General features: G+C 33.4%; 2 protein-coding genes across 4 annotated transcripts in view; both read left to right on the top strand.

Annotated features, from left to right (window-relative positions):
- Nucleotides 1-53,081, top strand: part of LOC127554416 (aldehyde oxidase 1-like) — an 83,899-nt gene extending 30,818 nt beyond the window's left edge. Inside the window, exons 14-35 of the mRNA XM_051985907.1 lie at nucleotides 99-283; nucleotides 2,194-2,356; nucleotides 6,546-6,638; nucleotides 7,650-7,819; nucleotides 8,733-8,859; nucleotides 13,261-13,383; nucleotides 16,797-16,893; nucleotides 18,670-18,794; nucleotides 19,868-20,001; nucleotides 26,998-27,085; nucleotides 29,077-29,163; nucleotides 30,144-30,335; nucleotides 31,380-31,607; nucleotides 32,707-32,802; nucleotides 36,454-36,582; nucleotides 38,167-38,241; nucleotides 40,766-40,818; nucleotides 42,926-43,040; nucleotides 46,906-46,971; nucleotides 48,822-49,010; nucleotides 49,423-49,590; nucleotides 52,166-53,081. Coding sequence (XP_051841867.1) covers nucleotides 99-283; nucleotides 2,194-2,356; nucleotides 6,546-6,638; nucleotides 7,650-7,819; nucleotides 8,733-8,859; nucleotides 13,261-13,383; nucleotides 16,797-16,893; nucleotides 18,670-18,794; nucleotides 19,868-20,001; nucleotides 26,998-27,085; nucleotides 29,077-29,163; nucleotides 30,144-30,335; nucleotides 31,380-31,607; nucleotides 32,707-32,802; nucleotides 36,454-36,582; nucleotides 38,167-38,241; nucleotides 40,766-40,818; nucleotides 42,926-43,040; nucleotides 46,906-46,971; nucleotides 48,822-49,010; nucleotides 49,423-49,590; nucleotides 52,166-52,216 — 2,754 coding nt within the window. The 3' untranslated portion in view covers nucleotides 52,217-53,081. The remainder of the gene's footprint in view (nucleotides 1-98; nucleotides 284-2,193; nucleotides 2,357-6,545; nucleotides 6,639-7,649; nucleotides 7,820-8,732; nucleotides 8,860-13,260; nucleotides 13,384-16,796; nucleotides 16,894-18,669; nucleotides 18,795-19,867; nucleotides 20,002-26,997; nucleotides 27,086-29,076; nucleotides 29,164-30,143; nucleotides 30,336-31,379; nucleotides 31,608-32,706; nucleotides 32,803-36,453; nucleotides 36,583-38,166; nucleotides 38,242-40,765; nucleotides 40,819-42,925; nucleotides 43,041-46,905; nucleotides 46,972-48,821; nucleotides 49,011-49,422; nucleotides 49,591-52,165) is intronic.
- A 6,890-nt stretch (nucleotides 53,082-59,971) lies between these two features.
- Nucleotides 59,972-143,335, top strand: LOC127554414 (aldehyde oxidase 3-like). 3 transcript variants are annotated; one of them, XM_051985906.1, is made up of 35 exons: nucleotides 59,972-60,112; nucleotides 61,824-61,881; nucleotides 68,366-68,462; nucleotides 70,375-70,483; nucleotides 73,654-73,780; nucleotides 75,753-75,814; nucleotides 77,013-77,093; nucleotides 78,002-78,082; nucleotides 81,817-81,961; nucleotides 82,527-82,622; nucleotides 89,127-89,278; nucleotides 89,768-89,861; nucleotides 92,822-92,931; nucleotides 94,445-94,629; nucleotides 96,120-96,282; nucleotides 96,664-96,753; nucleotides 98,270-98,439; nucleotides 99,544-99,658; nucleotides 99,826-99,948; nucleotides 100,884-100,980; nucleotides 104,214-104,338; nucleotides 107,859-107,992; nucleotides 111,673-111,760; nucleotides 112,028-112,114; nucleotides 114,003-114,194; nucleotides 114,681-114,758; nucleotides 116,980-117,075; nucleotides 117,414-117,542; nucleotides 120,714-120,788; nucleotides 122,337-122,389; nucleotides 124,586-124,700; nucleotides 126,684-126,749; nucleotides 133,697-133,885; nucleotides 134,701-134,868; nucleotides 142,557-143,335. In XM_051985906.1, the coding sequence occupies exons 1-35, from the start codon at nucleotides 60,059-60,061 to the stop codon at nucleotides 142,608-142,610; spliced, it is 3,858 nt and encodes a 1,285-aa protein (XP_051841866.1). In that variant the 5' UTR covers nucleotides 59,972-60,058; the 3' UTR covers nucleotides 142,611-143,335. The 3 variants fall into 3 exon arrangements, 2 of the variants coding, with proteins under 2 accessions (XP_051841866.1, XP_051841865.1); XM_051985905.1 differs by having other exon boundaries at nucleotides 114,531-114,758; XR_007951980.1 differs by lacking the exons at nucleotides 133,697-133,885; nucleotides 134,701-134,868; nucleotides 142,557-143,335 and having other exon boundaries at nucleotides 114,531-114,758; nucleotides 122,320-122,389.
- The last annotated feature ends 844 nt before the right edge of the window (nucleotides 143,336-144,179 follow it).

Raw genomic sequence — 144,179 nt, 5'->3', positions numbered from 1 at the left:
AAACCACATGCCTGTGTGCGTACAATGTATGCACATATTCTTAGCTACTGGGTAACCCTCAGTTTTAATATTTTTCTTTGCTTAATTTTTGTCCTTAGTGGGAATTTGTCTCAGCCTTTCGACAAGCTCCACGTCAGCAAAATGCCCTGGCAATTGTTAATTCTGGAATGAGAGTTCTTTTTGAAGAAGGCACAAACATCATTAAAGACATCTGCATTTTCTATGGAGGTATTGGTACCACCACTGTCTGTGCTAAGAAAATTTGCCAGAAGCTCATAGGAAGGTATGATATGAGATCTATAGACTTAAAATGATAGGGCATTTCTAATTTATTGCTATATAGAATCCTTTATTGCTTCAAAACTCTTACTGCTGTGGGTTTTTCTCCCACAAACACTAATTGCAGCCCCTCCATTGTCACACAATGTTAGGGAGCTACTAGGGCCAAGTTCTGCTAAGGACCTACTTCACATTAGGCTAGTCTTTGGCCAACAGAAATTGTTCATTAGTTGGTTTTTTCTTCAATTCCCTCCAACTTTGTAGAACCTGCCAGAGCTGTTAAAAACCTTCACTTAAAGGTGAAATATCAGAGTTGACTTAATACAACATTCATTCATGCATTCACCCATTGTTCAGTTAAGACCTAAAAGTTATCAGTGTAGGGGACTTCTGTTGTTCCTATCAGTCAATCCACAAACATTTATTAAGGACCTAACACATGCCAGATACTGTTCTGGATTCCATAGATAATAGAGACGAATATGAGATGGTTCCCACTCTCAAAGAGTTTATATTACAGCAAATATTGTAAACCTTCAAGTTTCCTAGGATACTAAGAAGTTAAATGCTTTATCCATGGTCATATAACTGGTACAGTATTTGAACCCAAGCCTTTCTTTCATCAAAGCCATAATTTCTCTTTATTGCCAAGAAACATATATGTGGGATGTATACTAAATTATATGGAATCAATTAAGGTTTCATTATTACATGTGGATGATATTACCTATGGATGTAAAATCCAAAATGATCTCAGATAGAGCTATCAGCATAAACCTTCGAGCTGGAAGGGACATTGGAGGATCATTTGGTTTAATTTTCTCAAATTAAATCTCATTTTGATAGATGAAAAATATAAAGTCCAGAGAGTTTAAGCAATTTTACTAAGATCATCCAGCTATTAAATAGCAGAGGCAAAATTTTAATGGAGGTTCTCCAAATCCACATTCAGTGATTGCCCTTCCCTACCATTCTTGAATATGTATTTGTTGTTGTTGTGTGTGCATGTATGTTTGCACCTTAGTGCTGTCTTGCAAATGAATACAAATAATTTTCCTGATAAGTATGTGTTTATCAGTCTGTTTCCCAATAATAGCTTTGAAGAAAGTAAAATAAATGAAATCTGTATTCTTTGTCCTGAGAATGACTGCTCACCAGGATAAAAAAGTATGTGTAGTTTAAAGATTGATTGTCAAATGCTCTCTCTCTGTCCCTCTGTCTTCTTCCCTCCCTCCCTTTCTCTCTCCTTCTATCCATTCCTCTTTCTATTTCTCTCTCTTCCTCTCCTTCTTTCTTTCCCCTCTCCTTCTTCCTTCCCTTTCCCTTCCTCCCCTCTCCTTCTCCTTTTCTGTCCTTCCTCCCTCCCTTTCCCCCTCACTCTTCCTTTCCCCTCCCTCCCTCTCTTTCTTTCTCTCCCTCCCCCTCTCCCCCATCTCTCTCTTTCTCTCTCTTTCCCCACTTCTCCTTCTTTTCCTCCCTTCCCTGTCTGTCTCTCTGTCTGTCTGTCTGTATCTCTCTCTCCTTTCTTCCTTCCTCTCTCTCTCTCATACTATCTCTCCCCCCTTTCCCCAAACACCCCTACATATACATACATGTATGCATTTATGTATATGTATTTGTATGTATATAGAAGGAAAGGAGAGGGAATAAAAAGAGACAGTGCTAGCCAACTTCTTTTCAGCTCATTTAAAATTTTGTTTTGGTCCCTCTTATAATGGGAGGAATAACTTGATTATAATGGGAGGAATAACTTGATTTAGCCTATAATACAATATAATTATAATTATGACAGCCTTTAATCTTTATTTTAAGAACCATGCTTTTGTTCAATAGGCTATCTGAATCTATAGGCTAATGACTGGTATGTATTGAGTTCTACTTTTTAAAAAAAAAATTTAAATCTATTTCTTATAGAGCATGGAATGAAGAGATGCTGGGAGAAGCTTGCAAGTTGGTTCTAGGTGAAGTTTTGCTCCCTGGCTCAGCTCCAGGTGGAATGGTGGAATACAAGAGATCTCTCATTGTTAGTTTTCTTTTCAAATTCTACATAGAAGTGTTGCAAAATCTAAAGATGATGGTAAGTGTTTAGATCTGGTTTCCTTCTTCTGAAAGATATTGTTAAGTATCAGTGAAGAATGTACTCTGTGACTTACTAGATAAAATTATCCCAGAAAATTTTCTCATTCCATATACAAATATGATAAAATTACTTATACCAATATCCCTTAGAATACTGAAGATAAAAGAGTACATGTCCTTGATATATGTGCTAACCTACTGTTTTCTAGGACAAGGCTGGATCATCAGTAAACTGGACATTTCTGGGAAGCATCGTTCATTGAAATGCGTAGTTTTCTGTAATGCAAACAGATTTTTTTTTTAAATGCCAGTATTTTCATTTTTTAAAAAATCTCTGGCTATGTAGAATATTTGTGTTCTTTAAAGAGTATGAATGGAATTTTTGCCAACAAAGAGTCATTATAGTAAAATGGAAAGAGTGGCAATCATTGAATCACTGAAAATAGGTTTGACTCTTGTCTCATTCATGACCTGTATGACCAAGTCAGTTAATCTCTCTTTTGGTCTCAGGTCCCTCATCTTTAAAATGGTTTTAAGTGTATCTGTATTGCTAATCTCACTAGGTAAGATAATATGCCATGTAAATCTTCAAAATGTTATATAATTATAATCTATTACTCTTTACTCATAAGGCTTATTTGTAATAACATGCTATTCTTCATATAAATTTCATCTCTTATTATTTAATTGCTTATTTATAATGATATGCTACTCTTAATATACAGATATACAAATATTAATCCTAGTGACTCATTTGCAGAAATGGTGACTGATTTGTGCAGCTCCATCTGTGTTAGAGGTCCTTAATCTTTTTTGATTTATGACTCCATCCAGACAAGTCTATAGACCCTTCCTTATAGGAATTGCCTAGAATTATAATTTTTTTTTGAAATACAATTATCAAAATATTTTTAAGAAGGGAAACATTTCATGGATCCCAGATTAAAAACTTCTGTTCTTTCCCCTTTTCTATATAAGGATAGACCTTATGTGTATAAGACTGATGCTAGAAATGGGCTGTAATAGAAAGGTCTTTGGAGTGAAACTGGGAAACTCTTGAGTTATATTCCTAGCTCTATTCCTCCCTTGCAGTTTCATTTCTTTATACTTTCATTTTGTCATCATTATCATTTTAGATAGAGGTAGTTAGGTGGTGCAATGGATAGAAGGCTGGGTCTAGAGTCAAGAAGACCTGAGTTCAAATACAGTCTCAGATTCTTAATAGCTATATAACCTTGGGCAATTCACTTCATGCTTTTTGCCTCAGTTTCTCCATCTGTAAAAATGAGCTGGAAAAGGAAATTATAACCACTCCATTATTTTTGTCAAGAAAACTGCAAATGGGATCCTGAAAAGTAGGATACATCTGAAGTGATTCAACGACATCAAAATAATGTTAAATATCAGATGGGATGGTACAGTTAAGTGAATGCTAAATTTGGAGTCAGAAGACTTTAATTCAAATCCTGTCTTAGATATTTCCTTTTTTCCTTATTATGGACAAGTCATTTAACATCTTAGATTTTTTCATCCATGTGGGTGAATACTGTCTCACAGGGTGGCTGGAAAAGTAGCTCTGTTTAAACAATAGAATTCTGTAGGGATATGAATATGATTATAATCCCCCAATACTCTTCCTTTTTTGATCACTGTGATCATTTCCTAAATTGATCACATTGATTAAGAAATGTTAAGTTATTTCTAGATTTTATCTTTACAGTTTCTTTTCCTATCACCAGTTCTTTGAGACTGGCAGGAAAAAAAGATGTTATTTTTCTTTTAGAGGTGGGAAAACTAAAACCCAGAGGAAAATAGGAATATATCTATAATATCTATAAAAATTATATCCATAAAAGCCAAGTCTATGGCTTATTATTAAAATCTTTTCTCTTGTGATGCAAAACTAAGAAAAAGAATGTTCTAATTCTTTGATGCATCTGTTATTGATGTGAGATGGACTCACTACAGATCACAGACCATCTATAACTTCTCATCCTGCTCAACTCTTGGCCTTATCTTCCCAAAAATCCTGTATAGTAGTCCACCCAGTAAACTGGAAGCTATCTTCTAGATCAATTGTGTCAAATTCAAATAGAATGGAATCTCTGCAGGTGCATGTTGTCTTAGAAAACAACAAAATGAATATTATTTATCTTATATTATTTGGGAGTGCAGCAAGATGGTGTAGTGAATAGAGTGCCAGGCCTAGAGTCAGGAAGACCTGAGTTCAGCTGTGAGCTCAGAACTTACTATCTGCGTGATCCTTGGCAAGACAAATAATCCTGTTTTTCCTCCATTCCCTCTCTGTGAAATGAGAAGGAAATAGCAAGTCACTACTATAGCATTGCCAAAAAAAAAAATCCTAAATGGGGTCACAGAGTCAGATATGACCTGAAGCAATTGGACAACTTCAGACAACATTGTATTTTTATTTATTTATTTTTGTTAATATTTCCTAAATTCCTAAAATTACATTTTACTCTGGTTCAGGCTGTTCTGTAGAGTTTGGCAGCAGTTGACATCTCTGTTTTAGATCACCGACGTTATGTGGGTACTAGTGAAGTACGTGGGTTGGCCGTGTATTATACTTTGCTTCTGAAGCTTCCTCATTTCTGGTCATACATCTCAGTTTCATTGATTTAGAGCTAGAAGAAAACCTATAAACCACCAAGTCAAATTCTCTTATTTTGCAGATGAGAAACCTGAGCCCCAGGTAGGTTAAAGTAATTTGTCCAGAGTCATTTTTAAATCATCTTTTATGCCTCTTCCAGTATACATTTCTCATTTGGTAATACACTTCAATCTTTTTATTTCTTCCATGTGCCTCTTGGGTAACCCATAAATTTAATTTAATGTAATAATACATGTTTAGTAGCCACATAGTATCACCAGAAAAAAATAGTGATGGAAAGATGGATCTTTGGCTCAGGAAGAAGTGAGGGGTCATTAAGATCCCCAGAGTTGTTTTAATTGCATATTATAGAGTAAAGACAATAAGAGTTTTTATTTATATACTGACTTAAGAGTCTCAAAGTACCTTTTATATTTCATTTGACCCTTACAGCATTTTCTTTTCCAATTTTTATTTTAAAAGTAAATGTTTTATTGATTGTTTTTAAAAATTAGCTATCGAACTGACCCCCAACAGAAATTTTCTTATAACAAAGGCAAGGGGCTAAAGTATAATAGCTCAATAAACTGGCTATTTCTGATGATTGCTTCATTCTAATACTTCTCTGCTGAGAAACTATTATCCCTATTTTACAGATGAGCAAATTGAGGCTTAGAGAAATTAAATAACTTTTTCCATCACCATATAGCATTTAAAGATAGGATTTAAGTCCAATTCCCTTCATTTTTAAATCCTGTAGTTTTCTGTTTTGCCATATTTTCATTTATGAACATAGTACGATCTTCCTATAATGAAAAGCTATCATCTTGGAATTTTAATTTTTTCTTAAAAATGATTTAAATAAGCATTGCAAGGAATATTAGAAATTAGTGATACAAATTTATTTAAAACTATGCATATGCTATATTGTTTTGTTAGTTAATTTTCTATATGTATTTTTTTAATCTCTAAAATGAAAGCTGGAGAAGGAAGTCTCCAATTTTCTGTGGTCTTCATTTTCCTTAGCTAGATTGTTATTTATTAGTTGAGATCGATGATTGTGTCTTCTGCTGCCTTTTTACCCAAAATTGCCCTACATATAGAAGAGAAATCAATGAATGTTTGCTAGTGATGATGGCAGTGAACAACTGAACGTTAGGTTTGGATTAGAACTGTTGGTTATTAAGTGATTGAGGGCTTTACTTTGAGTTTATTTTAAGCTAATTTTAGAGTTTATTTTATAAATAAATATAATATAAATGAATATATGTATTTATTTATATTATTTCTATTTATATATTATACATATTAATGTTATATTAATATCATATATTAATTAATCATATATAATATATAAGTTAATATATTTTAAATATTAATTAATTATATATTAATGTTATATGTAATAATATAATATATTTATATTATAATTTATAATATAAACAAATAAAATATAAATAAATGAATAACTAAGTATAAAATAAACTTGAGTTTATTTTAAACTAAAAAACTAAAAAAAACTAAAATAAAAACTAAAAAAAACCCCTAAAAAAATTATGAATTGTTTTCCTTTCAGAACCCTTCCCTCTGCCCTTGGTTACCAGATGAGTATGGCAGTGTTTTAGAAGATTTCCATTCCAAACATTATGAGACTGTTTTAAAGTACCAGGTTAGTAGCATTTTTCCATTACCAAAGTGTAAAGGCACAAATTGTAAATATCATGCATGAACTTTATTTTGTTTGTTTAATTTTTTTTTTCTGCATGGGGGGATATGTATTGAAAAAAAGAGATGATGATACTGTAGGAAATAATTCTTATCTTAAAGCAATAGAGGCTACCCATGTTGCCACGAAATTTTCTATGTTTTTCCAATCTCTTGTTTCCATTCTTGTGGCACTGAAATATCTCTATTCTTACTCTTTCCCACTTACTTAGGAAAATCTACTAGTATCAAATATGGATAGGCACTGAAGGAAAGAAAGGAAAGTAATATTTATTAGACTGTGGCTAAAAAAAAAACCCAAACTAAAACTAACTTCAGTTGCTTAAAGTGTTATTTACATGACTGATCCACAGATACACAACTCATATGTTTCCCTTAGAAATCTAAAATATAGTGAAATCTTTACCTAGATGTCATTTTCATAAGACTTCAATTCCCATAAAACTCTTACCTTATATTCTAACATTTTTTCTAACATATATTCTAACAAGCATAGTTGGAAGTGATGTGGTCTATACTAGAAGAAATTAATGTATGAGTTTACTTATAGTTACTTTGTTAGAAAGGACCAAATGAAAGAATATAGGAATATAGAGGACTGTGTGAATATGGATCACAATATTCTCACTCTTTTTGTTGTTGTTCACTTGCATTTTGTTTTCTTACTCATTTTTTTTTCCTTTTTGATCTGATTTTTCCATGCAGCAGGAGAATTGTATAAATGTTTACTACACATATTGCATTTAATATATATTTTAACATGTATAACATATATTGGATTGCTTGCCATCTGGGGAGGGAGTGGAGGGAAAGAGGGAAAAATCTGAAACACAAGGCTAGGCAAAATCAATATTGAAAAATTATCCATGCCTATGTTTTAAAAATAAAAAGCTTAAAAAAAGAATTTAGTTGTTTCCTCTATTAATACATATAAATGGTTTTGTTTACTAAACAGAAGGTAGATACAAAACAGTTTCTTCAAGATCCAATTGGGCGTCCCATCATGCACCTCTCTGGTATTAACCATGCAACAGGTGAAGCCATTTACTGTGATGACATACCAGCACATGACCAGGAACTTTTCTTGGCCTTTGTAACAAGTTCAAGAGCTCATGCCAAGATTGTGTAAGTAATATCATGAGTTGAGGAAATCAATAATAATTTGCTTTTTCATCTAACATCCAAAACCTGCTGCCAATAAAAGTTCTTTGCTAGTTTATGAGAGAAGGCCAAAAAGACCAAGAAGGGAAATTATTTGCTAAGGTTGTCAGTGAGAACCAAGGTCATGTGGAACTGGAGTTCAGGATTTGTTACAAATAATTTCATCATTTCTCATGAAAGAGCTTAGGTTAAAAATCACAGAATCAAGGAACCTCAGAGGTGGAAGAAATATCAAAGGTTCTAGTCTTGTCTAGTTTACTCCCACTTCAGTGTAGGAATTCCACTATAAAATCCTTGATAGGTACCACAGAAAGCTCTGCTTGAAGAATTCCAGTGAAGGTGAACTCTAATTCTGAAACAGTCCATTTCACTTTTGAGATAGCTCTGTTAGGAAGTTTTTCCTTATTTGGGACTGAAATTTGCTTTCCTGTAACTTCTGTACATTGATTCTGGTTCTGTCATCTAGTTAGATTTATGAGGTTCCTTTCAGTTCTAAATATATGATTGTGACTTGCTTTTAGCCAATGTAGATTGGTTCCTAAAGTTCATTGCTTGTGTGTGTGTGTGTATAAAAGCAAATTTTTTCCTTTGTATTCTTCCCAGTCAAATCCAACTTGGAGCCATCATTCTGTTGTCTTAGACTAGGTGAGGAAAAGGTTGTTGGGACAAAGAATAGAAGAGGACCCTTATTCTGAAGACTTACTATCATCATCAGCTACTGGATCAGTTAGAATAGTGAGGCAAATAATGAGACTGGAGTATTTGTTAGGTATATTTTACCTTTTATGTCTTGTCTTTCAATGGCTATATTCTAAATAGCTTTTGGATTTCATGTATGTTTCTCTGAAGAAATGTTGCAATTTATTTTTTAATTTAGATCTATTGATACATCAGAAGCCCTAAAACTACCAGGAGTAATTGATGTCCTGACAGGTAAAGATCTTCAAGATGTAAACTCCTTCAAGAGTTTTCTTGAAAATGAGAAAATATTGGCAACTGATGAGGTATAATGCTTTTACTGTTTTTAAGTATTTTTTCCAATTAACATCAGTTATATTTTTTTAAAAATTAGCAAAAGAATTTTAAAATGTATTATCAAACTATTCTAACATTCCTTCATCTTTATTACCGAATTTTATGTTCAATCACAGTTACCAAAATCTGCTTAGTCATTTTCCTATGTAGTTATTTGTTTAAGTGATTTAAAAATATTTGTTTTCTAAAAACAGGAGTGGTTTTAAGGTTGGAAGATTTGACCTGTGGTTTGTTAAGGAGGGAGTGATAATATTTGAACTATTTAACTATACAGATAAAACTGAAGGGGAAAAAAATGGAGCCAGATTTGAGGGTGAGGGACTAGGAAAACAGGGACAGATGAAGAAACTGGACATTCTAGTGAGAATGAAGAATAAATTTAGGAGAAATGAGACAAAGTTCTAGATCAAAGAATAGAAGACTATAACTAGGGAGAGATAGTTCAAGATCATGGAAGTAGCAAGTTGTAGATAATGGTGTGACCTTAATTAGTGTCTCCATGAATGACCAAGGCAGAATTAAAGTACAGATCATAGAAATTGAAGAGGTTGATATATTTACTGGGAGGCCGGTTATGTCTGAAGGGACATCAACATGTATATTGAAGTCCTTAAAATGAAGGTAGTGGTTGGAGTCAAGAAGACAATTATTAGTTAAGAAAGTTGTTGACGTTGTTTGTTCTTCGTTCTTGAAGTGGACCATGATATGAGGGTTAGGAGGTTGGGTGGGGGGAGGACGGATGCCGTGACATGCAAGTGAATTGGATTTAAGTGAGAGAGGGCTGTACAAAGCCACCAGCCTCACTCTGTCCTCCAGAAACATCTGGATCCAGTGGCAAGATATAGATCAAGATGACTGGAGATGGCCCGGGATGCAGCACCTTGAAAAAGTCGGGGGTGGGGGGGGGGAGAGAGGGAGAAAGACTTGGAAGCTGATGGATGATGAAAAAGATCTATACTGAGTGAACTTGGCAGCACCTGGCAGCAGGTGGCAGCAAAACTCCTGAGTGCATCCCAAATCAGATTAAAATGATTACATTTCAATGGGAAGCCTTTAAGAAAAATACAAATACAGCATAGATGATGTTAATTTTTGTTTTTTAAATCAATGTGCAGCCTCTACTCTTCCCATTTGAGTTTAACACGCTGATCTAGATGAATGGAATAAATCTTTGAAGAAGTAGCTGCTGAGTATTGGTAGAAGTTGATTGAGAAGCTAAGTAAGCAAGCTTCTCCTGGCCTGAGGACATGAGAGAAGAAATATTTAGTATTTGAGAAGTGGCCAGTGAGGTAAAATCTTCCCAAATTGCTTTTCATCAGCAAGAAAGAGTGAGAGAAGTACAAAATAAAAGGAAATTTGATAAACAAAACAAAATACAACTGGGTTTTTAAAAGCCACTGTAGAAATAGGAAACTGGGAAGTGCTAGATACTTTAGGCAGATTGGAATGAGAGAGTGGTTCTGGTAATTGGTGAAGAAGGTTTTTACTGTAGGAGATGGTGATGCTGAATTGCAAAAATTAGGGGAAAAGTGAATAGGAGTTAGTTAACCAAAGCATGGTGGAGCTCTTACCCTCCAAGATTTTCTGATGATGAAGAATGGTGTCGGATTATATTCTCTAAAGGAACAAAAGAGTTAAGCCTTGATCTTGGGCCAGATATCTGGGTAAGTAAATGCCTATAGATCTGCTCTGCAAGAGCCTGAGGGAATTCATGCTCTTTGCCAGCTCTTCCTAGATGATGCACAGTCAAAAAAAACTTTAGACTTGGAACATGCATTTGACTCCTGTTTATATAACAGGACCTGTTGTGTAACAGGGACCTGATGTTAACAAAATATCAGTGGCTTAGAAATTTGTATAATGACAAATGTTAAAAGTGAGTCTTTTGATCTAGGAAATATTAGTTCACTCAGTACATATAAGCATTTTGCAGGCGTTCTTAAACCTCTGAGCATTCCAGACATTAGAGTTCTCATTCAGTATCTAATTCAGTGTCTGATAGAAACAGGAAAAATTTAGCAGTCATGCTTAAAAGGAAAAGATTTTTAAAAATCACTGGAGCTTGAACTAAATTTATCTTGAATAGAAACTGCTGTGAACCCCAGGAGCCAGCACCAAGGTGTTTTGGCAGAGTATGCTGAGAACTGTGGGAACTATGTAAATATTAACTAAAAAACAAGATTGTTTGATATTGCCTGAGGAGTGTTTCCTTTGTAGATGAAATGGAATAGAAAGTGTTCTGGCATACTTTTGAGATAGGAACTGTTCATTTTCACATTGCATAAGGGACAGTGATAATGTTTTTTGGATATTCTCTACTGTGGACCCCCTGGAAACAGGAAGGTATACTGGAAAAATGTTCACATTGATGATACTATGATGAGTTATATAGATAGATAGATAGATATAGATATAGATATAATAATAGATTAGCATAGTCTTAGGCTAAATTAAAAAGAGAATCATGTTTGAGAGGTGGGAGGTGACTGGGCTGGTAAGGGGATAATGAAAGGAACTAAGGAAGTTTAGCTTGGAGAATAGAGGGAGAAAGAGTATGAAGTAAATAAATACAAAGGGAAAGGAATATCAGCAGAAAGCAGAAGGAAAAACAATACAAAGAATATGTCAAAGTAACTTTTGGCTTTTCAGAAGTTGAAGTGAACCAAAGTTAATAAAAAAGTCAGACAGTAGCTTCTCATCTATCTCATTTTGTCCCTTCTGCTCCTCATCCCCCCAAAATTCTGAGTAAGATACATTAAGCTCTAAGTCAGAAGTTTGTTACCTAGACTTGTAATGCCCCTTCAACTTGCCAGTATAGACATATCTCTCATAAGAAATATGAAAGAATATGTCTTAATAACTCAATGCTGTCAAAAGTTTTGTTATCAAAGGTTGAAGTTATAGAGAAGGAATTGGAATATGGTCCAACATAGGACTATTGTATATCTCTTCCTTTACTCTTTTTCTTGTAGGATTGGATTTAATTTAACAAGCATTTATTGAATATTTTATTAAGTTCCAGGATCTGATCTAGATCCTGGAGATACAAAGACAAAACTAAAACAGTCCTTACCCTAAAGGAGCTTGCATTCGATTGGGGATGGTGGTGGTGGTAGTAAGCATAACAGTTGCCCAAAGAAATAAATGCAAGATAATTTGAGGAGATAGCAAAAATAACTGGGGCAATCAGAAAAGACTTCCAGCAGAACATGGGGCATGTGAACCAGGTCTAGAAAGAAGTTAGAAAGCAAAAGTGAAGAAAAAATAGCCTGTATAAAGACATGCAAACAGGAGGTAGCATGTTGAATTCAAAGGCTAAACAACTAGTTTTGCTGGAATATGAAGTATTCTTGTAGGGAAAGACTATGAAATAAGGTTAGAAAAGGTATCTGGGAGCCAGTTTGTTGGATGAACTATATGTTTTTTGAAGACAACGACTAGTATAGTCAGACTTGTGAATTCAGAATATTAATTCAGTGTCTGTGTCAAAGATATATTGAAGAAGAGAGAAACTAGAATGAGAGATCAACTAGAAGGCTATAAAAATCATCCAAATAATAGAAACTTTAATTATGCTAGTGATAATAAGACTTTCATGTTGGGGAACGGTTAACTCTTTCTTTCATTATAGTCCTCTTTCCAGTAATATAGACAACAGACTTGGTCCCTGGTCAGGAAGCACCTTCCCTCAAGGACCTTCCCTCAAGCCCAGTCCTGGTCTGTTCTCAAGAAGCAGTGCCATTGCTGTTTATTCCCTGTGGCTATTGCTAATGCTGATCCACTTCCAAGGAGTCTTGAAATTTACTTAATCCCTTTTGAGCTGTCATCATTTTTTTTTCAAGTATGTCTTGTTTCCAGAAGATTTGCTAATAATGGCTATTACTTAATTCATTTCCTTTTATTTGATGGAAACATAGGGACCTGCTATATAATCAGGTCCCTGTTAAACTCTACTCTGATGTCACATTTCAGTACAGAGATTATTCAGAATTATCAAAAGTCACTTTAGTGGATTTGAGCTCTAGTAGATCCTAACATGCCAGAAGATCTTTCAAGTGCTGCCAGGTGACAGAATCTCTTGTTGGAGAGCCTCATCCTCAGAATGATGGTCACTGAAGGATAAATGTATTTCAACACAGCAGCACAAAATCTACTAATGCATAGAAAGGTTTCATTTAATACTGAATTGATCACCATCAAAACTGAGGAGTTTTTGAACTTTGAATATATGTACCAGACACTAACTTTTAGCATGAAAATACATAAAGAACCTGTGGTGCTGATGTGTGTACCTAACTCTGTATAAGAATGTGAAGGTGATAGAAGAATAAAAATAAAATATGTCCCTCTGTGGTCTTTGTGTTTTTTAGGTCCTTGGTGTTGGCCAGATTGTGGGTGCCGTGATTGCTGATTCAGATATTAAAGCAAAGCAAGCAGCTCATCTGGTGAAAATTGAGTATAGTGATTTGAAACCTGTGATCCTTACTATTGAGGTGATTATGAAATTCCTCAGTGATTTTCCTTTCAGAAATTAGGAACAGGAACTTATTAATCATTGAGAGGGAATTGTATCACTGGACATGACCAGCTATGTCCCCTTTCTTCCTTTATCTCCCAGCACTATTCAGTCAAACTCTGAAAGATTAAAGGAATTCTCTCCTGTGAAATCCAATTAGTTCCATTTTGGTACTCCCCAGTGTGTATCTTTCAATATAAGAAAAAAGTTTTATAAGTTTTTAAATCATCATCTTATATAAATTTATAAAATTTGAGAATTTGAGAATCTTCAAATGCCTGTAGACATTATGATCAGTTGCTCACATTTCAAAATGATTTTTTGATTCTGAAATCACTTTGTGAGTTTCCAAAGGCTATTAGATTTCTCTCTGAAATTTTACATGTTCTTATATATGTTTTTTCTTTTACTTATTTCAATTATCTTATAAAGTAATGAAAGCATGTCACAATTTTTAAAAGCTAGGGAAACCAATTTTAATGTATTAGAAAAAAATTTTTTTAAAGATGTTTTGAGTGCTCTAAGGTTCTTTGAGGAACAAATTTATGTTCACAACAGGATTATTTGTCATAGGGGGAAAAAAATCATCTTTGTGATGGGGAATTGATTCCAAAACAATTGCTCTCTCTGCCAAGGACCTGTGAATTTGTTTGAGCAATTTCTTTAAAACAATCAAGCAAAAAAAGCTACTCTCTTTTCAAAATCTAAATCATGCCTTTTTAGTGAGCTAATGATGTGGTGCTAGTGGTAGAGAGTTGAGATGTGAGAATCCCCTCTGGTTGGTGCACAGGTCCAATGTGAAAGAATTCACAAACCTGAAAAGTCTGAATGACAAAAAGGATTTTTAATGGCACTGAGAACCCAGCTTTGCTAGGAAGACAGACTTCTTAATGGCAAGATGTCCTGTTAGGGAAATAAAAGTTATCACTGAGAAGAGGGTATCTTCACAGCAGGTAAGAGTCCTGGCAGGCAGCTGTGCCAAGAGGTTCCTTGGCAAGGCATAATCCTGCTCCAGACTTATGCAGAGATTTAGAGTTTAAAATTGTCTTTTTATAAGAAGTCTGAGACTGGGGCTTCTATTCAATGCCCAGTTGAAAAGAGAGTACTTATCTTGGAGTTTCAAGCCATTTAATAGGAATATCAGGCCCAGATTTTCAACTGAACGATACCACTTTAACTGGGACTTTGAGTTACTGGGAGTGGTGCTGGGCTAATCTTCAATTCAATAAAGAGTGCAGCTAGTCCCTGCCAAGATTTCCAACTGAATGAAACCACTTAACTGCCCTGAAGGGTGGGTCTCTGTCACAGGAGAGTTTCAGAGTTCACCCCCAAAAGCCAAGACACAATTTGCATCACTAGGAAGATATTCAAGTGATTGTTTTAGGGCTTTTGAGTCCCTGAAATCAAAACAAATGTTTTTAGAAGAATTGGGACCATTACTCACATATAATAGATTTCTTTTGAACATCACTATACACTCTCCATTTCCTTTCTCAAAACAAAACAAAACAAAAGAATATTTGCTTTTGGAAGCTATTCGTGTAGTTCTTTAGTACTTAGCGGAAGTTTTCATAAGGATCACTGAGGATTAAATGAGGAGATTATAAAAATAATGATTAGTATTTATATAATACTTTGAGATTTACTCATTTAATCTTTACAATAACTCTATAAGGTAGGTGCTATTGTTATCTCCATTTTACTCATGGAGAAACTGAAACTACAAAAGTTAAATGGCTTGCTTAGGGAAGCAGTTAGAAATATCGAAGACTAGATTTCAACTCGAAGTCTTTCTGATTCCAGACACAGCACTTTATCTACTGCATAAAATTATTTTATAAATCTTAAAATTCTATTTAAATATAAGCACTTCTTTTCCTCCTCTTCTTTCTCCTTGTCCTCCTCTTCCTTCCAGTTTCAAAATGTTCCTATCTTCATCATCCAGGGAAAATAAGAATTAAGAAACAATACACAAAGTCTCTAATTATTTGACAAAAAATAAATCCCACCCAAAATAAAAAATCTAAACTTTACAAATATTGCTTACTAGGGTGTGGAACAGTATCCCTACTCCACCTCTGTACCATCTTCATTAGCAATTAAATCTAAGACTGATTGAAACACAAATAGATGGATTAAAGGGGTGTGTGGAAAATAGTATAATGCCCCAGTCTAGATGGAAAGCAGGCTTCCCTCATCAAGAAATATTTGGAAAATTCATAGGCTCAAGATGGCCTAGAAACCCAGAGAACACATGGTCTTACAAAAATAAAAATTCCTCAATAGTTTCCAAATTAACTTTGGGAGCCAGTGTGCAACAGTGGGAAAATGTTTTGAATCTGGAGTCTTTGGACTTGAGTTCAAAGCCTTTAATTGCTGCTTACTATTTGTGGGATCTTGGACAAGTTGCCTTTCTCTGGGCCTCAGTTTTCTTATCTGTAAAATGGGGAGATTGGATCAGAAGAATTCTAACGATTCTTCCAGTTCTAGATAGCTAAGTTTGTGTTTCTCTTTTTTGACCCAGGAAATATTATCTTTATTTTAGTTCTAAAATCAACGAGGTGACTAAATAAACTATGATGTACATCAGTTGTTAATTTGGTATGATAAAATTAAAACTATTCATCATCAAATAACCATTAAAACTGAGCATGGAAACCAATTTTAGAACATACATTCCTTCTATGGCTTGTATGGCATCTATAGGAAGAGTGTCATTGTGGGAAAGAAACTGGACTTTGATGTAATTTATGTATTCAGAGTTAATAATCAGAAAACATTTTCTTTTTAGTTAAATTGTGTTTATCACCCTCCCCCCCTCCCCCAGTTTCATTGTTTATATAAATTTTATCTTTTGGAAAATATTATGTAATTTTTTTATGTAAATAAGTTTGTTTTTTTTTTAAACAATGTCCTTCAACACTTGGAATTTATCATTGTTACCATGGTAAACTGCTTTTTGTCTATCCTCCTAACAATGAAACTTCAGTGTTTAAAATGGGAAGAGCACATCTGTTCTTGGAAAATGATATCTGTGATGCTGACCTATTTTAAAGGTACTCACCCCTTCCATCCTCTTCCACAGCCTCTCCTTCCCACCTCCCTTTTAGGAGATCTGAAATTGCATTATTGGTAAAGACTCTTCAGGGAGTGGCTCTGAGGTTTCCTTGCCTCTGCAAGAATCATTTGTGGGAAAGTTCAGCAAGACCTAGTTTAGAAACAAACACTGCTAAGATTCAAACAATGAGAACAATGAGGCTGTCTTGTGTAATATTAAGTTCTTATGGATTAGCTTTTTTCTTTTCTTTTCCTTAAATTTTCTTCAATGAACAAAATTTATCCTTTCTCTCTTTCTTTTTCTCTCCTTTCCCCCCTCCATTTTATATATAGGAAGCTATACAGCACAAGTCTTTCTATGAGCCAGAAAGAAAAATAGAATATGGAGATGTTGATGAAGCATTTAAAGCTGTTGACCAAATCCTTGAAGGTAAAACATTTTTCTCATTAAACATCGGGAGGCAGTGTTGGGTAAGAGACGCAGAAGATCTTTGTATCAATCTCACACTGTCATATATTCTTATCCTTTGTCTTTTGTTTTTGAAGAGGACCAATGACCAATGGTATTGTTGAGGTTCAGAAGGGACCCCAAAAGGTTGGGTCACATACCGGTGTCACAAAATATCTGAAAAGAATTTTCAGATTTGAACCCATCTCCAAGTCAAGGGGCAAAGTATTATAATTGTAACACCAATTGAAATGGGCTAAATTCCAAAAGAATTTAGCAAAGAAACAGGAGAAAGATGAATTTATAGGAAAAAGACAGAGAGATCAGATGCTTCATGTCACTGATATGCTAATTTTATGGCTTGCAGGTAGAGTTGAGGAATGGTCTTAGAGAAGGAGAAGAAAAATGGATTCTGAGATACTTTGTTATTACTGACCAACAGACTGTTATCTGACAGGCAGCACTGTTTGTGGGACCACAGCCTTCTCAAGGGCAGGTAGCCTTAGAGATGCTGCTATATCTCCCCTAGAAGCTGTACCCTAGTAAGATCACAAATGATGTGTTGATTTGCCACTTGACTTGGATTTCAGGGAGTCAGAGCTAAGCAAAGTTGCCAGCTTTTGTCACGAGCTTTGTGAGAACTGTGTATTGCAGTGCTAAAAGTCCAAGGACCCGGGCTCAAATTCAGATTCTACCACTTTACTGGATAATGTGGAAGAAGCCTGAGTTTTTTGTTTTTGTTTTTTCTGCACAATAAGGAGGATCGACTAGATGACTTCAGAGGAGCTTTCCAGCTTTAATTCTATGAGCCTATGACACTGGGTAGATCATTTCTTGGTATCTGCTTCCTTCTCTGTGAGATGAGAATAATAATGTTTGTAATGTTGACCACTTGAGGAATGTGCTTTGTGAACCTTTCAGTGCTGTGTGAATGTGAGTTCTTAACAAACTGTGCTGAGAGTTCCTAAGGGACTCTCCATACATCTCAGACATATAGCTTTCCTAAGTGTGGGAATCAATTTTGGCAGTTAGAATATACTGCCCTGTAGGCGTCAATCTACCTGAAGCAATCTAATATCTTTGTCCACCTCAACCTCTTAAGATTTCTTCTAGCTCTAAAAATCTGTAATTGTCCAATCAGTTCTCCATATTTCCATATATCAACTGTACTTTCAGAAGGATGGAGTTGCTAAGTAAACAAGCCTCAAGTCAGAACATTTGGATTTTGCTTCCAGGACTTTCTATCATCCTGTTTTTCCCAAATTTACCCAGACTATTTTCTGATCAATCTAACTTGTTTAAGAGGTCTTCTCTGCCCTTTATTTCAAAGCAGAGTTTATTGCCCTATGACATTGTCTATTTTCAGAAGGATATCCAACTTATATCTTTTATCAAATCTCCTCCACTGTATTTATTTCTTTTTCATCACTTTCATAGGTCATGCTTGCAGTTCATTACATGTGCTGCTCCATCTACCACTTCTAGATCTTGGCAGGGGCTGGCCTCCATTCCTCGGATCGTTTCCTTTAAATATCTACCTCATGGAGTGCCTGATTTTCTTTAAAACCCAGCCTAAATGCCCCCTTCCTATAGCAGGCTTTTACTGGTACTGCAGATACTTATTGCTATTGCATATACCCCTCAAAGGAGATCTTTTATGTATTTTGTACTATTTACCTGTTTTATTCACACACATACATCATCCATACTATTTTGTATAAACATTTGAGGGTTTTTTATTTTTTTCTCCTATAATAGGTGAAATTCACATTGGAGGCCAAGAACATTTTTACATGGAAACTCAAAGCATGCTGGTTGTTCCATATGGAGAGGACAAAGAAATGGATATCTATGTGTCGACACAATTTCCCAGGTTAGCCCAGGTAATAGAGAACCCTTTGTCCAGAAACATAGTTAATTCCAAAAATTTTCTAACAGAAAACAATACAACCAAGCAAAACAATCAAAACAAACAATAAACCTCTCTACCTACTTAAAATATGCTGAATTTCATAACATTTTTATGCCATACCAAAATGAATATTCCTTTGGTTTTTGAAATATAATACCCTGTAGTATTGCTTTTAGTGGGCAATTTAGAATCAAAGATTAGAGAATGTTACAGTGATATGTAACTGTAGTGGGACAAAATTTTAAAATGTCATCTATTAATATACTTTAAACCATTTAACTTTCTACATTAAAAAAAACCTTTTTAATATGTAATATATCTTCATTTTGCTTCATTTATATAAAAATTCGCAAATTTTTGACATTTTAAAATTTATCATGGAACTATATTCTTATCACATTGAACATCAAATAAATCTTTGACAAACAGTCCATTTTATTAAGACTAGCTTTGATAATCAATGAAACTTAAGTAAAGTGATTTCCTAGCCTTTTAAAATATGTTTATCGCCATCTTTTGGATACATTTCTCAAATTTTGTGATATGTGGCATGATATAAGTTCTTATTGCAGTATTCTCTCTCCCTCCATTTGAGAATTTCTGTAATTACAAGATAATTGCTTATTGGTATATCAGTATGCTTATTAGTATTCATAATTCTGATAAATGGGGACAAGATTTCTGAGACTACTGGAAATAAAAAAGAAAGCCCCCAAATTTTTATTTAGGTGGGTATTTTATAATTTAATGAAAATACCCAGATTTCACAGGTTAACATGAATTGCTTCTGACTTGTTTTTTGTATATCCTTGAATGAAAAGGGGACTTCAATCATTACTTAAAAATTACTTTTTTTTTTCTAGTTTTCAATACTCTGGTATTTGTTTTCCTTGGTCTAGAAAAGCATTTTTTTCTCCATAGGAATGACTAGATAGCTGCTACCATTTTGTACCCATCCTCTGCCCCACTATATAATTCCTCTTACTGATAGGAGCTACATTTTTATTTAAAAGGATTCAGATTAATTTAAATTAATATTTACAGGACATAGTAGCCTCCGTATTAAAGGTTCCATCTAACAAGATCATGTGTCATGTCAAGAGAGTCGGTGGAGCTTTTGGTGGAAAAGCATCAAAAACTGGTTTCTTAGCAGCTATCATAGCATTGGCAGCAAACAAGTAAGTGGAAATTGTATTTCATTTAACTAGAGCACAAGAGCCAACATAGTGAGAAGTGTTTTTGGAATAAGAGTAGTTCTGCTCCTTTTAGCTGTGATCCTGGACAAACTACTTAATTATTCTGAGTATCAGTTTTTGGGGGGCTTTTTTGGGCTGAGGCGATTGGGATTAAGTGACTTGCCTAGGGTCACACAGCTAGGAAGTATTAAGTGTCTGAGGCCAGATTTGATCCTTATGATTAAAGAGCTGGTGCTCTATCCACTGTGCCATCTAGCTACCTGTGTCCATTTTCTTAATTGTAAAATTTGTATTACAATAATTCTTTCACTACCTATATGCCTTGATTGTTGGAAAACAAAGTGCTTTGTAAATTCAAAAAAGCATTATAAATTTGAGTTATTGAAAGTAAAACGAGTTTAATGGAAGAAAAACCAGGAGACATAGTAGAATTCCAGTTAATTTACAATTTACAAATAAACAAATTACAAACAATTTACAAAACAAAAAACTAGTAATGAGAAAAAATTCAAATATCACAAATTTATTTTTCCTATATTAAGGCCATTAAATTGTGTATATTTATAAATTGTAGAAATAGTTGTAATATTTTACACCATAGCAGAAAATATTGTAATATCTAGAAAATGAAAAGACAATGGACTTGATTTAATAATTACTTGGTTTTAATACATGCTAAATGATCCATTGTTTAATGTAAGAATTTCTTTAAATAAATAGGAATTTTGTTTTATTTCTGTAATAAATCATGTTCATTGGTTTTATACACACACACACACACACACACACACACACACACACACACACATCCAGAAGGCTTTAATTCTTTGTTCTTGCTGAGTTACAAAGTAGTATATTCCTCCTCAACAAGTAAAAGAAACAGGATGTTTTTTTCCAGTTATCAAACATTTTCTTCTCCCTTCTATTCCTTCACACATCCCATCTCTTCTTTTTAAAAATGCAAAACAAAACCCTTGTAACAAATGCATATAGTCAACCGAAACAAATTCTGTTAGCCATGTCAAAAAAATGTATTTTAGTTGATCACCTCTTTATCACTTATTCATCATTAATTCTCTAGAATCACGGTCAGTCATTGTATTAATCAGAGTTCTTAATTAAGTCTTTTGAAATTGTTCATTTCTGTAATGTTGACATAAATTCTTTTCCTGACTCTGCTCATTTTATATCATTTTTGTTTTGCAAAAACTCCCAGGGTTTTTTGACATCACTTCTTTTTTTCATTTCTTACAACCCAGTAGCATTCCATTGCATTCACATATCATAAAATTTTGTTTAGCCATTCTCCAATTAATAGTTTCTCCTTAGTTTCTAATTCCTTGTCTATATAATAACAGCAATAATAAAAATAATTGACACTTACATAACATTTTAAGGTTTGTTAAGCTCTTATAAAAATCTTATTTTATCCTCACTACAACCCTAGAATTTAGGTTCTGTTATTATCTTTATTTTACAAATGAAGAAATTGAGGCAGATAGTCTTAAAATGCCCACAATTATACAGCAAATAAGTGTTTGAGCTTGGATTTAGATTCAGATCTTCTGGACTATTGTTTCTGTTACTTTGTCCACTGCATCATTTAGTTCTTCTATAAACATTTCTAAATATGTGAATTCTTTCCTCTTTTTGTTCTTTTTGAGGAGTAAACCTAGTAATGCTATTTATAGATTAAAGGATATTCATAGTTTAGTAACTATTGGGATATAGTTCCAAATTTCTTTCTAAAATGGTGGTACCAACTCACAATTCCATCAGCAGCATGGTACCTGTATCACCACAGATTTTCCAACAACAACAAAAAAAGCCATGAAGCAATTATTAAGGGCTTATTTTGTGCTAGGCACTATAGCACTAAGCACTATACTAAGAAAAGCAAAAAACAGTCCTTGCCCTTCAAAAAAGTTGTGTTTCCAGTGAGGAAGACAATATTAAAATAACTCTTCTGTACATGCTAGATATATACAAGCTAATTGGAAGTAATTTCAGAGTACCAATACCGAGAGGGACCAGGAAAAGATTTTTTTCAGAAAGTGAGATTTTAGCTGAGACTTGAAGGAAGCTAGAGAAACTAAAAGGTGGTTATGAGGGGAAAACATTTTATCTATGAAAAGCAACCTGTGAAAAAGCACAGAACAGGGAGAAAGATTATCTTGTGTGGGGAACAGCATGGAGGTCACTGGATTGTGAAAACATTCATAAGGGAATAAAATCTAAAAAAAAATTTGTCAATTTTCCCTTTTTTTCAGGTAGGTGGGGGAGGGGGAACTTTGTCAACCTAACAAGTGTGAAATGGAACCTCAGAAGTGATTTGTATTTCTCTTAATAGTGATTTATACAATTTTAAAAATTCATTTATCAATTTATAAATGTTTCTGTTCTTGTAAATTTGAATCAGTTTCTCATGAATTTTGAAATTGAAAGCTATCTCTTTTTTGTTATCTTCTGTGATCTCTTTTTATCACTTGTTTGGTCAAGAACTACCTATGGATCAGAAAGATAATTTCTTGTTCCTCTCACCTCTTTATATGACCATTGATATCAAGGCCATATATCCATGTGAAGATTATTTTAGTATATGATATGGGGTGTTGATCAAAGCCTAGTTTTTACCAGACTGCTATGTAATTTTCCCAGCAGTTTTTGTGAAATAGTAAGTCCTTATTATGCATTATCTGAAGTCTTTGGGTTTATTGAACATTACATTACTAAATTAATTTACTCTAATAAGTTATGTACTTAATGTTACACTGATCAACCTAGTTTTAACCACTATCAAATCTGATAATTACTGCTATGTAGTGAAGTTTGAGATCTGGTACTGCTAGACATACCTTTCTCTTACTTAAATTACTATTTCCCTTCAGATTCTTGACCTTTTGTTCTTCCAAATAAATTTCATTACTTTTTTTTTTTTTTTAGTTCATTTAAGTAGTACTTTGTAGTTTTATTGGTATGGCACTGTTTAAGTAAATTAATCTTGATAATATTCTCATTTTATTACATTGATTTGGTCTATCCATTAATATTTTTCTAATTTTTTTTAGATCTTTTTATTTCTGCAAATAGTATTTTGTAATTGTATTTATAGATTTTCCTTTGTGTATCTTGTTGAATAGACTCACTTTTTTGTACATTCTGTATTTTTCTTTATTGTTTTAAAGTTTTAAAATCAATTTTAAACTTAAACACAAAATAAGAAAAGAAAAAGAAAATGTTGCTATATACATAGCAGAACAAAAAGGATTGAATATGAAGCAATAAATTTCTATTTCAAGAAAACCTACATAATAAATACCAAACATTGTTTTCAAACTATCCATCTTTTCTTTATTTGTAAATTTTTTTTTTGTTTTTTGTTGTGTACTATTTGCTTTATCTTTTTGTCCTCTTTCCTCACTAACCCAGGCTGCAATAAAGCATGGATACACACACACACACACACACACACACACACACACACACACCCCTATATATAGATATATATAAATATGCATGTATGTATAAATACTGTTAACATATATGTAAGACCATACTATGCTTATTTCCACTTGTCATCTGTTTTTCTGATGGTAGATGACATCTTTCTTTTTAGGTCCAAATCTTTCCACATTTTTCTAAATCAACCAGCTCATCATTTCCTATACCACAGCAATATTCAAACCTAATCAACATTCTTTTTGAGAGATTTTATAGAAAAGTTTTTTTCCCCTCAATTTTTTTCATTCTCTCTATTTTTGGATGCATAGGTTTTTATTTGTACAAGAAAATTTTAATTTAAAATAATCAAAATTATCCATTTTGCACTTCAGTGCTCTCACCTAATGTTATTGTTCTTTTAAATGGAATTTTCTTTCTACTATTTCCTGTTAGATTTTATTGGAAAAATAATAGAAATGTCACTGATTTTTGTAGAATTATTTAATATTCTGCAACTTTGCTGAAGTTATTGTTTTAAGTACTTTTTAGTCAGTTCTTTAGGCTTCTCTTAAGTACACTATAATATCATCTGCAAAAGTAATGCTTTCATTTTTTTCTTTGAGTATACATATTCCCTCAATTTCTTTTTCTCATGTTATTGCTATAGCTAGCATTTCTAGCACTGTATCAAATAGTTCTGATGATAGTGAACATCTTTGCTTTATCCCTAATCTTACTGGAAAAGACTCAAGTTTGTCCCTTTTGCATATTATGCTGGCTTTTGATTTTAGATAGATATTATTTTTTATGTTAAGATAAAGTCCATGTGTTTCTGCAGGTTTTATTTTATTTGTTTTAATAGAAATGATTATTGATTTAAGTTATTAAAGCTTAAACTTGCACTGAGACTTTTGGATCAAATATTTGTCAATTTTTATGTGTCTCTTGATATAATCACATGATTTTTGTTGATCTTGATATTAATATGCTTATAATTTCCCCAATATTGAACCAAAATTGCATTTGTAGTATAAATCCAGTTTATTCATGATATATAATTTCTGTGATATATTGCTATAGTTTTTAAACTAGTGTTTTATATGGTATTTTTATCTGTGTCTATTAGAGATGTTGATGTATGTTTTTCTTCCTTTCTTTTGATTCTCCCTGGTTAAAGTATCAAGGCTGTCCATAATAAAAAAAAAATTAGTAGCATTTTTCCCTTTTCTATTTTTGGAATTAGCTTATGTACTATTGGAATTGACTATTCTTTGAATATTTGATAGAATTGGCTTATAAATCTATGTAGTCTTATTTTTTGTTTGGTAGTTCCTTTTTGATTTGGAACATAGAATTTTAAATCTCTAAGACCCCTAATAGGTTAATGCAATTTGCCTATTTATTTTTATGACTGAGGCTCAGAGACATCAAATAGCCCTGAAAAAATTACCCAGATAGTAGGTAGTAAAGCTGTGATTTAAATTCTAGAAATTTAGCTTTAATCCATTGTTCTTTGCACTACACCTGGTGGCTCTAGCCTTTTAATCTTGGCCCTAAGATAGACTAGAGCAAAGAGATGACAATCTCTCTATTCCACTTTCTTTAACAGAAGCCATTTCTTGGAGCATTTCTAGATGTTTTAATAGAAAATAGTGTTTTTCAAAAAAAAATATTTTTGGAAATTGAGTTGATGCCCATTAATTGGGGAATGGCTCAATGTGTTTGTAATGGAATATTATTATTCTAACATAAATAAGATGGTCTCAGGAAAAAAAAAAACCAACAACCTGGAAAATCTTCCATGAACTCAAACAAAGTGAAGTATACTGTATACAAAGTAATATCAAGGTTCTGGGATGAGTAGCTGTAAATAACTTTGCTATTCTCAGTAATATAATCATCCACGATTACTCTGAAGGATTTATGGTGAAAAATAGTATCCATACCCAGAGAAGGAACTGATTGTGTCTAAATACAGAATGAAACTTTCTCTCTTTCTTTTTAACTTAATTTTTCTTGAGGGTTTTCATTTTCATTAGGGTGGGAAATTCATGTTTTCTTTCACAACTTGACTTTTATGGAAATGTTTTGCTTAACTTCACATGTGGTTTCTTAATTGTGGGTGAGGATAAAGAAAAAAACCCAGAACTCAGAATTTTTTTTAAATTTTATTTTATTTAATAATAACTTTATATTGACAGAATCCATGCCGGGGTAATTTTTTACAACATTATTCCTTGCACTCGCTTATGTTTCGATTTTTCCCCTCCCTCCCTCCACCCTCTCCCCTAGATGGCAAGCAGTCCTATATATGTTAGATATGTTGCAGTATATCCTAGATACAATATATGTTTGCAGAACCGAACAGTTCTCTTGTTGCACAGGGAGAATTGGATTCAGAAGGTAAAAATAACCTGGGAAGAAAATCAAAAATGCAAATAGTTCACATTCGTTTCCCAGTGTTCTTTCTTTGGGTGTAGCTGCTTATGTCCATCATTTATCCATTGAAACTCAGTTAGGTCTCTGTCAAAGAAATCCACTTCCATCAGAATACATCCTCATACAATATCGTTGTCGAAGTGTATAATGATCTCCTGGTTCTGCTCATTTCACTTAGCATCAGTTCATGTAAGTCTCTCCAAGCCTCTCTGTATTCATCCTGCTGGTCATTCCTTACAGAACAATAGTATTCCATAACATTCATATACCACAATTTACTCAACCATTCTCCAATTGATGGGCATCCATTCAATTTCCAGTTTCTAGCCACTACAAATAGGGCTGCCACAAACATTTTGGCACATACAGGTCCCTTTCCTTTCTTTAGTATCTCTTTGGGCTCAGAATTTTTTAAAACAAATTTTTATTTTTGAATGTACCTGGGAGAAAATGTTAAATTAAAAAAAAAATTTAAAAGCCTGATGAATAAAAGGTGATTATATTTGTAAGGGAAAAGAATAATTTTGATTTGAGATATACATGTTTGATCTCCATTTGAATAAAAAAATTATTGAGATGGGTTAATTTTGCTTTTTTTTTTTTGGGTTGTGTAAAATTACTTGCTTGATATTTATAAATCAAATACAATTTACATTTAATAAATTTTATAAGAAGAAAATGCCTTGGATATTTGGCTTGACTTGGAAAATTTCAGATTCATAAATTTAATTAACTGTAAAAATATTTCCTGAATGACTATTTTGAGTCTAACATTATGGTAGATATAATGCTAAAGATATGTAATAAAAGCTCTGAAGAAATATCTTGATATTCTTCTTTTATATGGGAAGTTCCTGGGGATCTAGGAAATCTCCTAAAGTGTAGGGTGGCATGAAAACTCCTCTATAGTGAGGTTGCACCAAACCAATAAACATGATCAAGGAGATGGAAGGTTGCTTATACAAACAAGGAAAATTATGAATTAGATTGAAATATGGGGAATGAATGAAAGAATATGATATGAATAAGTCCAAAATATTCATTTTTTTCTAATGTTGTATTCTTAGTTGGTATAAGTTGACCTTTTTCTGGTTTTAGAACTGGCCGTCCAGTCCGCTGTATTCTGGAACGTGGAGAAGATATATTAATAACTGGAGGCCGTCATCCTTATCTTGGAAAGTACAAAGTAAGTAGAATCAAAAAGTCAAAATTACCTGAAAGTTGTGAGCATGAGAAAAAGCAAGGTGTAGGGGCAGTAATGAACATGACACAAATATTGAGAGAAATTATGAAAGTAGCTTAACGCAAGCAATGGGTGCTTGTTGAGTAATTGTAACAAATTAAAGTTGGGTGTAGATAAGGTGAGTCCAAGATTGTAGAAAGTTTTGTATAAAAGCCAGCATAAGAAGTTTAAACTTGGACAGGGGGTTTTAATTTTTTTATATGTCATTGATCCTTTTGGTACTTTGGTAAAGCTAGTAAGAAAAACAAGTTTGCCCAGATTTAGAACACTTGGTGGGAAAAAAACTAAATTCTTGAGCAGCAGAGTAGTATGGTAAAAGTGTTTCTTTAGCAGTTTTAATAAGATTAATATTATAGGGTGATATTACATGGTGGCTCTGAGATTAAATGAGAATCTGGAGTTAGGGACACCATTGGAAAATTATTGCAGTAATTCAGGCATATGGTAGACATCTGGGCTGGAATAATGGTGCTGGAAATGGAGAAAAATTGGCAAATGTAAGAGATATTATAAAGAAGGAGTAATTTAGAACTGGTGAAGGATTGGATATAGCAGATGGAGGAGAAGGAGAAGTGGAACATAGTTTTAAGCTTAAGTGACTTGGAAATGATGATGTCATCAATCAGAAAGGGGAAGATTATTAGGAAGAGCCAGTTTAGGGAGAAAATAATGAGATTAGTTAGAGAAATACTTAGTGTGGTGGGCCATCTGTAATGATCGCGTATTTAAAATCAGCCGGAGTCAGGAACTCAGGTTAAGGGAAAAATCTTCAGTCTTTATTCAAGTGAAGAGGTGAAAAAAAATTGCGATAGCAATATGGGCAGCTGTGACAGGAAGCCAGCTAGCAGAGCAAGTGGGGCCTGAGCTCTCCTCCCCTTCCTTTTTCACTCCCCTGCCTCCACCCACCAGAATCGTCATTTCCTATACAACACATCAGGACTTGCACAAAGAGTGGGCGGGGCCATTCTTTCTCCAAGCTTATATATTAATAGAGTATGGTCCAATTACTATTTAACCTCATGTGCTTGGGACCTCAGTGCATCAACTCAAGCCTCAGCCCATTACAGCCATCCAAGAAGCAATAGGAATATATTATCTAGGTGAATGTCTAGATTTGGGCTGGAGATGTAGATTTTAAGATTTTGAGCAGACACGATAAAGTTAAGAGAATTTATTAATATTCTGAAGAAGAGTCAGGGAAAGTTAGAGGGTAAATGATCCTTTGGGAATACACATATTTAGGCTGTGGAATAAAAGAGCAGTAAGAAAAAGAGAATAAGAGAAATGGTCAAAATGGACAAATGATATATTGTAGTATTTTGGAAAGCAAGAGAGGAGAGTTCAGGAAGATTCATAGTATCAAGGACTACTGAGAATATCTAGAAAAATGAGGATTGAGAAAAAGCCATTAGATTAAAAGGTCAGTCCTTTTGAATTTCAGTAGTTTCAGTTTCAATAATATAGTTTGGACTGAAATCATGTCTAGGAAAAAAATAAATGATAGATCATTTGTTGAAGAAAGCTGGCAATAAAAAATTTGGGTTAAACAAAAGATAAAAAAGAATCAGAGGAAATAAAAATGAAGATATTAGAGTGAAAAGAGTTAAAGATGAAAATAAGTTTTCAAGAAGGGATGGGACTTAGGCCACAGCTAGAGAGATGCCTTCTCATTTGTAATTGTAGCTACATGATACATTATACTTCGGTGTTTACATTATCTTTATGTACTATTATTCTTTGTCATAAATTATTATTAGAGGTCATGTGACAATAGGGGAAAAACAAATATGTTCTAATTTCAAGGGTAAATGTAAATAGTCTCTTAAGTCCATACAAGAGAAGAATCACCTGCTTTCCCTTTAGAAGTAGCTCATTAAAATTTAAAGACAATATTTCCTTCCTTTGGTCTCTAAAGATGCAGTTCTATTCTTTAGGTGGGATTCATGAATGATGGTAGAATCATGGCCCTGGATATTGTACATTATGCAAATAGTGGCTTCACGTTGGATGTCTCTCTATTTGTAAGTATTAAGGGATAAACATACTTCCAATTAGTTTAAAATGTATAAAAATTATAAAAGTGAAATATTATATATACATATATTGTCTATGCAATAAGCATAAAGAAATTATTGCTTCTTGTGCTGTACTAGAGATAGGGAGTTGCCTTATAATTTCATTAATATAAGAAATTCTCAGATGAGGCAACTTTTTTTTTTAACTAATGCTGTTATCGCTTCTGAAAATTATAGAGAAATATCTACAGTACTGAGAGATAAGTGTCTCTCATCACACATCAGCAAGTATTAGAGATATAATGATCTTCCTGGAGTGGAGGCCAGCTTTCTGTCCACTACATACATATATATGTATATGTATATAAAACATATTTTTAATGTAAGGAACTATTGGTAGAGAAATAGTTACGATGTGGTAGAAAGACCACTGAATATGAATCAGAACACACAGATTGGGTTCTCAACTTTGCTTCACTGTCCAGTCTACATCTGGATCTAGGGTGGGCCACTTTACTCTAAATCTCATTTCAAATCTGCAAAATGGGGACAGCAATACTTCAGTAATTAGCATGACTTTTGTGAGGATCCCATGAGATAACATATGTAAACATTTTGTAATAATAAATAGCGATAAATATCAGTTATTGACTATTTGTACACTAGTAAGATCAGAAGATCTTTGAAATATTTTTGCCCTCTGACTTCAGAGACTAATTGTATATCTTCTTAATAAAAGTCTCAGATACAAGAGTTTCTTTCTCAAAAATCCACTTTTAATACTCATTATGGTACTATATTTTGTCTCAAGGATAGAAGAATAGAAACAGGGAATAGGAAGGGCAAATATTTGTAATCACATCAGTGATTTCTTTTATTCCAATACCTAACACAATGCTTAACACATGGGCATTTGACAGATAGACACTTTTTAGGTAGGTGCTTAAAAAATGCTTGTTGATTGACTGTCTAATTGATTCCTACAGGTAATAGAGATGGGTCTCCTAAAATTGGACAATGCTTACAAGATCCCAAATCTACGCTGTCGAGCCCTTGCTTGCAAAACGAATCTACCTTCCAACACTGCTTTCCGTGGATTTGGCTATCCCCAAGCAGGGCTGATTACGGAATCATGCATCATGAAAGTTGCGGCTCAAAGTGGCTTACCACCAGAGAAAGTAACTAAATTATCCTATGGTAGAAAACAACAGAATATCAGACAGAAAAAAAAATTCCAAAGATTATATAGTCCAATTGTCCCATTTTATAGATAAGAAAGTAAAATTCAGAAAGGGAAAAGTCTTTACTTTCTCAGTATTCCTATTGCACTCCTTGTGACTGCATGCTTTTCTTTCATAGCTAATGATCTCTGTTGGCTATTAGTTAAAACTACCTCTCTATTCTCAACCAGATTTCCCAGTGTTTAGTGTAGCCTGAAAAAAAGGGACACAAGCTTTCCTCTTCTCTGCTTCATAACAGTAATATTTAACCTTTCTTTTAAGTGTTCAATGGATTAGCTATAAGAAAGTTCCAAGAAAGGATGTTCTTATAACCACCAAAAGGAGAAAGTGCAAGTTTGACAGAGGTTTTATCAGTTAAGGTTCTAGCACAATGAACTAGATCTATCTCTGCATTGTTCTTGATTTTTTCTGACCGACAAGCTACTTTTTGCCAGATATCTAAGATGTCCATAGGGTTCGTATCCTATCTCTGATGTTTATTACTTTCTTTCTTTCTTTTTTTTTGCTGAGGCAATTGGGGTTAAGTGACTTGCCCAGGGTCATACAGTTAGGAAATGTTAAGTGTCTGTGACCAGATTTGAACTCAGTCCTCTTGACTTAAGAGCTGGTGCTCTATCCACTGTGCCACCTAGCTGCCCCTGTTTATTACTTTCTGATGCTTATTTATTTTGTCTTAATGTGCAGCTCTAAGTGACATTCTGCAAGTCATTAACTTCCCTAGGATTAATCTCCTTACTTGCAAAATGAACAGATTGGACTAAAAGGTTTCTGAAGTCTTGATCTATGGTCCCAGGTCTTAAATGGAATTTCAGTGGAAGAGGCATTTGATAGAAAAATATTGTTGGCTAGAGCAATCCAGAAAGGCCTTAGTGAACATATAAGATCTGAGTTGAACCTTATAGTTCAAGGAGAATTAAGAGAGAAAGAGAGGAATAGGAGGAAGATTTTATTTTGTATCACTTTTTGAAATTTCTTTTTAAGGTGAGAACGATAAACATGTACAAAGAAATGGATGAAACACACTATAAACAGGAGATTAATGCAAAAAACCTAATAAAATGTTGGAATGAATGCATGGAGATATCCTCATACTATGCAAGGAAAGCAATGATAGAAGATTTCAATAAGAAGAATTACTGGAAAAAGAAAGGAATTGCACTTATTCCAATGAAATTTCCTATTGGTGTTGGTTCACTTGCTGCTGGTCAGGTAGGTTTGTCCCTAGACTGCCAAAGAATGCTGCCTTTTTATAGGAAAGCTGACCTGGTAGAAAATGTAGTTTTAGTAAAATTAAAAAAAAAAAAAGCTTTAGTTAAAATCAACTATTTTCCTTTAGCTCAGCTTTGCAGGTATGTGAGTGTATGAGTGTGTGTGTGTGTGTGTGTGTGTAATTATTTTTTTCTGTCAGCCCACTGAGAGGTTCAGCAAATTCAGAGTAGCTGGACTGCATGCAGGCTCCTCTTTGGTCTGGGACAACTGGTTATTTTATTGTAAGTATCTACACTGAGCTAGAAGCTAGAACTGAATCCCTCCTCTAGTCCTGGGACCAGAGCCATCCAACTATGTTTTTCTGTCAAATTTAGAAGAGATCATAGACATCATTTAGTCCAAAACTCTAAAGTTATGGAAGAGAAAACTGCCTCAAGAAGGGTAGTAAGCATGATCCATATTATGCAGAACTGAGTTGTTTCTAGGAGTGAATTTCATATTTTATCTTTTTCCTTCTTTTTGGTAATTCTGGAAAATTTGATTTTAAAAATTTCTGTCATGATTCTTTGCTCCTTGAATCCCATTTAAGTGATCCACTTGAAGTGTTTCCAATACAGTACTCTTAGGATGAAACTTTTCCCCTAATATCTGCCTTATGATTATTTTGCTTTAATTGTCCATGTAGTTATTAAACTAGTACCTTATTATCTATTTTCATAAATATGCAACCCTGAAAAGTTCTACAGTAATGACCACATCCCAGTAAGGTGACTCGATTAGGTATCTGCCTAATATGGTGCCCAAGGATTATGGAGGTGTGGCAGATACACCTGAGACCAAATTTACTGGAGCCTGAATCCCTTGATGACTGCATTTTTGGGATAAGGACTAAGTGGTGGGTGTGGTTGGATTGAGGGAGAAAGCTTTATGCTGATCCCCGAGTCATGCACTAAAAGAGTTAGTGTGACAATCCTGCCACTGGCCAAACTATATTTGTGTAGATTTTTGTCTCAAAGAAAAATTATTTAAATGAATAATTTTGTAATAATAACATTAGTCAAAAGCACTACCAAACCAGATTTTGTTTTTTCTGCTTTAGGCAGCTGCTCTAGTTCATGTCTATCTCGATGGATCTGTGCTAGTGACTCATGGTGGCATTGAAATGGGGCAGGGAGTTCATACCAAAATGATTCAGGTAAGAACAAATTTGTGTGTGTGTGTGTGTGTGTGTGTGTGTGTGTGTGTGTGTATTGGAAGAGAGAGGGAAAAATTTAAAGGAGAACAGTTATACCACTTGAATTTTCATTTTAACAAATTAATATTTTAAGCTAGAGCATAAACAATTTAATTCAATTCAACAAAATTATCAAACACTTTTTATTAAAAAGAGAAAGCCCCTATTTCAAAGTAGAAAAATCAATGGCTTTGGAGTCAGATGATCTCTGTACAAATGCTAAAAGAGCTTGACTTACTTTGGACAAAATTTTTCTTCTTTCTGGGCCTTTGTTTCCTTATGTGTTAAATGGGGGGTTGGAATACATCAGGGCTCCCTAAATTTTTTCTACTTCTGACTCCTTTTGCACTAAGACATTTTTGTAAGATTCCATCTCAAATCTGAAATAAGGTGTTTCTGGCAGCCCTTGTGCATGTGCAGTATAAAACATGCATGCATATTGTGTGTTCAGAACGAAGGCTGCAGTAAAGTTGTGATATGCAGAAATACATTCTCAGATTCGTTATGTGTTTGATATGAATTGATTTTTGGTCATTGTGTTTTTATGTTTTTATTTTTATTATTATTATTTTATTTTTGCTCAATTTTTTGTGATCCTCACATTCAATTAGGCAATCCCATATAGGGTCACAAGCCACAATTTAAGAAGCCTTGGAATAGACAACCTCTGGTATCTCTCCTAGCTCTAAATAATATGATTCTGTTGTCTACTGTACACATTACACTGTTCTAATTGCTAGGAATACAAAGAATAAAACAATAACAACAACCAGATATTGTCCTTGTTCACTGAAAATCCTTGTTTTCTTTCAAGGCTAAACTCAGGTGTTTCTTTGTGAAATTATGTCATTTTGTAAAGTTATTTATTTGTGTACATTTTGTATCTGGCTCTACCAGTAGAATATACTATTTTGCAAATAGGCTAAAAAATTTTTTTCTAACTCAGAAAAAAAAATTCAAATTGATAAAGAATCACTACCTTATCATTCTGGTGAGGAGAGGAAGGGTTCAGGTAGCTTTAGTTTCTCTGTAGAGAAAAATAGTCTAGCTCAACTCATATTAAAATGTATCAGTGTGTATATACACATATAGTGTATGTATTGCATACACACACACACATCACACATATACACATGTGCATATATATGCAGGCATACAATTAATTTAAAATGTTAACATTCCAAAATGAAATCTCTTTATATTAATGTGGATGACAAGTATCTAGAGATCCCTATATACATCTATATGCATATGTAGGTATACATATATGTATATTATTTGTGCATAAACATAGTATTTCTAATTTCAATTGCTTTCAGACTCTTAATTTCTAATTAGAATTAAAAAATGATAATTAAAAATATATAATCTTACTTTTTTTCACCAGACTAACTCAACATATCGGGGTATACGTCTTTTAAACATTAGTTAATCAAGTCTCTAATATTTCTTCCAATTAGAAATCATATTACCTAAATTTTGTATCCTGTTTTATATCCTATTAATTGTTCAATCATGTCTGATTTTGACCCCATTTGGGATTTTCTTGGTAAAGATACTGGAGTGGTTTACTATTTCCTTCCTTTTATATATGAGGAAATTGAGGTAGAGTTAAATGACTTGCCTAAGGTCACTCAATAAGTCCCTCTCTAAATAAAGAATGTCTCCAAAGCCTTAGTGTAGTCTTAAGTTATTAAAGCTTAGGTTTTTAGTAAGTTTAAACTATTAAAGTTTAAATCTGAGGTTGGTTTTGAGCTCAAGTCTTCCTCTCTCTAGGCCTAATGTTCTATTCACTGTGCCATCTATTACCCTCAGTTGACATGAATTGCTTAATAAATCTTCCTCTTGGAAACTTGAGCTATATTTCCTCAATTATTTCAAATTTCATCCATTACACATGTTCCTACTAGACTTGAAGAGGCTGAATTTTCAGAGAATTGTTTGTACTCTCTTAGACTTACAAATAATACCTATATGATAATTTTTACATTTCAGTTTTTTATGTATCTATATTGATGATCCATAGTTAGCCAATTTGTTATTATTTTTGTTATAATGATTAATAATAATAAAGATTATTCTTATAACTCAAAATTGCTTTCCTTCTCATTTTGAAATTTAACTTAAACTTTTGTTTAGGGCATATATACAGTTTTTTGTTCTTAATACACATATATACACACTCAAACATAGAACAGACATATATGTTTTTAGAAATAAAGTGTATGTTGGTCCTGAGAAAACCTGAGAGGAATTCTAGTTCAAATATTGAATTTATGAGTATTTCATTAACAAAAATCAGAATTAAGTTATTTATTAACTTGCTTGAATTTTGCTCTTAACAGATTTTGATCATAAATTATAGACTACAGTTTTTGCTCTGAGATAGTGATAAAGTACCTCCTTACTCAGGGGAAATCACTATTAAGGTAGAGTGTGAAGGAACTTTTGTACTTTATAGTTTCTATCTCTAAAATAAAGACCAGGATTTTATGGAATTAGTAAAGAGAATGTCAAGAATGTCAGAACTTGTGTAATCCTGGACAAGTTACTTACCTTCAGTTTGCTTCAGTTTCCTCAAGTATATTGATATAACAATAACACCTATATTACCAGATTAATTTGAAGACCAAATGTGTTAATATTTGTAAATCACATTGGCAGCTAGGTGACACAGTGATAGAGCACTAGCTCTGAAGTCAGGAGGACCTGAGTTCAAATATGACCTCAGACACTCAACACTTCCCAGCTGTGTGACTCTGAGCAAGTCACTTAAATCCAATTGCCACAGCAAATATATATATTTTATTTTATTTTTAATATTTAATATTGTATTATGTGATTTAAAAATATATATGTTTTAAAACACTTAATACAATGCCTAGCACATAGTAGATGTTTAATAATTACTTATTTCTTTTCTTCTTAATAAGATTGGATTCAAATATTCTGATTTCTATTTTAACAATCTTAGCATAGAAATTTTACTGGAGAAGTCGATATATATTAATAGCAGAAACCCAATTTTGTTACCAAATAATTTCATTTTTATATTAAGATTCATATCTGACTTGAATTTTTAAATAAATTTTATTCTTAGTCATGATTTCAAGTCCTTTTCCTTAAACTTGCCAAACAGAAATTTTGATGTCTCTTTTCAAAATGAGATCCAGAGCAATAAGATAATTTTCCCTTTCTTCACTCAATGATCTCTCTCTCTCTCTCTGTGTCTCTTTTTCTCTCCATTCATCCAACCATCCACCCACCTACCTACCTACGTTCCTATCATCCATCCATCCATATGTATGTATATATTTATATATACATGTATATTTATACACACATATATGACAAACAGAAACAGTAAAAAAAAGCTATCTTTTCTCAGATTCATATCAAGTCATAATATTATTTACTAGTTTATCTAAATAAATGTATTAAACTATTTTAGCTATTGTCATCATCATTATTGTTATATTATTAGATTGTAAACTGCTAAACAGTGGGGTCTGTGGTGCATTCCAAACTCAGCACAGGAGTCTACAATTAGTAGGCATTTAATGTATTTTGAATTAAATTAAACATTTGTTAATAAGAACTTCTTTTTGTTAGGTTGTCAGTCGTGAGTTAGGAATGCCAATGGACAATATTCACTTGCGTGGAACGAGTACTGAAACGGTCCCTAATGCAAATCCCTCAGTAGGATCTGTGGTTGCAGATCTCAATGGAATGGCAGTGAAGGTAAAATCAGAGTACTAATATCTTAATCCCTGGCCTTCCTTCACTAAATAAAGAATGTTTCCAAAGTCTTAGTGTAGTTTTAAATTATTAAAGCTTAGGTTTTTAATAAATTTAAACTATTTAAGTTTAAAACTATACTAAGACTTTGGAACAGGCATTATATTAGTGAAGCCCAGTAAATCTTGAAAGAAATATTTAGAAATGAGAATGAAAAATTATTCAGTTATTTAATAAGTACCTAATCATTCAGGGTATGTGAGGGAAAGGAAGTAAAACAATACATAGAAGTCTAAGAGCTATTTTCTCTCCTCAAGAAGTTTACAATCTAGTATATTGGATAGAGTGTTGAATTTAGAGTAAGGGGGATTTTGATTCAAATTCTGCTTCTGATATTACTAGTCTTGTGAACACAGACACACACACACACACATATATATGTATATGTATATATTGTCTGTAAGATAGGTTGGATTTGGAGTTCCAAGCTATGGGAAATAGTATGAGTAAAGACAGAAAGATTATAACATGCAAAATGAATTTGGGAATCAGCAAGATGATAAATCTGGTTGGAACAGCAAAGTTCCATGCTGAGGTGTAGAAAGCAATAGAAAGATGGACTGGATTTTCCTTTTGGCAGTAGTTATATGTAGCAATCCCTTGTATATAGTAGATGCTTAATATTTGTCGAATTGAATGAATCTCCTCCACCTTATTTTCACATGAACATTTTTCTTAGAATGTTCAACTAACCTGACCACATTCACTGAGATTAGTGTGCCTTGAGTAAATAAAAAATCCTACAGGATGCTGTAGGAAAAATATAGCTCATTAGAGTAAGTTAGTCGTTATCCCCCCCACTCCCAGTTAAATTGCTTAGCTATCATGTAATCAGCTCCACAGAAAGTCCAGTCTCCCCCCCAAAATTGTCTTCTGCATTGAGTTAAGCTCCTCTCACTTTTGTCCTCATATGTTGGCCAGCTGTCCAACTTGTACTACACATTCATTGTACTTTATAGTTTATGTAGAAATTTTTATTTAATTCCAGAATGAGTTGAAATCACTGATCTATCCCTAGCTTCCTTTATGTCATATGCATCTCCTAGCATTGTATTAGCTTATGTAACAATCACACTATTCTGCTGACTCATATTCAACTTATTAAAGAATAAGGTTACCTTTACTTTTATTAGAATTAATAGTAGATTGTCTGATCTTTGGAATAAACAAGTTGAAAGAACAAATGAAGTTCATTCATTCAGCAAACATTTATTTAGCACCCAGTAAGTACAAAACCCTGGGTTAGGCAGTAGAAGAAGTAGAAGAACATCTTATGACCCATTACATTTAGATCTACATATAGTTTATACTTTTAATATATCAGATAGTATAACTCCATAGCCACCAGTGACAATAAATCAATTTGTGATTTATTTAGTAATTTGCACTTAATTGAGCTTTTACTTTTTTTAAAATTTTGGGTCACTTTCTGTCTCAAGTATATAGGTGTTAATTTTATTTATCAAAACTACTATTTCTTACACAACATTGATGGCATAATTTTTATTTTTTTTTCATCAATTATAGGATGCTTGTCAAATTCTTCTAAAACGTCTGGAACCTATCATTAGCAAAAATCCTCATGGCACATGGAAGGAATGGGTAAGGTTTTTTTCACATGAAAGTATAAGAGTCAGTTCTTACCACAAAGAAAGTACCTACTAAGGTTTTTTATAAATCATTACAAGTGATTCTGAAAGGCGCCACCACGGTAAATTGAATGATCAATGAAGAGGAAACAGAAAAGGAGGTTTGGAATTGGATTTTGATAACTTTAGTAGATCATTTTTAGATTGGTTTAAAGGGCCACCTGCTTCAAGGAGTAGAAAATATAATATTCTAGGATTAAATTGGTAAAAAAAAAAAAAAGACATTTCTAGGAAATGATTACATTCATGTACTCTTAGCATTTAGAAGAAGAGATTCCTCAGTATTATTCTGTGAAGTAAGATTTTCCTTCCCTGAAACACGAACTTTGGGGCACAGAATCCAGGTGTTTAGAGTTGACAGGGACCTCAACAGCCCTCTCTCATCTCCACTCACAACATATCTGGTAAGTGACCATTAAGCATCTGTTTGAAGGGAGAGAGGGCTCATGCTTTTGAAGGCTGCTCATTCCACTTTGGAATAATCTTAATTATTTGGATTTTTTCCTGACATCAAGTTGAACTTTACATCGACTCATTGCTCTTGATTATTATCCCTGACCTGCACCAAATAGAACAAGTCTAATCCTTTTTTCTTGTACCACCTCTTCAGATATTTAAATATAGTGTTGGTGTCCTCCCTGACAATTCTTTTCTCCATTCCAAACATCCCCAATTCCTTCAACTTAATCATCCTATACCATGGATTTGACATAAGAATCCAAACCAACCCTTATTATACTTTTGTTATACCCAGAGATCATAAGTAACTTAGCAAAGGTCACAGTTGGTAAGTTTCTGAGATAGATTTTGAAATATATACTCAGATTCCAAATATTCTTTTCCCTGCACCACATCTTAGCCAGTAGATAGCACACAAGGATGTATAACGAAAGACATTTTTACATCATGTACAATTTTTAAATATTAGAAAATTCTATTGGTCATAGCATATAGGTATTTATTTTATGTTAAGTCACCACATAGATGGACACACAGGAAATAGAATTTTGGGGATTTTTAGAAAACTTTTGGCTATTTACAATTTTGACAGAAGGCATTTTATATTTTCTAATAATTTAAGGTAAAACTTCTTAAACTGTGGGTTGTAACCCCATATTGGATTGCATAACTGAATATGGGGAGGTCACAAAATTATGATTTATGTCAGTAGATGTTTGATTTATATACTTCTTTTACATATCTATATACATGGGGTTGCATAAAAATTTCTTAGGTAAAAAGGAGTTCAAGTGGAAAAAGTTTAAGAAGTCTTAGTATAAGGTCCTAATATTGAGCTTAGATCTGCAGCTTGTTATGTACATATTACAGCCAGGGGAATTTTCAATGCAAGTGATGCAATTTCATGGAATTCTGTTTTTATATTCTCATTTTTCCTTTTTAGTATTAGTACATGTCTATAATATTGAAATGGAAAACTCATTCTCAGATTCTATAAATCTCTGCAACAGATTCTTTAGCTTTTTTAAATTCTAAAACAAATACTAAGTAAATAAACGTTTCTACAAGTAGAGAGTGAAAATTATACATAAAATCACAAATTTCCATTATGTATAAGTTACTTACCTTTTAAAGTTTACAATACATTTAAAATACTACTTGCAAAGTTATCATGCTCATTTGTGTTTTCTTATGAAATTTCTTCTATTTATTCTGTGCTTTTAAAAATGCTTCTGGGACTCTCTTTTCTTTTACTTTTTTTTTTTTTTTACACAATATTATTGCTAGTTTCTCTCTCCCCCCCAAATGGGAAAAGAATAACTGCTGCAGATTGTTTAAAATTACTTTAAACTCATAATAAGTTATTCATGATGTAATTAGATAATTGTATAATATGAAGAGAAGATAGGATATCCATATGGGAAAGATAAGGACGACAGAGTGCTCTATTGGTACCTTCACAGTATCAGAAGATATGAGAAAGGCCTCTACCATATGGTGCATAAACACCCCCATTCCCTATCCCACTTTTCATCCCCATGGCAAAGTCATGGAAGAACATGTTCATGAGCTGCACAAGATGGTTTACTTGTGCCATTAACCTTGTATGAGTTGTGAGCTACATCATTGGAAGGAAATTCTACCTTGAGGAAGTTAAAAGATCCATTTCCATACAAATATTCCAAATTTAAAAATCATCACCAATTTGGCCAGAAGGCAATGAAACTGTTGGCTACTAAAGCTTTAGAAGATTAAGGTGTTGAATATGTGGACTCTAAGGATAGGGGAAATGCCAGTACTGAAACTGGAATATAAATTACTCTACATGCTATTGCAGGTTGTTAAGTTTAATTTTTAATAGGAAATAGCAGTTACTGACCAGAAAGAGACTTACTGAACTTAGAAAACAATTAGAAATGAAAATACAGATGAAATATTATATTTAGTTTTTGTTTCTTTTTAAATGCACTTCTTTTGGACTGTATTCTACAAGAAAATGTGCTTTTTTTTTTTTAAAGGCACAAGAAGCTTTTAATCAAAGCATTAGTCTTTCAGCAACTGGATATTTCAGGTAAAAAAGCCCTTTCAACTGTCTCTTAGAATTGTTAAAATTTGAGGTGAGATCATACCATGTAATGTTGAGGTGACCAAAAGAAGAACTTAAAAGATTAGGACTAATGTAGAGTGTTTCAAACAATAGTTAAATAAAAATGATTTTTAAAATGTGTTTTTAAAAAATAGTGGAACCAAGGGAAACCTTTGACTATTTACAATTTTGATAGAAGGTATTTTGTATTTTCTAATAATTTAGGACACATTTCTTAAATTGGGGTTGCAACCCCATGTAGGATTGCATAACTGAATGTGGGGAACACAAAATTATGATTTATTATCAGTAGATGTTTGATTTGTGTACATATTTTATATACTTATATATACTGGGTTGCATAAAAATTTCTAGGATAAAAAGAAGGGGTTACAAGTAGAAAAAGTTTAAGAAGCTCTAGTATAGAACATTAACATTTAGCTTCTGTTCCTTATATATAACTGGCTGGATAGATTAATGGGAGAACTTATAGTTGCAGAGATAATATTGCAACAAAAATAAAAGTTTACTAGGAATGACTAGCAAAAATTCCTGAGAGGTAAGGAGAGCTACATCTCATTTTTTTTTAACAATTTAAAATAATTATTCATCATGCATCGATAGTTTGCTAGAACAAATAGGAAACCTTTCATGTCCAGGCTAGAGTAAACAAAGAGAAAGAAGAGAAGAATTTGTTCTAGCATACTAATGACTTTAATTGTCTCTCTACCCTTACTCTCAATATGTCTCTAACACTGAAATAATGAACAAGGCATGGATGCCAGTTGTCTGGTCTGAAAATGGAAGTCCAGGTAATTGACAGAGAATGATAAGTAGAGAGGCGTCATTACAGCATTGTAGATATAGGTCATGGAAAGCTAGGGCTTGGCAAGTGAAACCAAGGGCTTTGGATGTAAGCTTCTTAAATGATCTCTTAGTGGCCCGGTTGTTAGTCCAGAATGGAGGTGTTAAACTCAAAAAGAAATGAAGGCCCTTTAATCAAATTTAAGGATCCATATGGACACGTATTAATTTAGAAAACTAGACATTGTTTTATTATATTGTTATTTATTTTTCTAAATATTTCCATATTGATCTGGTTCAGGTCACATAAAAGAGTGTTTTGAACCAAATGTTTGACTCTTCTGTTCTGGAAGGTATGGATAGCTTTGAGCATTTGTGAGAAGAAACAAGTATTGAGACTTTCACGTTACATTAAGCTTCAGGACAGTCAAAATTCTTCTTGAGAGGGGAATACTTTTGAAGGGACATTCACATGACCTAGAGCGTTTGTTTAGGACTATTTCAGGGGGTTGAAATACGAATCCAAAAAGGTGTGTGTGTGTGTGTGTGTGTGTGTGTGTGTGTGTGTGTGTGTGTGTGTAGTTATAGTGGTATGGAAAGGCCTATCTGACATCAATGAAATCTTTCAGGATTTCTGCCTTTCGGTGGTTTAAACAATCTACTGCATCTTCCAGAGATGTGTCTGTTCTCTGCTTTTTGTTTTAAACACAGATTACAACAACGGTGAAATAAAATTCAATCAGAACTTTTACTAAAATAAAAATGGAGTACTTCAAAATAATCCACTTTTATATTGTTTTAGTTACAATGGGATCTTCTCATAAAAACTCTGTAGTTAATGCAAGTGTTAGATCCATATTTTACAGAAAACTTGGGAGCCAAATGAGAAAAAGAAGTTAAGGCCCCTTATCATTTAATTTAAGTAAGCTGCTTGGTGGTCCAGTGGATAGAGTGCCCATCTTACATTCAGGAAGATATGAGTTCACATCTAATATCTGACATCTCAGTGTAATTCTGGGCAAGTCATTTAATCCTCTTTGCCTCGGTTGTTTCATATGTAAAATAAGCTTTCCATTGTCTGCCAAGAAAATCCTAAATGGGATTTTGAAGAGTTGTTCACTGTTGAATGACTAAAAAAAACCAGCCAATGTTCACACAGTGAATCCTATAAGTAACAGAGCCAATACCTGAACTCTGGCCTTCTAAGTGCGGTGATCTTTCTGTCACTTTATGCTTCCAGTTAAATCTACCCCTTCTAAGATACTTTTAAAAATTACATTTCCTACAGAGGCTATGAGTCTGATATGGACTGGGGAAAAGGTGAAGGTCACCCATTTACCTACTTTGTGTATGGAGCTGCCTGTTCAGAAGTTGAAGTCGACTGCTTGACAGGAGATCATAAGGTAATTGTTTCCTTATACAGTCCCTAAGCTAGACTTAAATTAAAGGCTGAATTCCATTCGTCCCTTAAAGCAGATGATACCAGGGACCTCAGTAGCTTTCTATACCAATATATACCAGAAAAAGACTCCCCAAGGACTTTACATTGAACAAGGGATATGCAGCTTTTTGCTTAAAGACTTAAAGAAAAGGAACCTGCTTTCTCACTGAAGCTATTCGACTTTTGAATAGCTCTAATCATTGAGAAGTTTTTCCTTATTTGGAATCTAAATTTACCTCTTTTAAATGTTTTCCACTGCTCCTGGAATTAAGGGAGAGGGAGACAGGCACATAAGTAAATATGATACATTTAAGGGAGAGTGAAATATATACATAAGTGATATTGTATGAAAATTTGGAAATTGGAAAGGGAAAGGGAATAGAAAAAGGAGGAGAAAAGGGAAAGGGAGAGAAAATTGGGAACATTGAGGGAGACTTCAGGGAATCTGGAATTTGAATGGGACCTTGAAGGAAAGGAGGGTCTTTAATGCATAAATCATAAATTTAGAACCAAAAAGGAAACTCAGAGGCCACCCAACCCCTTATTTTCCAGATGAGAAAATTGAGACCTTGTCCCAGGTACGAAATAGCAGTGGCAGCATTTGAACCCAGGTCCTTTGAATTCAATAGTCAATGCTTTTTTACCTGTACCATACTGCTCTGGGTAGGTGACTTCATTTTGGCAAGAATGGGAAGAGGAGAATGGGAAAGGATAGGACAAGGATGGGGAAATAAAGTATATACCAATACACAGACTATATAAAGAGCAATAATATGAGATAAGGCTAAATTGGAGCCAGACTCTTGAATGCAAAATCCAGAGTTTATACTTGAATGTAAATGAAAAGCTCAATCAACATTCTTTAGTTTATATATCATGCCCCCCACTTCCTTTTTTTAAGCTCAAACAAGAATTATTTTTTTCTCAATAGTATTTTATTTTTCCAAGTGCATATGAATTTGATTTTAAATATTCATTTTTGTAAGACTTTGTCTTGCATATTTTTTCCCTCTTTCTTTACTTCCCTTCTCCCCAAGACAGCAAGTAATCTGATATAGATTATACATGTAACAATCCTTTTAAACATATTTTCATGTTTGTTATATTATGCAAGAAAAACCAGATCAAAAGGGAAAAAAATCATAAGAAAGAGAAAGAAAAAAAAAAGGTGAAAACATTATGCTTTGATCCACATTCAATCTTCATAGTTCTCTCTCTGGATGTGAATGACATTTTCTATCCCGAGTCTATTGGAATTGTCTTGGATCACCAGATTGCTGAGAAGAGCTAAGTCTACATTAGTTGATTATCACACAATCTTGATGTTACTATGGATAATATTCTGGTTGGATCATTTTACAACTCCACTAACAATGAATTGAGTGTCACAATCAAACAAAATTTTAAAGCCATTTATGAATAAATATATAGCCCAGAAAATGTTGCCCAGTTATTGGTGTTATCAGATGAGGATACCAGTGATTCTTATCTCTTATGTGAAAAATAATAATAGGCTTGCCAATTCACTCTCAGAATATCAATCCAAATTTATTGAGTGTCAACCAAGAATTCTATTTTTTTGCTTTCAAGTGTCTTCCTTTATTTAGGTAATGGATCCTATACAATTTTTCTTTGAATACTGGGTTACCTATATAGTTTCATGAATTATAGGAGTTTCCCTTCTCTTCTGCCAGTTTCCCTTGCTCTATCTACCCTTTCCCTCCCACCTTCTGCCAATAAAATTCCTGGGTATTTTTCAAATGATATTTTTAGGCTAATCATAATTTTTCCCATCATATGAAGAAACAATCTTCTGCAGTAGAAAAAAACAAGTTGACTGATCAGCATTAGGAAACCCATGTGGCCATCCCCATGATTATTGTGAACAATGATATGCTTACAGCCTTCAAGAGAAACAAGTTGTCAGGATAAGCGCAATCAGTCCCAAGATTATAAGAATAATGTACCACTAGGTCAGGGTATTTGTTTTACCCTGATTTGATGATATGTACTGATCCAAACAACCCCAGCATCTCTCATGGTAATGGTCTGGACTAAAGTTATCACCAGTGCTTGGCCTGAATATATCATTTTAATGGAGTCCTCCTTTTTGAAGATTTATGAGACTTATTTATCTAATCCTGGGCTTTCAGGGTTCTGGCCATGAAACTCAAGCAAGGTCAGCTCTCCAAGGAGTCTATCCTGATATAATGCTTATCGCTGGCACTTGGTGTACATGCTAGAGAGATCTTCAAGTGTCATTATGCAACATTTCATCTCTCTTTAATCTATCTGACTTCTCCAGCTCTTTTCCCATGAGAAGAGAGATTAGAAGGCTTTCTGAATCACATGACTTTGCACTTTTCCAGATTGTACCTAGTTCTGTCAAGGTCTTAGGACAAAATTAAACATAATATAAACATGACAAAGGGCAGGAGATTCTATTCTGAGAAAAGAACATATTTCTGCTATAGAAGGTTTTGGGAACTGTCCCAAATCCTCCACTTTAGGTGATGAGCTTGCTTGGCCTGTAAGCATCCAGTAGAACTTTGTCCTTTTTGATTTTGGCCACCAAAACTGAGACTCTCAGAACTGGAAGGAAGTTAGAGAACATTGAATTGGACTTGTAGATGGGGAAACAGGTTCCAGAGAAGATTTGGTCAGGATCACAAGCAGTATCCTATGTGCAAAAAATAAAAACTTTCCCTGTCATTAAGAAGATTATATTCTAATGGGAGATGAAAATACATAAAAGAAAGAAGGAAGCCAAAAAGCAGAGCAGAGAGAAGAGATGAAGGTAAATGGCATTGGGAATGGTAGAGAAAGTTCAATTTAATGCTCATTCCACTATTTCACTTCATTGGACAGGTGAGATGAAGGCTTCAAGTCTGTGAGAGTTTAGTATCTTGGATCACCAACTAATTTTCTTTTTAAGACAACAACCTAGATTCATGGTATCATATTCAAATAAAAACAGGAACTACCATAGAAAACTTAGAAAACCATATGTTCACATATTTCTTTTATTTTTTTTAAATTAATACACGAACCATTAAAATCAGATAGAAACTGCACTTTATTCTGATCTCTTCCCCTCTCCCCAGACACCCCGTTTTTTTTTTTTAGGAGTGTAGTAGATTGCATATTTGGCATTTATTTGATGACATACCCTCAAACATTGCACTTTTCAGTTTTCATACTTTCTCTTCCACTAATTACTATAACTAATCCTATTCCCATGACAAATGAGAATCCTCAGGGCTCTTGAGGGAGACTGCCCCAATACATTACTTTTCATTTGTAGATTAATAAAGAAGTTTTGGTTTCTAAGTTTCAAATTTGAGGTTCAGCACTTATTCTATTAAGAAATTAAAAACTACAATAAAAGATGAAATATTTCTTGCTTTTGTTGCTATGGCACACCAAATTCAATGAACAATTCATTAGCAGGACAAATACAAATACTATTTTTAACCTATCTTGCTATGGTGATAGAGGTATAAGCTATTCCTAGTTTGTTGTGTCTTCTAATGAATTAGGATTGATTTAACTGATAATTTATGATAAGTATCATATTTTCTGTTAACTACTTATTTCTTACAGAGTGAATAGTGCCAACCTATTAAGTTGGTTAGTTTATTAACATATCTTTGAAAACTCTTTTCGCTCAATAAAATCTTTTGTCACTTCTTTCTCCTGAACGAAATGGAGATATGGTAGCACCACTCAGGAATGAATTAGTGCCAAGCAAGATGCACATTTTTCCTCTCTCTACAATTGATTTTCAAAAACCATAAATGGAGTTTTTTATTTTTATTTTTAAACAGAACATAAGAACAGACATTGTCATGGATGTTGGTCATAGTATCAATCCAGCTCTTGATATAGGGCAGGTAAGTGTTACTATTTTTCAATATTTCTGTGTTTCTAATACTTGATAAATTAGATAAAGGACATGACATAGATAATGGGAACCACATAAGTGAAGACATAGGAGAGGATGAACATTGTAAATGCAATTAAAATATTTCCAATTGTTGCTTCCATTCTGGCCAATATCCTTATCTCCCTCTTAATATTAGAAGTGACAGTAGCCACTTGGTGAATATTGGAGGATGTTGTAGGATAAATATATCCTAAAATTAAAAGCTTTGAATTAAAAATCCCATTGAATGTTCAATGGGATTTTATGGAAAACATTGCCATTATGTAGGAGAATTGGGGAGACTTTATGGAAAGAGATGCTATTTGGGACAGAATTTTTAAAGGATGGATAAAGATTCAGTAACTGAAGAGGGAATTGGAAGAACATTCCAAATGCAGGAAACAGATTATAGGAATAAAAATGCTAATTTTTAACATGGATAGTAAAACAAATTAATAGTAGCTAACATTTACATTGTACTTTTAGGTTTAACATAAGATAAGCTTTACAAACTATATGTCACAACCCTCACCAAAACAAAAAACTAACCTTGAAGGTGCTCAATTTTTGATAAATTAACAATCTGAATGTTAACAAGATTAACTAATTAAGTGACTTGCCCATATCATATAAGCTAGTGTCTCAGATGGGATTTGAACACAGTTGTTCCTGATTCCAAGTCTAACTTTTAGCAGACCATCTTCAGAATAGACAGTGAAGTAAAAAGGATGAACAGGGTATAGGTGAAAAATAAGGAATTCACTTTTGTATAGGTTTTTTGAAGTGCCTGTGGGGTATACAGGAGGTGCTGATCTATAGCTTAGAGGAAATTGAAATTGATCCATTATTTAGCAGATCACCAGTGTTCTAAGCAGGGGAATAAAACCTATAAAAGTGATACTTTCTGGGGATTGGCCTGCCCATATTAATAATATTTAGAATGATTCTACTATAACCTCAGGCTAAAGTTTACTATGGAATACATCAAAGGAAAGACTCCTTGTCTCTAAATTGAAGGATTTAACTATATGATCTTGAAAGTTTCCGCTATAAGTAGCTATTGTACCTCCCTATTTCTTCTTCAGGTTAATCATCCTCCAATTCCTTCAATCAGTTTTCATATAGAATGACTTATAGTTTTACCATTGTAACTATTCTCCTCTGGACACATTGTCTTGTGCCCAGAAACAGAAGACATTAGGTGAGATATGGTCTGATCACTGATTCTGGTACTGCTTTTGCCAGGATAGCCTAAAATTATACTGATTTTTGAATTTTTAAATTTTGACTTAGAACCTATTAAAGGCAACATGAATAGATAGAAAATTGCTGATCTTGAAGATTGGAAGACTTGGATTCAAATTCTACTTCTGTGTATGTCTCTGGAAAAATAAGTTAACTACTCAAGAAATACTCTCCTACCTAGGAACTCTCCATACCAATCAAATCACAGGTCCATTCCTTATCCCATTCCTATATGAGGATAAAATACTATGATTAATAGAAAATGAAGGGACCTTACCTGTCATTCAGTACAATTCCCCCATTTTTTACAAATGAGAAACCGAGATTTAAGAAAATATGGTGACCAGGCTATTATTAGATATCTAGTTAGAGCATAACCAAATCTAGAATCCAGCTCTCCTTACTGTAAGTTTATTGTTATTTGAGGCATAGCTCAAGAACATGTAATTCCTTGCAAAATTTAAAATATCTTAAAAATAAACAGTATTTTAAAGTTGTAAAGCATTTGCTTTAGCATGCACAATGATATTTGATTGTATACAAAAAAAAAGTCTTGTCACTTTTTCACATCAGGTTGAAGGTGCATTTATTCAAGGTGTGGGTCTTTATACATTAGAGGAACTGAAATATTCACCTGAAGGAATTCTCTATACTCGTGGGCCAGAACAATATAAAATTCCTTCTTTCTGTGATGTTCCTACTGAGTTCAATGTTTCCTTTTTGCCTCCTTCTGAAGTTGCACACACTCTGTACTCATCAAAGGTAAGGTATACTGGATAATAATTTTTTTAATGGAAAGTGTTTGAGGAGACAATTCAATTTGATATAATGCAAGTATTCATTAAACCAATGTCTGGGAAGCATTGTAGTAAATACTGGGAATAAAAAACAAAAAACAAGAAACCTCACAAAAACAAAATCCCTTTGACTTCAAGGAACTTGCATTCTACTGGGAGATTAATACTTCTTCTTTAGGTGAGGAGCACCATATCAAATTAGTTTACTTTTCAGTTGTTAATTGTACTTTACAAGTTTAAGACTTACAAAGCATTTTGCATCTATTTAACTCATTCTTGTTTTTTAAACAATAAGTGAGATTTACTATAAGTTAAAAAATATATATATATATATAAAGTTGGATGTTTTTTAGCCACTGCATTTGCTTTCTTCCAAGGGTCTGGGCGAGTCTGCATTATTCCTGGGATCCTCTGTGTTTTTTGCTCTACATGATGCAATCCGGGCAGCAAGACAAGAAAGAGGATTTTCTGGAGTCTTCACACTGAATAGTCCATTGACCCCTGAGAAGATTAGAATGGCCTGTGAAGATAAATTTACAAAAATGGTACATACTTTTCAAAAGAAACCAAATTGGAAAAATGCTAACTATTCTTTCTTAAGGCTAAAGTTGAATGAACCACCAAAGCAGTTTTCCCTTGTAAGCAAAGTGGAGTGAAAGGAGAAGTAGAATATAATTTTTATTTGTTATTTCTATATTTAATTGTTATTTTTAAGTAGAGCCCTGCAGATTTCTGAAGCTATGAAATAACAGACTTGTAGCCCTACAGTGAAAAAATTCACATTTTTTTCATTGTTCATTTTATAAAAAAAAAGAAAAATTAAACGAAGAGGAATTTTATTGTTCAGTCATGTCTGATTCTTCATAATCCCATGTAGAGTTTTCTTGGCAAAGATACTGGAGTGGTTTGCCATTTCCTTCTCCAGCTTATTTTACGGATGAGAAAAGTGAGAAAAAGAGGATTATCCTTCGCCCAGAATCACACAGCTAGTAAATATCTGAGGCTGGATTTGAACTCAAGAAAATAAATCTTCCTGACTGTAGTCCAAGCACTCTATCCACTGTGCCACCTAATTGCAGAACAACAGATTTAAAAACTCTGATAGAAATGGTCATTATAATTTAACCTATTCCCTAATCCATCCATACCTAGTCTTAGCTCTTTCCTATCTGGAAAAAAGTAACATTGTTTTGGTCGTCTTTTAAAATATATTTATGGAATAACACTTTCCTTTCTGCTACCCTGTCCAAAGACACAAACTCAGTCTCTTTCTTCCTCTCTTTCTCCTTTGGTCCCTCTCTTGTTCTCCCATTAACAAAATACATTAATTCCTAAATAGACAAGATGGACCATGGATATATATGAGTTATAAAATTTGAAATGTTAATTTATATTGAATAATTATGTATTCATCATTAAATATCTCATTTTAGCTCCCTTATACATGGGTAAAGGCAATGTTATATCCAGGGGGGGAAAATGTCCAAGAAAGAAAGAGAAGAATAAGCTAGTTCTCTCAGGTTATCCTTAGTAATGTTTAGCTTTTAACAGCTCCATAAATTATGGGACAGCTATCAATATTGAAGAGAAGCTTATAGATAATTAAAAAGTTGAAAAAGGGTCACAGAATGTCATAGTTATTAAGTCCTGCTCTGATATATACATACTAGTCATGTGACTATGAGCAAGTTACCTAAACTACCCAGTACCTCAAAGTAACCTCACTTAAGAGATGAGATTCTTATATCAGTTCAGGGAATTTCCACACTTAGATTTTCCTATATAGGCAAAATCATATATCCAATCCAAAAAAAAAAATACACACACAAACACAATTTATACATTTTCTGTGGGACTCAAATAATATATATAAAGTACTGGACTCAAATAATATATGTAAAGTACTTTGTAAAAGTTAAAATACTATATAAAATGAAATTTTTATTAAAATAAGCCCTCAGATCATTTAAATTCTGGGATCCTGGGGCAATGTTTTCCTCTTTAAAAAAAAATACCTTTTTATTTTCAAAATATATACAAAGATAGTTTTCAACATTCACCCTTGAAAAAGGTTTTCAACATTCACCCTCACAAAACTTTGTATTTCAATTTTTCTCCCTTCCTTCCCCCACCCCCTCCCTTACATAGTATGCAATCCAATATAGGTTAAACATGTGCAATTTAAAAGCAATTTTTTAGTCACAAATATAGACTTGAAAAAGACCTTAGAGGACAATGAATCTAATCTCAGAGAAGTGAAATTATTTGATCAGAGTCATGGTACTTTATGTATTTTAGGCAGGATTTAAACCTAGTATTTTTTCCACTAAATGAAAGGCATTTGGGCTAGCTAAGTGGCACAGTATTACCAGGCTTGGAGTTAGGAAGTTCTGAATTCAAATCATTTACTATTTGTGTGACCCTGGAAAAGTCCCTGAACTCAGTTTCCTCAGCTGCAAGAAGAGCTAGATAAAGAAATTGCAAACCACTCTAGTATCATTGCCAAGAAAACGCCAAAATGGATCATAAAGGGGCAGATGAGACCAAATTTGATTTTAGAAAAGAGGATCATATCTGACTTCTGAAGGGATCATGTAATTTGGATGCTTTTTTAGTCACAAATCACAAACCAAGAGGTTGTAATTTGGGTCAATTATAATTACTATTTAAATAAAAAAATCTTGTAGCTCTGAATAGTTGAATCTTATGCCAGCAGAGTATAAGCACTGGAAATAGATGAATATAGATCTAGCGACAGATTGAAGTCTGAGCAATACCTCTACTTCCTCCTCATCGATAAACCAGCTAAATTTAGAAACATTTATTCTCAGAGGGTTTAACAGTAGCTAGTATGTGTATTTGTGCTCATTATGTGTCAGGAAACTAGGAAATCCCAGGCAAGGGAAGGCAAAAACTCACCCATCAGAGCCAGAGAAGCCAGGGTTCGTACCAATGAAGAGGAGATGGAGGCAAATGAAATGAATAAAATCAGAACTCCTTTAAGTATTTAATCATAGTAGTAGTAGAAAATGAGAAATGATTTGCTATAATTATAAGTAAAGTAAAAATAATGGTATCATGAATAAAATAGCAAATATCCTAATTTCTTCTTTTCTCTAGATTCCAAAGGATGAACCTGGATCTTATGTTCCTTGGGACATTTGCATATGAATAAACAACCAACATGGGGAGAAAATATAAATATAATGGGGAGAAATTTTTATTATACTTGGTAATGGGGAATCAATCTCTCAAATTTCTTTATATTTTATGGAAACATTTCTAAAAATACTAATTTCCACATAACACTAAGAATTTGGCAAGTAAAGAATTTTATCTGTTTTTAGGTACATTCACCAATCACCTGCTGTCTTCTGATTTTTATAACTATCTTTAGTCAGTAAAGACCAAATGAAAAGCCCAACTTCTAACTTTTTTTAAGAATTTTTTTTTCTCCCATTAGAACTGAATCATTTTTATTGCTTCATAAGTTTTGTGTTTTTGAAGTCAGTTTTCTTAAAGTAGGATATGCCATATTTTATAGGGATTTACCCCATTCCTGAACTTAGTACATTTGGTGATTAATGAGACTTTTTGAATAGTTTTTTAAAGAGCTGAAAGCAGAGGTAAAGCGAATATATTTGATTCCATTTATTTCTGACTTACATTTAAGTGCTAATAATGAATACTCAATTTTGCTTCTAGGAGAAAATGTAGCATTTCATACTTAAATGGGAACACTCATTTACTGCAAGAAATTAGCCTGTATCCTATAAACATTTGTTCATTATCATCTAAGACTTAAAGCTGTATGCCTATTAAATATAAGGTGAGGATATGTGTTAGATAATTATTAAAAGAGTTTCTAAATTTATATAGTACTTTAAATTTTGGAAAGTGATATATATGAACATACATACATATATATGTAATCTCATTTTAGCTATGTAACATTCCTTCTAATAGGATTCTGACAGGTAAACTCCAAGATATATCAATTGGTAATTGATGATTAATAAATACCATCTAATAATGATGATGATGTCTGATTTCAATTTTTTTTGGGGGGGGTTAATTTTTCTCTTTTTCTTGAATTGGGACTAATCCTGTGGATGAGACCCCCTTAGGAGTCCATATATGTGTGTGTGTATGTGTAATTTGTGTATAGACAAACTTTCATGCGTATGAGTTTATATGAAATCATTATCATTGGCAGATAGTTTGGTAGGTATACTTTTAGTAACTATCTAGTTGGTCCTATGTTTTTTTCCTAAGGAGACATTTTAGCTTCCCACATGCATATTTTTTCTAATTCTGACTCTTTCTCTATTGTTATAAGATAGAGATGGATTTAAGAGTGGATCAGACTCTACTAATATAAAAGTAGAATATAAGAATGTCAAATGTGTCACATTTAGTTAAATCACTGGTCCATCTTACCCTGTATTGCGATTATGTCAAAAACATTGAATGATGTTTTGCGAGAAGAAAAACAAAGCAATATTTTACCATAGTATCAACTTTAAAAAGCTAGCAATGACAAAAATCACTAATTCCAATTTCACAACTGGATCTATTCCCAAAATTATAGCTGGATAAATAAAGGGAACTTGGTGAAGGAGAAGAGAAGTGGGTGATGGTGGATTTTATTATTAAATATTATATTATTAACAAATATCAATAAATATTGAAAAACATTATTAACAAAATCTACTATCCTTTTGTGAACCTATGATCCCATTATCTATCTTCATTAATTTTATTTCAAAGTATTAACAGGATCAGATGATCACTGATATTAACTAATAAAAATATTAGACAATAACTCATATTTACATAGTATTTTAATACTTGCAAAATATTTTTCTCCAAATAGCCCTATGTAATAAATAGAATTATCCCCACTTTTGATGTGAGGAAACTCAACTTTTCAGAAAGAAAATGACTTGTCCATAATCACAATACTAGTAAGTACCCAAATTGAATTTCTTACCTAAGTGTCCCAAGCTATGCAAGTAATTTTATTTGTTTTCTCATATTGCTTCTGTTCTTAGAAGTTATACAGTAGCTTCAATGATTCCAAATTGCTTGCTGCCACAGAAGTTATTGTTTTTAATATTAATATTCTCCTGAAAATGATATGCTATATCATAAACCAATACTGACTTAGAAGAGCCAAAATTACAGGTTACCAAAGAGTCAGTAGAAGAGATCCAGGATGGATATAAACAGGCTATGTTTTCATTTGTCACGAAGATGGACATTGCTATGTAATTTTTCCAGGCATGGGTGATTGCGCTCAATAGTGAAGCAACAGATAACTTGTTCTGAAGCCAGAAGAGCAGGGAATTTCATTATTGTTCAGATCCCTTGAGTATAATCTGTTGGAATCTTTACAAAGTGTTAAGTCATTAGAGTTGATAGAGACAATAATTATCTTATTTAGCATGGTTCAGTATCCTTGATCTGGTCGTACAAGGAGATGTTTGGGCCAGAACCTGAAACAAGGTACTAAGTAGAACTAATTGATACAATGCTTGTGTTCACACCTTTAGAAAACTCATATAAGCATGAAGTATTTAAGTACTCATTGGCGTTCACAAGTATGGGAGATTCACAAAGTTAACTGTGTAACTTTGTGAATTCACACCTCCCTTGAAGCTCTTAGGGTCAGAGAGCACTCTGGGAGGAAAACCCATAATCCCTCTCTCTCGTATCCCACAATCCCACTCTCGGAGAAGAAGCACAAATAGAGCTTCAGTGAGCCGGTCAAGGGAGTTCAACTGAAAAGATTAAGAGGGGACCTTCAAGTCAGTTCAGAAGAAGCCCCCTCTCGGAGACAAGAGAGATTCATTCCATTTTCCACCTTTGGGCTGGCTGGAGGCTGAAGGACAAACCTTTGGATTTGGAGACATTCAGAGGGAGCTCTTGGAACCAAGCAGAGAGAGAGGCCACCAAGAAAACTAACCGGGCTATTTTGAGGAAGCAATAAAAGAGCTGAACTTTTAACACCTGGCTGCATTTGGGTGATTATTACTTTAACTGAAACTAAGGCCGCCTCCAGAAAACCTCCCCAAGAAACTGCTCCCAGAGAGAACCATTATATTTTAAAGAAGAAAAACACCACATTAGCCTGCATCCTTTCTCCCAAGACAATAACGGGTAAGTACCCAAAACTTAAAGAGGCACACAGAGAGAGAAGAGAAAAAGACAGAGACAGTGAGACAGACAGAGATAGAGAGATACAAAGAAAAAGAAATAGAGACAGAGACACATATATACAGGGAGACAAGAGAGACAATGAGATATATTCTCCTACCATTGCCAAAGATATAGTGAGTAAATCATATATAGCAATGCAGAGGGAATACTCAGGCTGCCATAGCACACTGAAAGTCTTAGGAAAATGAGCTTTTCTAACCAAGAGTAACCAGATTAAATAAATACCCCTTCTCTATTAAGTAGGTGTGGATTCCCTGATACTTGTGTCCAATGAGCAGCCTCAGCTGTACTCGTTCCCAAAGATGGCACCTGCCCCTCAATTGAGGAATAGCTAAACAAGGTGTGGTATGTGATTATGATGGAATGTTATGCTAAAAGAAATGATAAGCAGAATCATTTCAGAAAAACATGGAAAGACATATAAACTGATAAAAAAATGAAGAGAACAGAATCAGGAAAACATTGTACACAATAATAGCAATATGTTGTTTCATGAATAACAGTGAATCATTTAGCTATTCTGAGCAATATAAGAATCCAAAATAAAACAAAGGACTAATGATGAAGCATAATATCTCTCTATAAAGGAAGAAGTGATACTAGCTGGATATGGGTTAAAGCATGCTATTTTTCCTTTCTTTCATTTTTTTCCTGTGAATTCTTTTTTAGTCTTCTTGTGCAAATGACTAATGTGGAAATGTTTTACCTGATTTCACACATGGAATCTACATCTTATTGCTTACCATCTTGGGCAGGGCAGGGAGGGGTAGAATTTGGAACTCAAAACGAATTTTAAAAATGTTAAAAATGATTTTACCATGTAGTTAGGGACAAATAAAATATTAAAAAAATTAAGGTAGCACCATGCTATTAATGATGATTTGTACATATAATTTCATTACTGTTCAGATCTCTTGGTTATACTCTGTGTTGTGGAAGTTGTGAAAAAGGTCTCATCAAGAACATGAAATACCAAAAAAGAATTTTAATTCATTTAATCTTTATGTACCTCAGTTTACTTGACTGTCAAATGAAGTAATTAAAATTGATGTTTTTTAAGATCTCTTTTAGTTCGAAATCTGTGATCTTATGACCTTTCTGGGATCTCCCCTGCTGGTGATTATTATAGTATGGAGTAGAGGGGGATAAAGTTTGTGATAAAGAAGAAGCTACAAAATGGAATTCAAGTTACATTGAGCTTTGATATCTAACTCAGGAAATTAGAGTGTCTAGAATCACTGAATATTACCAGGCTGTCATTCGAGTTATGAGACCTCCTTGGGAAGGAGCTCTAATGAGCAGTATCATTTAATGTTTCCTTCTTCATTTCATAACCTGCTGTCTTTTTAAAAGACCAAAGGAAAAAAAAGAAAAAAGAAAATGCTTAGGGTCAAATGCAATGTAGTTAGAAACATTTCTACCTATACAGATATAAATTCTACCCACTGTGCCTTTCTAAACCAAGTACTATCAAAATACATTGATATGTAATGAATTCTGAAGGGAAAAAGAAAGATTCATGACAAATGATGCAAGGCCCTTAACAGAGAAATTTAGGTACATACTCACAAGGGAAGTATTTCTTTGATTTAATTAGCAGTATATAAACTGGCTTGAAGCTTAAAATTAAAACTAAGCCAAACCAAACTAAGATCTTGGTAACAATTCCCATTGCTTTCTGACAACAGAGGGAGAAATGGAAGCAGTGTCAAATTACATATTCTTGGTCTTAAAGATCACAGCTATGGCAATTGCAGCCATGAAATGAAAAGACATTTGCTCCTTGGAAGGAGACCTATCTGGAAGGCATATTAAAAAGCAGACACATCATCTTGCTGACAAAAGTCCCTATGGTCAAAACTATAGTTTTTGTCATGGTATAGTATGACTGTAAGTGGAAAGTGAGCACCATAGAATTGATGCTTTTGATTTGTGATGGTGGAGAAGACTGTTGAGAGTTCCCTGAGCAACAATAAGATCAAATCAGTCAATATATAAAGAAATTAATTCAGGGTATTCACTAAAATGACAAATACTGAAGCTGAAGTTTACTTTGGTCACATAATGAGAAGACAAGATTCATAGGAAAGGTTGGAGAAGATTTAAAGCAAAAGCAAAAAGGGACAGCAGAAGAGATGGACAAATAGTATTGTGGAAGCAATGAACATGAGCTTGAACAGACCAAGAAATAATGAAGGATAGAAGGATCTGGTTTGCTATGGTCCACAGAGTCATGAAGAGTTGGACCTGACTGAACCACTGAACAACAATAGCAATAAAACTAGATTAAGGCAATTGCTATAGGACAGCTAGGTAGTGCAGTGGATAGAACATCGAGTCTGAAGTCAGGAAGACCTGAGATTCAAATCCAGGCTCAGGCACTTAATGCTTCCTAGCTATGTGACCCTGGACAAGTCACTTAGCCCCAATTGCCTCAGCAAAAAAAAAAAAGCAAGGAAAAAAGAAAGGAAGGAAGAAATTCAGCTAGATTGGTTGAAATCCTACATGGAAAATTTGAGATGAATCCTATCTTCTCTATTTTATTCAAAAACAGTGATTTCAAAATGAATCTGTGCCAAATAATAAAAACATTTAATAAAAAAAAACACTTGGTCATTGTTACTAGCATTTACTATTTTAATAAATGGATGAATAAAATAGTCAGTATTTACTGTGTACAAAGTATTAGGAATACAAATAGAAAAGTAAGACATTCCTTGTTTTCAAAGAACTCATATTCTAGTGGGTGAGAGAATACATATAATGTCCTTATTTTAATTTACCTGTTTCAAGATAATACACGTGGGGGAAATACAGAAGTATCACGTTGCAAGAACAGTCAGCACACCTTTATTGTTTCATCAAGAACCATTCTATACTCAAATTTTATGTTATTATAGTGTCCTCTAATTATAATTTTATCCTCCCAGAGCTATTTATGCACCATACAAACTAATGGCTAAAATTCCAAGAAAATGAGTTATAAGAATTGGTAGTAGGAAGACAATTATGGTATTTTTAATTTACAAAGAATTTTAAACATTCAAACAAACTTCAACTGTATTAAACAAAACTCAAATACTTCAGTGGTCCATAATTATGGATTGTGTCAGAGGACTGGTGACTGAACCAAGAAAAACCTAGGAGAGTATAATAGAGAAATTCAATTATAATTTATGTTTTAAGTTTGTATCAATGTGTACTTGTGAAATTTTTGTGTTTTAAACATTTCTCTACCATAAGAGAAATTTTCTCTTATGGTAGAGGGTATAAATAGTTGTCCTATGGCTAATTACTACTTTGTACATATAAGTATATTTATCAAAGGGACTGTCAACACTTTTGGCAAACATATTAGACAAAAACTATATTTCAACTTTTTTTTTCAGAGATTTTCCATTGAGTTCTGTTGTGGGGTGAAAGCATAAAGAGCCAGAGAGAATTTAAAAAATCCTTATTTCTTTCCTTTGGGGTCGGGTTCCATCAGAATAGAGTCCAGTTAGTTAAGGTGCAGAGCCAAAGCCCTGTGGTGGGACCACATCCTGTCAAAGTAAACATACATAACACACAACATAAATATTCATGTAGCAAAAGAGCAAATGCCAAGCAATGTCCATTACACTGAATAATAAAATTAAGAGACTACTGATCAAGAAACTGCTTACATCTATATTATTCATCATCATTCATTTATTCTTTTGTTAAGTGATATATCCTGCTGTAATGGGAGCCATTTATCCTTATCAGAAAGTGAAAAGTTATTTGAATTTCTATATTTAAATTACATATATTAGGGACCTAGACTCAACTAATATTTTTGTGAACAACCAAACAAAATACAGACCTTTTTATTTAAATTAACCAATTATTCTATTTTATAATATGTCCATAAGAAGAATATTAGGTCTTATATTTGCTGATACTCCTTCTGTTTTATTGATGTTTGTTTGTGTTTTGCCATTAACAGATATGTCCACAAATATATGAACAATGACTATGTATCCTGAATTAACACAACTAATATTTTAACATAATAATTAGCATTTTAATATAAAACATGAAAGATATTTGCAGTTGACTAAATAAAGCAACAGAAAATCAAAACAAGAAATCCTAGTAGTACATATTAGACTAGTTATAAAATTGTTGAATGAAAAAATATAAGCACTTGAAATAACGCAACCTAAAAGCATCCCAGGTGGCTATTTGTTCTGAGCTAGTTGAGTTCTGCAGACAGAATCCTTAGGCCATATTTCCATTTGACTACAAGACCTTTTTATTATTTAATTTTATGTCTTTAAATGCTTTTAAATACAGGTCTGCATGGTGGTTTAATAATCTCTCTAATTTAACACCAGTAGAAATGCATCTGAATGCAAGTAGTTCACATTATACAATTTAGCTTAGTGTCCTGAGTCATTTCAATTCCATACTACTGAATGCTGTATTTTCTCACTGCTGGGAATATAACAGTAATATCTTTACCTTAAGGGCAGGAAGCTGTGGGCCTTATGTAAGAATTAAGTTTTAGATTTCATATTTGCTTAGGAGAAGAGGAAATGAAAAAAAAAAGGTAGGGAATGAAAAGGGCTGGGAGATTTTTTAAGGACAGGAGGTGATTGGTTTATTGAAACTCAGAGAGCAGATCAAAAACATATATAATCTCTTCAGTCTGGTTATTTCTTAATCAGTGGTTAACATTTCTTCACTTGACTTGACACAATAGCAGGTGCTAAGTCAGATCAGGTTCTTAAAAGAACTTCTTGACTTTTAGCTAATTTATTTGGCAGGATGACTCATTCCGAGAAGACAGATGCACTGATATTCTTTGTGAATGGAAGAAAGGTAAGTTTTTTTGTCATTATTGTTAAAAGTTGGATAAAGAAGAGTAGAAGTAATATATATATATATATATTTTTTTTTTGCAAAGCTCAAGTGAGGGCAGAATTGAAAAAGTGGTGGATGCTGAATGTGTAAGCCTCAGCTTGGCTATGTGACTTTAAGTAATTCACATCTCTCTTTCTGGCTATGAAATGGAGATGTTCGTTCTGTTTGTAAAGGATGTTGCAGATGTAAGCATTCCTGTGAGAGCTTGTTCTTGCATTCATCCGAGGAGTGATCTTGAACTTTTCCTTGTGGGGCTCTGGGAATTTTAGGTTCTTTGGCCTACCCTTTTGAAGCAGGGTAAGTTTTGTATTAGTATATTTTATTTTAACTAATGGCAGGATGCAGAGATTATGGTTATTAAAATATATCCAAAAGCAAAACTAAAAAGCCTAAAGAAGGGGAAAAAAACACTTTAGCTACTTTGATTTTACATTGCTGGAAGTTTTCTAAATTCTCAAGCAGTATCTTAAGAAAAAGGGAAAAAAATACCCAAAGGTCTTATTATTGACAAGCTTTTTGAGAAAACAAAAAAGAAAACCAAAAAACAACATGTCCAGACTGTCAGTGAGAGAAGTCCTGCTGATAAATGAATATCATATCTAAAGGGTTAGGCAGAAAAGAACAAGTTTTTCACTTGTAACTTTCACTCCTTGTTCCTTTTGGCACTTCGAAAAATGGGTCAAATTTCTTTTTACTTTTTTAAAGCTCTAACTTAAAAAAAATTCTTAATATCTAGAAAAGGAACTGTCTATTGTACATTAAGGTGAGGTTCTTTGTTTTTCAAGTTCTTAAAGCTTTTCCTGAAATGAAATCTTCTACAATTTCAGAATTTCTGACCCAAATGAGCAAGTAGAAAAAACTATAGAGAAGTCTGACTTGACCTGTCTCCCTTAATTCAGAGAAAGTATGGGAGTCCTTTCTCACTTTCACATAGAAAGTTTCTCTAGTTTCCACATCATTCTGTCTGCATAGCACAATTAAATCATTAACAAGTTATGCAAAGCTACAGAACTGAGTTAAGTGAATCAGCACTTATTCATACCTCCAAGTTTTCTGAGTAATTAACATTGCCAAATCAAATGAAGAATTGTATTTTAAATGCACATTAAAAGGTATTTTAAAAGTCTTCTTTATTGAGTGTGCCTACAATCTTTACTATCTTACTATTTCTTTATGGGCTGAAAGGACATCATAATACCAACCACTACCATCACCAAGCTCTGTAACTTTTCAGATACTCAGTTAAAGGACAGAGAAAATATAACGTGATTTTTGTTGGTTTAAAACTCACTCAAACCCTTCCCTTCTTCTTCTTCTCTTGGAGACCCCAGGACATGCAAACAAAAACTTATTTGTATACAACATTTTAAAATCTTTTAGTTCCTCAGAGATTGGTCTCAATATGGAATCTGAAATTTTGTGGGTTGCCACTTAATGTGTTGAATGTAAGCCAAATACAACACACTGTTATGCAATTTCATTTTTGGAGGCATGTAATTTGATCAGAGTAGGTAAACAATATCAATCTTGCCCCCTGCCCATCTCCCCTCCCCAAAACAATGGGATGAATTATTGCAAAAAAAAAAACCCACCCCCCCAAAAAAACCCCAAAACTCTTCAATTAAAATTTGAATTCAATTAATACTGTATAATAATTTCCTTTACATAGGTAATTGAGAAGAATGCAGACCCTGAAATAAATTTATTGTTCTACTTGAGAAAAAACCGTATCCTTTTGTTTATGGATTTTATTGGGCTATCTTTACATTGAACTTTTATATACTTTGATGACAAAGTTGGACAAAAAATTCTGGAAGACTTACACCTTTCCTTGCATTTTCCTTGCTTAATACCTTAGTAACAATGCAATATCTTAAGGGAGCCCAAAACTCAAGGGCTGAAATTAAAGCAGCATAAATAGCAAAGGAGAGGAAGGAGGTAGTAGTGGCAGATTAGACCAAGGTAAGAGAAAGCTATACCTGGGGACATCAGAATTCCTTCTCTTCTTATGACTGATAATAAATGAAACTATAGGAAAGTAAGAAGGGATTCCCGAGTCAGTCCATTCTTTCAGGACCTTGGAAGTCACCAAAAAATTAAAAAAAAAAAAAAAAAAAAAAAAAAAGGAAGTAATCAAAAGCCAAGAAACATTCTTTGACACCAGAGGAATAGTCTGAAGACCTTAGGTGGTCAATAGCCAGCATTTATGTAGTGCCTTAAAGTTTGTAAAGTGCTTCACAAATGTCATCTCATTTTATCCACACAACAACCCTGGGCAGTGAGTGCTATTTATATTCCCATTTAACAGATGAGGAAACTGAGGCAGTTAAGTAACTTGTCCAGAGTCACATAGTATCTGAACTCAGATTTGGAATCAGGCCTTCCTGACTCTATATTCAGAGCTCTATCACTTAGCAACTTTAACCCTTCTAGTTTTTAGAGTGGGTTGATCATGGTAGACTTTTTTCCCCCCAGAAAGCACCCTAATCATGCTCAGGAATGAAAAGAAGATCTGAATTACACAATTAGAAAGGAATATGACCTGAGTCTTAGCTAGAAGGCTTTTATACTTAGCAGGAACTTCACAAATGTTGAATTAAACTCTAAGGTTCTTGATTCAAGATGAGCCTTACCTGCTGGTAAAATTGTTTTTAAACTTGTTTTTTGGGTTGTTTTTTTGTTTGTTTGTTTGTTTTGTTTTGTTTTATTTTGGTGTGTGAGGCAATTGGGGTTAAGTGACTAGCCCAGGGTCACACAGATAATAAGTATTAAGTGTCTAAGGTCAGATTTTAACTCTTCCCCGTCCTCCTGACTTCAGGGCTGGTACTCTATCCACTGTGCCATCTAGCTGCCCCACCTTTAAACTTTTGATAGAGTATTTGACTTTCCTCAAACTTATATGGATATATATATCCAGACAATGGATAGCTCTAGTTCTGGTTTTGTGTTTCCCTAAATGTTCCATGGACCAACTATTGATATGTGACCATCCTTTAATGCTTTAAAAATTGTTTTAGTGATATATTTTATGTTTATGTCACAGTAATTTCCTAATACATTTTCTCCCCACATTGCATACTCTTATAACAGCCAAGGAAACAACAACAAACCAAATGAAATAACCCAAAACAAAATAGTTAACATATCTAACAATTGTTTAACAATAAAGTTAACATGCCTATTGATAACATTTACAATATTTTGTGTCTGTAGTTGGGCACCTCTGGTGCCAGTAAAATGTCAGTGAGTTTTATTATCTTTTTTTCTAAATGGGTCAATACAATTAATCTACCTGTTTCTTCCTTTTGGGTTTATTTTCATTTTTATTATTAAAATAATTGTGTAAATTGTTCTCTTGACTTTGCTATTTTTGATTGGCATTGGTTCATAAAAGAATTTCCATTTTCTCTGAATTTCTCATAATTATTTTTTTCCTTGCAATGCAATAACATTTCATTAGGGTTGTGTATCATATTTTGTTCTGCTAGGCCCCAGTTGATGGATACCACTTCATTAATAGTATTTGCTATTACAGAAGATGCGACTCTGAATATTTTGGAAAAGAGCGAGGCCTAGGGATATATATATGACCATTGCCAATTGACTCTTTTGTCTCAGCTTGAAATATAGTTCTGAAAATCCAGGCTTTAATAAATTCCATAGAGCTTGAAATGGAGCTACTTCAAATAGGCCTTTAAACCCAGATCCCTCTGGCTCTCACTGACTGGCCAAGAACAGATCCCAGCCCAGGATTCACTTGGCGATTGTTTGGGTTCTGGTGGCTCAGAATGGGTGTAAATAGAAATTGTTTCTGCTCTGGCCAGAAACTGAGGGTCTTCCTCTCCCAAACTTATTCTTTTGTGAAGGCAAACTAGATCATCTTTTACCTCCATTCTTACCTAGACTTTCATCACTGAATAGGTGTTGCCTACGACAAACAGAACTGGGAAAGACTTTAGCATAAAAAGGCCAATGCCTTTCATTCTGTAGGGCCTCTGCCAGTCCTCCTGATTTATGTCTTTTCGTTGGATTCTGATGACTTTGGGGAAGAGAATGAGACTGATGAATTTTACACAGCTCTGCCTCATTTAAGTCCAGTTTACTTGCAGGTCAAGGCATTATCCTTCTAATATCATGGATCCTTTTTGAGAATGAAGACTCAACAACAACAAATAATAAGAATAACAATATTCCCAGTATTAGTACCTCTGAGTCAAAGGATATGATTTCTTAGTGATTTTTCTTATGATTCCAGTTTTTTTTAATAGAATAGTTGAACCAAATCATTTCTCTGCTCTCTATACCAATAATATTAGTATGCAAATCTTTCTACATCCCTTCCAACATTGACTGATTCTGTCTTTTAATTATTTTTTACTAATTTAATTGCCGTGAGAAACTACCTTTTTGACCATATTCTCATGAAATCCATGAATATGTCTATGCAAGATAGTGAAATAGAAAGAAATCAAACTAAGTTCACTATACTTAATTCTTATGAAATAAAAGCTAAGGATAAAGATGCTATCGGTTTGACTTTTCTAATTCCTTAGGCTCTTACTTGGTATCGAATGCCTGGTTAGGAAGAGGATTTGGATTTCTGGACTATGCCTTAAGATATAGAAAAGATAAGTTTTTATCTGCGTGTATTTAATGAGGTTCAGTAAAAATTATTTGCCTGGAGACTTCAAATCTTATTACAAAAGTTTTAAACAGAAAATGAAGTAGAGAAAAGGAAATATCTATCAAGTCAGATGCCACAGAGAATCATAGGCAGGATATGGGAAGAAGAATTTTGGTAGAAAAGGAAAAGTAATTCATAAGAGATAATAAACAAGAAGGGAATAATAAAACCATTGGCCTCATATTTATACAAGTGTACAGATTATAGGTAATAAGTATAAGGCTACCTTACCTCAAGAGTATTATAGGTCCTAACAGAGAGAGCAAATGTGACCTCCTAGGTATTCCTAAGCTTAGGATTTGGTAGGTATAAACACAGACCTATACCTTGTGGTTGATAGAGATAAGATGTGATCTAAAGTCTGGCCCATCTTAGTGCAAAGTTTGATGGGACCAGAGACTCTCATCAGCCTTTCTAGGATTGGGCAGGATCCAGAACTGGATGATTTAGGATAAGTGATCTTTCCAATTTTTAAAAGGGATATGTGATTGGAATAATCTGTCAGCCCTCCAATATATTTAATTTAGAATTACAATGATTTAGAAGGAAAGTCGTTTTCCTGATTTCTCTGAAGAGCAAGAGTGACTCACAGCTTGCACTTAACAGCTTAGCCCTACTTTTTAAAAATCAAAGATTGGTTAAACAAAAGAAAGAATGAAAAAGAATTTGCCTTAAGTAGTGAGTAAACCCTTTTATTTATCCAAGCAAAACAACAAACAGAAATGTGAGAAGTTCTGCAGATTAAAATATATCACTCAATATTCAAGAAAAAAAGAGTGAGTTTTTTAGCTAGGAGTGAAATCTTGATAAGATTTCAGCTCAAACCAGAAAAGTGAAAATGTTCCTACTCAGGAGAGGGGCCACTATCAATCAATCAATCAAATCATGGGCCACTTCTAGTGTTGCAAGACTAGGAATATTTTGAGGCTGGTTTCGTACACACATGCACACACAATGTCTCAGCCACCATTTAAAAGTTCATATCTCTGTGTGTGTGTGTGTGTGTGTTTTTTACATTTCCCTCCCTGGAGATCTGCAACCAAATGAAGTCTCTTTTTGCAGGGATTTAATATCATGCTCTATATTCTTTCAGTCAATTGGGAGCCCTGAAGCATAGAGTTCTCTTTCAAGACACCATTCATGCAAAGTTATACTAATAAGATGAATGAAATTTAATAAGGATAAATGTAATGTCTTACATTTGGTTTAAAAATTTCATGTATTAAGCATTGAATAGGGAAGGCATGATCAAGTTCCAATGAAAATGATCTAGGGAATTCGTTCAATGGCAAATTCAACATGTGACACAATTTCCAGCAATTTGTTCAAAATTAGACTGTATTTTTCAAAGCTTACTAATAAGTAAATGAGAGTTACATGCAATATTTACTTGAGTAACTTCATACAGTTAACTGAATATTTCATTAAAAATTAAATGAGTAGACTTCATTAAAAAAAATAAATGATTGAGCTTCTTAGTAATTCTCCTTTCTTCTGAAATGAAATCTGATAGAAATGATCTAGCAGTGACTGTGTAACACCACCCAGAGAATTTTGGCACCGTTCATTGGGAACTGACTTAATAGCTCTGTGACTCCTTGTTCTGTCAGAATACTTAGGCAGAAGGCCAAGGAATTAGTGAAGATACTTTTCTATTTATTTGGGAGATTAGAGCAATTGCTGAAGGTGATTTTTTATGAGGGACAGGGGAATAAGGAGTAATAGAGATAAATTATCTTCTTTCTTGTCTCATGGATTAATGATTATTTTAAATAGAAAAACATTTAATATCTCTATATTTTTATATGGATTTATATATGTATATGTATTTTACACACATTTATATAATAGATATAGATAGATATACATAAACATATATATTATATGTAGGATAGTACAGCATAGAGATTTGGTCTTAAAGTCAGAAAAAACTGGATTTAAATTTTGTCTCTGTAACCAAGGGTCAGTTAATGCAGGTGACTTTAAGATTGTGGGTTATGGAGTTGTTGATTTGCATCTCTTAGAACAGAGGTAAAGGAACAGGAAAGAGGGAGAAAGAGTTAAGCATGCACAGCAGCAGACTCCGGGACTAGTTATACCCATGACCCCCAGAACTGAGGCTGTTTTCCATTGTCATTGTTTCTTCCACCTGAGAAAAGGGAGGAGAGAACAGTCATATTGGCATAACTGGTGCTGAGACCATGTTTTAAGCACACCTGTGGGAGAGAAGGGGTAAAGGAGGGGCTGTCTGGGGAGAGGGAGGGAGAGTGAATGAAAGAGAGAGAGAGAGAAAGAAAGGGGTGGGGGACAGAGAGACAGAGACAGAATAGAGAGAGGAGAGAAAAGAGAGGGAGAGGGAGAGGGAAGAGAGAGAAAGAGAAAGAGAGAGGCTGTGACACTTGATGATTCCATTCTCTTTAGCTAATAGTTGTCAGAAATCTGACACCTGTCAGTACACTGGGTCTAGAATCCCTTATAATTCTCCTACTTCTCATTCATCCTAAATCCGAGTGTCCTAGGCTTCATGGCTCAAAAGCCTTTCTCGAATTCTTCTACTAAAGGAACTTGTCAATCTAAAATTTCAGTTTAATCTGGTTCAGGGCTGGTAGTCTGAATACATAATAAAATAACTGTGCTAAATTCAAAGGAGAAGCAAAGAATAAATATGGTATTGCTCCTTTTTTTTTAGGAACATATAATCTCATAGGGAGAATAGAATAATATCTCACATATACAATGTGTAAAGTTTTGTAATTAAACTTTTTTAAAGATAGTTAATACAAGAATCTCCATTTTGTCTCCATTTTACAGATGAGGAAACTGAAGCTCAGAGAGGGAATATGATTTGTCTAAAGTCACTTAACTAGTAAGGAGTATAGATATTATTAGATTCTTTTTTTCTGATTCCAAAATCATAGCTCTTTTCATTTTTCTATATTATCTCCACAAACATGTTTGCAAATGATAACTGTAGTATGATTTAAGATATCTAGGTATCTGAAAAAAATTTCAACACATATACATATATATATCTTATATATATAGTATGTGTATGTATATATATACATATGTACCATGTACACATACATACACATTCACATATGTAGATCTCTAGTTATACATATTTATACAGATATATATTCATATTCATGTATGTAGGACTATGTTCCTTTGTCCTCTCTTTCTCTGAAATTGGGTAACATCTTCCTTTATAAATCCAAGTACTTCCATGTTTTTCTAAATCTATCAATTCATCCCAACCTTTTAAAAAGAAATAACTGAAAACTGACTTTTGTCCTTTCCAAATGGTTTTCATCAAGTGGTTTTTGATGGAAATCTGAGGTACTGAGATCCCAAATTCTGACTGCTCTTCCCTGAATATGGAGTTTCTATGCGTGAGATAACTGGGAAACTTCAGAAAACTATAATCTCCTTCTTTGCATAAACAAGGCATCATAGTGGTAAGAATTGATAGAAGAAGAATTTACATTCCAGTCAGCCTCTTTTCCTTGACTACCTTCTTCTAGTCCGTCTAACAGGAACCAAATATAGCTGTGGAGGAGGAAGCTGTGGGGCCTGCACAGTGATGATATCAAGATATGACTCCAGCAGCAAGAAAATCCGGTATTTGGTTAATTATATGGAGAAAATGTTATTACATAGGAACACAGGGTTAAAGCTGAAAAACCACCTTCTAATGCAAATACACTTAGAATAAATTGAGACCCAGGGAAATTAAGTAACCTAGATCAGACATTAGTTAATAAATGCAATTCTTTGATTCTAGAGATAGTCAAAAAGACCTTGGTTCAAATTTTGCCTTTGATATATATTGGCTGTATCATTTTGTTTTTCAGTACTTCCAGCAACACTAAAATTATAAGTTATAGAGAGGTTGTAGATTTGCCTCACCAACTGTTCCCTATATTAAGGAAATCACAGATTTCTAGAATGTGTGTATGTGTGTGTGTGTGTGTGTGTGTGTGTGTGTGACATACACATACCATATACATACAGTTGTTATCCCTTCCCCATTGAGACTTTCTCCATCATGGTTTTGCTGTATCATGGGTTGACATAAAAAATTAAATGGGTATTTGGGAGTAGTTTAGCAGAAGCCACAGATGACATGTAAAAGTCAGCAGATGACACAGAATATATAACCAAATACTTAACCCAAATTTTACAATACAATACTATAAATACCCCATAAAAGAAAAAAAAAATCAGATTTATTTTTTGATATGAAGGAAAAGCCAGAGGATTTTATGTGGATTTTTTGGATCATGGGGGTGCTGTCCTTCTAAACCCCATAATGTGGAAGGGATAATGTAAATGTACACACACAGGTATGTATGTGTGTGTACATATGTGCATAACAAACAATATGTAGATGAGTGTACATGTACACATATATCTATTATTTTCAAAGCATTTCATTTTTAAGATCTTATGGCATATATCTTTACCTAGTTTACAGAAAACCTAAGTCTCTCTACTCTAATTTGAAACAAAACCTGTCCCTTAGATTTCCAGATTATAAAAGAGAGACAGATAGATAGAACATAGGGAATAAAACAATAAGACAAAAAAAAAAAAAAACCAATTTCGCTTGGTATATCAGAAACTGTTCATCAGGAGTGAGGTTTTGCAATCCATGTTAAATGACTGTCTTTATAGACAGTGTAGAAATGGTATCTGAAAATCTTGGGCCTGTTATTGCCAGCAGCTCCTTTGAATGGTGAATAAAATTCAGAACAGATTTGGCTTGCATCATTCTTTTGCTCAGAGAAAGAGAAGAAATTCATTTGTATACTTTGAGGTAATGAGTACAGGAAGAAGATAATTGCCCCTTAGCTAAGGAACTCTTGAGGTTATTGTTATTTGAATTCCTGCCTAATTTTTCTGGATTTTCATTGGTTGAAGATGACATACTTTCAAAAATAACTTTGTGACCTGAATGGCAATGTCCATGTTAACTTGATGAACACAAAAAAAGAAAAAGAGACCATTTTAGTTTTTGAAAATTTCATAGTAAGATAACAGAAAAAAAATCATCTACCAGGTTTATGCAAATAATAATAGCTAACATTTATATAAATGCTCTAAGCTTTGCAAAAAATTTTTTCACATACTATCTCATTTGATCCTCCCAACATGTTGTTCTGTGAGGTAGGAACTATTATTACCCCCATTTTATAGATGAGAAAACTAAAACTGAGAGGTAGTCACTCACTAAAATCATTCACTTAGGAAATAATTTAGTAGGATTTAAAGTTAGGTCTTCTTGATTTCAAAGATAATGCTCTATCCATCATGCCAACTAGCTGCAGGATTAATTCTTTGTTCAAGGGGAAGTTGGTATGCCTTTATTTGTTCTAGATGATCCTTGAGGCACTTTCTAGGTATGAGCCTTTGATTTTGAATATTATATCTATTTTAATTGTCTCTCAGTTAAGATCTCAACCCCTCTCCATTATTAGCCATCACTACTCTCATTGTTCTAAAATTTCTTTTCTTTATGTAAAACCTGAAGGCATTACTCTGTCACAGCCTGCTTGATTCCCATATGTTCCCTCTATGGGGCTGCAGTCACCACTGTGGAAGGTATTGGGAGCACCAAAACCAGGATTCACCCTGTTCAGGTAAGAATACATCATAACACATGCATAACCTATCTCTGAATTTGTGAGTCTGAATGTAAAACATATAATTTCTAAATTGTTTGGGCATTGTAGTGAATTGCTGTAATGTTGACAGGTTGCAAGTGATGTATTTGAGGTTTGGCAACAAATGAGATTGATGTAGGCACCCCAAATGTGGGGGTTTGGTCATGTGAAGAATTCATACTAGCCTTCCTCTTTGGCAAAAGGGGCTTTATTTAGGAGAAGAGATTCCTGAAAAAAAATGAAGAGGTAAAATAGGCATCAGGAGTGGTAAATATGAAATAGATTTGGGAGAGCATATAGTTAGCAAAAGAGGGGTTTTAATAATTAGCAATCAGCCTCCTCAGTGGAACTCATAATTACCCAGGAGAAAGGAAAGGCTCCATGATGTAGGAATATGCCCTTGACTGGCAGGCTAAATCCATAGAGGAGTTTGGCATCCTAAGAGTTAGCTATAAGAAGAAGGAAGAGTATGAGTTCCGATGGGGGGATGAGAGGAAAAACCAGGAAGCAGAATGCCATCCAAGATGGCATAGGCCATGAGCAGATTTGTAGAGGAAATCTAATCTCAGGGATTTGACATAATTTAGCTTTCTGTTGGATACAATAAGGTTGGATTATACAAGACTTCCACAGAAAGCAGATCTGCTTGTCTCACTTCTTCTGAATGAGATTTCCAATCAAATAAACTGTATTTGGTGCAATGGAAAGATCTGAATTTAGAGTCGGAGGTCCTGGATTCTAGTACTGTCTGGTGTTTATTATCTGAATGACCTTAAACAAAGTATTAGATAGAATTAAACTAGATGACCTAGAAAGTTCATTTCATCTCTAGATCAACAATCATCCATGTTTAAAATTCTGACATTTCTTTCCAAAGAGAAGCCATCTAATAGATGATTTTCACTAAGGTACTGACTATAAATTGAAGACTTAAAAAAGGAGATTATTCTAAATGTTTATTGAAAAAGTTGGATGACATTTTAAAATACATTCAAAAGTCATTCATTCAACATTTATTAATATGTGAAAAGAAGCAAAAAAATTTTATAGTAAATCTCAGGGACAAATGGATTAATGATTATTGCTATATCCTGTGCTGTCACAGAATCATAAAAATGGGGTGACCAGGACACTGAAATTCAGAGAGTGCTGACAGTACTCATAGACCTTTAGCTAAGAGGAAAGCTGAAATGTAACTGTTTGTAGACAAGAATAATTAAAGGAGAAAGCTACCAGATGGTACATTTCCTCTCCCCCTTCTCCATTTTGATGGCTGAAACACAAATGAGCTTCCCTTCTGTTCTCTCCATCCTGGGATAGTTCCTCCAACAGTATTCTGGAGACTCTAATCTTTAGTAGCCTAAGATTTTTAATCATGGGGGTTAGGAGTCTAGTCTTTCCCTCAAAAAGGCCTGTTGTTCTAAGAGCAGAGATCTCGTCTTAGTTATCCTAATTGCTGGTTATGGCTCTGGCTCTCCAAGGATCCGTCCCCCAGCCTGGTAATTTAGTGAACAATTTAGGGATGGCTGCTCTTTTACAGACTCCTGAATGGAAGGCAGCTTGACTTGAGGGAGAAGGACAAAGTTTATTTGTTGTTCAGTAATTTAGCTATATCTGAGTCTTAGAGATCTGATGGTCCATTGTCAATTAGGTTATTGAATACTTGATGTAACTACACATGCATATAAACAATTGGCTAAAATTTTTAGGTACTTACTAGCTTTATGTTATATACTTTTCCTGGAATTGAGTGTAAGGTGAGGGCAGTGATAGTGATAGAATTCAAAGATAAGTAAACATTATCCATTACTTCAAAAAATTTACATTCTATAATTGTATATGGGGGGTGAGATGGGATACTAGGAATGATGGCAGTGAATGATTTGTATACAAATAAACATACTACAAATCAGAATATGAAATTACAAAGAGTGAATGTAGTTCATAGGAAGGATCAATCAACCTATAAATCCCCACTTTAATTACAGTGCTTTCCCTCTTTTAATTATTTCCCATTTATCCTGAATATAGTTTGCTTTGTATATATTTGGTTTCCCCATTAGATTGTAAGCTCCTTAAGGTCAGAGACTGTCTTTTGCTTCCTTATATATCTCCAGCACCTAACATAATCCTTGATATGTAATAGATATTTAATAAATGTTTATTGATGATTAATTTTGATTAAATCATGTGATAAACCATGTTTGTTTCTCTTTCTTCCATACCAAAAGGCTGCATTTTATATTTTTTTTACAATTTTCCTTTTCATATTAATTTTAGACTGTGATTTTCCTCACATCTTGCATCTCTTCCTCCCTCCTCATGCCTCCCCCAATATTTCTGTTCATATATAAATAATGATGGAAAGACTTGGCAATACATTGCTCCCATTAATAGTAAAAATAGAGAATTTAAGAGACACAATAGTTTGGGTAGTAGTTTTCCAGTTGTTTCAGACTCTTATTGACCCCATTTGGGGTTTTTTGGAGCAAAGATCCTTGCCATTTCCTTTTCTAGCTCATTTTACAAAACAGGAAAGTGAAGCAAACATTGTTAAGTGACTTGCCAATAGTCACATGGCTAGTGTCTGGGACTAGATTGTATATATTAGTTTGAGGCATATCTTCCATTCATTCATTCCTAGAATCATTTTTATTAAGCACATATTATATATGTGCCAGGTTCACAAATGAAATACAAAGATATTCATGGAAAATGCCTTCATGGAATTTGTATTTTCCTTCTAGCTAAGATTTTACATATGAAAATGTTTGAAAGTGAAAAAAAAGAGAGAATATACCCTAAAAGTAAGTAATCCTGCTAAAGTCAGCAGGGCTTAAACACTGAAGGGGTTGGAAATTATTTTCATGGGCAGATCTTTTTCTGATGGGCCTCCAAGATCTACATAGAAGTGGGATGAAGGATAAGCCAATATGATGTTACTATCTTAATCTGCCCCATATTTCCCCTGATTTGAAATGAAATAGCTATCATAGTCTCCTTGGAGAAATATCTTTCTGGAACTGAAGGTCATACCCTTTCTGTACATATGTTATACTTATATGCACTTATATAAATAAGGAACATATTTTGGATATTATAAACTGAAGAGTTATGGCAGGATTAACTATTTTCTTGGCTTCTAGGAAAGGATTGCGAAAGGCCATGGCACACAATGTGGGTTCTGTACTCCAGGAATGGTGATGTCCATATATACTCTCCTAAGGAATCACCCACAGCCATCCACTGAGCAGCTGATTGAAACCTTGGGGGGTAAGTTTTCCTCTTATCTTTTGAATGATAGTATAGAAAAGAAAAATATAATTCCTTTTTAAAAATCATATGTATCTTTTGTTTTTATATTTTCCTCTTTTCCACAAATATCCTTCCCATATATAAATCTTCATATTATCTTTTTTTAAAACAAGAATCAGTTTTTCTTAATTTATTCACTTTCATTCAAGTAAATTTTATTCAGTGAATTCACTGTATTTTATAAAAGCTAATTTACAGTTAGTCTTTGCTTAACTTTCAATTAGAGTTTTTAAAATCAGGATTAATAAAATAATATTTAATTAATGTACTGAATTTTTTGATGGAGTCTAGTCCTCAAATTTAGTTGGTATAGGCAACTTTCTTCCATGCTGACCAGTGACTCATTTGTTACATGATGTGTTAGAGACTTTCCTCTAAGTCCTATGTCCCTTTGACAAGTCTCAGAGATAGTATTTGAACCCCAATTTCCTGGACTTTTAGGCCAACTCTTTATCCCTAGAGGTAGCTGCCCAAGCAGAACTCCCATATAGGTCCCAAACAGGATTAAAATATAATTGGGAAATGTTTAAAAAAACAAACAAATATAATACAACATAACAACATAAATTTGTGAATAAGTCAACATATGGTTTACAGAGGTTGTTTCTATTTGAATCTGACACCACTATGTATACCATATTGACTTTCAATGCGCTCAATAAAATGGAATATCTAGGAGGCAGAGCCAAGACACTGGAGTAAAGGCAGATGAGTAAAATAGAAATTGAAAGAATCCACTGATCACCTCCTGAAAGAGATCCCCAAATAAAAACTTTCAGGAATATTATAGCCAAACTCTGGAATTTCAGGTCAAGGAGAAAATATTGCAAGCATCAAGAAAGAAACAATTGAAGTATAGTGGAGCCACAGTCAGGATAACACAAGATTGGTTAAATTCTGCATTAAAGGATCAGAGGATTTGGAATATCATATTTCAGAAGAGCAATGAAGCTAGGATTGCAACCAAGAATTACCTATGTTTTCTCTTAAAATATGACTTTTATGGAACTCAAAGTTCTAAAAACAAATGTAAAAAAAATTGTTTTACATGTAACTGAAGAAAATAAAAATACAAAACAAATATTTAAAAAATTAAAAAATGCATTGGATATAAAATTAGAAGCACAAGGTCAATCAACATTTATTACTATGTTCCACTCTTTGCTACATTATTAGTATTTGTAATCTTCTACATGCCTTTGTTATTGGCTCCGTGAGCTGTCAATTACTAGGTAAATGAGCGACCATATAACAATTAAGGCCATCAGTAGACATAAATGATTCTTTATCTGTATCACTGGAAGGATTTCATATCAATGATGTGAGATTCATCTACCTATTGAACTAACACTTTTTTTTAATCTGACTAGCTAGTGACAGTAACACTAATAGAAAGATCTTACCCATCCCCTGAATATGTCCAATAGTTATTATTGGAGGTCCTGGGATATGACCTTAAGAAACAAATTGAATTTCTTGGCAACCACCTAAAGGATTAATATAGACATCCCTATAAGATTGTGCATTATTAATCTTAGCTATATTTTAATAATGTAATATTCACTATAAATGCAATTTATAGTGCTATTTCAGTTAGTCTTACTTTAGCGATTAACAAATATACTTTCTGTTTTCTCAAATATAATGGGCAGTCTATTATTTAATCTTCAAAGAATTCTCATGAAGATTTTGAGAAGAGTATTTTATATTCAAAATATAAAGATTCTGCTCATTTTTCCTTTGGTGTATCTTCTACCTGTATAATGTCTTCCTCTTACTAACCTTGAGTTATTAAAAAAAAATTGCTTTCTGCAATTTTCTATGGAATTCATAGCCTTTTTTTAGCAAGCCTGGTTTCATGACAAGGGAATATTACAACGCAGTGGTACAAAGTATGAGTTATAATGATATGCATTTCTTTCTTAATAAGGTAACTTGTGTCGCTGTACTGGCTATAGACCAATTGTAGAAAGCGGGAGAAGTTTCATCACTGTAAGTATGGAAAAATTGTAGAAATAGATTCAACACCTCTCAAATTCAATAATGTAACATCATATACAATAAGTAGAAAACTTTTGTGTTCTGGGGAGAACTCAATTTTGTGGGGGTTTTGTGACTATCAAGATCTTCCCATCAGTGAGATAGGTAACCCCATCTTCTCCCTAGAACTTAATTATTAATTTACTTAATTAACTAGAGACTTAATTAACTTAATTATTAAGTTAATTATTAGTTCTTATCTTCTAGGGTAACTGGCCTTAACAACTAGTTTACTCCATTCTCAGTGGTAACTTAATTTTTCAGGCCTCCTAGGAATAACTTCCCCATTGTCCTCTCACAATGAGAATTTGATCCAAGCACAGTAAAATAAAAATCACTTATAACGTCTGCTTGTAATTAGAACAAAGGGAGAAGGGTCTTTATGCCTTTCCAGTTCATTCTTATAAGATTAATTTTCATTTTCTTATCAACTTGAATCAAAGAACTTGACTTCTTTCCTCAAGGTAGCACACCTAGTGAGTGGGTCACTAGACCCCAAATTCCAACCTTTAATCCAGGACTCTGTCCACTTGGACTATGTATCCATTCCAACTTCTATGAGCTACATTAATAGTTCTTAGATTTAAAAAACAAACAAACAAACTTCAAAGACTCATGAACTTAGAACTGGAAAGGGTCTTAGGACAAAGGTCAAAACTGATGAGCCGGTGTGGAGAGGTCCATCTATTTCTGTGGAAGAAAGATTTATCAGTGCATAAGTGGGAGTATTGTTTTGGTTGGAAGATTCTCTAGTATTGTTCAAATCCTGCTCTCCTGTTAGATACCTACTCTATTTACATAGCCCTAGCTATATGGAGGGTACTTAATTAGGTGCTTGGTAGTAATCCACTGGCAATTGGATGGCATAGTGGTTGGCATGGAGGGCTTCAAATCAGAAGGACTCATGTATCTGAGTTCAAATCTGCTTTCCTCTGATACTTATTAAGTCACTTAATTCTTTTTACCTCAGTTTCCTCATCTGTAAATGAATTAGAAAAGGAAATGGCAAACCACTCTAGCATTTTTTTTTCAAGAAAATCTCAACAGAGGACATGAAGAGTTAAACATGAATAAGGAACAACCATACTATAACAACCAAGTTTCTAGCTATAGATTTCTGTGATTTTTAAATAATCTGCTATTTCTTTAGGAGTCATCTTGTTGTCAAATGAAAGGAACAGGGAAATGTTGCCTGGAGCAAGAAGAAAATGAATCAGAGAATAAAAATGATGTAAGTGACACTCCCCATCCGAATTTTCTCTCTTTATTTTTAAATCATTTGGGTGTATGTAGATGGCACTTATCTCTTATCATGAGTTGGACTAAAACAAAAAGACTTGGAATAGGATGAAAAATAGAGGAGAAGATTAAAAACTATGAAAGCTTCCAACTTTCCAATCCCAGTTCAGTGACTCTCAAGCTCCATTTCTTGAGCAATTGCAGTTTCACAATCTCCAAGTTCCATTGCGCAACAGGACTATTGCCATGTATTTTGTTAGATAATAGTACCCACCCTCATGAAAAATATTTTATTTATATTACCTGTCCATTGGACCAACTGTGAACATATATATATATATATATATATATATATATATATATATACACATATATATATATATACACAGACATAGATATAGATTTCTTTTATATATATAATGTCTATTTATATGTGTGTCTGTATGTGTATATATAGCTATATTTATACATATCTGTGCACATGAAGCTCCACTATCTATTAGCCATATATGAATTGAAACTCAGTAAATGTCTGATAATGAGTCTGAAGGAACAGTTTTTAAATAGACATCATGCTGACCACTTTACAAAAATTAGTAGGTTTTTAATAAAAATTTAATGAATGAATCTTGTGTCTTTGGGGACTAGCTTAGTATCATCTTCTAAGAAGGTCTTTCCAGATCTCAACTCCTAATGCTGTCTCCTCAAATCATTTTGTCTTTATTTTTATAAGTACATGGTGTTTCCTCTGACTAGATTCCAAGCTATCTGAGGGCAACTGTTGTTTTCCCTTTTGTCCTTGTTTCCCCACCACTTGGTATATTGAAAGCACTTAATAAATTCTTGTTGACTGATTAACTATAGTTTTTGCTATTTGTGACTGATTAATTTTTTTTAAAGGTCTGCACCAAACTGTACCAAGAAGAAGAATTTTTGCCTTTGGACCCAACCCAAGAACTTATATTTCCACCTGAACTAATGGTATGTTTTTTTTTTCATTGATTTCTGCTTTTAAGCATGGTCATCCTCCCCTTCTCTGCAAAAAACAAAGGTTCCTGTTCTGGTTCCTACTTCTCTTTACCTTGAATGACTTTTCTTCAGTCCCATGGGGGACCCACAGTATCAAAGAGGGTTGATTTTTCTTCCTTGCACTTCCCCTTATAACATAATCTTTCTCCATTCCCTTTTTTCCCTCTGTGGTATCCCTTCACAGTTTACAATGTCCATTGTCATAAAGTACACTCAAAACCTATTCAGTTACAAAGTAATTAGTTCCTCAATTCAAAACTCAAAACACAAATTAATTGTAATTAGAATAAATTGGGAAAAGTCCCACAATCTTGCATTACTCAATTAGCTTGGCACAAGTTGAAAGTTTCAACAATTTCTTCCAGGTGGTTCTTGTTTTCCATTTATCTTCTAGCCAAGGGACCTTTAGTTTTTACTCTCTGGGTCACTGACTTTTCTGGAAGTCCAACCTACTGCTGTGTCTAGACCTAATGTGAACTCTGTTCATCTCATCAGTCTTTAGACATTCATAATCCTTTCCTGTTTAGTCCCCAGTTCTACCTCAATTTCTCAGATCAAAATTAATATTTTAAAAGTCACTTTGTTCAGCACCTTGGATAAAACGACATAAAACCTAGAGGGATAAATTTTGTGGGTGAGACAGCTAGGATTTAAAATGGTTTTGATTGGTTAGAATTTTTTGCTAAATCTAATAAGAAAGAGTGACAGCTAGATGGCTTATGGCAGCTAAGTGGCTCAGTGGATAGAGAACCTGACTTCAAATTTGACCTCAGATACATATTAGCTATATGACCCTGAGCCAGTCACTTCCTAAGCCACTGGAAAAGAAAATGGCAAACTACACTGATATCTTTGTCAAGAAAACTCCAAGGATTGTATGATCCATGGTCTCATGAAGAGTAAGACATGACTGAAAATAAGATAAAATTTAACAGGGGATATATACATTTTATACTTGGGCTAAAAAAAATCAACTTCATAAGAAGAAACATGATTAGATAGTTAATCTAGAAAAGGTTTGTGCCTTTTACCACACAGTCAACTCTATTTGAATTAGCAGTGTGAAATGGTAGACAATGAGGCTCTGTGTGTCCAGTACTAAGAATCTAATCATCCCTCTGTATTCTGCTCTGCTAAGACCACACATATATTGGTGCTCAGTTTTAAGGAAGGACACTGAGAAAGGACACTGATCTTGATCTTTCAAGAGAGCACTTGGATAATGAAGAACCCAGGACAGTAAAGGACTTCAAGATCATCTGTTTGAAACTGAAGGAAATGAGGATATTTAGTTTATAAAAAAAAAAGACTTAAGGAGACATGATAACTTTCCTCAGGTATTTGAGGAATTGTCAAGAGGGTTAGAGTTTGGTCTCAGGGGACCAATATGTGAGAATGTAAAGAGTTACAAAAAATATTGAGGCTTGAAATAAAATTTTTCTAACAATTAATTGTAGTTTCCTTCTTCCTCAAAGTCTTCAAGAAAAGCTTGGATGACCACTTTTTGGATATGTTGCTGAAGGATATGTTCAGCTCTGAACTCCCTTCCAGCTTTCATTCCATACATTTACTCTAAGAAATATTTCCTAAATTTATCTTTAAGAAGTAGTGTACTTGGAGTCATTTGCAGGCTTTTTCAAAAGCCTTAAGCTATTAAAGCTTTCAAAGTACAATCTTTTGGAAACCCACCTCCCCCCAAAAAGTGTGGTTTTGGGCAGACACCATCACCACTCCAGTTTTCAATCCCTTCATGTATCAAATGAAGTGCTTGAAGGAGATTATTTCCAAAGTCTGTATAATAATTTCTTAGAATTCTAGACTTGAAAGGGATCTTGGTGGTCATTTGGTCCATGCCATAATTGAAAAAGAACCCCCATAATAACATAATTGAAAATTGATCATCTAATTTTTTTTAAAGACTTCTAGTGGAGAGGAACCTCTTACCTTTCTGAAGTAGCTTGTTACAGTTTTGGACAATGGTAAATGTTAAGAAGTATTTCTCCAGAAGCAGCTTGGTACAGTGAAAAGAGCTCTGGGTCTGGTATCAGAACTTGGATTCAAATAATCATTCTACTGTCTATTACCTTGAGCAAGTCAGTTAGCTTTATGAGGTCTCAAGTTTTCTCATGTGTAAAATGAGATTGGACAAGCAGGATAGCTGATCTTTGTTGTGCTTTCAACTCTGTCTCTATAATCTTTGATCAATATATCACACCTAAATATGACTCTGAAACCTTCTACTCATTGTTTCTATTCCCCCACCCTGGATCCACAGCTAATAAGTCTAATCCCTCTTCACATAATCAAAAGATGTTTGAGTCAGAAGGTATTTTGCTGGATGTTTAGTCGAACCCTCAAACAGAATCCCTACATCTCCCTAACTCTGCTTGATGATGCAGGAAAGCCCATTACTTCCCAAGGCTACATTCATGGTAACTCTTCAGATCCTTGAAGACAGTTCTACGTCTTCCTGAGGACATGTAGGTGCCCTATGGATAGAGTTTTGGATAATGCTGTTACCCTGGGCAAATCATTTAATTACAACTTTAATTTTCTCAACTGTAAAATTGGAATAATAATATCACTTTCCTTAAAGGGCTGTTGAGCGTCTACAGCTAGAGAGTAGGGCCTGGAGTCAGAAAAACTTATCTTCCTCTTAGTAACTTAGTAGCTTAGTAGCTGTACAACCCGAGGCAAACCACTTAACATTGTTTGCCTCAGTTTCCTCAGCTGTTAAAATAAATTGGAGAAAGAAATGACAAATCACTCTAGTATCTTTGCCAGGAAAACCCCTAATTGAGTCACAATCAGAAATGATCAAACAATAAAATAAAAGATTGTGAATATAGCAAACCAAGTGCTTTGAAATCCTTAAAGCACTGTGCAAATGTTATTGCTATTAATCTGTAATAGAACAAAGCTACACAGTTCCTTCAAACCTATTTCAACATTCTGTGATAAACTGGCAAAATTTCTCATTTTTCAACTAGAGTGGAATTACTTAGTTTGAATTTTTGGTCCACATTACCTTATTTTAAAAAAAGAGGTCTCCCTTTGGAGTTTAAAATGAATAGAATCTTAGGAACTTTAGAGGTCATATAATTTGGCTCCCCTTTTGGCAGATGAAAAACTAAAACTTAGAGAAATTAAATGTCTTGCCCAGAAGTTATACATTGAGTTAATAATAGAAACAGGTTTAGAAAACCTGCATCTTCTCTGCCTGTTGAGTCAGTTTTTTATATGAAAGGAAAATACAGATACTGTACAGTGCCATGAACACTCAGTTAAGGACTTGGAACCTAAAAAAATGAAGAGAGCACATGTCCTCCACACATGGCTTAAAGACTTGTTTACATTTCTATCATTATTTGTAATCCAAGCAATAATTAGTTTGTAAGTTGGAAATATGGTCTGAAATATTTCATCCTGAGATAATGTTTCATTCATCTCTTTTCAAATAAGATTTAATTAAAATTTGTTTGGTTTTTATATCATAGGAGATGGAAATGCATATACAGTAGCAAGTTTAATTATAAATTGATTACATACATTCTTTGAACCAGTTTTCTTAACTTCAAATTCCAGAGTACATTCTTTTGATTTTTTATTTTATTTGCAAGCCTCAGCCAAATGTTTACCTTTCATCATTTTTCTAGAATTAATGGGTATTACTTTGTTAATTGTAGAGAATGGCAGAAGAGGCAAGAAAGAAAACGCTGGTGTTCCAGGGTGAGAGAGTTACCTGGATTTCCCCTGCAACCCTAAGTGACCTTTTGGAACTCAAATTGCAATATCCCCAAGCGCCTCTTGTCATGGGGAACACCTTTGTAGGTAAGTAGTTGAATTGTGCCTCATGTTCAAGATCACAATTTGGCCTTGAGTTTCTGTCTTTATGAGACAAAAGCTAACAGAAGAAGATAGCATGTTAGCAAATCCAAAGTGAAAATATATTGCTGGTAACATCAATATTGGCCTGCTACAATGATAACACATAGCATGCTAAATATTTAATATTTATTCTAAAAGGGTACTATGTGTCCTATAGATCTAGCCCTGAAATATTTCCATTTTCTACAATTAGCATTCTTGTATTTTTGAACATCATAGACAATGAAAATATCCCCAGACTTAATGAGTTCCTTCAGAGCAGGAATTGTGCCTTATTTATCTTTGTCTGTTCCTTAGCATCTTAGAATAGGGCCTTGCATAAGGATGCAAACAATAAAAGCTTGTTCAATAATTGCTTACACCTAATAAAAAGAATAGAGAACCTCAGAACTTTTCACTTATTACAGTATGTTTGCCTTGTGACTGTTCCTTTTCTTGGCTATCGTGTCATTTCTAGAAAGATTCTTAACTTGCCTTCTTTTTATTAGCAACCTTTTTTATGTTTTAGGACTCAACATGAAATTCCAAGATGTCTATCATCCAGTTATTATCTCTCCCGCGAGAATTTTGGAATTGAATGTTGTGATGATTGATGCAAACCAAGGTATGTTTCTACTTAAATTAAGGCATTATGTTGGTGGTTATGCTAAGAAAAGCAATGTGGATTTGAATAATCATGGAACACCAAGATTCATCTTGGCCAGAAAGAACTGCATTTAAAAGCATCCCAGGTAAGAAACCATTCTCAAGAAATTCCAGGGAAGGGTGTACAACCTGACTTCAGACACAGTTTTATGTTCACATCTAACTTCATTCACATGAATATTTCTAACAATCTTTTGTATCAGGAAAACTTTTGTATCTAACCTATTCTTCTTGTGCTATAGAAAATGGTTTTCCTCCTATTTTCAGCAAAGATGAAAGCAGTAGATCATCATCTGGAAAATAACCCTTGCCATACACTATATACTAAAACATTGCCATTATCTTTTCGTTATTTTTTCTCCCCATTATACATATTTTATTTTATTGATTTGCTCTAGTTACCGAGCATAAAATAAAAGAAAAATAAATTTCATGAATTGCTTCCCAGTTCAGGATGTAATTTGCTGGATCATTATTATTTTATGATTGTATGAGAATTCTAATATAATATAAAGTGAAAAAAGTGGGGAAATTTTATTTAGCATTTATTATTTTATTTCATTCATAGAAAAATCTTCATTCTTCAGTTACTGAATGTCTTCACAATTACATATTGTCTATAGTAATCTAATTATAATGATTTAGTATGAAATAGAATTAGAATTCTTTTGAAGAAGCAAAGGACAAAGAACTAGTTAGAAAAACTCTTAGCCTTTTCTAATATTACTCTACTTTGATTTTGAAGCAAAATGTAGAAATGCAAACAATGGAGACATCATTTTTCCTCCATTTGGGACAAACATTATGATTGAATAGTTATCATAAGGGAACAGTCTAAAAAAGGCAAGACCCCGGGGACAACTCCATGGGGTATAAGGAAGGACATTTCAAGATATTTCTTCTTATAATATGCATGTTTTAAAAGCTAGAAAATCTGGCTCAACATGTTCTTTAGGCATTTATTTTGACATAAGCCAAGCTGCATTTTTTTAAAAGTAATAATTGAAAGTTTCTAATAGACAATAGCATAGAGTGATTGAAATTTTAAAGCTTTGCCTACAGTACATAGATAATCATAATAATAATAATAATGACCATCTGCATAGTGCTTTAAGTGAAAAGCAGTTTAACTATATTATCCTATGCCTTTTCTGATTCTTGGTAAGGATATTACTTAAGGTACATCTTTGGTGTTTCTTATTCATTCAGGGTTTAAAATTCAGAAAGAGCTAGTTGTAAACCTTGCTCTTCTACATCATATTTATGATTATGTTGATTAGAGAAAATCTCTCCTCCCTTTGCTCTCACAGCACAGGGGCACCCTTGTCGCACCATGATTGTATACATGAATTGTGTGCTGTTGCCTTCAGTTTTGTTGTTATCATCCAGGAAAAATGATGAGTAGCTTAAGCTGTACAAAGACAAGTTCTCTAAACTCACATTTGATTTTCTTTTGGATTCCTGTTTGTATAACCTCATTGTAAACATTCTTTGAAGTCTAAATAAATATCTGTTTTATAAAATCCAAAGAACAGAGTCCTTTCTTAACTAATTTCAAATATCAAAGTACATCAGGGATTCTTTTTAAAAATAGTCACTAATGCTGTACAACTTTCCAAAGTTAAGGGATGTGCTCCCTCTATTGGAAAATTTTGTCATTTTTGTGATCTTAGAAGTAATAATCATAAGGGACTCAGATAACTCCCAAGTAATGAAGATAGTAAGCTGGCTAATTCCATTTTCTTTGGAGACTCTAGTAAGTGGTCATTATTGTTAAATGGATAATAAAAATGTACAAAAAAAGTTCTGTTCAAAGAAGATAGCAGAATGTCTTTTGAGTACCAACATAAAACAGCAGTGTAATAGAGAGTTTATCTGCCTGGATCTCAGGAGATTTGTATAAAATCAAGGATTCTTAAATTTTTTCTAGTCGTGACCCTTTTTTGCCCAAGAAATCTAATAAACAGAATATTTTGGAAAGATTATCGTACTCGAGGGTTAAAAAGACAAAAACCAAAACCATCATTTAAAGAGCATATACCATATTTAGGGGGAAGTAAAGTATTTATATCTATCTATCTATTTATCTATAGTGTAAATACAACGTAATTTTGGGAAAGGATACTAGGGAGTACATTAAGATGTAGGGAAATCAAGAAAGGCTCATGTAAAAGGTGATGCCTGAATTCAAAACCATCATTAATAATTTTCTTATTTGAGGAACAAAAGATAGAGGACCACTCCATGAGTCTGGGGGAAGACAGATTCTAGAACAGTCAAGAAACAACCATTAGGGAGGCTGACAGGGCTGGTAATGATGGAGAAAGGAGAAAGAGGAAAGTAGCTATTTCAGTGAACCAAAGCTTTAAAGAACCACTGACTTCCTTTAAAGCAGAGATTCTTAAATATTTTTGTATCACAGAACTCTTTAGTAAGCTGGTGAAACTTATGGATTCCATCTTAGAATAATGCTTATAGTCTCATTAATGATTGAAGGAAGTATTACATTTCAATTAGTAGTGAGTGAAAATAAAGATGCATTCTCCCCCTCCAAATTCAAAGTTGGATCTCTTTGTTCCAAGGATCAAAGGATCCCTAAAATCTATCTATTCACCCCAGATTACAAAGCTTTGCTCTGCTGTCAGCATTAAAGTTACAATATCTCTTTTCTAGTTATAGCTTTGTCTAAATTGTTATATTTTGTTTATCCTGACTGTGCTCCACAGTATTTCAATGGTTTCTTTATGGTTGCTTGCAATATTTTCTCTGTTCTGGGAGCTCTAGAATTTGTTTATGATATTCTGAGAGTTTCCATTTTGAATCTCTTTCAAAAGGTGATTGATAGATTCTTTCAATTTCTATTTTATCCTTTAATTCTAAGATTTATGGGCTATTTTCCTGGATAATTTCTTGAAATATGATGTCTAGAATCTTTCTTTGATCATGAGCTTATATTATCTATCTCCATTTTCTAGGTCAGTTGTTTTTCCCATGAGATATTTGATATTTTCTTCTCTTTTTCAGTTATTTTGATTTGATTTTTTCATTTCTTGATTTCTTATGGAGTCAGCAGCTTTCACTTGTCCATTTCTAATTTTTAAGGAATTATTTTTTTCTTTTTTTTAATAGCTTTTTATTTACAAGTTATATGTATGGGTAATTTTACACATTGACAATTGCCAAGCCTTTTGTTCCAATTTTTCCCCTCTTTCCCTCCACCTCTTCCCCTAAATGGCAGGATGACCAGTAGATGTTAAATATATTAAAGTATAAATTAGATACACAATAAGTATACATGACCAAACCGTTATTTTGCTGTACAAAAAGAATCTCTGAAATATTGTACAATTAGCCTGTGTAGGAAATCCAAAATGCAGGCAGGCAAAAATATAGGGATTGGGAATTCAATGTAATGGTTCTTAGTCATCTCCCAGAGTTCTTTCCCTGGGTGTATCTGGTTCAGTCCATTACTGCTCCATTAGAATTGATTTGGTTCATTGCTGAGGATGGCCAGGTCCATCAGAATTGATCATCATATAGTATTTTTGTTGAAGTATATAATGATCTCCTGGCCTTGCTCGTTTCACTTAGCATCAGTTTGTGTAAGTCTCTCCAGGCCTTTCTGAAATCATCCTGTTGGTCATTTCTTCCCGAACAATAATATTCCATAATGGAATTATTTTTTTCAGCAAGCTTTTGTACCTCTTTTTTCATTTGCCCAAATTCTGCTTTTTAAGGAATTATTTTCACCAGTGATTTTTTGAGGGGTCCTTCTTTTTCCATTTGGCTAATTCTGCTTTTTAGTATTATTTTCTTCAATTTTTTTTTGCCTCATTTACCAAGATGTTAATTGTCTTTTCATAAGTTTCTTCCTTAGGTTTTTTTTTTTTTTTTTTGCTGAGGCAATTGGGTTAAAGTGATTTTCCCAAGGTCACACAGCTAGGAAGGATGAAGTATCTGAGGCCAGATTTGAACTCGGGTCCTTCTGACTTCAAGGCTGGTGCACTATCCACTTTACTTAACTTTTCCTCTTATTTGATTTTTTTTTTGGTTGAGATTTTGAAAGTTTTTTATTCTTTCCTCAGGTATTGGCAATGTATTATAGGTAAGATACTGGAATGATTATCTCAGGCAAAAGTCTAGTCTGTGATCATTCTCATCAGTGGTAACCTCCATTATTAACTTGAACAAGTGAAGCCAGCTTCCTAGCTTTTTTGAGCAACTCATACAAAGACTTAGATGAAAATAATATTTATCTATAACTCTGCCCTCCAAAGAATTGCTAAAAAATGCCTCCATATTTCAATCTAAACACTTATTATATAAGTATGTTGAGATATTGAGCTTATACGCCCAAGCATTGGAACAATTTTATGAATCCTATGTTTACACACACACACATTTCTTAGTAATAAGCTCTCATCCATCTCTTATTGGTTGTTGTCTCAAATAGGGAAAACCAGTAATGAATAGCCATATTGTGAGTACAATGATGCTTTCCTTTTTTTTGGTGTGTATGTGTGTGGAGGGGTGTGGAGAAGAAAAATCTTTTCTTGGGGTAGATAAGAAAATATTTTTATTTCTTTTTTTGTTGTTACATTATTGAACTATATATTCCTTGGTATTTTTTTACATCAATAGTATTTTTTTCTAATTACATGTAATTTTCAACATTCATTTTTGTAAGATTTTCAGTTCAAAATTTGCCTCCCTTCTTCTTTTTCCCTCCAACCTCGAAGACAATTTGACATATGTTATACATGTACAATCATGTTAAATATATTTTTATTTTTGTCATATAAAAGAAGAACAAAATGGAAAAACTGAGAAAAATAAAAAAAAATCAATGTGAAAACATTATGCTTTGCTTTCTATTCAGACTCAATAGTTCTTTCTATGATGTGGATTAACATTTTCCATGATGAGTCTTTTGGAATTATGTTGGGCCATTTTATTTCTGAAAAGAGTGAAATCTGTCATAATTGATCTTTGTACAATGTGGCTGTTAGTGTGTATAATGTTCTCTTGATTCTACTCACTTCATTCAGCATCAGTTCATGTAAGTCTTTCCAGGTTTTTCTGAAATTTACCTGCTTGATTTTGATTTTGAACATTATTTTTTAGTTCTTCCAGGAATTCTTGTTGGGCTTGTGTCCAATTCATATTTTTTCCCATGCCATTCTAGAATTTGATTTGAGGTGTTATTTTAAAGTTGTTTGGAAAAGAATGCTAGGAGAGCTTGGTTAAGTGTTTCTCTATTCTACCATCTTGGCTGTACCTCCAGAAGATCAAGGCAAGGGTTTTTAATTTTGTTTTCAATTATGGATAGACATCTTTGACAGTATGGCAAAAAGTATGGCTCCCTTCTCAGAATAATGTATTTCAATGAATGAAATAAAATAAATAGTATAACCAAGGAAACATTATATTGAAGTATTCTTATCACAATCTATTAAAAAAATAGATTTCAAGTTAAGAAGTACTGTTTTAGGGATCGAATGAGATAATAGGGAAACATGTTGTAAACCTTAAAATGCTTACAGTGTCAGCTATGGTTATTATTGCAGTGACTATTATGGGACCAGGCATGTAAAGCTCTTTAGCTATTCAAACAATACTATATAAATATAAATTATTAATTTCTTCTAAAACTGGACTTCACCATAGGATTACCAACACTGTTTTCAATGGTGATATGGATTATATTGCATTTTTATTATTCCTCCACCAAATGGGGAATTTATGCACCATCTTATAATATGATTATGAGAGGGGAAAACCAATGGCAACACAAAGACTAGGGTACAGCTGACTAGTCAGTTTTACTTATCTAATTAAGATCTATTTGGTCAAAGACCTCTATCACCTTTCACTTGTTAATTCTGGTAATAAATGACCAAAGAGTCACAGAGATTTTGCATCTGCTGTTAACTCTAAAAGACCAAAGAACTCAGGTTAAAAGCAAAAAGCTTTTTATAATTCCATTGGGAGAGTGAAATTAGACACATGTATCAGGGCTTCCACAAATAGGAGAACTGAGGCTAGATAAAGAATCAAACAGTGTAGTATAGAAATAGTGGTTAGGTATAACAGTAACAATGAGGCAAAGTTGTCTAGTGATAAAAAAGAAAATTATTTATAGTAAGGCTTCAAGTCCAGGCCCGTTGGTAAGTACCTGTTGGTACTTGTCTCGGGATTATCAGTTCTGTGATTTAGGTGCAGCAAAATTCATCCAGAGAGCAAAGGAAGTTGTTATGTCAAGCTCAGAACATAATTTGCATGCTAGTCCTTAGCTCTGAAAAACAGAGTGGGTAAAAAAAGAGAGTTGGTCTTAGGTCCTAACACCCTCCACTCCCATGTTACTACCATGCCTCCACATGGAACTCTAAGCTACACAATGTGCCCATCATGTTTATAATCAGAAGTCATTCACATTTTATTAATTGAAGTAACTTGTTTTTAGGGTTGACCATAGGTGCTGGCTGCAGTCTGGCCAAGGTGAAAGAAATTCTAACTGAAATGGTTTTAAGGCACCCAGTGGAGAAGACTCAAATTTATCGAGCTCTCTTGAAACATTTGAGAACTTTGGCTGGCCAGCAGATCAGGAACATGGCTGTAAGTATTCTGATCCAGGGGCCAGAAAATAGATAAAATAATCAAAGAAGAATGGATCATAAAATGATTCCATTTATTCATAAACTTATTCATTTGTCTTTTTCATGTGGGCTGGAAGAATTTGTCCACATAATTTTAGACCCATGTTTAGTCCCAAAATAAATTTGTCATAGCCAATATTGTTCTTTGAAGTCCTTTTGAGTTAAAAGTAAATAATAGCTAAATAATTACACTAATTTCATGTTCATTCTTTTTATTTTGTAGGTAAAGGAAAGGGATGAATTGATCCTTGACTTGTTTTAGTCCATGATGTCTAAGAAAATCTCTGATCTATAGCACATTTCTAATTTGACATTTAGGTTAAGTTAAAGAGAAATTGCAAGTTTTCTGAAAATTAATGTTATTTCCCAGCTATAGTTACTTCAGCTTTTATGAAAATAGAATAATCATAAAAGTAACCAAAGTTGTAAAATAATCTTATTTGTTTAGTCCTTAGGAGGACACATTATAAGTCGGCTGCCAATATCTGATCTCAATCCTGTTTTGGGTGTAGGCAATTGTGTACTCAACTTGGTATCAAAAGGTGAGAAACTAGGCTCCCACTGCAAATGCTGGTGTTTGTTATATAATGGTATGTAACCTTGTGTCATAAACTGTTGTGTGATGTAAAAGCCTGTATTTGGGGTTTTTTTTCCTCAATCTCCTGGCTCATAGGTTGTGTTAGGAAAATTTATCAGAAAATATAGAATGTAAAATCTTTGAAGAATTATTTCATTTTTATTTCTTGTAGGATATGATTAAAAAATCCCATTTGGTTGACTAAAAGTGTATTAAGGAAGCAATTCATAGTATTAAAATTTTATTTAAAAAATTTATTGAGAAAAAACAAAACCCCTTGAAATCTTTAAATCATCAGGTAAGGGAGGGGATAGTTATCATTTCTCTTTCTCTCCAACAAATTTTTATAATATGACCAGCAAGTATCTTGTCTTCCTTAGTTTTTCAGAGCAGACTGGGACACATTTCTATAAAATTCTCCATTAAAGGAAAAAAAAACAAAAAACAAAAAACATAAGCTCCTTGATATGAAGATGAGGTCAAAAACAATATCTAAGGAAATTGGGATTGAGAGGTTACTAACTTGTCTAGGCTCATACAACTATTAAGAATCCATGTTAGGACTATACCACAGTATGGAAGGAAAGGAAAAAGTAGGTTAGGTAAGGAAGATATTGTCTTGTTTTATAGATGATGAAACTGAGGTTCAGTTGAATTGAATAGCTTGTCCACATTTTTAAAGAAGCAATGGGAAAACATCCTTGTGAGGGTCCTACAGATTATGTTGCTGCTGATTATTCAGTTTATGGACTAGGTGGTTTCTTTTACTTTGGAACTGTTCATTGCTTGTTAATGATTTCCACAAGAGGGCAGCAAAGCACAGAAAATGTTTTTTTTGGGGGAAACCGTTAAACCAGCATGATTTCTTGGAGGCTTAGATTAAACATCTGAAGTCAGATTTGCTCTGTTTCACAATCACAAATTTATTTATATTCAGCCCTTGCAAAAGATGCCATTGACCATTATGTAAATATAGATTGAGAGTGGGAAATATATCAGCTTGATGGATCATTTATTATAGGGAAAACAGGTCAAAACTCAGAACCTGTAGAAAGTGGACTAGTGGGACCATTTTCAAAGAAAGAAAGGACAGAACTATCATAGAAGTAAAGCCTGTGATAAAAGTAAAGCTCCTCTGCCATTCCCAAAGGATGAGACATAGTGATTCTCAAATAGATCCAAATGTGCAATCAAGAAGGTCTATGGCTGTTGATCAGAACATTTTGGGACCACTTTTTCTGGAAGCACTTACCAAGGGAGGAAGAAGTATAATGACTTTCTAGTCCGGTAATATGTTTGACTATGAAATAGTATTGTCCATGACTCCTCATCTTATTTATCAGATGTGCCTCTGAATGACTTTTTTTTTTTGTTTTTTTGGCAGTTTCTAAAAATAAAATCTTTTGGTTCAGGACAAAGATTTGCTACCACTAAAGCTATTCAAAAGAATGCACTGTGGGTTTTGAATTAAAATTCAGAATTAAAGTTCAGAACTATTATGCATCTTTGGAATAAGTGTATAATTAAATGAGTACTTTGAAGGGGATAATGTGAATGTATGCGTTTTATACCATTAGTCTTTTTCCTTAGGAAAGATACAGTAGAAAGAGAATGTTGGACTTCAAGAGAACTGGCTTTGAATTCTCACACTACAACTTGATACTTATATGATTTTGAACAAGTCACTATCTCTTCTGCTATACATAATAATTTATATCTCCCAAGAACAATGTTATTCCTATCAGGAAACTTATGAGAATGAAAGGAAATAATCCACATAAATTATTTTGTAGTCTTAAATAGTCATAGAAATGTCAGCTCTTATTATTTAAATGATTTATACCTCCTTTTATTTATTGTAATTTTTGATAGTATCATTTTCTTCTTCTACAAGAATGGATCATTAAGTACCAGGTGGTAATTAATATATAATTATATATATCATATTATGTATAACAATATAATATATATAGTTATACATAATATGTTATATATATATATGTATATATATATACCCTGAAAGCTAGTTGGCACAGTGGATAAAAGTGCCAATCCTAGAGTTAGGAAGACTCTCATTTTGAATGCTGCGAATAATTCACTTGCCTTGGGAATATACTTTCCAGGGATGTACACATGGACAACGAGATCAGCTCATACATTGCCAGAGCCATCACAATGTGAAGCTCCTGAGAAAAGTGTAGGAAAGAAGTATTAGACTGATTACCAATTGAAAGTCTACAGCACTGTTTTGCTGACCTCATTGTTGTGGGCCTGTGAAATCTGGCACTATACCATGTATACCATATGCCATACCATGGCATTTAAAAAAATCATTTCCATTTGAATTGTCTTAGGAAGGTTCTGAAGATTAGCTGGCTTGACGACTGTGGTCCTTTCTTGAGTTAAAGAGCCAAGCATTCAAATTTTATTGGAGCATACTTCCAATGGGCTGGCCACATTGATCAAATGATAAATGTATGTTTGTCTAAAAGACTATTTTACAGAGAGCTCACTCAAGACAGACTTTCACAGAGTCAGAAGAAGTGATACAAGGACACTATCAAGATCTCTTAGAAGAACTTTGATATCAATTGTGAGACATGGGAGAACTGGCATAGGACCATCCAGCATGACATGTCTACATAAAATAAAATGTGGTGCTCTATGAGCAGAACAGCTGGAGTGAAGTGTGAAATGTAAAAATGTAAAGGCAAATTTACTCCAAATGTTCATATGGACTATTTGTGCCCAACCGCTGGTTGAGCCTTCTGAGTTCATACATAAAACATTCAGTCTTCCTTGGATATCTTTTTATTTCAAATGCATTTTCCTTTATAAGATTGATTGTAGTTGGCATTATAAGAATGTAACTTGCTTTTTTATTTTGGTGAAAACTTTATAAGAGATTATTCTTTTGCTTTACAGAAGGAACCCAACAACTCCCTTTAAATGATCATTTTCTTGCTGGGTCGCCAAATGCAAAACTTACACCTGAGCAGGTTTTAGTTTCTGTTTTTATTCCTCTCTCTAAAAAGGTAAGAGATAATGATGATCCTCTGTTTTGTTTTTAGCAAGGTTTTTGCTTTTAACCCTATACAACATTAGGCTAATGGGGTGGGGAAAGGGTGTTGAAAAAATGCTAAATTTATATCAAACCCCACATAAATACTTAGTATATTTTGTACATACAAACATGAATAATAACATTAATTTCAAGTATTAACAATCACATATTAATCTTAGATTTGATCCTTTAGAAAATTTCATAACTTTTCCTGTCTTAAAATTTCATTAGTTCTGAAAAGATCTTACTTGGAATCATAGAATTTTAGAGCTTGAAGGCACTTTAGGGACCATCTAGTCAAGCTCTGTTTATTTGCATATGAGGAAGCAGGCTCAAAGAAACACTTAGAGGATATACTCATGATTACTTGACTGGTTAGAAAAAGACTCTAGACTTGAACCAATACCTCTATGGAGAAAATATTAAAGATAAAAAATAATTTTATTTTTTTTTCCATTTTGGTCATGGTATTCTAAACAAACAAGAATGCCAGCAAGGTGGTCAAATAACCAACTAAATTTTAAGTAATACACAGGAAATTGCTAGTATGTGAAAGCCTTATTCCTTTATTGATAAGATCTGAACAACAAAACTTATCTAAGTACCTTTTTGCCTCTCTACAAGGTAACAGACTTTATGCCTCAAAGGGAATCTTAAACATTGATATCTTTATAAGCTTACTGTAGTTTAGCTAGATGGCACCCTGGATCAACCATTAAGTTCCATTTCAAATTCAGACACTTCTTGGATGTGTGACACTAGGCAAATCATTTCACCTTGGGCTGTTTCAACTTCTTAGTCTGTAAAATGGGGACAATAATAACACCTACTTCCCAGGGTTGTGAGAATTAGATAAGATAATATTGGCAAAGCACTGCAAACTTTAATGTGCCATTTAAGTACTAGTTATTATTATTATATTATGTATTATAATAATAATTATTAACAAATACGGAGATATTGTCATTACTGAAAATAACAAGTATTACTGATATTCTCCTTTCTTAAAACTATAGAATTAGATCTCAAACAAGATCTTAGAGATACATTAGTATAGCTGACTCTTTTTACAGATGAGGAAACTGAGGACCATAGACGTTAAAGGACTTGGCTAATATTACACAGATAATAATTGGCAAACCTAGGATTCAAACCTAAATTCTGCCTTAGGTTGTGAATTCTCTTTCACTATATTTAGCATGGACTACGTGCAAAATATTCACCAGATGCAATAGAAAAGCTACAGAATCATAGAATTTTAAAGCTGGAAGAAACCCTAGAAATGATCTTGTCCCACCCCTTCATTTAAAGAAAAAACTAAATTCTAGAGAAGTGAAGTGACTTATCTAGGATCACACAAATAAGTATTAGAGACAGAATTGACTCCTAAGTCTATGATTCTATGATTCCAAAAAATGGAGTGGGTTAATGTAATAGAAGAAATACAGAAAAGAACTGCATTCACGTTGTTGTTTTTTTTCCAGTGGGAGTTTGTGTCAGCTTTTCGACAGGCACAGAGGCAACAGAATGCCTTAGCAATTGTGAATTCTGGAATGAGAGTTTGTTTTAAGGATGGCACAAACACCATTAAGGACTTAAACATTTTATATGGAGGAATTGGCTCGGCTACTGTCAGTGCAAACAAATCATGTCAACAGCTCATAGGAAGGTATTGTATACATTCAACCAGTTTTTACTATACTATAGAGAATACAAGGATGAAGGGAGAGAACATTTACAGATTACTAGAGTACTGACTAGAACATATTAAGAGCATTAGAGAAGTATGGATGAGATATTATGAGAATTCAGAGAAAGTTCTGCTGCATGGACCTGGGAAGGCTTCATGGAGAACACCATTTCAATGTTGGATGGAATCAGTTATGGAGATCTTTGAGTACCAAGTAGGTTAAGTAGTTTGTCCATTATTTATTGGTCCTGGGGAGCCATTGTAGGTTTTTGAGTAAGTGGCGCACATGACTAAGAGTTGCTAGTCCTAAAGAGTGTTCTGGCAAAAGAGTACATGTTGGATTGGAGGGGAGAGAGAGCTTAATTAGTATTCAAGTTCATTTCATGTGAGTAGTAAGTGAGAGTACCCCTGACTGTTATCCCTTATCCAATTAATGTCATATATACATTAGAATGAAAGTATATTATATGGAAGCACCTACAAAATTGGCCTAAGAATAAAATACTTGTTTTTATATCAGAGATCTGTGATTTCATTGATGTGGGTAACTCACAATCAAAGCTGATTGTGTCATTTCCCCTTCTTAGTAAATAATATTTAGGAGTTGTGGTGGCTTTCCAAAATTGTCACCTAATGACCACACTTTCAGCAATAAACCTATCTGAGGTTTCTGAAATGGTTCCTTGTGCCAATCCCTAATGGAAAACTTTATACTATGTTTGAACCTGGAGAGTTCATATTTTATTGATATAGTTTTCAAAAGCACAGAGAAAGTTCCATGCCATGATGAAGCACTAGACTGGATTGAAGCTAAGTAGAAACAAAATTTGATGAATACAATTCATATGTATCATATCCCAGTTGCATTACTGCACTATGGAGAATGATGGAGGGCTTTCAAAGATCCCAAGGTGCTTTCTGACCCAAGCCCCATTTTTTTTTTTAAACACTAATATTCTTCTGATGGTGCAGTATGCTTGCAATTCACAGAACTCTATGATACAAAGAGTAAAAATTATAGTTGATATAAATAACAATGAAAAATATATTGCAGACATATAGATTGTGGTATATTACCAATCATGATGTATTTAAAATTATATGAAAGATGACATACATGAAAATAAAAAATAAAGGGATAAGAGATGTCCAGCCTACAGAGATATTCACAAAATATTAAAAATCTACAGTATATTGGGTCGACCCTCTATGGAGGTAAGATGTGGACACAAGCATATTTATGTTCATGGATAGATCACAACTTACACTATTAGAGTGAGAACCCACATCATTAAGATCATAGATACATTTAAGTTGACTGCAGAAGAATATGTTCTTATAATTTTAACATATGAATACTTTCTTAGCATTCATTTAAAGTAATTTTTAAAAGATTTAAATATATTTTCTTTTTCACAGTTGCTTTATGTGTATTTTATTGGACTAAATTAGTATTTTTTTTTATCTAGGCCCTGGAATGAGGAGATATTAGATGAAGCTTGTAGGCTAATTCTAGATGAAGTGATTATCCCAAGCTCATCCTTTGGTGGAATGGTAGAATACAAAAGAACTCTCTTAATCAGTTTCTTTTTCAAATTCTACCTGGAAGTGGTGCAGGAATTAAATATTAGGGTAATGTATTTCTGCTTTTGTATCTAGCATTAATTTTTTAAGACTAAGATAGATATTTGATTACTGTAATCAAAATTATTTTTATCTGAGAGCAAAGGTTTTATTTTATTTTTGATATTTGTTTTACTCCTGATCTATTGTTAAGAATTTCAATGACATATAATTGTGTTTATAATTTCAAAACTAATTCTTAGTTGTATTTTAAAGTTATTTGCTATAGCAAAAAAGGCTTTTTGAGAAGAAGGTTTGGATAAGTATCAAAATACTACTTGAGGTTAATCCAACACTTATGTTTTCTCAGTGATTTGGTGGCTAATTAACTTCAAGAGTCACCAGATTTATTTTAAAGCAGTTAAGATATCCTTTTTTTTCCCCCTCCAGAATCCTGGATATCCTGATGTCCCAAACAAATTTCAAAGTGTCCTAGAAGATTTCCCCTTAACCATACCCTGTGGGACACAGGCTTATGAGGTCAGTGGGTTTAATTTTTCTAGAAAAGTAAAATGGCAAGTTAAACATAAAATATTATGACTTTGGAGTTTTGTTTTGTTTTTAATGTATAATCCTTCAAAGAATCATGACCGTTCATTCCAGTAAGCATGAAAAATCATGCTTGATTTTAATTAAAAAATTTATTGTCTCTAGATAGCAATTTAATTCAATCTTTGTAATTATGGTTATCAATGGACGGGATCAGCACTGACAACTGAAAAAGGAAATGGTGGTAGGGAGTGGGGAAGGGGAAATAGGAAAGTTTTCACAAAGAAGGAAATACCTGGATTAAATCTTGAAGAAAGACAAATGAGGAAGGATGTGCATTTCAGGCAGGGAGATCAACTTTAGCAAGGAAGCAGGAGGATCAAATACTATCATGAACTTAGAGTGGAATTTATGAAGGGGAGTAATGTGAAACAAGGCTGGAAAGATAGTGAAAGGTAAGGTGTGGAGAGCTTTAAGTATCAGGCTATCAAGTTTACATTTTGTTAATAGGAAGTTACTGAATATTTTTTAAAAAGGAAGTGATGTAGTCAGACCCATGCCAGAAGATTATTTCAGCAGATAGATACATGGAGAGTGTATAGAAGAGAAAAAAGAATGAAAGCAGGGAGACCAAGGTTATCACATGAGGGATAATATAAATTCAAAACAATTTAATTTCACTAACATAAAATGGAATGGATGTGAAGACCACAATTTGTTTGAGGAAAATTTGGGGATTCTAATTAACCTTAACTTCAAGATTAGGCAACAGTGTGATGTGACACCAAAAAAAAAAAAAAAAAAAAAAAAAAAAAGCCCATGTAGATTTAGGCTATGCTATGTATTCATGTTCATAATGAAATATGTAATGGTCCTGCTGAGCTCTGCCTTAGTAAGACCACATTTGGAGTACTGGGTTCAGTTTTGGCCTTTACCTTTCATGAAGAATAGTCATTCATTGGAGAATGTCCAGAGAATACAGTTTAGGAAGGTACATTGTCTTTAAATCATGATATTATGTGGATAGATTGAAAGAACTGGGGATGTTTATCTTAGAATAAAAGATTTAGGAGGGACCTGATAGTTGACTTCATGTTCTTGAAGGACTGTCATATGACAAAGGAAATGGTCTTGATCTTCATGGAGTTGCAGAATTTGGGCTATAGGGAGATAGATTTCATCTTGCTCTCTAGAAAAGATTCCTAAAAAATTAGAGTGATTTATTTCAACAATCTATGTGCCAGCCATATTATAAAGTATACTCTTGATCAAATATGAATTGGATTAGATAACCACTAATATCCCTTCTAATTCTGAGATTCCTTGATACTGTAAAAACTTATTTGGGGAACAACAATAGAAATGAGAAATATACCTTCCAGAAAACTGCTTATAACTGAAAGGCTTAAAATATTTTTTGTCTTTGTTTTGTTTTGATTTTGTCTGAGAAGTATGAACTTTTGTCTACATTCTAGTTTGGGGTTTTGGATTTTTTGTTTTTAAACAGTGTATAGACTCCCAGAAGTCACCTCAAGATCCTGTTGGCCGTCCAGTCATGCATCAGTCAGGTATTAAACATGCCACTGGGGAAGCCATATTTTGTGATGACATGCCTGCTATAGATGAAGAACTCTTCTTAGCTGTAGTAACCAGTACAAAGCCTCATGCAAAAATCATGTGAGTTAATATAGGAAGTATTGAAAACCATCTACTGTTGACAGACACAATTTCATATTCAACTATCATTGAAGTTTTTTGTTCATGTAAATTGAACTGTTTTATATTGAAAAATAGTCCTGGGAGGTTGCTTAATAAAAAGACATATTGTAAGAAAAACATTTAATAAATATTTGTTTAATTAAATTCTTATTTTATGTGTATTGTGCTGGGGTTACAAAGATAAATTAATACATAATTTCCATTTCCCTCAAATCCAATATGAGAAAATGAAACATTTAAATAAATAAGTATAATGTAGATTAGAAGAAAGTTGAAGGTAAAGGAAATGTCAAAAAGAGTGGCTTTTGAGGTTCAAAGATGGAGGGATTTTTTTTTTCCTGAGGCAATTGGGGTTAAGTGACTTGTCTAGGGTCACACAGATAGGAAGTGTTAAGTGTCTGAGGCCAGAGGCCAGATTTGAACTCAGGTACTCCTGACTTCAGGGCTGGTGTTCTATCCACTGTGCCACTTAGCTGCCCCGGAGGGTTTTTAATTAATTAATTAATTGATTAAGGAGCTTGGGGCATTAAGTAAAACCTTATGGAGGAGGTGACACCTAAGGTCAATTAGCCTTGAGGAAGAGGAGAGATATCATCAGACAGAAGTAGATGAAAATATAAAGCCAGGTAAAACAAAGGAAGGGAAGCCCCACTTTAAATGGGGTTTAAAACTTTGAACTTTTAAAGAGGGCTAGAATATTTCACATAATCACTTAGCTTCTTAAGTTTTCAGCTTGTTTCTCTAAATGAACATTTACAATGCATATTTTCCTATGATGTCAAAACTTAAATAACTTTTCTCAAATTATATCATGGCAATGGGAGCAATCAATTATTATGATATACTTTTCCTTTTATTCAGCACTCCCTAAAAGAAATCATGAAAATGTCTCATGAAGTGAATGTTTTTTATTTTTTCTCTATAATTGTGTTTTTATATTGAATTCTCAGTATTGAATCAATCATTCACTGGTTATATGAGTGCATTTCTGGAATTCATAATGGATAGAGGTTTTGTTCTATTCACCCCTCTATATCACTAATGCTTAGGTTCTTTTCCCAGTTCTATTGATGCATCTGAGGCTCTTGCACTGCCTGGAGTAGTTGATATAATAACAGCTCAAGATGTTCCGGCTGAAAATGGTGATGAAGAAGAGAGGCTGTATGCCCAGGATGAGGTACTTTGCTTGTCATAGTTCATGTTTACAAGAACATTTTCAATGGATCCTTTGTTTTGTGTGTATTCCAGACCTGTAAACTAAGTATATTTTATCATATCAGGAACTGAGTATAGTTCTGAATGCTCTGAAACTAGCCTAGCTTACATTGTTGGCTTGTTCTACAGGTAATTTGTGTGGGACAGATTGTTTGTACTGTGGCAGCTGATTCATACTTTCATGCTAAGCAGGCAGCTAAAAAGGTGAACATTGTATATGAAGACATGGAGCCAGTGATTGTGACAATTAAGGTACTCTGTTTTCTACTGTCTCAAGAGAATACTGAATCACTTAACTGTTTTTAGTCCCTCTGTCAAGATTCATATTATCATTTGAATTTCATGATAATCTACTTCTTGAAACATTCAAGTTTGTCATGTCTAAATTGTACTAATGAAACTACATAAAATATGACAATAACCATTACTAAATTTACACAACTTAAAGCTTTTCAAAATACACTATATGTGGATTTTTTCCCTTTGAAACTTGCAATAATCCTTAAAGATGCAGTTATTATCTTCATTTGGGCATTGGTGGTCCATGGTGGACCCTCCCTGGTCTCAGGAGAAAGGTAATGGGGGAACAAAAAAGTTGTAACAGATAGAATTTAGGATTAAAACCAGAAATCGCAACAAAGTCATAGGCAGTGGAAGAGAGGAACATCTGTGCGTTTTTAAGGGGTTAATGTAAAGTTTTTAAGGTCAGTTTTTAAGGGGTCAATGAAAAGTTTCCAGCCTGGCTGCTGCCTTCATTGGCATCCATGGAACCTGTGCAGCTGTGGATAACTGTTCAGTTTGCTGGAGCAAACCAGAGAAAATAATTTGGTCTCCTTCTATGCCATTTGTGTTAGATCTTCTCAGGAAAGAACAATAGATTGACATTTAAAGAGACTTGAGATAAGTTTCATTTGTATTAATGTCTCTTCACTTACTGTGTGTGTGTGTGTGTGTGTGTGTGTGTGTGTGTGTGTGTATGTGTGTGTGTGTTTCTTATTCAAGAAAAAATAAAAACTAAGGAAGTAGTTAAATATAATAAAAGAGGTCTTCACAATGACCCAAGACTGTCAATATATTGGCTGTTGTGGTTTTATATGTTAGATGATAACGGGGCACATAAAAAGTCTCAAATCTTGAAGTGTGTCCCATTTTTGATTGCTTTGTTATATTTGTTTTTATCTTCATAGGATGCAATAAATCACAAGTCATTCATTGGATCAGAAAAAAAATTAGAACAAGGAAACATTAAGGAAGCATTTCAAACTGTTGATCAAATCATTGAAGGTAAGTTTCTGTATCCCAGCAGGTCAGTATGAGGGGAAGGATATTTTAATAAGTGACTCTTATAGAGCTTTCATACAGTTTTTCTTTCATAATATGACCAATATGAAAATGTGTTTTGTGTGGTTGCACATGTATAACCTATTTCAAATTGTTTGAAATCTCAGGAAAGTGGAGTGAAGAGAGAAGTGAGAGAATCTGGAACTTAAAAAAAGTCAAAAATTGTTTTTAAATGCAATTGGGGAAATAAAATATTATTTTAAAAATAACTTCAATGCATTTAACTGAATTCTAATGGAGGGAATAAGGGTATAGATTATCCAAATTTAAATATTTTTAAAATTAAATTAAATTAATTTATTTAAATTTTAAAAATCTTTAATGCAATGCTCCTACATGTTGGAATCTTTACAAACTGTTAAGTCATTAGAATTGATAGAGACAATAATTATCTAATTTAGCATGGTTCAGTATGATTGATATGATCCTACAAGGAGATGTTATGGGCCAGAAGAAGCAAGGTACTAAGTGGAACTGAGAAACAATGCTTGTGTTCACACCTTTACTCATTGGGAGATTTCAGGGTTTAGTATGAAATATCCGAATTCACACCTCCCTTGAAGCTCTCAGAGCCAGAGAGCACTCTGGGAGAAACCCATAATTCCACTCTCTCATATCCCATAATCCCTAACTTGGAGAAGGAGCATAAATAGAGCTTCAGTGAGCCAATCAAGGGAGTTCAGCTGAAAAGATTCAGAGTGAAGGAGCATCAGTTCAGAAGAAGCCACGAGTGGGAGTTGAGCTAGAGCCAGGAATTACTTCGGAACATTGTCAGGGGTCGGAGAGGAGCACTCTGGGAGATACAGAAGCCCACAAGCCTTCTCTTGGAGGCACAACCAGATTCACTTCATCTCACACCACTGTGGTGGCTGGGCTCCTGCACTTCCCACACTGAGACCAAGCTGGTCTGAAAGGCTCTCCAGAAAGCTGCCCAGCCCCAAGTGAAGGAGGCAAGAGAGATTCATTCCATTTTCCATCTGACTGGCTGGAGGTGAAGGACAAACCTTTGGATTTGGAGACATTCAGAGGGAGCTCTTGGAACCAAGCAGAAAGATAGGCCACTAAGAAAAAGTAACCGGGCTATTTTAGAAGGAGGAAAATAAACATTTGCCTTTTATCACCTGGCTGCATTTTGGAGTGATTATTACTTTCAACTGCAACTAAGGCTGTCTCCAGAAAACCTCCCCAAGAAACTGCTCCCAGAAAGAACAATTATATTTTAAAGAAGAAAAACACCACACCTACATGGTGAACCTGATTTAAACTGGAACTTCAGTCACACACCCCAAGAAAACCTGAGCTCACGAATGCATACTGAAAAGTTTCTTCTAGCTTTATTCAGCTAGGTATAGCTGGATATATCTATTCCTAGGGCAGAGGAAAGATATAAAAAATTGTATTTTCATCATCAATAGCTTGACAAGTATTTTTCAACTATCTCACTGTTTAAAAAAATTTTTTTCTAACTTCCTGATTTTTAATTCTATTTTATTTTTAAGTACCCATCATTTTTTCATTTTATGTTTATTAAATCATCATTTTTCTTATTTTATTTGTAAGATAAACATATTTCACAGTAGCTCATACTATTAAGCATCAACATAATTTTTGGGTTGGAGTGGTGTAAAATTGTTGAATGATTGTATATGTAAAACACTTTGCAAACCTTAAGCACTATATCTATATATATCTATATATATATCTATATATCTATCTATATATATATAGATGAGCTATCATTATTTTGAATTATTATAATTATTGTAGACTGAGAGGCAATGTAGCACTTTGGAAAGGAGTCAAGATTTGGACCCAGAATACCAGAATACTGGTTCTGATAACTTGACTTTGAGCAGGCAAATCACTTAATCTCTGTTTGCCTAAGTTTTCTCAACTGTTAGATTGGGATCAGAATAAAATCTACCAGCAGAGGTTGTTGTGGGGATCAAATTTGAAAATAATTATAAAGGACTTAGCACAGTGCCTGGGACAAAGTAAGTGCTTTATAAATCTAAATGATTTATAAATTTATAATTACAATAACAATAATTATTAGTGGTGCTGTATTAAAGTTATTATTTTCATTTGTAAAATGAAAAGTTGGATTAAGACTTATAAGGTCACTTCCAATTATAAGCACATGATTCCACATTTATAATTCTATATTTCAGAGTGTCAAGAGCTATTTGGATGGTAATGCTATTTTTCCCTATTGCTCAATTGTTTCTGTGCTCTTTGTTATTCAGATACTCATTATTTCCCATGTACGTTTAAAGCTTTATTCTTTTCTTCCTTCTCCTTCTTCTCCTCCCCCTTCTTTTTTTTTTTTTTTTGTTTTCTTTTGCATTGCTTTGTGGTTAGGTGAAATTTTATGAAAATTTTTCTTATCTTCAACCTATACTTCACCAGATTATTTTCAATTAACTGAAGTCATTGGAGGAAACTAGTTAACATAATAGAGCAGTGGGCATGGAATTGGGTAGATCTGAGTTCAAATATGGCCTTAGACACTAACTATATGACTCTGTGAAAGTCATATAACATGTTTGCCTCATTTTCTTCAACTGCAAAATGAGGATAATAATAGTACCCACCTCCTAGGAGTTTTGTGAGAGTTGAATTAGTTAATGTTTGTAAGTGCTTAGCACAGTGTCTTGCACATAGGAGGAACTATATAAAAGCATATTCCCTTCTCTTTTGCTTCCCTACCCCCTCCAAGAGGTGAACTTGTGTGCATTTTTATTCTATGTTTTTTTAAGTATCTTTACGGTTTTTCCATTTGATGAATATATCAAAGATATATGGTTGATAGACTGATGAATTTGAGATGTTCAGTGCTCCAGATAGCTTAACTGAATGAAGGAATAATCATCATTTAACCAGAACACCCCAATCCCTAACATCTTAGAAGTGACATGTCCCTGTATTTGACTTTGGAGGGCAATTCTTTTTCTTAAGCAAACTTATCTTCTCAATTATATCAAATGAATTCCAGAAGTGATTTCTAATCTTTCTGGATATAATGGAAGGACAGTTTGAAGAATAGTTATGCTCTAGAAACAAGATGGATTGTCTTTAATTATTCTTTATATTTATTCCTTAAGGCATAAGGGAATCTACTATGTCAATTTTTCCCCTTAAACTCCCAATATTGGCTGTTTCTCCTTGTGTAATAGGTGAAGTACATGTAGGAGGACAAGAACATTTTTATATGGAAACACAGACTGTTCTTGTGATTCCAAGGTCAGAGGATAAAGAGATGGAGATATATGTATCAAGCCAAGATGCCGCATCTGTGCAGGTGAAGTCCTTTAAAATGATATGTCTTGTGAATTTGAACTTTTAATGATGTGAATGTCATTTTCTGTTTGTGGATATGAAATAGCAATTGCTTTTGACCAAAGCATAGTGGGACTTTCCAAATTTCAATTTTCTATGCAGTTCACACAAATGAGGCTTGACCATTCTATCATTCTTTTATTCCTTATAAAATTATAGAATCTCAGAGTAGTGCTAAGGGAATTAATAGAAATGAATTCACAGATTGTTAGAAGTAAGGGATTTTAGAGATCATCTGTTTTACTCCATTTCCCTACAGATAACTAAAGGAAAACCCTCAAAAATTATGACTTGCTCAGTCACCCATTGAGTTCATGATACATTGGGATTTTTGCAAATATTTCCTTTTAGATATGAAATACTAAATAGCCTAAATATTTCACTTACAGATCATTTCCCCACTCTTCAGTCTAGTTGTTTATTTGTAGAGAGAGTGCGTATATATGTTATCTTTGGGCTAAAATATTGTTTACATTAACTGATATTTTGAGAAATCATGGATCCATAAAATGTAATTTGCAGTGTTCCTGAATTCTATTTACTACCCACCAAAAGTTTACCTTGTTCCTGATGTTAACTGCAATATTTACCTAGGTAAATAGACTGAAAATTCTTTTTAAAATTAAACTTTCTATAGAAGTTAAGTCAAATGTAAATACAAAGAATAGGCAGAACATATTTTAAATATATCAAAATTTGCTAACAAATTTCTATTAGATTACTGTCTATTTTTCATATCAAATCTTAGTTTCTTTAAAGTTTGGTGCATGTAATCCACTAATGACTTTTATGGCTGGCTGGCTTTTATAACTATTCTTCCAACTTATTTGTCTAATACATATGTGTTTATTTTATTTTATTTTTAAAATTTTGGATTGAATCTGTAATTTTCCCCGCTATCAGTGCAGATCAAGAACTATTCTTCAACTCATAGTCCCATAGTTCTCTGAGTTGCTGAGATTAAGTGATTTTCCAAGAGTCATAGCCAAGTCAATCAGACAATCTGTAAGCTTTATTATTATTATTATGTGCTTACAATGTGACAGATACTTAGCCCGAAATACTAAAAATACAATGAAAAGCAAAAGCATGGTCCTTTGTTTCATTCTAATGGGGCAGTGACATGCAAACATCTATATATTTATATGGTATATTTAGTGTAAATAAGCAGCAATCTCTGTGAAAGGTACTAGCTTGGGAAGGGAGGCCAGGAAGGGAAAAGACCCCTTTCTTAAGGTAGGATTTTGAGCTAAGTCTGGAAGGAGGCCAGGAGATGAAGGTAAAGAAGTAGAGCATCACAGACATGGGTGATAACCAATAAAAAGAAGTAGAATTGTGAATGGGGTAAGAAGAGAAAGAAAGCCAGTGCCTTTATATTGTAGAACACATAGAAGGGAGTAAAGTTTAAGAAGACTGGAAAGGCAGGAAAGGAAAAGGTTGTGAAGGGCTTTAAAAAACATCTATAAGATTTTATACTTGATCTTGGAAGTAAAAGGTAGCCGTTGGATTGTATTAAATGGAAAGCAGGGTGATGTAGCCAGGCTTGAAGTTTAGGAAGGTAATTTTGGCAGTTGAGTGGGGACTGAATTGTAGTGGGGAGATACTTGAGGTAAGGAGAATTAAGTGATGAGAGTTTGCACTTAGATAGTACCTATGTGAGTGAAGAGAAGGATACATATAAGAGGCATTCTGTGAAGATAGAAACATTTGGACTTAGCAACAGATTAGACTTTGTAGGGTAAGTTCAAGTGAGAAATGAAGGATTGCACTGAGCCTGGGTGACTGCTAAAATGATGATATTTTTGACAATAATAGGAAAATTAGGAAGATCTAGCAAAGGAGACTCAAAAGTGGTCAGACAAGTAGTAAAAAACAAAACAAAACAGGAGAGGATGTCAAGAATAATAAAGAGATCAAGAAGGATGAGGATTGAGAAAAATCCATTAGATGTGTCAATTAAGAGATCATTGGTATCTTTGGAGAAAGCAGTTTCAGTTGAATTACAAAGTTAACAGCTAGATTCCATGGGGGTTAGGAACAAGAAAGATCAACTGGAGACACCAAGTCCAGATAGCTTTCTTCCTGAATTGAGGCTGCTTTTATGTATGTACATAATGTCACATTGCTCCTCTATCAATTTCAAGTGTATTTAAAGTCACTTTAAAGCATATACAGTGAAATTTCATTACATCATAGTCATTTATATTTTTCCACATTTATACCTTTTTTCCCCAATTTACAATTATATAAATCAATCAACAAACATTAAATGCCTATTATGTGCCATCCAAGATGCTTGGCCCTGGGAATATAAAAACAAAAACAAAACAATGGGAACATATATACACAAATAAATACAAAGTATATACTGATAAAAGAAGAGATATAGGAAAGACATCAAGTAATTAGAAGTGGCCCTTGAGCTGAGCTTTGAAGATTGAGATTTAAAGAAGTGGTGGTGGACCAACTAAGTGTCACAGTAGATAGAAAACTGACTCTGGATCAGAAGGATCTGAGTTCAAATTTAGTTTCAGAATATGATACTAGCTGCGTGACCCTGATTGCTTAAAAAAAAGTTTTGGTGAAAAGGGAACACATTCCTCCAAGGCTTTGTTGAATATGAAACTCAATGTAAAGAGTAGGTGAAGGTTTTTATGCAGGCTATTAAACTGTACTTTGGTATCTTCTCTAGAGACCAAGTTCCTTTATTGCAATCCCATGGTTTGAAGTTGTGAAGAGTGTTAAGGATTTTCTTGCAATTGCAGAAAAAGGCTTTTTGATTTGATAACCCAATGTAACAGGAAGGAAGATGATTTCTCTTGTGCAAGTTTTGAATTGACTGAGCTGAGGAAAGCTTATTGTAATCTTTTTATTCCATGTTTTCATGTTCTATTATTATTGATGAAAAGAAAGTCTGAAAAGTAATGTTAAATGTTTCAAAAATCCCTTTTTTCCTTGGAAAATGATTTTGGGGAATTTCTGTGGCCAAAACCACCACAGTCTCTAATGACTAACTTTCGAACATTGAACCTAATGGCTCTTAGCTTAACTGTGCCTCATACAAATGTAAACAAATGCAAATATGTGGCTTTTGCCTGTTTCCAGCTAAGTCAATTCCACTTGGTATAAGGCTTTCCAGAATCAAACTTCTTTTGGAATAGCCAAGGTCACCTCTGAGTCATTAAGAAGTATCACAATAGGATTTTAGTGAAATAATCATGATAATAATAATGTTAATATCTTTATGTATTGCAAAGATGAAAGAAATATTTTAATTTAATCATTTTTCTGTTTATCCTTTCTTATCCAAATCAACTTTCCTTCTAATACCTAGAGAAATATAACTGGAGGGCTTTGTTTATACATTAGCTCTGCATGAAGAAAAAAATTTCTTTTTCATAAGTAAACAAGCAGCTTATCTAAAACCTGTACTCTGGATGAATTATTATGCTGCATGTAACAAATTATGTTCTGACTCATAGGAAAAAGTGGCATCCACTTTAGGTATTCCCAAAAACAGAATTGTCTGCCACATGAGACGGGCTGGTGGAGGTTTTGGAGGTAAAGTGACCAAACCTGCTCTACTGGGAGCTGTGGCTGCTGTGGCAGCAAATAAGTGAGTTTTCTTTAAGTTTCATAATTTTAAAAAATCTTATTTATACTTTAATATTTTGAGCTCTAGAAGATTTGGTACATAGAAACTCTGGAGCACTTTCCTTCAGATAATTTCTAGCCAAAATCATCTAGAAAGTTCTTATTAAACTTTCTCAGTATTAGAGATCATGGGATATTAACAATTTAAAGGTTACAAAATATTATTTTAGCAAAATCCTGTAGGTACTGTGAATTTTATTCTTATAGATGATAAAATTAAAAACTTGTCTCATGTTCTTTCAACAAAATGGTGACTTTTAAATAAGACTACCTAATTTTAATATGCCATTCCCATTCAGTTCTAATTAAATCAGACTGACTTAATGATATGATATGTTGAACTTCTCATTTTGGTGCCTGCCTGAATACTTTAAATACTGCTTTTGTCTAAAATGCCTTCTGGTTTCTCTGCATCATAGTACTTCACAACCTAGTTCAAACCTGTCTTCCTAGACTTATGTATTCTATGATTCATGTACTCATGTGCCAGCCAAATTGGCTTTTTTTGCTATTCTTTAAACAAGAAATTCCATCTCCTTTCTTCATACTTTCAAACAGATATCTTGTATCTTATACCTTGAGGGGATTTTCTCTTTTATCTTAGCATATATATATATATATAATATATATATATATATATATATATATATACACACATACATATATACACATATGTATATATATATGTAAAATAGTGATATTATATATATATATATATGTTATTCCTTTAATAGAATATAAGCTCCAAGAATGCAGGGATAATTTTATTTTTATCTTTATATCTTCACTCTGGCACATAAGAATTTGTTGATTAGTGGAGATATGTTCACTGAATCTATAAATGCTAGGTCAGTATATAGAAATCTCTCAACCATAAAGGGGAGTCTGGGAAATTGAGAACAAAATGGAGGAAATAAAAAATAGCTTGTAATTTCAATATTAAATATTTTAGAGGGAAAAATCTCACTGGTATCAATAGATTCCCATAGAAATCTTATTCACATCACATAGAACATTAAAGTTTCCTGAAGCAGAGTTTTAGAAATGTTGTACTAAAACAATTCCGAAATTATTGTGGGAAAATTAAACAGGATTGGATTACCTTTCCCCTCAAATCTGGTCAGATTAATTGCATTTTCATATTGTTGAGATTTCTAGGCAGATTTCTCAAAGATTTTGAGTTACTGTATGCATATTGACAATATAAATATGCACACACAAATACAGACATGTACTTAGAATTGCTAGCCACCATTTTTTGCAGCTGATAAGAGGGAGAAATACAGAATACAGAATACAGAAACCAATAACTAAATACTTTTGCAATCAGTTTGAATCACACAATTATTGGTAGTGAAGTGCTGCTATTACTGTTGAGAAGCTAAGAAGGCTTACCAATGTCTTTCCAAAATGTGACATCTATAGCAACATTCCAGAGCATTATATTCTAGAATATCCTGACTCGAGAATGTTACTATGCTTTTCTTGGTGCAACCTGAGGTAATATGGTATTATCTTTCTTGATTGTCTTATATTGAGTTTATAACTTACTAGAATCCCAAGTTCATTTTTAGATAAATTGTTTTCTCACTACACCTTCCCCAATTTGTGGACTTGTGAAATTGTATCTTTGAACTCATACTTAAGACTTTATCCCTATTAAATTTCATCTTATTACATTTGGCCCACTATGTGAGCCTGTCAAGATTCTATTGAATTCAGTCTTAGTCTTTCAATGTATTAGCTATCCTTTTCACTGGACACCTTCAAGGCTGATACCAAACTATTAAGGACTACTTTTTGAATCTAACCATTCAATGTGTTCTAAATCCACCTGCTTTTAACACAAAAGTCTCTTCTCTTTTTTTAAAAAGAAGAATAAGAACTCCATAAAGAACTTTGTCAAATGACTTAATGAATTTTAGGCAAACTGCTTAAACCATTTCCCCCTGATCTACTATTATGGTAATCCTGTCAAAAAAGGGAAATACATTAGTTTGATGTAACCTATTCTTTATGAAGCTATTTGGCCCATTGTGACTTTTGATTTCTTTTTGAAGTACTCACTGACCTTCTTTTAATGACATTTTAAAATTTTTCCAGAAATCAAAGTAAAGTTAATCTTATCATAGTTTGCAGACTTAATTTTCTCTTTTTTTGTTACTATTAAAAATCAGGACAACATTTACTATTCTTAATTTTATAATATCTCCACAATCATTTAACATCACTGACAATCACCTCTGACAATTCTTTCAGTAGCCTAGAGTGTAGTTCATTTGGTCCAGGAGAATTGAACTGTTCTAGTGTAATAGCATAATTTATTACTTATTTTTTTATTATCTTGAGTACCAATCCTGTATAAGCTTTTTTTTGGGTCTTGTTCATTCCAGTCCAAAAATAATTTTCAGTGGCAGAAAAAAACACACCAAACTTTCAAATTTCAAAATTACTTTTATTACTTCTGATCAATTATCACTAACTATCTGGGACATCTGCACCTTGTTGTCCCATAGACATTTCAAACTCAACATCTCCTAAACAGAACTTCTTGTACTCCTCCAACTCACTCTACTGTTTCAACTTTAATCTTCAAGAAGGATTTTAACATTTCGAAAAAATCAGCCACTAATTCAAGTATGATAGTAGTTATGTTAGTTATATGGTTGTTGTTATTGAATCCTTTTTCAGTTGTGTCTGATTCTTTATGACCCCTTTTGAGTTTTTCTTCGAAAAGATACTGGAGTGGATTTCTATTTCCCTCCTCAACTTATTTTTATAGATGAAGAAACTAAGGCAAACAGGATTAACTGATTTGCCTAGGGTCACATAGCTACTAAGTATTTGAGACTAAATTTGAACTCAGATCTTCTTGGTTCCAGGCCTGGCATTCTGCTCACTGGACCATCTATCTGCCTATTATATAAGAACCTATTATAAATGCTACAGATTTTCTCACCCATAAGGAAAACTTTAATTTTTTTCTTTATTTTCAAACTTAAATAAAACAAATTACTTTATAATACTTCTTGAGACTAACTTGAACAATGATTTCATTAGACTTTGAGCTTTTTATATCATTAAGGGAAGAAAAAGTCTTCCTGAAATCTCCCCATATCTTCAATCCTCAATCTGAGAGCAAGTACAAAATGCTTTGTTTGGTGTTTACAATTCTTGATAATCTAGACTCCCTTCCTTTTCAATCCCTCTAGTCTTCATATATCTTATATGGCTTCATAGAATCTTTTATCCTGTGACATCCTCAGCATCCTTTGTTCTTTACACAAGACTCTCCATCTCCTGATTCTGGGAATTTTCATAGATTTCTGCCTCTTGGCTTCCTTGAAGTCTTAACTTAAATTTCCCCATCTCAAGTAATCCTTTCTAAATCTCTTTTAAATCTAGATACTTCTTTTTGTTGATTATTTTTTATTTATTCTGTATATAGTTTGTTTATATATAGTTGTATGTTGTCTCCTTTAGGCTTTGAGTTCCTTTAGGGCAGGATCAGACTTTTGCCTTTCTTTGTATCTGTATCTTGATATAAATGTTTGACAAATGTTTATTAATTGAGTGAGTGACTGACTCAATTGTCTATTATTCTCTTGGTTTTTCCCTAAAAGTTTGATTCATTTCTTTCAGGACTGGCCGCCCAATTCGTTTTGTTTTGGAGCGTGGAGATGATATGCTGATTACTGGAGGACGCCACCCACTACTTGGAAAATATAAAGTGAGTGGGCAAAGAAATTAATGTTGAGGAAGTAATAGAGAAAGTATGAGAACGTGATGGATTTGTGATTTCAAACTTTTGCAGAATGCTACACCAATACATTCTTTATGGATTATCATGAAGGAAAGAATGGTCTCTGAAAAGACTCTAAAGGAAAAATTAATATGTTATGTGATTTTACATGCAATGTTTTTATTTGTTTATTCACTATAGTGCTTTAAATGCCAATTGTTCTCAAATGTTTATGTATTTACTTATCAATTCTAGGTAGGCTTTATGAATAATGGCAAAATTGAGGCTGCAGATATTGAATATTATATTAATGGAGGATGTACACCAGATGAATCAGAAATGGTAAGCTACTTATATAAACGTGCCATATCATTCATTATTAAGGGCAATCAACTTTAAATGATCTTTGTAAGTGTAGTGTGTTGGAGTATCTCATTTTAGTGGGTCACCAGTAGATGAAATGTAGAGTAATAACAAAGCTAGTTAGCAAAAGAAGAATCATATGGTATACAAGTTAAATATTTCCTCAATTCACTATTTCTTCTTATTTCTGTTCATTCTAGTTCCAGCTCAGCTGCTTATGTGAACAAATAAATATCTCTCTTCCCTATTTCCCAGTCCCACACTTTCCTTTTGTTGCATATATCTGGTTCTGACCTCTCATACTGCCATTGTTCCCATAAAGACAGCTTTTTGCATTTGGCTCATTCCTGTCAACACTTTAATACTCTGAGTAGAAGAAAATAATGGAGTGATTTGTGGGGATTAAAATTCTTCCATCTATAATAAAAGAGAGCAAGACCAGATCTGAGCTAATGATTTTATATAGGAAGGAAGGAAGGAAGGAAGGAAAGAAGGAAGGATCGATCAATCAAACAAATGAATGAACTATCGAACTTGCTACATTACACAACTGGAACTGGTCAGTTAGATCCTCAATGGGTCTGCTATAACTATTCACAGGTTATTGTTTCATTTTCAAAGAGGACCATGGCAGAGACAGGACACCCGTTTCACTTTCTCCTCCAAAATCATCTGGGTCCAGTGGCAAGATATAGATCAGGATAACTAGAGATGACTCCCACATGAATAATACATTTAGAAAGAGCTTAGAGCCCAAAGACCAAGTTGTAGCTTTCTTATTTACTCCTTGTTTGGATTTCTTTAGATCTGAACTTTCTTTTCTGTAAAGTAGATATAATAATATTTTCATTATCTATTTTGTGGAATTATTGTATGGATTGTACTTTGTGAACTGTAAGTGATTATAAGAAATGTTAGGACCATTATTATTTTCTATTTTGTTTCAGATATTCCAATTAAATTTCCAATGTTAATGTTTTTCTATTCTATTGTTAAAGGCCTTTAGCTGTTTCTCCTGGTGAGGAGAGCAAAGGTCTCTTAACACCTCAGTGGTTGACTTTTCCTAAGTGCTTTATATATCATCTATTTATCAGCTGTTTAATGAGAACTTACCAGTTAAGTTGGAATCCCACATATATAGACCTTTAATGTTTGGGTTTTAGTTGGGTGGATGGGATTAAGATGCTACATTCCCACAATCCAACCCTATTTTGTAATACCTTTTGGTGTTTCCAAAGGTGCCTATTCACACACACACACACACACACACACACACACACACACACACATTTAGTTTGTCCTCAAAAATGGATTCTATTTAAAAATAAGAAATGAATACCGTAAACTCTTTTGGGGGTAGGAAGGGAATTTTAAGATAATCAATGAACAATAATAGAATATAAAAACTTCCTGTGATGTAGCTCTCAACCCTCAATAACAGAAATATAGAGATCAATCTGTTTTCAATAAGAACTATCAGGAATAGAGTACAGTTCATAGAATGGCAAATAAATGTTATTCCAACTACTAAATGCAGGAATAAGGACATATTTGTTAGGTCCTGATCAAAAGATTGAAATGGGTATAATTTGAGACTTCATATGTTAAAAGAGACCTAGAGAAATTAAAAAAGATTTGGAAAGAGGATAAAAAAGCAGTTGGGATTACCTAGCCAAGAGAAGACTGAAGATCAATTATGAATTTTAGAGGCCAAATTTTTATGAAAAGCATGATGTTCATATTCCTGGTAGTTTAGGTGTTATTTTGCCTTTTGGGAGGAAGAATGGATTGCTTATCCTTTGAAATGCCACCCAATATTAATAATTTTATTATTCTAAATAAGTGTTCATCTTTGGAAAAATTTCAGGTGATAGAGTATGCTTTACTCAAGCTGGAAAATGCTTATAAAATTCCCAACCTCCGAGTTCAAGGCTGGGCTTGCAAAACCAATTTGCCATCCAATACAGCATTCAGAGGCTTTGGTTTTCCTCAGGGAACCTTTGTGACAGAGTACTGGATAACAGCTGTGGCAGCGAAATGTAATTTACCACCAGAGAAGGTAACTTAAAAAGAAAAGAAAAGAAAAGAAAAGATCAAATGGAGACAAGACTGTTTTTTTTCCCCATAGTTGCATAACATTTCTTCTTTTTAAAATACATTTTTTATTGAAAGCTTATTTTTAAAATCATCTTACTATCTTCTTTTATTCTTTTCCTCTTTTCATCCTGACCTCAGCCATTCTATGTAAGAAAAGTTTTTTTTTCCTGTAGTTCCTTAAATGACTTTTTTTTTTCTAAGTTGATCCATATTGATAGAACACACTCATATATTAATCTCAAATATGAACCTGATTTCTGCAGGTCTTTGGTGTAATATCTATATATTTTTTCATCAGATTAGGGAACTAAACATGTACAAAACTGTTGATAGAACAATCCACAAACAGCAATTTGATCCAAAGAATCTGATAAGATGTTGGAATGAATGTATGGAAAAATCTTCATACTATAGCAGAAGAAAGGCTATAGAATTATTTAATCAACAGAATTACTGGAAGAAGAGAGGGATTTCCATCATTCCTATGAAGTTCTCTGTAGGATATCCAAAGACATATTATCATCAGGTAATTTTAAAAAATTAATTTAAAAAATGTCTTAATTCTAAACATGTTAAGTAAATTCATCTGTGAATTGTCATCTGTCAAGAAATATTCTACATGAGATCTTTCCTGATCCTCTCATTTGCTAATGTTCCCTCAGCTATCTTATGTTTAAATATTTCACACTTAGTTTTGTATCTATTCTGTATTTACTTACATATGCTACAGCAGGAATTATTTCTTTTTTAAACATCTTTGTGTCTGTATATAGCATCGTGCTATTTCACATTGTAAGCAATTAACAAATTCTTATTTAATGAATTAAGCACTTACTTTCCCTCTTAATCAGATAGAAGCCAGTAGGAGAGAATTTGCCTTAATTTAACACTCTGTCTAGATAGAGCAGCAATTAGGGGAGGGTGGTCTTATGACAAGAGACACTAGTCTGCCTGTCTATTTTGGAATTCAGTAACAGACATTTTCTATCATGTCTGGAACGGAAGTTAATTTACAGACTCTCTAAGAAAAATCTCAGTGTTGTGAATCAAGAAATGGTAAAGCTCAATTTAATTTAACACCTATTTATTGATAAAACTCTTATAGGTTAGCACTCTGTGTAGCAATGTGAGAAATAAGAGAAAACGAATCTCATTATCAAGGAGTTTATAGTCAAATTGGGGATTCAGAAGTCAACTAACATGAAATATTTAAATAAGAGCATAAAATCCTGGTGGATGGATACTCACCTGAATGTACCTAGAAGTCCTGAGAAGGGATCAATGTGAGCTGATGTCTCCAGGAATGCCTTCATGGAAGAAGTAGAATGTAAGCTGTGTCTTGAAGAATTGACAGGGTTAGAATAAGCAGAAGGGGGGAGTAGAAAAAGCATTGAAGGCAGAGAGATAACTTGAGCAAAGTCATCGATGCCAGAATGAACATAATGAGGTAATAAAGAGACAGATATGTCTAGAAAAGGTTTGGTCTGGGAGACTCTATTACTAATAGCTATCACAAGCATGATCAAGGGAATGCTGAAGTCAATAAAGAACAATAAACTCTAAGATCATAAGAGTATACCAAAATTTAGGATTCATCATTTGTTTTTTGAAGGATAGTGTGCTATTTCCCCAAGACCTGCCCAGACCCTAGACATAGTTTTTTATACTATACCCATGTCTCATCTATTGGAGCTTAGAAGCTCACAGAAAAAAAGAAAGAAGGAGAAGGTGGCCCTTCTAGCACCCTGTGTTTACAAAGGGCCAGAGGTAAATGGGGTATTTTAGAAGTAATAAGAGATGACAACTCAGTAAACACAGAGTTCAGGGAAAAAAAAACAGAGGTAAAACATATATCTGTATATCAAAATACAGCAGTCATTGGAATCTGAGGCAACAGAAAGAATTAACAGTTCAAATGATAGCCAATTGATAGTCAATAAAACCAAGTCCTAGATAGATCAGGCTAAAGGATCTAAATCCAAGCAAAGAGTTTCTCACAATTTGTTGCATCTAATGGACTCATCCTTGTAAGTTTGAAGTCTGTGAGGGCATGGAGGTGGAAGGAGTAGACTTGCCTTCCTCTTCTTCCAGATGGACCCCAGAGAAGGATAATTCTTGCCTATCTCTCCTTCCTTTCCATCTACCCCCCACTTCTGATTTGTAGGCAGTGATATCAGTTTGTCAGATAGGTGGTAGAAACAAAAAAAGCAAATCTTGTCAGGATACAATTTAGCCCTATATAAGACAAGCATTTATTGAAGGGAGATAGAATTTAGCTAAGATACTTTTCTAGACCCTCAATTCATTTACAATTAATAAGGTGATGAGACATCTCCACAGATAGCTGTAATATTGATTGCATGATAAGTGTATATTAAAGAGCTACAAAATAAATTGGGATAACTATTTTTTGATTAAAGTAAAAACCAGCTTTGTATTGGGTACCCAGAAAATATTTAATAAGTATTGGAAAAATATACTGAAAATAATGGTTGGGGCATGGCTAAATTCCAATAATTAGATGTACATTCAGTTTCTTTTATTTCTAAATTCTTCAGTAAAACCCATGCTATCCTGGATGATACAAATATTCTTTATATTTGTTGAGGACAAGTTTACTTCTATCATTGCTAGAATTAAACTATGCAAAATTTTACTTGATAAGTCACTTTGGTCCACATTGCCATAGTTTATAAAGATTGCTTTCAAAGTAAGAAAAAGAGTCAGTTTCTATTTTTGTTTTCCAGGCTGCTGCCTTGGTTCACATTTATACAGATGGGTCTGTATTAATTACACATGGGGGAACTGAATTGGGACAGGGGCTTAACACCAAAATGATACAGGTAAGAAAAAAAATTTTCTGTACTCTAGTTAAATTCAGAATCCCACTTATTTGAATTCATGTACCTTTGACAAAATTTAATGCTCTATAAAGATTAAGGGTTTTAAAATCTAAAGGTATTTCTGCTGGGTAGGATAAATAGGGAAAATGACTGTAATATAAGTTTAAAAAAACTAAAATTAAAATGGAATATTCTTTGATGTGTCTATAAAATATAAATTAGGATTTATTATATATAATATATACATATATTATATATATTAAAAAAACACACCTTGAGTATGTTAAAAATCATAACCACAACGGGGATTGAAAGTTATCTCTTCATTTGTCATTCAGGTGGCCAGCCATGAATTAAAGATACCAATGTCAGATGTGTACTTGAGTGAAATGAATACTGGAATGGTGCCAAATACAATTGGGACTGCAGCATCAATTGGAGCTGATGTCAATGGAAAAGCACTGCAGGTTATGGGCTCAACTTTCAGATTTCTTTTAAATAGTTTTCATTTTTGTACAGATAAATCTTTGTATCTTAGAGTTTCTCCTGATGTTTTTGGTTTATTTTGTTTGAGCATTTGGATTAAAAGAACAAATACCCCAAAGTTTTTTTTTTGTTGTTGTTGTTGTTGTTTTTATTGTGAAATAGTAAATATCTTTCTTTTTTTAAAACAGTAATATAATTTTAATTTCTCCACAAATAATTACCAAAAATTGTCTAGAGACAAGTATAAATTTGCACTAATTCTTCTCTCTCTTTAAATTTAAATCCCTATATTAAGATAAAATAAAGTTATGAATAGGATCTTGCCTATAAATCTTATGGGTTGGATAGGCATAAATAATTCCACAGATAGCCTACTAAATATAATAGAGAACTTAAAAATTCATAGAAAACTGAACAACCTTTTTAAGGGGAGAGAGAAGGGATATAATTCATTAATTATTCATATGTTGAATATTGTTATATATTTTTATATGGCCATTATATGCCATTTAATGAGGGCCTTCAGATATATTTCACTTCCAACTCGACTCATTCTCTAGACTTCATCTGCTTGGTCTCTCCTTTCCTTTCCTGGCCATCTCTTCATATGTTCTCTTTTTGTATTACAGTGTAAATTTCCTGAGGGACCCTGTCTCTTTGCTTGTTTTTAATATCCTTAGTACTTAGCATGATACCTAGCTCCATGCTTCCTCCCCCTAACCTAACCCCTCCTTGCCTTTATTTCTTCCTCACCAATTTTGTTATGCAATACTAGGGAACATGAAAACTTAAGTAAGCTCTGTCTCTTTTGGAGTTTACAGTCTGATTTGTGTTACAAGAGAGGTGTAAATAAATATTTTTAGATTTAGAAGAAGATTGTCTACCTTTGTAGCCAGTACCTGGTCTACATTTAAATCTCATTCTACTATTTATTACTTGTGTGAGTTTTGATAAAGTTGCTTAGCTTCTTTAGCTTCAGTTGCCTTAGTTTTCTATAAAATCCTTTTCACATCTAAATCATTTGATTTAGAAGATGGAACGGTCTAAAAATGTAAGATAGTCTGTAGCAGTGGTATCAAACTCAAATAGGAACTTCTCTTAGAAATTACAAATTAGCATTTTCTATTTTCTATTGTATTTTTTTTATTATTTCCCAATTACATTTTAATCTAGTTTTACTTGGAAACTTTGTGAGTCTGACAACCTCTGACCTACAGGGAGGCATCTGAGCACAGATGTATAGGTGGAAGGGAGCTCACAAGTAGGTAGATCACAGGGAATTGTGCAAGGCTGGAGAATAAAGAAGTGAACTTTACCTGCATTAACTCATTTGATCTTCACAATGGCCCTTTGTGGTAGGTAGTGGAATGTAATAACAAAACTTTGAAGTTGGAAGTTTAGTGGCTATTTCACCCAGCACATACCTAATGATCTTTTCTATCTGGCAAGAATCAATATATCATCCTTTTTTCAAAAAATTTTTAAGGGAACATGCTCAGAGATTAAATAAATTTTTCATTATGTCATAGCTAATAGTTGATAGAATCATAGTTTGAACCTTTCCCTGATGGACCAATACCTAGCACTGTCAATATGATATCAGGAATTTCGAGATCTTCTTGGTTTAGGCAGAAATTATAAAATCATTGACAGAGTTAGAAAAAAAACCTAGACCCAGCCTTGTGAAAGAAATGCAAGATAGCAGAGGCAGTACCTAATTAATAGCATAATTAGCAGAGAGATGACCTCACAGGAGGACCTGAATCCAAACCTGCTTCTTCTAATATTATACTGATTCTGTGACTTGAATAAGTCAAATAGTCTGTCATGATCCAAGTCACTCTAAGGCTATAATTTGCAGAACAGGTTTCATAGGTTGCATTGATAGGGAAGTTTCCTTATTTGGAACCCTTTTCCCCCCCTTCTCTCTCTCTCTCTTTCTCTGTTTGTCTCTCTCTCCCTCTCTCTCTTTCTCTCCCCTTCCCCTCTCTCTCCTCTCCTTCCTTCTTTCTCTCCCTCTCTCCTTCCCCCTTCCTCCCTCTCCCTACCCTTTCTGTCTTTGTCTCTGTCTCCCTCTGTCTTTCTCCCCTCCCCCCTTTCTTTCCTCCCTTCCTCTCTCTCTCTCTCTCTCTCTCTCTCTCTCTCTCTCTCTCTTTCTCTTTCCTTCTGCTTCTCCTTCTTCCTCCATCTCTCCCTCCTCCTTTCTCCCTTTTCCTCTTCCTCCCTCTCTCTGGTTTCCAGATCCTCCCTTTCTCTCTTTGTGTTTCTCTCTGTCTCCTCTCTGCCCCTTCCTCTCTCATCTCTGTTTCTCTCTGTCTCTCTCTCTTCCCCCCTCTCTCTGTCTCTCTTTTTGTCTTTCTTTCTCCATCTCCCTCTCTCCTTTCTCCCTCCCTCTCCTTCCCTCTGGAATAGTGTATGGAGTATAATTCCATATACTAATGAAATCACAAGTCCAAACCGAAAAAAAAACTTCATACAAAATAGTCTCCTGTAAACAGATACGTTTCCTATGTCTGAATACATTGATACTCCCGTTTGTTCATTACATTTTCATATGTAGCTTATGAAAACATGCAGTCTTCAGTGTCGGTTGCTAAGGGACTGGGGCCCACCTTTAGACTTGTATTAAGAGGCAGAGAAGTGACCGTCTTTTGTAGCTCAGAAGAAGGAACATTTTCAAATACTTACTAGTACCAGTGTTAGTATGTTAACTCAGCCTGAAAAATGAGTGACGTGATAGGTGGTGGCCCAAGGCCAAAATCAGGCACTAGGAACTAAAGAGGGAACTAACAAAGAATAAGATTCAAATCCTGAAGTTGTTAATGAGAACCAAATAAAACTAAAAATCTTTACAAATGGTGAAATCTATAATATACCTTTTTCATCTGTTACAATATACATCTCTATATCTGGCCTATAAGTTACATCTCAGGTAGACTGGTTGGTTAAAAAAAAAGTGAGGTAGTATCACAAGACTGGGTTGGCTGTTCAATATACTGTATAGTATCTAAATAAGTTTATTTATTTATAATTTATATTTTAATTTTATATTTGTAATTTATAATATTTATATTTAATATTTTAAATGGTATTTATTATTTAAATATTTATGATTTAATTTTATCACATCATTCTACTCTTATCACCTTCAGACTGCATGTCAGACACTAATGAAACGCCTTGAACCCATCATCAGCAAGAATCCCAATGGCACTTGGAAAGACTGGGTGAGTGTAATTGGCCAAAGACTAAAACCATTGACTATATATTTGAATTGGATCACCAGTTTAAAGAATACACTTCTGTATTTCTTATTGTTTAGTCCTCTGGATTAGGATATATCCTAAGATTAGGATGTATCATATAAATAGTTCTTTGTAAAAACATTCTTGAATGTAGGTGACTGGTCATCCATTCACAATTCACAAGTGAAGAACTATCATTCTCATATCCCATGTAATCACACAGTGGATGCTAAGGTTTCCTTTTAATGATCAAAATAATAGTTCCATGGTTCTATGAACTACATTTTTTTTAAAGAAGGACTTTTGCAATGACAAATAATATATATTGTTAGGAAGAAGGGATTCCAAATAAGGAAATTTATTTGTATTATAGTAACTCCTATTAGTGTGTTGCTAGTAATTTTCTAAAAAAATATTCTTGGTGTGATTTAATAATTTTGATGCTCCTAATATATGTGATAGCTAGTCATGAAGAAAATCTTTTGGATTGATACTTTCTCTTTATATCTTAAAAAACACCTCATTCAACTTTCAAACAACAAAATCATTAGGAAAAGCATTATTAACACAGAGTTATTTGAATAGGAGTTGAGAATAACAATGTCTTGAAAACATTGAATGCATTTTAATTATGTAGAATTTTCATATCAAACAAGTCCTTAGGGATGAGGTTCTCAGTTAAGAAAGATTAAAAACTGGATAAGGTGGATTTATTTGTAATGATACTATTAATTTATCAATAATTAAATACTTTCCTCTAAGGTTCTTTAAAATTAAGATTGTGCATTAACACACACACTCACACACACACACACACACACATATATATGTATATATATATATATAAATATATATACACACACACTCATATACAGATATAGCTATAGATATAATTGTTGTTCATATAGCTTCTGTAGTATGGAAATCCACCAAAAAAAGGGACCCCTAGATTATATTGGGAAAAGCATTTTCTCTGAGTAGTAGAAGAAGGTAAACTATCAGATTTTCTTGGGGATTTAAAGAATTAAGACATTCCATTGATAGTAATCACTGGAATTTTGCAATGGCTTGTTAAATAAAACCATAATTCTCTTGTCTATGTTCAGACTTTGTAAATCAACAATTAATCTATCAGCAGGCCTGTATTAACACATCATTATGTGCCAGCTATGGTACAGAGATTAAAATTAAATGATTGTTGCCTTAAAGGCACTTATATATTTTTTTGAAGTATATATATATTTATAAATGCAGAAATATATATGTATGTATATTCAAATCCAATCATGTTTCTGTAATTATACTGTTCTTGTTCTCAAGAACAGTATAATTACAGAAACATGATTGGATTTGAATTTCACTCAAAATTCATTGGCTTATTTCTCTGGAGAACTAATCTCCCAGATAATTATTGGGTAGTATGCAACCCAGTCATATTTTTCCTTGTTGGTTTGGACTTCTTATGTAATGGTGTAATTGTTTTATTATTTTGATAAAATCTATTTTATTCTAGAAATATTATTTTTATAGGCTAATGAAGCCTTTGTCCAAAGCATTAGTCTCTCAGCCACTGGATATTTTGGGTAAGGAATATTTAAATGTTTTTCTTCTAAAATTATTCTCTATTCAAAGCTTCTTAAACTGTGGCCATGGGGTTTTGTAACTGAAAGTGGGAGTCGTGAAATTATGATTTGTTACCAGTAAATGTTTGATTTATATACCTGTTTTCTATACCTTTATACACATACCTGTGTAAAAATTTCTCAGGCAAAATGGGATCACAAGTGGAACAAGTTTAAGAAGCATTTCTCTATCTGAGAGATTAGATTGTAGACTATTTAATGATATAGGCCTCTTTTTTTTTTTAACATTGTCCAATATATTTTTACATTAAATCTTTGTTCTAGAGTGTCTATTTCATATATTTTCTCTTCCAAATTCTATTAGATGGAATGATATTTAATTTTTAACAAAAATATTATTGATGGAATACAAGCTATTTCAAGATGGATCCTGTTACTTTATACTGTTTCAACTATGTTTTACATAAAAGTTTGTTGTTTTCTCTTTAAAAAAGAATATTCAGTCAATTTTTCTTGTTGTTTAGTCATTTTTCAGTTGTTTCTGACTCTTCATGATCCTTTTTGGGGTTTTCTTGGCAAAGATACTGGGTGGTTTGCCATTTTCTTCTCCAGCTCATTTTGCATATGAGGAAACTGAGACAAAGTTACTTTAAGATTAAGTGAGTTGCCCCAGTGGCACACAGCTCTTACATGTCTGAGGTCATATTTCTCATAAATAAGCAAAATAATCAAAAAAGCAATTTTTGATGTTAATCTTTTTTTTTTTTTTTTGCCTATGCTGGTTGTGGCCAAAATAATCATGGGATTTGGAACATATAAAGACCATAGTTTTAATATTAAAAGGAACCTTAGTTATCCTCTAATCTATCCCTACTTCACTATTTTACAGATGAGGAAACTATGAAATTATTACTTATCCAAAATCTTACAGGTAATGATGGAACAGGAATTTGAGCTCAAGTATTCTTACTCTGTAATACAACTGCATTCTACAATACTGACTCAAAGACATTTAATTGATCTGATTAGAATATATATAAATGTGTGCATATTTGTATATTTGAAATATGTATATATATATATCTATTTAAATATTAAGAAAAAAATTTATTGGTTCATATGTGTGAATTTATGAACTTAGAAAAATTCTAGGTAGGAAAATTTCCTTCATTGATGCAATCTGTTTATAACTCATACTGTTAAAAAGTTGTTTGGGAGGCACTGAGAGTTTAAATGATTTTCCTATAGTAACTGAGCTAATATATCCTCCTGACTCCAAGGCTAGACTTTTTCTTCACTATCCCATGCTACCTCTCAGAAAACAACTAGTTAAATATAAAGAATAAAAGAAAAATATATAGTTAAATTTAGGCTAGTGTTTAGCATTAAATAAACAGGTTTTTCTGTCTCCATTTCCTGCATGAATGAACGGGGAGGAGGGAAAAGATCTGGACAAAGAGAACAGAATGGAAAATCTAGAAAACTAGGGCTCTCCTACTCAGTTCACAGTATGATTTGTTAATTTTGTTTGAACTTTTACTTACTTATTTGTTTATAGGTAAGTATAAAAACCTTTCAAAGTCAATACAAAAAATTTTTGCATTATGTATACCATGACTTTCTTTAACATGAATGGTCAATAATAATTCAGAATAGCACTATCTCATCTACACTTATTGCCCTAGTTTCCTCAATTATAAAATAGAGTTAAAATAGCATTTACTTTCTAGGGTTACTGTAAGAATTAAGTGATGTTTGTAAAGCACTTATTTGTATATAGTGTAGTGCCTGACACTAGGTTCTAAATAAATTCTTGTTTCCCCCTTCAAGTTGCCATAACCCACTCTCTCCTCAGGCTCTCTTTAATCACTACTTATCTGACTTCTTTACTATAACCTTTCTCTCCAAAATTATTAATGATCTCTTAATTCCCAAATCTAGTACTCCTTCTCAGTCATCAACCTTCTTGACCTTTACAACTTTGGATACTTCTGAGCATACTTTGTACTGTGTATGCTATATTTTCTTATAGGTAATACCTATTGCAACCTCTCAGTAAGTTCTTTAACGGCAGGGCTATGTCATTTTATGTTCATGTCTTTATTACTTAGTATAGTTTCTTGAACACAATATATTTATGTTTTATTAATATGAATCATATAATTAATACATACTTATTGAATCAAATTGAATCAGGGGCTACAAAGCAGGCATGGACTGGGTGAAAGGAGAAGGTGATGTTTATCCATACTTTGTTTTTGGAGCAGCCTGTTCGGAGGTTGAAGTTGACTGCCTAACAGGAGCACATAAGGTAAAGAATGCATGTCATTTTATCATCTTATTACAATAAAACAGTTTTTCATAAAAGAATACATAAAGTTCTTATTTTTAATGCACAGTAAGAGTTCTCTTTCCTTATAGAAGAACATTGGGCTGTCCACTTGTTCTTAAAACTTTTTTTTTCATTTAGGAAAGTCACAGGGCATGCCTGATTCCTAAGGTGGCCCACTCTGTGTTAAGCCACAGAAACCCTTTTTTGAGTTCTGGGGAAATATTAAGCTCTTAAATATAGTCGACAAAAGAGGAAATTGCTTTCTAGATTATTATGTAGATTTAAATGAGTTTTCCAATTGTCCTTATTCTAATCAAACTTTATTTTTCACCAGAATATAGTATAATTTTGGTGGTAATATTTTCCCAGTCTCCTTGTTTTAATGAAGAAATGATTGCATTCATTAATTCTGGTTTCACTTGTTTCTGGCTTTCTAAGCAAACAGGAACAAGAACAAACACCTTTTCAATTAGGAAGTTTTAGGTACTCTACATATTGAACAATAAGTGTAGACCTTAACATTTTTTGTTTAATTATTTGTTTGGACATCCCTTCATTCAAAGATTTACTAAGAACTTACTGTGTATAAAGCATTTATCTAACATTTTGGGAAATATAAATTTATAAAAAAATATAGTTATTAGCTTCATGAAGCTCTCATTTATCCAAGGGATAAAACACAAACACCGGTGATAATTAATTCTAAAGTTCTGACTTCCAGTGTTACAGGTAAATAGATGGTCATTCTCCTGATCTACAGAGGTAGAAAGCAAGTAAACAAATAGGAAATCTCTATAGGTCATTAGGAAATGGTGTGGCAACTGGCACATGCAATCAAGTACTCTATTAGGCTCTGTTTCTAGCCAAAGAAAGTAGGTGGCAGAAACTTTGACTTGGATTCTTCGGGCAACACTTGGATTGCACAAAGATATCAGGTCTTGATAACCTTCTAGACTGCATGTTATGGTTGTTCACAGTATCTTAAAAACACAAATCTAGGACCTAAGAGAAAGTAGAGTATTGATGAGTTAAACATCAAGTGGAAATTGGAATAAAGACCTCATACCCTTTACTGAGAGTATTACTTACTATTATATACACATCATTATGTCATGGTTTTGGATTAAAGGGGAGGGAGTGAAATTCTATGAGCTGAATTTTTAAAAATTAGGTATAGTGCTTACTTTTAAAATTATCCAGAATTATAAATGGATTTGGTTTGAAGATTTTTTTAAATCTTTACTGAAATATTGCATTTTGTAAAGACATTAATCTTTTTTTCTTATGTATACATATGTATATTAAAACAAATTTTAATTTTTTAAAAAAGTTTTTAGTAGCAAATTCTATTCCTCCTTCCTTCTCTCCTTCCCTTCTTCCCTCCCTGAGATTGTAGGCAATAGGATATGGAAATAACATTATTGTTGATTATGAAAGAAACTTCTTTGCTCTTTTATTTCTTTTTAAAAATGTGAACAATATTAAGCTGACAAATCAATTAAGTTTTTTTTTCACAAGTATGATTTTTTGGCTTTTTCTTGTCCACCCCTCCCTTAATTCCCCTTCCCCAACTTCCCCACTGCCAGGGAAAGAAAATACTTGTATTACTTATTTAATTCAGTCTTCCCTAAAGTCCTACCAATAGTTTACTATGGTGTAGAGGAGATAGTAAGTTCTTTAAGTCTATTCCAGTGGAGACCAAGCATCTTTGGCACATCCTATCAAGTGCCAAAAAGACTTTAAAGCCAGGCCTCATGATAGATTGCATGCTTATTGACCAAGGACAAGTCCAAGATATTTTTGGAAATGTTCAATGCTGAAATGATAGCTTAGGAAAAATGTTTCCTAACCATTGGGGGCCATGGTCTGCATATTTTTAGAGTTCCTATACTGATAAAATTATAGGTACTTGCTTTATTAAATATGGTTTACTGTCTAATATGTTAATTTGTTTTTATACAGAACATCAGAACTGATATTGTCATGGATGCCTGTTTTAGCATTAATCCAGCTATAGATATAGGGCAGGTATGTATACTTGTTATATAGTGTCACTGAATTTTTTCATTAGTTTTGTGCATATTAATCAAATAGTGGCTGTGGAATGAAGGTATGTATATTCTACTTAATCAATTTTTCTTCTGTCTTCTTTTCCAAATACTACTAATATGTAATCTTTGAGCCTAAATGAAACAGAATATTTGATTTTCTTTTTCTCTCTTCAGCCCCCAACAAATTACATCATATCTAATAGCCTGGAAGAAGACTTTTAAAATAACTTTGTCTTAATGCTACAGTAAAAAACTTAGAGGTGATTTTTTTAAATATCAGTAGCAAATACTAGTTTGTATAAGATGGATAAGAATAGTGGCAATTTTAAATTTTTTAATTTCTTTTCCAATATATGGCTGGTTTTAAATGATCTTGTTTTCTCAAAACTTAAGAATAAAGTTTTAGAAACACTGCTCTCTCTCCTCGTTCTTCTCTCTGATCACTCTTGTCTCCTTTGCTGATGTTCTCTAGATATTTTTCTTGGTCTCTCTTTTGTTCTCCCTTTATATACTCTCTTGCTTGGTGATCTCAGTTTAAATGGGTTAAATCTTCACTTCTATGCAGATGATTGCTAGATCTAAATATACAATTTTATTATCTATTCTGGACTTTAGTCCCAACTGCCTTTTGAGTGTATTGGCGTCTCAAATTCAGGCTTAGCACCTCTCCCTATTCTTTGTGATACAGCCCTTCTACCTTGTGCTCCTCCATGCCTTGCACTGATTGTTCCCTATGTTTAGAGTACTGTGCCTCTTCACTTTTATCTTCTAGGTTTCCCCAGTTTCTTCATACACAGCTCAACTTCCATAGGAAGTCATTCCTGGTTGTGCTGCTGGCTTCTTCTTTTCATTTATATTGTGTGTCTGTGTATATTTACATTCATTGATTTATAACTATGATATATATATATATATATAAAACATACAAAAATTATATATATATATATATATATATAATACTTTTACAGTTATCTATCTCACTTTAGTATGTGGACTTTTTAGTTTAAAGACTATATTTTGGCTTTTCTTTGTTTCTCCAATTCTTACTGGGAACATAATTGTTTAATGATGTTTATTGACTAAGTAATTTAATCAATTTTGAAGTACTTTGTCATGTATCATGTGATTTGATTCTGGAGCTTTTCAGTTGTTTTTAGATTTGCCAGAATCAAAATGAAAAAAATGAACAAAAAATTTTGGCTGGAAAACCAAAAGAAATAATTACAACTCTATTTTATGATAAGATGTGATCAGTGATCCCAAACTGGAACACTTTGCAACCTTAGCTGTTCCTAATGTTCTCCAGAAGTCAATGTTGTTGAGAATACTAATATGTTCTTAAAGAAGCAACTCCCCATCTCCTCCAATCTATGTCTTCTCTAGTTACTCTTGTTGAGCTCTAACTCCTTAAGTTATGGGCATATGCTTCTCAAAAAACTGAACCTGAAATTTAATATATTGCCAACAGGGAGTTGTCCCTGGGTTACTCAGTGAATCCAAATTAACATATTCTCAAACTGTGATCCTAAGATAAATGGTTGCTTAAACTTTTATATGAAGTTCTCTAGATTCAGCACCCACATATTTACAATTAGAAATTTTCCATAATAAGACATATAACTCTATTAACACAGAAGATCTTAGGATTTAAAGATGAAAATAATCTTAGAAATCATCTAGTCCAGTCTTCTCAGTTTATTAAGAAAGAAACTAAGACTTAGAAAAGTTATGTCTTTGGAGAAGTCAGGTAGCTAATAAATTGTAAAGTCTTAAAGAAAACTCAAATCTTCTGACTCCAATCCAGTATTCTTTTCTCTCTTGAAGAGGAAAAAAAAACCAACAACAAAAAGATACCAACAGGGAGAAATAAACCCAAGATAAACTTTTGAATAAGAGAATACTTAATTTCCTTTAATGAGACTGAATCACTAGACACACATAAACTACTTCTAAGCAGAAGTAGTTCTACTTGACTAAAGAAGGAACTGATTTGTAAAATTATAGAACCACTGTCATTAATATATGAAAGACTGTGGAAAATAGGAGAGAAAGGCAGAGTGCAGTTTTAGAGATGGACAATTGTCATTATGATTGTCAGGAAATGGAAGAGAATTCAGTCAGCAAAATAAAGACTAAAGAGTTTAAACTAAGTCTAAAAATGTCTAAAATGCATTATTAAAGGGATAGAAAAGGAAGCAGAGATCGAAAAGTATCAGGCATGGATTTATTAGGAACTGGTTTTGTCAGACTAATTCCATTTTTTTATTTTTTAGACAGGATAATAAATATTTTTCCTGCCCAGTGAAAGAACTTGAAAACTTATAAAAGAATTCAGTCTTAAAAGCAATAAGTTTTATTTGGTCCCTTTGAACATTTACTATGAAAAGCATTGTTGGCTAAATTGGAATCTTCAAAGGTGGGAAAATGGTGGATATGATAGGAATATAAAGGAGAGAGTCTCTACAGCAGCAAATTACAAACCTCCCAAATCAGAGCAGTATCTGACTCTAATACTAGGACAAAATCCAACACTTCCAGACCTTGGTAAAGAAGAATAATGAAGGGATGAAACTAGGGATATATCTAGAGACTCAGGAAGCATATCTATGGAAAAAGGAGGGAATCCGTGATAGTACTGTGTAATGCTTCCCCTTAGATCTGGTTCATTTTTACACTAAACTCTCACCACTTCTACTGGATTTGATAGGTGGAACTGCCAGGCCTATTAATCAACAAGGCATCATGATAGAGCAGGGATGCAAAAAAGAAGAGTGGTGATTTTATGGGGACTTTGGAATCTCTAGCAAGCACCTCTGTTTCACTTTTAACCTTGCAGGCATAAATTTACCAGGGAAATTAGGAATTTCCAGCAAGAAAGAGTCTAAATAGTGGATGGGGGGCAGTGAGGGGAAAGTGATATTCCAGATGGGATGAAAAGGAATGCTTGAAGCTGAGATAGCTTATCAGGAGAAAGATTAGTTTTGAAACCCTACAGGAATTTTTTTAAACTACTATATTGGTAGATCAAGGGAATATTGCACATATAGTTTACTTTGTTGCTAATGAAATATTAGACAAAGTCTCTTATGTTAGTTTTTATGTTTGGGGTAATATGTTAAGTAGATTCAGAACTTACTGGAGAGACATTTTTAGAGTGCTTATTAATAGTTCATTTTTATCTTCAGAAGAGGCCTCTGGTAGAATGCCAAAGGGATTTGTGCTTGGCCTTCGCTACATGAACTTTTGTTTATCAATAATTCTGATAAAAGAATGGTTGTCATGTTTATTGAATTTTCATCTGATATAAAATTGGATGGCTTAGCTAATACATTAGATGATAAAAAGAATCCACCAAAATCTCAAAAGGTTAGAATATTGAGCTGAATTTAATAAGAAAACATGTACTCTAAAAAATCAAATAGGGGTGATGATAGAAAAAAGGTAGGGACTTTCCTAAGCTCTCCTAAATTCCCCTATTTAAATGTCTCAAAATTTCTCATTTTATGTCTCAAATGACATGTCTCAATGTCTCAAAATGAATTCTGGAGTGGCTGAACTCTCAAAAGGTTGGGGTGAAACAATTTTTCCCAGCTCAAGATAACTCAGAAAGTTGGCAGGGAAGGCTGAGTAAAGGTGAGAATGGAGTACATTCCAGTACAGACTGTGCCCAAGCAAACAAGCAGTGGTTGACTCAATCCATGCAGCAATAGCAGCAGCTTCTGGAACTCTCAGCCCACAGAGAGTGAGGGGGTCAGATAATTGGTCAGAAGGATCCATCAGGGAAAAATGGACATTCAATGAAATAAAGGACTTTCAAGCATTCCTGATGAGAAGAAATAGCAAAGCTGAATAGAAAATGTGGTTTTCAAATACAAGATTCAAGAGAAGTATTAAAAGAGAAACGGGAAAGAGAAATTAGAATGGATTTAATAAAGTTAAATTGTTTACATTCATACCTGAGAAGATGATACTTGTAACTCCTAAGAACTTTCTCATCATTAGATGCAGTATACATAAACAGATGACATAGGTGTGAGTTGAATATAATGAATGATATGCAAAAAAAAAAAATTGAGGGGTAAGAAAGAGAAATGCACTGGGAGAAGAAAGGGAGAGGCAGAACAGGATAAATTATGTCGCCTAAAAAAGGTGTGAGAGAGCTTTTACAGTGATAGGAAATATGGAATTGGCTCAAAGAGAAAATAATATACCCACTTAGTTGGCTATCTATCTTACCTCCAGGAAAATAGGAAGGCAAAAAAAGATGAGAAAGATGGGGAGGCCCAAGAGAACACAGGGAAGATTTGGGGAGGGAATATTCAGAAGCAAAACACTTTGAGGATGGACAGGAAGAAAAAAAGAGAGAATGAAATAAATAGGGGGAAAGAGGTAAAGGATAATTGACAATTAATAATCATAACTATGAAAAAATGTTTACAGCACATTTCTTCATATACATAGGGAATTAAGTTGAATTTATAAAAATAGAATCTACACCTCAAATAATAAATGGTTAGGAGATAACTAGACACTTTTCAGGTAAGGTATCAAAGCTATCTATAGTTATATACAAAAATTCTCTAAGTCATTATTGATTAGAGAAAAGTGAATTGAGGCAACCCTGAGGTACTACCTCACACCTATCAGATTGATTAATATGATAGAAAATGAAAATGATAAAAGTTGAAAAGGATGTGGAAAAATTGGAACACTAATGTATTGTTGGTGGAATTGTGAACTGAGCAGCTATCCTGGAGAGCAATTTGGAACTATGCCCAAAAGGTTATCAAACCAAACTGTGCATAACCTTTGATTTAGGACTATCACTACTAGATCTATATTCCCAAAGATATTTTTAAAAAGGAAAAGGATATATTGGTACAAAAATAATTTAGCAGCTCTTTTTGTTATAGCAAAGAATTAGGAATGTGTCATAAATGACTTTGATAGAATACTATTGAGCTACACAAAATGATGAGCAAGATGATTTCAGGAAAATGTGTGAAGCGTTACATGGACTAATGCAAAATGAAGAGAACAGAAGAGAAGAGAACATTGTGCATAGAGCAATATTATACAATGATCAACTGAATGCCTCAAGTATTCTCAACAATACAATGATCTAAGACAATTCTAAAGTAATCATGATGAAAAATGCTGATAGAGTCTGAATGCAGATTGAAGTATTTGTCACTTTATTTTTTGTATTTTTTCTTTTTTGATTTATCTTCTTTCACAACATGACTAATAGAGAAATTTATTTGCATGATCCTACATGTGTAATCTATATAAAATTGCTTAATAGCCTGGGGGGGGATTAGAAGGGAAGAAGGGGAGGGACTTGAAATTTAAATTTTGAAAAAATAAATGTTAAAGTTTGTCTTCATATATTATTGCGAAAAATAAAATACCATTTGAAAAAATAAAAAAAAACCAAACAAATCCAAACCCCCAAATTATCTGAACCATTTTAAGGCACCATTTAGGTGCTAGGAATATTAAGATAAAAACAAGAATTCCTGTGGTAAGACACCTGTATAAATTCTAATTACATTCTAATAGGGGATGATATTTGAAACACAAATATGTATTTCAAGGAAAATTGAGAAGGATAAGGCAAATATACAGAGAAAATGTGGCACTTGAATTTAGCCTTGAAGTAGTCATAAAAAGGACCATGTCTTTCCCTAAGTATTCTGGCTAGACTAGCAGACATATATCCTCAACTCAAAAAAAAAAAAAAGAAAGAAAGAAAGAAAGAAAGAAAAGAAAACAACCCTAAGTTTCATCATCATAATAGTTTTCTCTTTTTATTGGATCCTTCCTTTATATCACATAAGACATTCAAAGTTCCTTAATTAAATATAACCTACCTATATTTGATCTTAAATTGTACTTTTAAATTACCTAAACTGGATTTTAGTAGCAAATAACAGAAAAATCGAGCAGATTAAGTTTTAATACTGCCTTCATCCCCTCTTACTCACAGTTGATGGTTGAAGACAGTAGCCATCTCTGCCTAACCCATGATACAATAATAGTTAATCCAACATTTTGTTATATCCCCCTTCCAAAAAAGAGGATGGTGCAAAGAGGAAAAAAAGAGATTAACTGAAAAGGAGCAAAAATGTACAAAAAAGATCGTTAATATTGGCTTTATTTTGTGATAATTCAGAATATTCTGAACAACTTTCATTTTTTTCCTGAAATAGCAAAATTTTAACTAGGAACATGAAATTCACAGGAATTTTACTGTATTTAGCATTCAGTAGTATTATAGGAATAGCTGTGGTATAGAGTTAGTGGAAATGGATTTGGTGTTAGAAGTCTGGGATGAAATCAAGGCTCTTTTACTTATTTTTACATTTCAGGCAAGTTATTTAATAGCTAACACATAGTTTACTTTAAGGTTTTCCAAGCACATCATATATGTTATTAAATTTGTACTTTATAAATAACTCTGTGAAGAAGGTACTCTGTATTACATTCCTACTTTGCAGCTGACAAAACTGAGGTCCAGAAGAATTAGCTGATTTGTTCATAGTGATATAGCTAATAAATATCAGATATTAGATTTAAACTCATGTTCTTGATGCTCTATAATCACATCCTTTCCTTGATTATTCTGAATTTCCAAGTTCTTCAAATTCCAATGGACCTTGTAAGCTCAAAGATTTCATGGATAGGTCCATTGATGGAGTTCATCTTTAATACCTGTAAACCTGATTCTCTAAATTCAAATAGACATATCACCAAATTAGTCATGGGATAATTAATATTTTTCATCATAGCAACTTAAAAAATCACTAAATAATTCAGACATCCTTTGTCAGTGGAGGGAGAATTCATGTGGCAAAAATTATGGATTACTGAAGTATATAACTATTAAAATATTTTATGAGACCTATATTTTATTTGTTTCAGATTGAAGGTGCATTTACCCAAGGGCTTGGACTTTATACTTTGGAAGAATTGAAATACTCTCCTGAGGGAGTCCTGTATACCAGAAGTTCAGATAAATATAAAATTCCTTCAATCACTGACATCCCAGTGGAGCTTAATGTTTCTTTGTTAACTTCAACAAAAAACCCAATCGCAATTTACTCATCTAAAGTAAGTACTAACACCTTTAATTTATTTGAATCTAAAAATGTCTATTTACTAAATGAATCTAAACAAGAGAACTGTTACTTACCACAAACATAGAAACAGGGATTAATCCTGTGATTTCCTTGTTATCAGTACTCTGAGGTGAGGAAACTGTTTTGAGTAGTTGCAATTTATAGTCTAAACTTGCCTAGAACACTGAGAGGTTCAGTGCTTGTCCAGGGTGACACAGCCCCTGTATATTAGGAATAGGATTTAAAGCTAAGTCTTCCTGGATTCCAGAGTTGCTTTTTTGTTCACAATGTCATGCTGCCTCTCATCTACGTGAAATATCAAAAATCTAGAAAAAGATCTCCAGAATGTTTGGTATAATATCTTTGGGGGATTTCTGGGAGGGCATGGACATAAAATGAGAAAGTCTGAGTGAGTTGTGATCTATGTCTTCAGATCACAGATCCTTTAAGCAATTAAATATGAGGAGGGAAAATGGCATTAGGTGTATGTAGGAGTATATCAGTATATCAGTATGTGTACAGTAGTTCATAACTTAATGTCCTGGTGATAGATCTGAAATTTCTCTGTCAGCTAATCAATAATTATTCAGGCTCTCCCATGTAACTCATTTGATAATTGATAAATAACTTGTTTAATAGATATAATTCAAAAAACATGCTTCTGAGAAAGGTATAATTTTGTATCCTTTAAATCCTCAAAAGGTTGTTAAAGAAGTGGCTACCTATATTGCTTGTGATATTGATTAAACAGTGTCTGTTTTAGGTATAGGTGTGAAAACCCCCCTGGACTTCTTTATTTTCTCTTAGGGTTTAGGTGAATCAGGAATGTTCCTTGGATCATCTGTGTTCTTCGCTATACTTGATGCTGTGACTACAGCACGAAAGGAGAGAGGCCTGACTGAAACTTTTTCAATGAGCAGCCCTGCAACCCCTGAACTGATTCGAATGATCTGTGTGGATAAATTTACTGATCTGGTATGGAGCTCTTTTTTTTTTTTTTTTTTTTTTTTTCTTTTTTACTCTCTATGGATTCTCACCAGCTTCTTTCTTTTGTTATCAAAGCTCTCTCTGGGACTTGTCAGCTTGAAAAGGAAGGCAGTAGTAGTTAGTGTCACATGGCCAGATCCCTTTATTAGTGGTTGTGAGGAGGGAAAAAAGAGAAACAAAACATCAAACAAAAACAAATAAACAAAAAGCGTCAAACAGTGACTTGTTCTGGAAACAGAAATTTGTATTCCAAAAAGATAAAAGTTTTTTAAAACCCTTTCTGTCCATCAAGAGAGACACAGTGGAATAGTAGCAAGAGAACTGGTGTTAAAGCCAAAAGTTCTACATTCGAACCTTGGTTTTGATATTTATTAGCCTTGTAACCTTGGAAAGTCACTTAACCTCTGAAGCTAATGAGTTAGTTCTTGAATAAGAATACTAAGACTTGCCTTACCTGTTTCAGATGGTAGTGCTTAGGAGTGTCAACCTTAAAATGCCATGTATATGTGAGCCAAGGTCCAAAACAGAAAGTCATTTCCAAGCCTACCCATAATGATCTCTCCTTCTCTGATGTTATAGCCCACATAGTTGGGCAATCAAGCATTTATTAGGCACTTACTCTTGCCAGTTGTAGGTAAGGTGACAGAACACAAAGATATAAATATTGTCCCTACCCTCAAAAAGTTATATTTTATCACAATTGTCAACATGTACATGAAGAAATGCATATAAAATATATAAAGGATAAAAGGGAAGGGTCATAAAGTGGAATCAAGAAAGACTTTATGTAGAAAAAGTGATTACTGAACTGAGATTTGTAGGAAGCTTCATTGGAAGGTAGTTAGTGCAAAGATGCTGAGATGAGATTTGGAACTTTATATGTGAGGGATCTTAAGAAGGCATTTTGGCTAGATTCTATGGTGTTGGTCAGAAAGTCATGTATAATAAAATTAGAAAGGTAGCTTAGGAAGAGTTTCTGAAGGACTATAAAAAAGGAATTTGAAACATTTTGTATTTGATGTTAGAAGCAATTGAGGATCAATGGTATTTATTGAAAAGAATAATGGCATGGTCAAATTTGTACTTTAGGAGAATCACCTTAACAGTTCCATAGAATAAGAATTGAAAAGGGGTAAGATTTGAATCAGAAAAACTAATTAGGAGGCTGTTGAAATATCTAAACTAGAGATGATGATAACTTGAATTAAGGTGGTAGCCTTATAAGTACAGAGAAGGTAACAGATGGAAAGATATGGTGTAACTTGAAATGAAAAAAATTGGCAACAGATTAGATATATGAGATGAAGAAGAATGAGGAGTTGATATTATTAAGGTAGGGATCTTACTCAAAGGACAATAGGTCCCTCAACACAGCTAGAGTTTAGAAGAGAGATGGTTTCAATGTAAGGCTAATAAACAGATTTGGAATTGCATTTGGAATACCTGTAGAAAATCCAGTTTAAAATGTCCAAAAGATAGTTGGAACTCAAGAGAAACTAGGACAGGGTATATAGATTTGTAGATTGCTACTTACAGAAGATAATTAAAATTATGGAAACTAAAAATGAAGTCACCAAGTGAAAATGTTCATAGAGAAGGGAATAATATCTAGGGCAGAACATTATGGCACACTCACAATCAAGAGGAGTTATATGAATACTGAATCAACAAAAACAAAAAAGAAGCTGTCAGATGGTAGGAAAACTAAGAAATGAAAACCCAGAAAAGAGAGAGATTCCAGAGGAAAAAACAATCAACAATGTGAGATCGTGCAGAGAGGTAGAGAAGGATAAGGACTGAGAAAATCCCAGAAGATTTGAAAATTAAGAGATCTTTGGTAACTTTGGCGAGAATATTTTTCATTTGAGCAATAAGGTCATAAGTTAGATTACAAAGTGGTTCTCCTAGTTGCATTGTAAGTGTAACAAAAAAATTACTGGTTGAAAGATTTTCTATTTGTAAACCAGTCATCCCCTAACTTGGGTTCTTTAGCTTTCCCAGTTCCTTAATTTTCCTTAGTTTTTCTAACACTTGATCTTCTTCAAGGGCAGGAGGAAAAGTCCTAAGCTCAGGCCAATGGCAAAAACATTGTAGAATAAAAGAGAATCACAAGAAGGGGAAACCAGAAAAAGACAAATTAGATATTTTATGGATAGATAGGTAACAAAAAGTCATTTAGCAGTATTCACACATTTTTTACTGGCAAGGGGATTAAAATATCCACTTATGTTAGGCAAAGACAAAGGTCATTGAAGAGTTTGGTGGTGAGAGAATTGAGAAAGTATTTAGTGTAGCTTTTTGAAGACACATAGAGGTTTATATGCTCTTTTATTACATGCCAACCAAAATTATAAAGTTTTCATTGTTTCTAGGAATCAAAAGTCTAAAGTCGTAAGGGACTTCAGAGGCCATCCAATCCATACCTTTCACTTTACATATTGGGAAACTAAGACTCAGAATCATCCAGTGTCATTACACAGGAAGTATCAAAGATAGGACCTGAGCCCAGACCTTATGACTCTACGGAAAGTGTTCTTTCCATTGTAGCTCTTTAGGCCATTTCCATATCATGTCATCCCAGCCAAGAGCTGGGATAGTGGGTACTAAAAAAAGGTTAAGCACAAGAGATCTCTGAATATAGTAGTGGGCAAAACTGTATTTATTAATAATAATTTAGTTCCTAAAATCATCTTCATAAAGTTTACTGAGGAAGATAATTCAACCACAGTTCAGAAAAAAATAGTTATTTCTTGTTTACTAGGGATGCTATCACCACCATAATTTCTTATTGAAAAGGTTGCTGAAGATTTACTTTAACTACTCATCACATATGTCCTATTGACTCAATCTGAGTCCTTGTTTTATCACTTACAAGACATAGACAAGTCATTAGACACCTTCAGACCTGATGGCTATTAAGTCTGCCATGTCTATCTTACAAGCTTATGGTCAGGATCAAACTGTATCTGAAATGTCTTTTTGTTTAATCTGTAAAAATCACATAGAGTTTTTTTAAACCTGAAATTAAACTCTTTAATTTCATGAATAATATTTTTTAAAAGTGCTAACAATATGGAATAACTAAAAAACATTTACCACCTACTATATGCCAGGCATTGTACTGAACATTTTATAAATATTATCTCATTTAATTTTCACAACTCTGGGCGGTAGGTGCTATTGTTAACCCCATTTTTGTTGAGCAAATTGAGGCAGAAAGAACTTAAATTACTTAGCTATAGTTACATGGCAAGTATATGTGTGAGGTAAGATTTGAACTATAGTTTCCTTTGTTCAGATCAAGCACTCTATCTCCCATACTGCTAGTTAGTTGCCTCAGGTCATGAAATTTTGAACTAGGTTCTGAACCTCATTTATCACATCCATGAAATAGAAATGATGATTGCCTTACAGGGTTGTGAAAGAAACAAAATAAGATAATATCTATGGAAGTATTTAATAAACTTTAAAATGTGATTATTATTACAAATTTGCTATACAGGCTAAGAAAAGAAAGGGAAAAATAAGATGATAGAACATTTTACATTCAGAGATTTAGTTTAACCTAAAGATAAAAGAGGCATATATAGGAAGGACAATGAGATGCATTGAAGAAAGTATCACTAATTTGAATCAACCTTCTTTTGGCTTCTTGACTTGAGAAATGTTGCCAAGGGTATGAGTACTAATGGGAACAGTCCCAAAGTGCTTATAATTAACATCTTACCTCAGTTACCCTCAGGAAGCCATTCCTATTTCTGAGGCCCTTTCCAGATTGCCTTCTGTACACATAGAAAAATTAGGTTACAGCTTCTATGGTGTGAACAGAACTTCTGAAAAGTCCTTCTGTCCTAATTCTGCCTGGCCAACTTTCCAGTGTTCTGAAATTCCCAATCATTGCCTTGGCCTAAGCTTTTATGGTAGATATCAGAATCCTAGGAAAGGTAATACATTCCCATTAACAAAAAGATTCACAGAATGATTAACTGTTAATTTTGAAACTCCCAAGACAATGAAAATCAAAATAAGTGGGTTAAGGAAAGAGCCGCTGCTATTGGAAGTGACCAGCAGTGGTGATGCTGTTATGATAAGGAAAATTTGGGTCACTGTTAATCTTGGAGGCAGAATAATAATAATATAGATCTCATGTTGCTCAGAATTCTGGAGATGTTCCTGAGGCATGGTAATAGTTAAATTTGTCACACCATTGAACTTTTAATGTACAGATAATGAGAAATAGTATTTTGTGGATCAGGCTGTTGGTCACTAGAGTGTTTTACATAAGAGAGTGGTAGGAATACACAAGAATTCCTGGTTGACTCTAGAAGGTATACCTGGAATTGCCCATAGAATTGGTTCTGTGTCTTATTCTCCTTTTGTCTTCACTATGGAGAGTGTAGGTATTCTAAAGTATAAGGATTGGTCCTGACTCAAGTGCCCATTCAGGATACTCCAGAATTGGAGAGATAAGTAAAGATGGCACTGAGATAAGATATAGCCTAGGGCTCCTCAACAAAAATGAAATAGAGAATGTTGTATATTATCTATAGTTATTTTAAATAGGATTTCTCTTTCGATCTCTTGCTGCTGGACTTTTTTATGGATTTATTTTATATCCTGCAACTTTGCTAAAATTGTTAATTGTTTTCTAGTAAATTATTTTTAGTTGATTCTCTAGGATTTTTAAGTATATCATCATATCATCTACCAAAAATGAGAATTTTGTTTCCTGATTACTAACTTTTACTGCTAAAGCTAACATTTCTAGTACAATATCGAATAGTAATGGTGATAATGGGAAATCTTGTTTCACACTTGATTTTATTGGAAATGATTCTAGTTCATTCTTGTTATATATAATGCTTACGGATAGTTTTAGAAAGATTGTATTTATTATTTTAAGGAAAACTCCATTTATTCCTGTGCTTTCTAGTGTTTTTAATAGGAATGGGGGGTTGTATTTTGTTAAATGCTTTTTCTGCATCAATTGATATAATCATGTGATTTGTTACTTTGTTTACTGATATGGTGAATTTTGCTGATAGTTTTCCTGATATTGATACCTGCATTCATAGTATAAATTCTGCTTGGTTATACTGTAGTTGATTTTTGGTTTTAGCCCAAGCTTCTTTGGGGATAGAATATCATATTCCTGGTCCTTTGATCCTTTGATGTGGAAGCTTCTAGGTCTTTAGTAATCCTAATTGTAATTCCTCAACATTTGAATTGTTTCATTCTGTTTGCTTGCAATATTTTCTCCTTGATCTGATAATTCTGGAATTTAGCTACAATATTCCTTGGAGTTTTCATTTTGGGGTCTCTTTCAAGAAGTGATCAGTGGATTCTTTCAATGATTATTTTACCCTCTGGTCCTAGAATATCAAGGCAGTTTTCCTTATGATTCCTTGCAAAATGTTGTGTAGGCTTTTTGTTTTCATCATGACTTTCAGGCAGTCCAATAATTCTTAGATTCTCTATCCTGGAACTATTTTCCAGATCAGTTGTTTTTCCCATGAAGTACTATTATTCTATTTTTTTGCTGAGGCATTTAGGGTTAAGTGAGTTGCTCAGTGTCACACAACAAGGAAGTGTTAAGTGTCTGAGGCCAGATTTGAACTTAGGTCTTCCTGACTTCAGGGCTGGTGCTATATCCACTACACCCACTAGCCGCCTCTATTCTATTTTTTTCATTTTAAAAATTTTCTTTGATTGATTCTTGATTTCTTATTGTGTCATTCACTTACATTTGTCCAAATCTAATTTTTATTGAATTATTTTCTTCAAATAGTTTTTTTTTTTACCTCCTTTTGCATTTGGCCAATTGTACTTTTAAAAGAATTGTTTTGTTCTGTGTTTCTTTTTTTTCCTATTTCACCCATTCCATTTTAAGAAATTCAATCAATTTCTGTACTTCTTTTTCCAAGGTGTTGGCTTTTCCCCAAAACTTTCATAACTCTTCTGCAATACTCCTTCCTCCTTCCCATCATTTTTCTTCTCTTTCTCATTTAAAATCCTCTTTAAAAAACTTTTCTAAGAGACTCTTTTGAATTGGAGACCAGTTCATATGCCTTTCTGAGGCTTCATCTGCAAGCATTTAGCCTATGCTGTTCTCTTCTGGGTTTGTGTTCTGTTCTTCTCTTTACCTACAGTAGCTCTCTTATGGTCAAAGCACTTTTTTTTTTTTTGCTCATTGTTAAAGTTTGAGGTTTGCTCTTAGGGTACAGGGGAGATTTTCCTGAGCTTACCTGCTGGGGACAGGAACTTCTTACTAATTCACTGGTGCTGGTGATGCAGGCTTCCCCACTATGCTGAGCAGCCAGACCATGACCATGTGTGATGCTGTGGTTCAGGGACTCACAGTTACAACTGGCCCGCTGATCTGGCCTTCTGAACTAGGGCAGAATAACCAATGCTTCTGTATTTTGGCTAAGACCTCCCTAACCGCCTGCACCATGTTCCCCCCTGCCCAACCTTTCTTAAAGTTGTTCCAAAGATACCTTAAGCTGGAAAAGTATTATACCGAATATTTGTTCTGTCACTCTAAAATCCATAATGAGGCTTGTTGATTCTGAAGGAGATCTCTGGGGGAGAGGTCAGGCAATGTCCTGTTTATTCTCTGCCTTTTTGGCTCTATACCAGGGGAGAAGTACTATTACAAACCCCCATTTTATAGATGAAGACACTGAGGCAAACAGATTAAGTGATTTGCCTGGGATCACATATCATATGATGGTGATATTGATAATGGGTTGATTATATGGAGTTATTGGATCAAATTTCTTCCAATAAAAGAGGCATCGAATTTCCCATTTAAAGGAAAATTCCTTTTGTGGAAAGCCCAGTCACTCTTAGGAGAAAAGTTTGAAGCAGGAGACACTAATCACAAACCAAATATGTGACTGGCACCAGGGGATAAGGCTCAGGCTCAGGAACTCTAGATCCTGAAGTCCTCAGGAACAAATAGAGCAACATATTTTCCTTTCCATCTGATAAGTCATTAACTATCAAAATTCCTCAGCACCATTAGAAAAATTACTTTGGTAGCAGTTGTCATGATTTTGAACTATTTTTCCCCTGGAAATTAAATAAAGATCGTTCCAAACTATGTTAATTCACCTACTTCCACTAAATCACAGTTTTACAACTGAGAATCCTGGCTAAAAATAGAATATTAGAGATGTAAGCAATCTTAAAAATAATTTAGTTCAATCCTTCTATTTTCTGGAGGAGAAAATAGAGAGTAATGATTTGTTCACATTCATGTAGGTTGTATAAACCCACTTCTTCTGAATCTGAGATTTGCATTCTTTCCACTAATTTACTCTTCTTTAAAGAAAAAAAACTTTTAGGACCAACTTGAAAAACAAAAAAGAAGCTATTCTTAGACACCATGCAAATGGGAGAATTTGGAGTTGGGCATTCAGGCCAAGATGAATATGGTCTCCCAGAGAAATTATTTCCTATGCAGGTCAAGAGGGATACTTCTACTAAGTCTTAGGGAGATGCTGATAACCTCTCCTGGATAATCATGGCAGCATCAGTCTCATCAAGATTTACTGTTTGAATTAACAGCTCAGCTAAATTGCAATTAGTTATATAGGTTGAGTGAATGTATTAATTTTCCCTTTTTAAACCTTCTTAATATTCCTTTTAAAATTTTTTATTTTGTCTTTTAGATTCCACGAGATGACCCTAAATCCTATAAGCCTTGGTCCATCCCTGTTGCCTAATGTTTAAGTTCCAGAACATAATGTAACTTTCTGATTAATTTAAAGACAGCCATTAACCAATTTAAATGTTTCTGTTTTAAAATCTGTAGAAAAGAATATGTAATTCTTAAATATAATTATGCCTATCAGATGCCTTAGAATCTCAAAATATGTAAGTTAATTGAATTTGTTTACTTTTAAGACTAAATAAAAGATGATATTGTTTCTTTTCACCTATTATTTTTCAGTTGTGATAACAGATAAAAACAGGTTGTACTTAACTAGATGAATAAAAAAGAAAAAGAAGGCTCTTTGCAACATATTGTCACATTCCAGATAAAATTGTGAGAATAGAACACAAGCTGTTTTCTTATAATTAGTGAAATTTGCCATTTGAGAAAATATTTTTTAAATGAAATATTTTGCTTGAATTTTTCTTCAGCATATTTGAAAAATGGCCATTAGCTTATTAAAGTAGTATGAAAGTATATAATCAGAGATAATCTCATTCCTCATTTTATTGTATAACTTGATCTGAAATAGTACATTTCAACATATAATCTCTATTTGTCCAAGATCTTGTGTTCCTGTCATTGATTCTCTCAATGTAGTTCTGTAGAGTTGCCAATTTATAAATTGTGTACAATCAAATAGGATGAGAACTTAAGGAAAAAATATATTTGTGTCAAGTTTAAAATTATATCTTTAAGAAAACAAAATTTTGCACATTAAAAATGTTATTGATGCTTTTTTGTTTTTAAATCACTCATTTCCCATATTCCCTTTCAAAATGAACTTTCCTTTAAGACAAAAAAAAAAAGAATTAAGCAAAAACATAAATGCAGAGAATGTGTCTAATAATATCTACAATAGTAGAAGAAGGAGATATGCCTCTTTATCTCTTTTCTAGGACTGCCAATAATTTTCCCATAGTTTAGAATTCAGCATTCCTTTAGTGATCTCACATTATTTTAGCCATTGCATTCTTGTTCTCTTGGTCTTGTATATTTTTGGTTTGTATTTGTTCATTTGTCATTAAAAAACAAACAGAAAAATGGAAAGTATATCTTGGGAACAATTTATACATTAGAGAAGTTTTTGGGGACAGTGTGTATAAAATGCAAATATTCAAAATATATTAAGTACAATGAAAACAGCAGAAAGGAAAGAGGGTATTAGAATTAGAAATAAACTTTTCCTCTTTCTGTAAGGGCATCCTTATCCTTTCAGTTACCTAGGTTTATAATTTTGATATTATTTTTAGGATTTTTGAGGAAAGTTTTTTTTTATTAAATGCCCTATAGAAATATATTTACATTTGCCAGAATGACAGGATGCTCATCTACCCCTGCCTCCTCTCCATTCTCCTTTCTTTGACTCATACTAAATTATCTTTCTATCTACTGATTGCTTTCTTGATGCTTAAAAACACCCTAGTTTCCATCCTTAAAAGTCTTCACTTAACTGTGCCATGCCATTGAATTATGGTCCAATACCCTCTTTTTTCCCAATCAAATTTTAAGATAGAAAATTTATATATACTCATTTTCTGTGCTCTATATCCTTTCACTCACTTATAAAGTCATTCCA

Source organism: Antechinus flavipes, chromosome 3 (assembly GCF_016432865.1).
Source record: "Antechinus flavipes isolate AdamAnt ecotype Samford, QLD, Australia chromosome 3, AdamAnt_v2, whole genome shotgun sequence".
Lineage (NCBI taxonomy): Eukaryota > Metazoa > Chordata > Mammalia > Dasyuromorphia > Dasyuridae > Antechinus > Antechinus flavipes.
This window is presented reverse-complemented; position numbering and strand designations above follow the sequence as displayed.

Excerpts from the sequence above, each read along its gene's own strand:
- LOC127554414 (XM_051985905.1), top strand. The coding sequence starts at position 60,059 with ATGACTCATTCCGAGAAGACAGATGCACTGATATTCTTTGTGAATGGA. Across the intron at positions 99,949-100,883 it reads CAGTGATTGTGACAATTAAG|GATGCAATAAATCACAAGTC; the intron begins GTACTCTGTTTT and ends TTATCTTCATAG. Across the intron at positions 117,543-120,713 it reads TCAATGGAAAAGCACTGCAG|ACTGCATGTCAGACACTAAT; the intron begins GTTATGGGCTCA and ends TATCACCTTCAG.